Source organism: Pseudophryne corroboree, unplaced genomic scaffold (assembly GCF_028390025.1).
Source record: "Pseudophryne corroboree isolate aPseCor3 unplaced genomic scaffold, aPseCor3.hap2 scaffold_475, whole genome shotgun sequence".
Classification (NCBI taxonomy): domain Eukaryota; kingdom Metazoa; phylum Chordata; class Amphibia; order Anura; family Myobatrachidae; genus Pseudophryne; species Pseudophryne corroboree.
Window position 1 is genome coordinate 1 of NW_026970087.1, and position 116,904 is coordinate 116,904.

A 116,904-nucleotide genomic window follows, 5' to 3' on the forward strand; every position below is an offset into this window, starting at 1 on the left:
CTTTACTTGACAGAGATGTGCCTGAGCAGCGGCCCTCCCCAGCCCTATCTCAAATCATACTTATTTTGCATAGGAGATACCATGGTCATAAAGATTGTTCTCCCAGGGCAAGGCTCACCCATTGCACTCTGGGTGTGCTGCTCCTGCGATTTCCCCAAATGTGGGAAACTTGACTGCATAATTTGTGTTTCCCCTGGTCGGCTCTCGTATAATTCAGATCTCTTTGTCTCAGGTCTCTCTCCAGCCTAGTTTGCTGTCTGTTTCCACTTCTGTTTTCTTGAGCCGCTCCCTTCTATGCCCTTGCGCACTATCCTGACTTCTCCCGTCTGCTTACTTTGTGCCTTCCAACGCACAATGCGAACTACAGGTAGTGCTGCAGGGCCCACACTCTTTTACTTGCCGTACAGAGCAGCTCTGGAGCTGTTACAGTGCCCAGCTTCTGCAAGAAATCAGCTTGAATGCTTCAGGGGCTGGGGCATAGCCAACATGAGCCCCACACCGAAGGAGGGTGGAGGTATTTAATGCGAACTAGGGGTCATCCAAGCACCGCAAAAGGCCGCCATGCCCTGCATAACCCTTTTCTCTTTTCATATGCAGATGAGGGTTCCAGCCAACTTTGGCCCACTGCTTGGATGACATCACCGTATGCAAATCCGTCTTCTGCAGACCTTCTCCCAGGAATGCTTTTACTAGTTGTTACATTTGGTTTGTTGTTTGGGGGTGCTTCAGTATTAGGCAGCCTTCTGCCCTCCCATGTTCATCTGAAAATATGTGTTCTCCCTGCAGTTGTTGTCCCCAGATGAGAGTTCCCTTGTGCTGCCTCAGTTGAATCTCCATTACTTGACAGAGATGTGCCTGAGCAGCGGCCCTCTCCAGCCCTATCCCAAATCATACTTATTTTGCATAGGAGTTTCCATGGTCATGAAGATTGTTCTCCCAGGGTGAGGTTCATTCATTGCATTATGGGTATGCTGACCCCTGTGATTTCCCCAAATGTGGGAAACTCGACTGCATTAATTGTGGTAGTGGGGGACTGTGTTTGTGCTTTCCTCTGGTCAGCTCTGGTAAAAGACAGATTTCTTTGTCTCAGATCTTCCTCTAGCCTTGTTCTTTTTTCGAGAGTTTCCTTGTGCTGCCTCAGTTGGATCTCCTTCACTTGACAGGGGGGTGCCCGAGCAGCGACCCTCCCCATCTCTAGCCCAACTCCTACTTACCTGCCAGGTGAGATACTATGATCATGAAGGTGCTTCTCCCAGGGCAAGGCTCACCCATTGCACTCTGGGTGTGCTGCTCCTACGATTTCCCCAAATGTGGGACACTTGACTGCATAATTTGTGTTTCCTCTAGTCGGCTACTCGTATAATTCAGATCTCTTTGTCTCAGGTCTCTCTCCAGCCTAGTTTGCTGTCTGTTTCCACTTCTCTTTTCTTGAGCCGCTGCCTTCTATGCCCTTGTGCACTCTCCTGACTTCTCCTGTCTGCTTACTTTGTGCCTTCCAACGCACAATACAAACTACAGGTAGTGCTGCAGGGCCCACACCCTTTTACTTGCCTTTCAGAGCAGCTCTGGAGCTGTTACAGTGCCCAGCTGCTGCAAGAAATCAGCTTGAATGCTTCAGGGGCTGGGGCATAGCCAACATGAGCCCCACACCGACGGAGGGTGGAGGTGTTTAATGCGAACTAAGGGTCATCCAAGCGCCGCAAAAGGCCGCCATGCCCTGCATACCCCTTTTCTCTTTTCATATGCAGATGAGGGTTCCAGCCAACTTTGGCCCACTGCTTGGATGACATCACCGTATGCAAATCCGTCTTCTGCAGACCTTCCCCCAGGAATGCTTGTACTAGTTGTTGCATTTGGTTTGTTGTTTGGGGTGCTTCAGTATTAGGCAGCCTTCTGCTCTCCCATGTTCATCTGAAAATATGTGTTCTCCCTGCAGTTGTTGTCCCCAGATGAGAGTTCCCTTGTGCTGCCTCAGTTGAATCTCCTTTACTTGACAGAGATGTGCCTGAGCAGCGGCCCTCCCCAGCCCTATCCCAAATCATACTTATTTTGCATAGGAGATACCATGGTCATGAAGATTGTTCTCCCAGGGTGAGGTTCATTCATTGCATTCTGGGTATGCTGACCCCTGTGATTTCCCCAAATGTGGGAAACTCGACTGCATTATTTGTGGTAGTGGGGGACTGTGTTTGTGCTTTCCTCTGGTCAGCTCTGGTAAAAGTCAGATTTCTTTGTCTCAGATCTTCCTCTAGCCTTGTTCTTTTTTCGAGAGTTTCCTTGTGCTGCCTCAGTTGGATCTCCTTCACTTGACAGGGGGGTGCCCGAGCAGCGACCCTCCCCAGCTCAAGCCCAACTCCTACTTACCTGCCAAGTGAGATACTATGATCAGGAAGGTGCTTCTACCAGGGCAAGGCTCACCCATTGCACTCTGGGTGTGCTGCTCCTACGATTTCCCCAAATGTGGGACACTTGACTGCATAATTTGTGTTTCCTCTGGTCGGCTACTTGTATAATTCAGATCTCTTTGTCTCAGGTCTCTCTCCAGCCTAGTTTGCTGTCTGTTTCCACTTCTCTTTTCTTGAGCCCCTGCCTTCTATGCCCTTGTGCACTCTCCTGACTTCTCCTGTCTGCTTACTTTGTGCCTTCCAACGCACAATGCAAACTACAGGTAGTGCTGCAGGGCCAACACCCTTTTACTTGCCTTACAGAGCAGCTCTGGAGCTGTTACAGTGCCCAGCTGCTGCAAGAAATCAGCTTGAATGCTTCAGGGGCTGGGGCATAGCCAACATGAGCAGCAAGATGCAGCACTGGACTATTAGTAATGTACTGTTGTATGCTGAGCACCACAATGCAGCACAAGACAATGAGCAGTGATACTGAGCACTGATGAGGATACTACTGAGAACTGACACTGAGCAGGAGAGACACACTACTAGTATTACTGAGCAGCAATAAGTAACCACTGATACTGGGCACTGATATTGAGATTTCCACTGAGAGAACATAGCCACGTCCTCTCCGCTCTCTCTTCAATGCACGAGTAAAAATGGCGGCAACGCGCAGCTCTTTATATGGAATCCGAATCTCGCGAGAATCCGACAGCGGGATGATGACATTTTCCCTTGTTCAGGTTTTCCGAGTCAGGCGGGAACAACCGAGCCTGCCTCGGACCAGTGTAAACCACGTGGAGTTCGTCGGGAATTCGGTTCTCGGAGAACCGAACCCGCTCCTCTATATATACTATATTACTATGTTACTGTAGTATACAGAACACCACAATGCAATGAGCAGTGATAGTGAGCACTGATGAGGATACTAGAACTGACACTGAGCAGCAAGATGCAGCACTGGACTATTAGTAATGTACTGTAGTATGCTGAGCACCACAATGCAGCACAAGACAATGAGCAGTGATACTGAGCACTGATGAGGATACTACTGAGAACTGACACTGAGCAGGAGAGACACACTACTAGTATTACTGAGCAGCAATAAGTAACCACTGATACTGAGCACTGATATTGAGATTTCCACTGAGAGAACATAGCCACGTCCTCTCCGCTCTCTCTTCAATGCACGAGTAAAAATGGCAGCAAAGCGCAGCTCTTTATATGGAATCCGAATCTCGCAAGAATCCGACAGCGGGATGATGACATTTTCCCTTGTTCAGGTTTTCCGAGTCAGGCGGGAACAACCGAGCCTGCCTCGGACCAGTGTAAACCACGTGGAGTTCGTGGGGAATTCGGTTCTCGGAGAACCGAACCCGCTCCTCTCTACCTTATACCCATCAATTTTTTTATTTTCAATCTAAGCCCCTGCAGTTTTCTGTAAGCATCTGCTTCGCTATGATGATCAACAAGTCACAAGGGCAAACACTCAGGGCTTGAGGCGTAGATCTTAGGACCAGCTGCTACAAGCATGGCAGAGGTGTCACTATCACTGGTGACACCCAGAGAGGTGGCGAGGGAGATTGTAATGCAGTGCGCGCAGATAAACAGCGCAATGGTAAAAAGGAGGCATGGTTTCATAGGTAGGGGCGTGGCCTGGTGGCCTGAATCTACATTTTGTTGCTCCGGGTGTCCCGGGGGTTGGGGGCTGCACCCGGGGACTAGTGTGTGAGCTGTGCTGGCTCCTGCACAGTGACAGGGCATGGCCACCCAGCATGACGCCTCCCTTCTTGACCATGCTGTAATTGCAGTCGCACTGCAGTTCAGCGTGATCATAAAAAATGGTGTAGGCTCCTGCTGGTGCAGGCTGTAGAGAAAAGCTGCTGTGACCACGCCCCCTGTGTCTCCTCCGTTGCAGACCCCATTTTGAAGCCTTGCCCCCGGACTAAGAGAAAAGTATGCCCTTGCGCACTATCCTGACTTCTCCTCCCGTCTGCTTAATTTGTGCCTTCCAACGCACAATGCGAACAACAGGTGGTGCTGCAGGGCCCACACCCTTTTACTTGCCTTACAGAACAGCTCTGGAGCTGTTACAGTGCCCAGCTGCTGCAAGAAATCAGCTTGAGTGCTTCAGGGGATGGGGCATGGCCAACATGAGCCCCACACCAAAGGAGGGTGGGGATGTTTAATGCGAACTAGGGGTCATCCAAGCACTGCAAAAGGCCGCCATGCCCTGCATGCCCCTTTTCTCTTTTCATATGCAGATGAGGGTTCCAGTCAACTTTGGCCCACTGCTTGGATAACATCACCGTATGCAAATCCGTCTGCTGCAGACCTTCCCCCAGGAGTGCTTGTACTAGTTGTTGCATATGGTTTGATATTTGATGGTGCTTCAGTATTAGGCAGCCTTCCGCCCTCCCATGTTCATCTGAAAAGATGTGGTCTCCCTGCAGTTGTTGTCCCCAGATGAGAGTTCCCTTGTGCTGCCTCAGTTGAATCTCCTTTACTTGACAGAGATGTGCCTGAGCAGCGGCCCTCACCAGCCCTATCCCAAATCATACTTATTTTGCATAGGAGATACCATGGTCATGAAGATTGTTCTCCCAGGGTGAGGTTCATTCATTGCATTCTGGGTATGCTGACCCCTGTGATTTTCCCAAATGTGGGAAACTCGACTGCATATTTGTGGTAGTGGGGGACTGTGTTTGTGCTTTCCTCTGGTCAGCTCTGGTAAAAGTCAGATTTCTTTGTCTCAGATCTTCCTCTAGCCTTGTTCTTCTTTCGAGAGTTCTCTGGTGCTGCCTCAGTTGGATCTCCTTCACTTCACAGGGGGGAACCCGAGCAGCGACCCTCCCCAGCTCTAGCCCAACTCCTACTTACCTGCCAGGTGAGATACTATGATCATGAAGGTGCTTCTCCCAGGGCAAGGCTCAACCATTGCACTCTGGGTGTGCTGCTCCTGCGATTTCCCCAAATGTGGGAAACTTGACTGCATAATTTGTGTTTCCCCTCGTCGGCTCTCGTATAATTCAGATCTCTTTGTCTCAGGTCTCTCTCCAGCCTAGTTTGCTGTCTGTTTCCACTTCTCTTTTCTTGAGCCGCTCCCTTCTATTCCCTTGCGCACTATCCTGACTTCTCCCGTCTGCTTACTTCGTGCCTTCCAACGCACAATTCGAACTACAGGTAGTGCTGCAGGGCCCACACCCTTTTACTTGCCTTACAGAGTAGCTCTGGAGCAGTTACAGTGCCCAGCTGCTGCAAGAAATCAGCTTGAATGCTTCAGGGGCTGGGGCATAGCCAACATGAGCCCCACACCGAAGGAGGGTGGAGGTGTGTAATGCGAACTAGGGGTCATCCAAGCGCTGCAAAAGGCCGCCATGCCCTGCACGCCCCTTTTCTCTTTTCATATGCAGACGAGGGTTGAAGCCAACTTTGACCCACTGCTTGGATGACATCACCATATGCAAATCCATCTGCTGCAGGCCTTCCCCCAGGAATGCTTGCACTAGTTGTTGCATTTGGTTTGTTGTTTGGGGGTGCTTCAGCATTAGGCAGCCTTCTGCCCTCACATGTTCATCTGAAAATATGTGTTCTCCCTGCAGTTGTTGTCCCCAGATGAGAGTTCCCTTGTGCTGCCTCAGTTGAATCTCCTTTACTTGACAGAGATGTGCCTGAGCAGCGGCCCTCCCCAGCCCTATCCCAAATCATACTTATTTTGCATAGGCGATACCATGGTCATGAAGATTTTTCTCCCAGGGTGAGGTTCATTCATTGCATTCTGGGTATGCTGACCCCTGTGATTTCCCCAAATGTGGGAAACTCGACTGCATTATTTGTGGTAGTGGGGGACTGTGTTTGTGCTTTCCTCTGGTCAGCTCTGGAAAAAGTCAGATTTCTTTGTCTCAGATCTTCCTCTAGCCTTGTTCTTCTTTCGAGAGTTCCCTTGTGCTGCCTCAGTTGGATCTCTTTCACTTGACAGGGGGGTGCCCGAACAGCGACCCTCCCCAGCTCTAGCCCAACTCCTACTTACCTGCCAGGTGAGATACTATGATCATGAAGGTGCTTCTCCCAGGGCAAGGCTCACCCATTGCACTCTGGGTGTGCTGCCCCTGCGATTTCCCCAAATGTGGGAAACTTGACTGCATAATTTGTGTTTCCCCTGGTCGGCTCTCGTATAATTCAGATCTCTTTGTCTCAGGTCTCTCTCCAGCCTAGTTTGCTGTCTGTTTCCACTTCTCTTTTCTTCAGCCGCTCCCTTCTATACCCTTGTGCACTATCCTGACTTCTCCTCCCGTCTGCTTACTTTGTGCCTTCCAATGCACAATGCAAACTACAGGTAGTGCTGCAGGGCCCACACCCTTTTACTTGCCTTACAGAGCAGCTCTGGAGCTGTTACAGTGCCCAGCTGCTGCAAGAAATCAGCTTGAATGCTTCAGGGGATGGGGCATGGCCAACATGAGCCCCACACCAAAGGAGGGTGGAGGTGTTTAATGCGAACTAGGGGTCATCCAAGCACCGCAAAAGGCCGCCATGCCCTGCACGCCCCTTTTCTCTTTTCATATGCAGATGAGGGTTGAAGCCAACTTTGACCCACTGCTTGGATGACATCACCGTATGCAAATCCGTCTTCTGCAGAACTTCCCCCAGGAATGCTTGCACTAGTTGTTGCATTTGGTTTGTTGTTTGGGGGTGCTTCAGTATTAGGCAGCCTTCTGCCCTCCCATGTTCATCTGAAAATATGTGTTCTCCCTGCAGTTGTTGTCCCCAGATGAGAGTTCCCTTGTGCTGCCTCAGTTGAATCTCCTTTACTTGACAGAGATGTGCATGAGCAGCGGCCCTCCCCAGCCCTATTCCAAATCATACTTATTTTGCATAGGAGATACCATGGTCATGAAGATTGTTCTCCCAGGGTGAGGTTCATTCATTGCATTTTGGGTATGCTGACCCCTGTGATTTCCCCAAATGTGGGAAACTTGACTGCATTATTTGTGGTAGTGGGGGACTGTGTTTGTGCTTTCCTCTGGTCAGCTCTGGTAAAAGTCAGATTTCTTTGTCTCAGATTTTCCTCTAGCCTTGTTCTTCTTTCGAGAGTTCCATTGTGCTGCCTCAGTTGGATCTCCTTCACTTTACAGGGGGGTACCCGAGCAGCGACCCTCCCCAGCTCTAGCCCAACTCCTACTTACCTGCCAGGTGAGATACTATGATCATGAAGGTGCTTCTCCCAGGGCAAGGCTCACCCATTGCACTCTGGAAGTGCTGCCCCTGCGATTTCCCCAAATGTGGGAAACTTGACTGCATAATTTGTGTTTCCCCTGGTCGGCTCTCGTATAATTCAGATCTATTTGTCTCAGGTCTCTCTCCAGCCTAGTTTGCTGTCTGTTTCCACTTCTCTTTTCTTCAGCCGCTCCCTTCTATACCCTTGTGCACTATCCTGACTTCTCCTCCCGTCTGCTTACTTTGTGCCTTCCAATGCACAATGCAAACTACAGGTAGTGCTGCAGGGCCCACACCCTTTTACTTGCCTTACATAGCAGCTCTGGAGCTGTTACAGTGCCCAGCTGCTGCAAGAAATCAGCTTTAATGCTTCAGGGGATGGGGCATGGCCAACATGAGCCCCACACCAAAGGAGGGGGGAGGTGTTTAATTCGAACTAGGGGTCATCCAAGCACTGCAAAAGGCCGCCATGCCCTGCATGCCCCTTTTCTCTTTTCATATGCAGATGAGGGTTCCAGTCAACTTGGCCCACTGCTTGGATAACATCACCGTATGCAAATCCGTCTGCTGCAGACCTTCCCCCAGGAGTGCTTGTACTAGTTGTTGCATATGGTTTGATATTTGATGGTGCTTCAGTATTAGGCAGCCTTCCGCCCTCCCATGTTCATCTGAAAAGATGTGGTCTCCCTGCAGTTGTTGTCCCCAGATGAGAGTTCACTTGTGCTGCCTCAATTGAATCTCCTTTACTTGACAGAGATGTGCCTGAGCAGCGGCCCTCACCAGCCCTATCCCAAATCATACTTATTTTGCATAGGAGATACCATGGTCATGAAGATTGTTCTCCCAGGGTGAGGTTCATTCATTGCATTCTGGGTATGCTGACCCCTGTGATTTTCCCAAATGTGGGAAACTCGACTGCATTATTTGTGGTAGTGGGGGACTGTGTTTGTGCTTTCCTCTGGTCAGCTCTGGTTAAAGTCAGATTTCTTTGTCTCAGATCTTCCTCTAGCCTTGTTCTTCTTTCGAGAGTTCCCTGGTGCTGCCTCAGTTGGATCTCCTTCACTTCACAGGGGGGAACCCGAGCAGCGACCCTCCCCAGCTCTAGCCCAACTCCTACTTACCTGCCAGGTGAGATACTATGATCATGAAGGTGCTTCTCCCAGGGCAAGGCTCAACCATTGCACTCTGGGTGTGCTGCTCCTGCGATTTCCCCAAATGTGGGAAACTTGACTGCATAATTTGTGTTTCCCCTCGTCGGCTCTCGTATAATTCAGATCTCTTTGTCTCAGGTCTCTCTCCAGCCTAGTTAGCTGTCTGTTTCCACTTCTCTTTTCTTCAGCCGCTCCCTTCTATACCCTTGTGCACTATCCTGACTTCTCCTCCCGTCTGCTTACTTTGTGCCTTCCAATGCACAATGCAAACTACAGGTAGTGCTGCAGGGCCCACACCCTTTTACTTGCCTTACAGAGCAGCTCTGGAGCTGTTACAGTGCCCAGCTGCTGCAAGAAATCAGCTTGAATGCTTCAGGGGCTGGGGCATAGCCAACATGAGCCCCACACCAAAGGAGGGTGGAGGTGTTTAATGCAAACTAGGGGTCAGCCAAGCGCCGCAAAAGGCCACCATGCCCTGCATGCCCCTTTTCTCTTTTCATATGCAGACGAGGGTTGAAGCCAACTTTGACCCACTGCTTGGATGACATCACCATATGCAAATCCATCTGCGGCAGGCCATCCCCCAGGAATGCTTGCACTAGTTGTTGCATTTGGTTTGTTGTTTGGGGGTGCTTCAGTATTAGGCAGCCTTCTGCCCTCCCATGTTCATCTGAAAATATATGTTCTCCCTGCAGTTGTTGTCCCAAGATGAGAGTTCCCTTGTGCTGCCTCAGTTGAATCTCCTTTACTTGACAGAGATGTGCATGAGCAGCGGCCCTCCCCAGCCCTATTCCAAATCATACTTATTTTGCATAGGAGATACCATGGTCATGAAGATTTTTCTCCCAGGGTGAGGTTCATTCATTGCATTTTGGGTATGCTGACCCCTGTGATTTCCCCAAATGTGGGAAACTCGACTGCATTATTTGTGGTAGTGGGAGACTGTGTTTGTGCATTCCTCTGGTCAGCTCTGGTAAAAGTCAGATTTCTTTGTCTCAGATTTTCCTTTAGCCTTGTTCTTCTTTCGAGAGTTCCCTTGTGCTGCCTCAGTTGGATCTCCTTCACTTTACAGGGGGGTACCCGAGCAGCGACCCTCCCCAGCTCTAGCCCAACTCCTACTTACCTGCCAGGTGAGATACTATGATCATGAAGGTGCTTCTCCCAGGGCAAGGCTCACCCATTGTACTCTGGGTGTGCTGCTCCTGCGATTTCCCCAAATGTGGGAAACTTGACTGCATAATTTGTGTTTCCCCTGGTCGGCTCTCGTATAATTCAGATCTCTTTGTCTCAGGTCTCTCTCCAGCCTAGTTTGCTGTCTGTTTCCACTTCTCTTTTCTTCAGCCGCTCCCTTCTATACCCTTGTGCACTATCCTGACTTCTCCTCCCGTCTGCTTACTTTGTGCCTTCCAATGCACAATGCAAACTACAGGTAGTGCTGCAGGGCCCACACCCTTTTACTTGCCTTACAGAGCAGCTCTGGAGCTGTTACAGTGCCCAGCTGCTGCAAGAAATCAGCTTGAATGCTTCAGGGGCTGGGGCATAGCCAACATGAGCCCCACACCGAAGGAGGGTGGAGGTGTTTAATGCAAACTAGGGGTCAGACAAGCGCCGCAAAAGGCCACCATGCCCTGCACGCCCCTTTTCTGTTTTCATATGCAGACGAGGGATGAAGCCAACTTTGACCCACTGCTTGGATGACATTACCATATGCAAATCCGTCTTCTGCAGAACTTCCCCCAGGAATGCTTGCACTAGTTGTTGCATTTGGTTTGTTGTTTGGGGGTGCTTCAGTATTAGGCAGCCTTCTGCCCTCCCATGTTCATCTGAAAATATGTGTTCTCCCTGCAGTTGTTGTCCCCAGATGAGAGTTACCTTGTGCTGCCTCAGTTGAATCTCCTTAACTTGACAGAGATGTGCCTGAGCAGCGGCCCTCCCCAGCTCTATCCCAAATCATACTTATTTTGCATAGGAGATACCATGGTCATGAAGATTATTCTCCCAGGGTGAGGTTCATTCATTGCATTCTGGGTATGCTGACCCCTGTGATTTCCCCAAATGTGGGAAACTTGACTGCTTTATTTGTGGTAGTGGGGGACTGTGTTTGTGTTTTCCTCTGGTCAGCTCTGGTAAAAGTCAGATTTCTTTGTTTCAGATCTTCCTCTAGCCTTGTTCTTCTTTCGAGAGTTCCCTTGTGCTGCCTCAGTTGGATCTCCTTCACTTGACAGGGGGGTGCCCAAGCAGAGACCCTCCCCAGCTCTAGCCCAACTCCTACTTACCTGCCAGGTGAGATACTATGATCATGAAGGTGCTTCTCCCAGGGCAAAGCTCACCCATTGCACTCTGGGTGTGCTGCCCCTGCGATTTCCCCAAATGTGGGAAACTTAACTGCATAATTTGTGTTTCCCCTGGTCGGCTCTCGTATAATTCAGATCTCTTTGTCTCAGGTCTCTCTCCAACCTAGTTTGCTGTCTGTTTCCACTTCTCTTTTCTTCAGCCGCTCCCTTCTATACCCTTGTGCACTATCCTGACTTCTCCTCCCGTCTGCTTACTTTGTGCCTTCCAATGCACAATGCAAACTACAGGTAGTGCTGCAGGGCCCACACCCTTTTACTTGCCTTACAGAGCAGCTCTGGAGATGTTACAGTGCCCAGCTGCTGCAAGAAATCTGCTTGAATGCTTCAGGGGATGGGGCATGGCCAACATGAGCCCCACACCAAAGGAGGGTGGAGGTGTTTAATGCGAACTAGGGGTCATCCAAGCACCGCAAAAGGCCGCCATGCCCTGCACGCTCCTTTTCTCTTTTCATATGCAGATGAGGGTTGAAGCCAACTTTGACCCACTGCTTGGATGACATCACTGTATGCAAATCCGTCTTCTGCAGAACTTCCCCCAGGAATGCTTGCACTAGTTGTTGCATTTGGTTTGTTGTTTGGGGGTGCTTCAGTATTAGGCAGCCTTCTGCCCTCCCATGTTCATCTGAAAATATGTGTTCTCCCTGCAGTTGTTGTCCCCAGATGAGAGTTCCCTTGTGCTGCCTCAGTTGAATCTCCTTTACTTGACAGAGATGTGCATGAGCAGCGGCCCTCCCCAGCCCTATTCCAAATCATACTTATTTTGCATAGGAGATACCATGGTCATGAAGATTGTTCTCCCAGGGTGAGGTTCATTCATTGCATTTTGGGTATGCTGACCCCTGTGATTTCCCCAAATGTGGGAAACTTGACTGCATTATTTGTGGTAGTGGGGGACTGTGTTTGTGCTTTCCTCTGGTCAGCTCTGGTAAAAGTCAGATTTCTTTGTCTCAGATTTTCCTCTAGCCTTGTTCTTCTTTCGAGAGTTCCCTTGTGCTGCCTCAGTTGGATCTCCTTCAGTTTACAGGGGGGTACCCGAGCAGCGATCCTCCCCAGCTCTAGCCCAACTCCTACTTACCTGCCAGGTGAGATACTATGATCATGAAGGTGCTTCTCCCAGGGCAAGGCTCACCCATTGCACTCTGGGTGTGCTGCTCCTGCGATTTCCCCAAATGTGGGAAACTTGACTGCATAATTTGTGTTTCCCCTGGTCGGCTCTCGTATAATTCAGATCTCTTTGTCTCAGGTCTCTCTCCAGCCTAGTTTGCTGTCTGTTTCCACTTCTCTTTTCTTGAGCCGCTCCCTTCTATGCCCTTGCGCACTATCCTGACTTCTCCTCCTGTCCGCTTACTTTGTGCCTTCCAACGCACAATGCGAACTACAGGTAGTGCTGCAGGGCCCACACCCTTTTACTTGCCTTACAGAGCAGCTCTGGAGCTGTTACAGTGCCCAGCTGCTGCAAGAAATCAGCTTGAATGCTTCAGGGGCTGGGGCATGGCCAACATGAGCCCCACACCAAAGGAGGGTGGAGGTGTTTAATGCAAACTAGGGGTCAGCCAAGCGCCGCAAAAGGCCACCATGCCCTGCACGCCCCTTTTCTCTTTTCATATGCAGACGAGGGTTGAAGCCAACTTTGACCCACTGCTTGGATGACATCACCATATGCAAATCCATCTGCGGCAGGCCTTCCCCCAGGAATGCTTGCACTAGTTGTTGCATTTGGTTTGTTGTTTGGGGGTGCTTCAGTATTAGGCAGCCTTCTGCCCTCCCATGTTCATCTGAAAATATATGTTCTCCCTGCAGTTGTTGTCCCCAGATGAGAGTTCCCTTGTGCTGCCTCAGTTGAATCTCCTTTACTTGACAGAGATGTGCATGAGCAGCGGCCCTCCCCAGCCCTATTCCAAATCATACTTATTTTGCATAGGAGATACCATGGTCATGAAGATTTTTCTCCCAGGGTGAGGTTCATTCATTGCATTTTGGGTATGCTGACCCCTGTGATTTCCCCAAATGTGGGAAACTCAACTGCATTATTTGTGGTAGTGGGGGACTGTGTTTGTGCTTTCCTCTGGTCAGCTCTAGTAAAAGTCAGATTTCTTTGTCTCAGATTTTCCTCTAGCCTTGTTCTTCTTTCGAGAGTTCCCTTGTGCTGCCTTAGTTGGATCTCCTTCACTTTACAGGGGGGTACCCGAGCAGCGACCCTCCCCAGCTCTAGCCCAACTCCTACTTACCTGCCAGGTGAGATACTATGATCATGAAGGTGCTTCTCCCAGGGCAAGGCTCACCCATTGTACTCTGGGTGTGCTGCTCCTGCGATTTCCCCAAATGTGGGAAACTTGACTGCATAATTTGTGTTTCCCCTGGTCGGCTCTCGTATAATTGAGATCTCTTTGTCTCAGGTCTCTCTCCAGCCTAGTTTGCTGTCTGTTTCCACTTCTCTTTTCTTCAGCCGCTCCCTTCTATACCCTTGTGCACTATCCTGACTTCTCCTCCCGTCTGCTTACTTTGTGCCTTCCAATGCACAATGCAAACTACAGGTAGTGCTTCAGGGCCCACACCCTTTTACTTGCCTTACAGAGCAGCTCTGGAGCTGTTACAGTGCCCAGCTGCTGCAAGAAATCAGCTTGAATGCTTCAGGGGCTGGGGCATAGCCAACATCAGCCCCACACCGAAGGAGGGTGGAGGTGTTTAATGCAAACTAGGGGTCAGTCAAGCGCCGCAAAAGGCCACCATGCCCTGCACGCCCCTTTTCTGTTTTCATATGCAGACGAGGGTTGAAGCCAACTTTGACCCACTGCTTGGATGACATCACCATATGCAAATCCATCTGCGGCAGGCCTTCCCCCAGGAATGCTTGCACTAGTTGTTGCATTTGGTTTGTTGTTTGGGGGTGCTTCAGTATTAGGCAGCCTTCTGCTGCACCCTGCTTTGGTGTGGGGCTCATGTTGGCCATGCCCCATCCCCTGAAGCATTCAAGCAGATTTCTTGCAGCAGCTGGGCACTGTAACAGCTCCAGAGCTGCTCTGTAAGGCAAGTAAAAGGGTGTGGGCCCTGCAGCACTACCTGTAGTTTGCATTGTGCATTGGAAGGCACAAAGTAAGCAGACGGGAGGAGAAGTCAGGATAGTGCACAAGGGTATAGAAGGGAGCGGCTGAAGAAAAGAGAAGTGGAAACAGACAGCAAACTAGGCTGGAGAGAGACCTGAGACAAAGAGATCTGAATTATACGAGAGCCGACCAGGGGAAACACAAATTATGCAGTCAAGTTTCCCACATTTGGGGAAATCGCAGGGGCAGCACACCCAGAGTGCAATGGGTGAGCCTTGCCCTGGGAGAAGCACCTTCATGATCATAGTATCTCACCTGGCAGGTAAGTAGGAGTTGGGCTAGAGCTGGGGAGGGTCGCTGCTCGGGTTCCCCCCTGTGAAGTGAAGGAGATCCAACTGAGGCAGCACCAGGGAACTCTCGAAAGAAGAACAAGGCTAGAGGAAGATCTGAGACAAAGAAATCTGACTTTTACCAGAGCTGACCAGAGGAAAGCACAAACACAGTCTCCCGCTACCACAAATAATGCAGTCAAGTTTCCCACATTTGGGGAAATCACAGGGGTCAGCATACCCAAAATGCAATGAATGAACCTCACCCTGGGAGAAAAATCTTCATGACCATGGTATCTCCTATGCAAAATAAGTATGATTTGGAATAGGGCTGGGGAGGGCCGCTGCTCAGGCACATCTCTGTCAAGTAAAGGAGATTCAACTGAGGCAGCACAAGGGAACTCTCATCTTGGGACAACAACTGCAGGGAGAACATATATTTTCAGATGAACATGTGAGGGCAGAAGGCTGCCTAATACTGAAGCACCCCCAAACAACAAACCAAATGCAACAACTAGTGCAAGCATTCCTGGGGGAAGGCCTGCAGCAGATGGATTTGCATATGGTGATGTCATCCAAGCAGTGGGTCAAAGTTGGCTTCAACCCTCGTCTGCATATGAAAAGAGAAAAGGGGCGTGCAGGGCATGGCGGCCTTTTGCAGCGCTTGGATGACCCCTAGTTTGCATTACACACCTCCTCCCTCCTTCGGTGTGGGGCTCATGTTGGCTATGCCCCAGCCCCTGAAGCATTCAAGCTGATTTCTTGCAGCAGCTGGGCACTGTAACTGCTCCAGAGCTACTCTGTAAGGCAAGTAAAAGGGTGTGGGCCCTGCAGCACTACCTGTAGTTCGCATTGTGCGTTGGAAGGCACGAAGTAAGCAGACGGCAGAAGTCAGGATAGTGCGCAAGGGCATAGAAGGGAGCGGCTCAAGAAAAGAGAAGTGGAAACAGACAGCAAACTAGGCTGGAGAGAGACCTGAGACAAAGAGATCTGAATTATACGAGAGCCGACGAGGGGAAACACAAATAATGGAGTCAAGTTTCCCACATTTGGGGAAATCGCAGGAGCAGCACACCCAGAGTGCAATGGTTGAGCCTTGCCCTGGGAGAAGCACCTTCATGATCATAGTATCTCACCTGGCAGGTAAGTAGGAGTTGGGCTAGAGCTGGGGAGGGTCGCTGCTCGGGTTCCCCCCTGTGAAGTGAAGGAGATCCAACTGATGCAGCACCAGGGAACTCTCGAAAGAAGAACAAGGCTAGAGGAAGATCTGAGACAAAGAAATCTGACTTTTACCAGAGCTGACCAGAGGAAAGCACAAACACAGTCCCCCACTACCACAAATAATGCAGTCGAGTTTCCCACATTTGGGAAAATCACAGGGGCCAGCATACCCAGAATGCAATGAATGAACCTCATCCTGGGAGAACAATCTTCATGACCATGGTATCTCCTATGCAAAATAAGTATGATTTGGGATAGGGCTGATGAGGGCCGCTGCTCAGGCACATCTCTGTCAAGTAAAGGAGATTCAACTGAGGCAGCACAAGGGAACTCTCATCTGGGGACAACAACTGCAGGGAGACGACATCTTTTCAGATGAACATGGGAGGGCGGAAGGCTGCCTAATACTGAAGCACCATCAAATATCAAACCATGGCCCTCATTCCGAGTTGATCGCTCGCAATGCGATTTTAGCAGAGTTACACACGCTAAGCCGCCGCCTACTGGGAGTGAATCTTAGCTTATTGCGATTACAAACTACTTAGCAGTTTCAGAGTAGCTTCAGACTTACTCGGCATCTGCGATCAGTTCAGTGCTTGTCGTTCCTGGTTTGACGTCACAAACACTCCCAGAGTTCGCCCAGACACTCCCCCGTTTCTCCGGCCACTCCTGCGTTTTTTCCGGAAACTGTAGCGTTTTTTCCCACACGCCCATAAAACGGCCTGTTTCCGCCCAGTAACACCCATTTCCTGTCAATCACATTACGATCGCCGGAGCGAAGAAAAAGCCGTGAGTAAAAATACTTTCTTCATTGTAAAATTACTTGGCGCAGTCGCAGTGCGAATATTGCGCATGCGTACTAAGCAGAATTTCACTGCGATGCGATGAAATTTACAGAGCGAACGACTCGGAATGAGGGCCCATATGCAACAACTAGTACAAGCACTCCTGGGGGAAGGTCTGCAGCAGACGGATTTGCATACGGTGATGTTATCCAAGCAGTGGGCCAAAGTTGACTGGAACCCTCATCTGCATATGAAAAGAGAAAAGGGGCATGCAGGGCATGGCGGCCTTTTGCAGTGCTTGGATGACCCCTAGTTCGCATTAAACACCCCCACCCTCCTTTGGTGTGGGGCTCATGTTGGCCATGCCCCATCCCCTGATGCATTCAAGCTGATTTCTTGCAGCAGCTGGGCACTGTAACAGCTCCAGAGCTGTTCTGTAAGGCAAGTAAAAGGGTGTGGGCCCTGCAGCACCACCTGTTGTTCGCATTGTGCGTTGGAAGGCACAAATTAAGCAGACGGGAGGAGAAGTCAGGATAGTGCGCAAGGGCATTCTTTTCTCTTAGTCCGGGGGCAAGGCTTCAAAATGGGGTCTGCAACGGAGGAGACACAGGGGGCGTGGTCACTAGAGATGAGCGCCGGAAATTTTTCGGGTTTTGTGTTTTGGTTTTGGGTTCGGTTCCGCGGCCGTGTTTTGGGTTCGACCGCGTTTTGGCAAAACCTCACCGAATTTTTTTTGTCGGATTCGGGTGTGTTTTGGATTCGGGTGTTTTTTTCCAAAAAACCTAAAAAACAGCTTAAATCATAGAATTTGGCGGTCATTTTGATCCCAAAGTATTATTAACCTCAAAAACCATAATTTCCACTCATTTTCAGTCTATTCTGAATACCTCACACCTCACAATATTATTTTTAGTCCTAAAATTTGCACCGAGGTCGCTGTGTGAGTAAGATAAGCGACCCTAGTGGCCGACACAAACACCGGGCCCATCTAGGAGTGGCACTGCAGTGTCACGCAGGATGGCCCTTCCAAAAAACCCTCCCCAAACAGCACATGACGCAAAGAAAAAAAGAGGCGCAATGAGGTAGCTGTGTGAGTAAGATTAGCGACCCTAGTGGCCGACACAAACACCGGGCCCATCTAGGAGTGGCACTGCAGTGTCACGCAGGATGTCCCTTCCAAAAAACCCTCCCCAAACAGCACATGACGCAAAGAAAAAAAGAGGCGCAATGAGGTAGCTGTGTGAGTAAGATAAGCGACCCTAGTGGCCGACACAAACACCGGGCACATCTAGGAGTGGCACTGCAGTGTCACGCAGGATGTCCCTTCCAAAAAACCCTCCCCAAACAGCACATGACGCAAAGAAAAAGAAAAGAAAAAAGAGGTGCAAGATGGAATTGTCCTTGGGCCCTCCCACCCACCCTTATGTTGTATAAACAGGACATGCACACTTTAACCAACCCATCATTTCAGTGACAGGGTCTGCCACACGACTGTGACTGATATGACGGGTTGGTTTGGACCCCCACCAAAAAAGAAGCAATTAATCTCTCCTTGCACAAACTGGCTCTACAGAGGCAAGATGTCCACCTCATCATCATCCTCCGATATATCACCGTGTACATCCCCCTCCTCACAGATTATCAATTTGTCCCCACTGGAATCCACCATCTCAGCTCCCTGTGTACTTTGTGGAGGCAATTGCTGCTGGTCAATGTCTCCACGGAGGAATTGATTATAATTCATTTTAATGAACATCATCTTCTCCACATTTTCTGGATGTAACCTCGTACGCCGATTGCTGACAAGGTGAGCGGCGGCACTAAACACTCTTTCGGAGTACACACTTGTGGGAGGGCAACTTAGGTAGAATAAAGCCAGTTTGTGCAAGGGCCTCCAAATTGCCTCTTTTTCCGGCCAGTATAAGTACGGACTGTGTGACGTGCCTACTTGGATGCGGTCACTCATATAATCCTCCACCATTCTTTCAATGGGGAGAGAATCATATGCAGTGACAGTAGACGACATGTCCGTAATCGTTGTCAGGTCCTTCAGTCCGGACCAGATGTCAGCATCAGCAGTCGCTCCAGACTGCCCTGCATCACCGCCAGCGGGTGGGCTCGGAATTCTGAGCCTTTTCCTCGCACCCCCAGTTGCGGGAGAATGTGAAGGAGGAGATGTTGTTGACAGGTCGCGTTCCGCTTGACTTGACAATTTACTCACCAGCAGGTGTTTGAACCCCAGCAGACTTGTGTCTGCCGGAAAGAGAGATCCAAGGTAGGCTTTAAATCTAGGATCGAGCACGGTGGCCAAAATGTAGTGCTCTGATTTCAACAGATTGACCACCCGTGAATCCTTGCTAAGCGAATTAAGGGCTCCATCCACAAGTCCCACATGCCTAGCGGAATCGCTCCGTGTTAGCTCCTCCTTCAATGTCTCCAGCTTCTTCTGCAAAAGCCTGATGAGGGGAATGACCTGACTCAGGCTGGCAGTGTATGAACTGACTTCACGTGTGGCAAGTTCAAAGGGCATCAGAACCTTGCACAACGTTGAAATCATTCTCCACTGCGCTTGAGACAGGTGCATCCCACCTCCTATATCGTGCTCAATTGTATAGGCTTGAATGGCCTTTTGCTGCTCCTCCAACCTCTGAAGCATATACAGGGTTGAATTCCACCTCGTTACCACTTCTTGCTTCAGATGATGGCAGGGCAGGTTCAGTAGTTTTTGGTGGTGCTCCAGTTTTCTGTACGTGGTGCCTGTACGCCGAAAGTGTCCCGCAATTCTTCTGGCCACCGACAGCATCTCTTGCACGCCCCTGTCGTTTTTTAAAAAATTCTGCACCACCAAATTCAAGGTATGTGCAAAACATGGGACGTGCTGGAATTGGCCCAGATTTAATGCACACACAATATTGCTGGCGTTGTCCGATGCCACAAATCCACAGGAGAGTCCAATTGGGGTAAGCCATTCCGCGATGATCTTCCTCAGTTGCCGTAAGAGGTTTTCAGCTGTGTGCGTATTCTGGAAACCGGTGATACAAAGCGTAGCCTGCCTAGGAAAGAGTTGGCGTTTGCGAGATGCTGCTACTGGTGCCGCTGCTGCTGTTCTTGCGGCGGGAGTCCATACATCTACCCAGTGGGCTGTCACAGTCATATAGTCCTGACCCTGCCCTGCTCCACTTGTCCACATGTCCGTGGTTAAGTGGACATTGGGTACAACTGCATTTTTTAGGACACTGGTGAGTCTTTTTCTGACGTCCGTGTACATTCTCGGTATCGCCTGCATAGAGAAGTGGAACCTAGATGGTATTTGGTAACGGGGGCACACTACCTCAAGAAATTGTCTAGTTCCCTGTGAACTAACGGCGGATACCGGACGCACGTCTAAAACCAACATAGTTGTCAAGGCCTCAGTTATCCGCTTTGCAACAGGATGACTGCTGTGATATTTCATCTTCCTCGCAAAGGACTGTTGGACAGTCAATTGCTTGGTGGAAGTAGTAAAAGTGTGCTTACGACTTCCCTTCTGGGATGACCATCGACTCCCAGCAGCAACAACAGCAGCGCCAGCAGCAGTAGGCGTTACACGCAAGGATGCATCGGAGGAATCCCAGGCAGGAGAGGACTCGTCAGAATTGCCAGTGACATTGCCTGCAGGACTATTGGCATTCCTGGGGAAGGAGGAAATTGACACTGAGGGAGTTGGTGGGTGGTTTGCGTGAGCTTGGTTACAAGAGGAAGGGATTTACTGGTCAGTGGACTGCTTCCGCTGTCACCCAAAGTTTTTGAACTTGTCACTGACTTATTATGAATGCGCTGCAGGTGACGTATAAGGGAGGATGTTCCGAGGTGGTTAACGTCCTTACCCCTACTTATTACAGCTTGACAAAGGGAACACACGGCTTGACACCTGTTGTCCGCATTTCTGGTGAAATACTTTCACACCGAAGAGCTGATTTTTTTGGTATTTTCACCAGGCATGTCAACGGCCATATTCCTACCACGGACAACAGGTGTCTCCCCGGGTGCCTGACTTAAACAAACCACCTCACCATCAGAATCCTCCTGGTCAATTTCCTCCCCAGCGCCAGCAACACCCATATCCTCCTCATCCTGGTGTACTTCAACACTGACATCTTCAATCTGACTATCAGGAACTGGACTGCGGGTGCTCCTTCCATCACTTGCAGGGGGCGTGCAAATGGTGGAAGGCGCATGCTCTTCACGTCCAGTGTTGGGAAGGTCAGGCATCGCAACCGACACAATTGGAGTCGGACTCTCCTTGTGGATTTGGGATTTCGAAGAACGCACAGTTCTTTACGGTGCTACTGCTTTTGCCAGCTTTAGTCTTTTCATTTTTCTAGCGAGAGGCTGAGTGCTTCCATCCTCATGTGAAGCTGAACCACTAGCCATGAACATAGGCCAGGGCCTCAGCCGTTCCTTGCCACTCCGTGTGGTAAATGGCATATTGGCAAGTTTACGCTTCTCCTCCGACAATTTTATTTTAGGTTTTGGAGTCCTTTTTTTACTGATATTTGGTGTTTTGGATTTGACATGCTCTGTACTATGACATTGGGCATCGGCCTTGGCAGACGACGTTGCTGGCATTTCATCGTCTCGGCCATGACTAGTGGCAGCAGCTTCAGCACGAGGTGGAAGTGGATCTTGATCTTTCCCTAATTTTGGAACCTCAACATTTTTGTTCTCCATATTTTAATAGGCACAACTAAAAGGCACCTCAGGTAAACAATGGAGATGGATGGATTGGATACTAGTATACAATTATGGACGGGCTGCCGAGTGCCGACACAGAGGTAGCCACAGCCGTGAACTACCGCACTGTACTGTGTCTGCTGCTAATATATAGACTGATTGATAAAGAGATAGTATACTCGTAACTAGTATGTATGTATAAAGAAAGAAAAAAAAACCACGGTTAGGTGGTATATACAATTATGGACGGGCTGCCGAGTGCCGACACAGAGGTAGCCACAGCCGTGAACTACCGCACTGTACTGTGTCTGCTGCTAATATAGACTGGTTGATAAAGAGATAGTATACTCGTAACTAGTATGTATGTATAAAGAAAGAAAAAAAACCACGGTTAGGTGGTATATACAATTATGGACGGGCTGCCGAGTGCCGACACAGAGGTAGCCACAGCCGTGAACTACCGCACTGTACTGTGTCTGCTGCTAATATAGACTGGTTGATAAAGAGATAGTATACTCGTAACTAGTATGACTATAAAGAAAGAAAAAAAAACCACGGTTAGGTGGTATATACAATTATGGACGGGCTGCCGAGTGCCGACACAGAGGTAGCCACAGCCGTGAACTACCGCACTGTACTGTGTCTGCTGCTAATATATAGACTGGTTGATAAAGAGATAGTATACTCGTAACTAGTATGTATGTATAAAGAAAGAAAAAAAAACCACGGTTAGGTGGTATATACAATTATGGACGGGCTGCCGAGTGCCGACACAGAGGTAGCCACAGCCGTGAACTACCGCACTGTACTGTGTCTGCTGCTAATATAGACTGGTTGATAAAGAGATAGTATACTCGTAACTAGTATGTATGTATAAAGAAAGAAAAAAAAAACCACGGTTAGGTGGTATATACAATTATGGACGGGCTGCCGAGTGCCGACACAGAGGTAGCCACAGCCGTGAACTACCGCACTGTACTGTGTCTGCTGCTAATATAGACTGGTTGATAAAGAGATAGTATACTCGTAACTAGTATGACTATAAAGAAAGAAAAAAAAAACACGGTTAGGTGGTATATACAATTATGGACGGGCTGCCGAGTGCCGACACAGAGGTAGCCACAGCCGTGAACTACCGCACTGTACTGTGTCTGCTGCTAATATAGACTGGTTGATAAAGAGATAGTATACTACTAATATTATATATACTGGTGGTCAGGTCACTGGTCACTAGTCACACTGGCAGTGGCACTCCTGCAGCAAAAGTGTGCACTGTTTAATTTTAATATAATATTATGTACTCCTGGCTCCTGCTATAACCTATAACTGGCACTGCAGTGCTCCCCAGTCTCCCCCACAATTATAAGCTGTGTGAGCTGAGCACAGTCAGATATATATATACATTGATGCAGCACACTGGGCTGAGCAGTGCACACAGATATGGTATGTGACTGAGTCACTGTGTGTATCGTTTTTTTCAGGCAGAGAACGGATATATTAAATAAAACAAACAACTGCACTGTCTGGTGGTCACTGTGGTCGTCAGTCACTAAACTCTGCACTCTCTTCTACAGTATCACAGCCTCAGGTCAATCTCTCTCTCTCTCAACCCTAATCTAAATGGAGAGGACGCCAGCCACGTCCTCTCCCTATCAATCTCAATGCACGTGTGAAAATGGCGGCGACGCGCGGCTCCTTATATAGAATCCGAGTCTCGCGAGAATCCGACAGCGTCATGATGACGTTCGGGCGCGCTCGGGTTAACCGAGCAAGGCGGGAGGATCCGGGTCTGCTCGGACCCGTGAAAAAAACATGAAGTTCGTGCGGGTTCGGATTCAGAGAAACCGAACCCGCTCACCTCTAGTGGTCACAGCAGCTTTTCTCTACAGTCTGCACCAGCAGGAGCCTACACCATTTTTTATGATCACGCTGAACTGCAGTGCGACTGCAATTACAGCATGGTCAAGAAGGGAGGCGTCATGCTGGGTGGCCATGCCCTGTCACTGTGCAGGAGCCAGCACCGCTCACACACTAGTCCCCGGGTGCAGCCCCCAACCCCCGGGACACCCGGAGCAACAAAATGTAGATTCAGGCCACCAGGCCACGCCCCTACCTATGAAACCATGCCTCCTTTTTACCATTGCGCTGTTTATCTGCGCGCACTGCATTACAATCTCCCTCGCCACCTCTCTGGGTGTCACCAGTGATAGTGACACCTCTGCCATGCTTGTAGCAGCTGGTCCTAAGATCTACGCCTCAAGCCCTGAGTGTTTGCCCTTGTGACTTGTTGATCGTCATAGCGAAGCAGATGCTTACAGAAAACTGCAGGGGCTTAGATTGAAAATAAAAAAAATTGATGGGTATAAGGTAGAGAGGAGCGGGTTCGGTTCTCCGAGAACCGAATTCCCCACGAACTCCACGTGGTTTACACTGGTCCGAGGCAGGCTCGGTTGTTCCCGCCTGACTTGGAAAACCTGAACAAGGGAAAATGTCATCATCCCGCTGTCAGATTCTCGTGAGATTCGGATTCCATATAAAGAGCTGCGCGTTGCTGCCATTTTTACTCGTGCATTGAAGAGAGAGCGGAGAGGACGTGGCTATGTTCTCTCAGTGGAAATCTCAATATCAGTGCTCAGTATCAGTGGTTACTTATTGCTGCTCAGTAATACTAGTAGTGTGTCTCTCCTGCTCAGTGTCAGTTCTCAGTAGTATCCTCATCAGTGCTCAGTATCACTGCTCATTGTCTTGTGCTGCATTGTGGTGCTCAGCATACTACAGTACATTACTAATAGTCCAGTGCTGCATCTTGCTGCTCAGTGTCAGTTCTAGTATCCTCATCAGTGCTCACTATCACTGCTCATTGCATTGTGGTGTTCTGTATACTACAGTAACATAGTAATATAGTATATATAGAGGAGCGGGTTCGGTTCTCCGAGAACCGAATTCCCCACGAACTCCACGTGGTTTACACTGGTCCGAGGCAGGCTCGGTTGTTCCCGCCTGACTCGGAAAACCTGAACAAGGGAAAATGTCATCATCCCGCTGTCGGATTCTCGCGAGATTCGGATTCCATATAAAGAGCTGCGCGTTGCCGCCATTTTTACTCGTGCATTGAAGAGAGAGCGGAGAGGACGTGGCTATGTTCTCTCAGTGGAAATCTCAATATCAGTGCTCAGTATCAGTGGTTACTTATTGCTGCTCAGTAATACTAGTAGTGTGTCTCTCCTGCTCAGTGTCAGTTCTCAGTAGTATCCTCATCAGTGCTCAGTATCACTGCTCATTGTCTTGTGCTGCATTGTGGTGCTCAGCATACTACAGTACATTACTAATAGTCCAGTGCTGCATCTTGCTGCTCAGTGTCAGTTCTAGTATCCTCATCAGTGCTCACTATCACTGCTCATTACATTGTGGTGTTCTGTATACTACAGTAACATAGTAATATAGTAACATATAGTAACATAGTTTTTGAGGTTGAATAGAGGCAAATTGCCCATCGTGTTCAACCTGTTTTAAGTTGTGATGATTCTACATACTTGCTGAATAATGTTTTATGACTAGTTAGCTACTATAACTCATGTTACCCCCGGATTAACCATGTTGATATTTTAAGTATTATAACCTTGGATAGCTTTTTCATTCAGAAATGTATCCATTCCTTTTTTAAATCCAATTACAGAGTCCGCCATTACCACCTTCCCTGGCAGGGAATTCCACATCCTGATTGCCCTAACAGTGAAGATCATAGTATCTCACCTGGCAGGTAAGTAGGAGTTGGGCTAGAGCTGTGGAGGATTGCTGCTCGGGCACCCCCTGTCAAGTGAAGGAGATCCAACTGAGGCAGCACAAGGGAACTCTCGAAAGAAGAACAAGGCTAGAGGAAGATCTGAGACAAAGAAATCTGACTTTTACCAGAGCTGACCAGAGGAAAGCACAAACACAGTCCCCCACTACCACAAATAATGCAGTCGAGTTTCCCACATTTGGGGAAATCACAGGGGTCAGCATACCCAGAGTGCAATGAATGAACCTCACCCTGGGAGAACAATTTTCATGACCATGGTATCTCCTATGCAAAATAAGTATGATTTGGGATAGGGCTGGGGAGGGCCGCTGCTCAGGCACATCTCTGTCAAGTAAAGGAGATTCAACTGAGGCAGCACAAGGGAACTCTCATCTGGGGACAACAACTGCAGGGAGAACACATATTTTCAGATGAACATGGGAGGGCAGAAGGCTGCCTAATACTGAAGCACCCCCAAACAACAAACCAAATGCAACTACTAATGCAAGCATTCCTGGGGGAAGGCCTGCAGCAGACGGATTTGCATATGGTGATGTCATCCAAGCAGTGGGTCAAAGTTGGCTTCAACCCTCGTCTGCATATGAAAATAAAAAAGGGGTGTGCAGGGCATGGCGGCCTTTTGCGGCGCTTGGATGACCCCTAGTTCGCATTAAACACCTCCACCCTCCTTCGGTGTGGGGCTCATGTTGGCTATGCCCCAGCCCCTGAAGCATTCAAGCTGATTTCTTGCAGCAGCTGGGCACTGTAACAGCTCCAGAGCTGCTCTGTAAAGCAAGTAAAAGGGTGTGGGCCCTGCAGCACTACCTGTAGTTTGCATTGTGCGTTGGAAGGCACAAAGTAAGCAGACGGGGAAGTCAGGATAGTGCACAAGGGCATAGAAGGGAGCGGCTCAAGAAAAGAGAAGTGGAAACAGACAGCAAACTAGGCTGGAGAGAGACCTGAGACAAAGAGATCTGAATTATACGAGAGCCGACCAGAGGAAACACAAATTATGTAATCAAGTGTCCCACATTTGGGGAAATCGTAGGAGCAGCACACCCAGAGTGCATTGGGTGAGCCTTGCCCTGGGAGAAGCACCTTCCTGATCATAGTATCTCACCTGGCAGGTAAGTAGGAGTTGGGCTAGAGCTGGGGAGGGTCGCTGTACGGGCACCCCCCTGTCAAGTGAAGGAGATCCAACTGAGGCAGCACAAGGAAACTCTCGAAAAAAGAACAAGGCTAGATGAAGATCTGAGACATAGAAATCTGACTTTTACCAGAGCTGACCAGAGGAAAGCACAAACACAGTACCCCACTACAACAAATAATGCAGTCGAGTTTCCCACATTTGGGGAAATCACAAGGGTCAGCATACCCAGAATGCAATGAATGAACCTCACCCTGGGAGATCAATCTTCATGATAATGGTATCTCCTATGCAAAATAAGTATGATTTGGGATAGGGCTGGGGAGGGCCGCTGCTCAGGCACATCTCTGTCAAGTAAAGGAGATTCAACTGAGGCAGCACAAGGGAACTCTCATCTGGGGACAACAACTGCAGGGAGAACACATATTTTCAGATGAACATGGGAGGGCAGAAGGCTGCCTAATACTGAAGCACCCCCAAACAACAAACCAAATGCAACTACTAATGCAAGCATTCCTGGGGGAAGGCCTGCAGCAGACGGATTTGCATATGGTGATGTCATCCAAGCAGTGGGTCAAAGTTGGCTTCAACCCTCGTCTGCATATGAAAATAAAAAAGGGGTGTGCAGGGCATGGCGGCCTTTTGCGGCGCTTGGATGACCCCTAGTTCGCATTAAACACCTCCACCCTCCTTCGGTGTGGGGCTCATGTTGGCTATGCCCCAGCCCCTGAAGCATTCAAGCTGATTTCTTGCAGCAGCTGGGCACTGTAACAGCTCCAGAGCTGCTCTGTAAAGCAAGTAAAAGGGTGTGGGCCCTGCAGCACTACCTGTAGTTTGCATTGTGCGTTGGAAGGCACAAAGTAAGCAGACGGGGAAGTCAGGATAGTGCACAAGGGCATAGAAGGGAGCGGCTCAAGAAAAGAGAAGTGGAAACAGACAGCAAACTAGGCTGGAGAGAGACCTGAGACAAAGAGATCTGAATTATACGAGAGCCGACCAGAGGAAACACAAATTATGTAATCAAGTGTCCCACATTTGGGGAAATCGTAGGAGCAGCACACCCAGAGTGCATTGGGTGAGCCTTGCCCTGGGAGAAGCACATTCCTGATCATAGTATCTCACCTGGCAGGTAAGTAGGAGTTGGGCTAGAGCTGGGGAGGGTCGCTGTACGGGCACCCCTCTGTCAAGTGAAGGAGATCCAACTGAGGCAGCACAAGGAAACTCTCGAAAAAAGAACAAGGCTAGATGAAGATCTGAGACATAGAAATCTGACTTTTACCAGAGCTGACCAGAGGAAAGCACAAACACAGTCCCCCACTACAACAAATAATGCAGTCGAGTTTCCCACATTTGGGGAAATCACAGGGGTCAGCATACCCAGAATGCAATGAATGAACCTCACCCTGGGAAATCAATCTTCATGATAATGGTATCTCCTATGCAAAATAAGTATGATTTGGGATAGGGCTGGGGAGGGCCGCTGCTCAGGCACATCTCTGTCAAGTAAAGGAGATTCAACTGAGGCAGCACAAGGGAACTCTCATCTGGGGACAACAACTGCAGGGAGAACACATATTTTCAGATGAAAATGGGAGAGCAGAAGGCTGCCTAATACTGAAGCACCCCCAAACAACAAACCAAACGCAACAACTAGTACAAGCATTCCTGGGAAAAGGTCTGCAGAAGACGGATTTGCATACGGTGATGTCATCCAAGCAGTGGGCCAAAGTTGGCTGGAACCCTCATCTGCATATGAAAAGTGAAAAGGGGTATGCAGGGCATGGCGGCCTTTTGCGGTGCTTGGATGACCCTTAGTTTGCATTAAACACCTCCACCCTCCGTCGGTGTGGGGCTCATGTTGGCTATGCCCCAGCCCCTGAAGCATTCAAGCTGATTTCTTGCAGCAGCTGGGCACTGTAACAGCTCCAGAGCTGCTCTGTAAGGCAAGTAAAAGGGTGTGGGCCCTGCAGCACTACCTGTAGATTGCATTGTGCATTGGAAGGCACAAAGTAAGCAGACAGGAGGAGATGTCAGGATAGTCCACAAGGGTATTGAAGGGAGGGGCTTAAGAAAAAAGAAGTGGAAACAGACAGCAAACTAGGCTGGAGAGAGACCTGAGACAAAGAGATCTGAATTATATGAGAGCCGACCAGGGGAAACACAAATTATGCAGTCAAGTTTCCCACATTTGGGGAAATCGCAGGGGCAGCACACCCAGAGTGCATTGGGTGAGCCTTGCCCTGGGAGAAGCACCTACATGATCATAGTATCTCACCTGGCAGGTAAGTAGGAGTTGGGCTAGAGCTGGGGAGGGTCGCTGCTCGGGCACCCCCCTGTCAAGTGAAGGAGATCCAACTGAGGCAGCACAAGGGAACTCTCGAAAGAAGAACAAGGCTAGAGGAAGATCTGAGACAAAGAAATCTGACTTTTACCAGAGCTGACCAGAGGAAAGCACAAACACAGTCCCCCACTACCACAAATAATGCAGTTGAGTTTCCCACATTTGGGGAAATCACAGGGGTCAGCATACCCAGAATGCAATGAATGAACCTAACCCTGGGAGAACAATCTTCATGACCATGGTATCTCCTATGCAAAATAAGTATGATTTGGGATAGGGCTGGGGAGGGCCGCTGCTCAGGCACATCTCTGTCAAGTAAAGGAGATTCAACTGAGGCAGCACAAGGGAACTCTCATCTGGGGACAACAACTGCAGGGAGAACACATATTTTCAGATGAACATGGGAGGGCAGAAGGCTACCTAATACTGAAGCACCCCCAAACAACAAACCAAATGCAACAACTAGTAAAAGCATTCCTGGGAGAAGGTCTGCAGAAGACGGATTTGCATACGGTGATGTCATCCAAGCAGTGGGCCAAAGTTGGCTGGAACCCTCATCTGCATATGAAAAGAGAAAAGGGTTATGCAGGGCATGGCGGCCTTTTGCGGCGCTTGGATGACCCCTAGTTCGCATTAAACACCTCCATTCTCCTTCGGTGTGGGGCTCATGTTGGCTATGCCCCAGCCCCTGAAGTATTCAAGCTGATTTCTTGCAGCAGCTGGGCACTGTAACAGCTCCAGAGCTGCTCTGTAAGGCAAGTAAAAGGGTGTGGGCCCTGCAGCACTACCTGTAGTTCGCATTGTGCGTTGGAAGGCACAAAGTAAGCAGACGGGAGAAGTCAGGATAGTGCGCAAGGGCATAGAAGGGAGCGGCTCAAGAAAAGAGAAGTGGAAACAGGCAGCAAACTAGGCTGGAGAGAGACCTGAGACAAAGAGATCTAAATTATACGAGAGCCGACCAGGGGAAACACAAATTATGCAGTCAAGTGTCCCACATTTGGGGAAATCGCAGGAGCAGCACACCCAGAGTGCAATGGGTGAGCCTTGCCCTGGGAGAAGCACCTTCATGATCATAGTATCTCACCTGGCAGGTAAGTAGGAGTTGGGCTAGAGCTGGGGAGGGTTGCTGCTCGGGTACCCCCCTGTCAAGTGAAGGAGATCCAACTGAGGCAGCACAAGGGAACTCTCAAAGAAGAACAAGGCTAGAGAAAAATCTGAGACAAAGAAATCTGACTTTTACCAGAGCTGACCAGAGGAAAGCACAAACACAGTCCCCCACTACCACAAATAATGCAGTCGAGTTTCCCACATTTGGGGAAATCACAGGGGTCAGCATACCCAAAATGCAATGAATGAACCTCACCCTCGGAGAACAATCTTCATGACCATGGTATCTCCTATGCAAAATAAGTATGATTTGGGATAGGGCTGGAGAGGGCCGCTGCTCAGGCACATCTCTGTCAAGTAAAGGAGATTCAACTGAGGCAGCACAAGGATACTCCCATCTGGGGACAACAACTGCAGGGAGAACACATATTTTCAGATGAACATGGGAGGGCAGAAGGCTGCCTAATACTGAAGCACCCCCAAACAACAAACCAAATGCAACAACTAGTACAAGCATTCCTGGGGGAAGTTCTGCAGAAGACGGATTTGCATACGGTGATGTCATCCAAGCAGTGGGCCAAAGTTGGCTGGAACCCTCATCTGCATATGAAAAGAGAAAAGGGGTATGCAGGGCATGGCGGCCTTTTGCGGCGCTTGGATGACCCTTAGTTCGCATTAAACACCCCCACCCTCCTTCGGTGTGGGGCTCATGTTGGCTATGCCCCAGCCCCTGAAGCATTCAAGCTGATTTCTTGCAGCAGCTGGGCACTGTAACAGCTCCAGAGCTGCTCTGTACGGCAAGTAAAAGGGTGTGGGCCCTGCAACACTACCTGTAGTTTGCATTGTGCATTGGAAGGCACTTAAGAATAGAGAAGAGGAAACAGACAGCAAACTAGGCTGGAGAGAGACCTGAGACAAAGAGATCTGAATTATACGAGAGCCGACCAGGGGAAACACAAATTATGCAGTCAAGTTTCCCACATTTGGGGAAATCGCAGGAGCAGCACACCCAGAGTGCAATGGGTGAGCCTTGCCCTGGGAGAAGCACCTACGTGATCATAGTATCTCACCTGGCAGGTAAGTAGGAGTTGGGCTAGAGCTGGGGAGGGTCGCTGCTCGGGTACCCCCCTGTCAAGTGAAGGAGATCCAACTGAGGCAGCACAAGGGAATTCTCGAAAGAAGAACAAGGCTAGAGGAAGATCTGAGACAAAGAAATCTGACTTTTACCTGAGCTGACCAGAGGAAAACACAAACACAGTCCCCCACTACCACAAATAATGCTGTCGAGTTTCACACATTTGGGGAAATCACAGGGGTCAGCATACCCAGAATGCAATGAATGAACCTCACACTGGGAGAATAATCTTCATGACCATGGTATCTCCTATGCAAAATAAGTATGATTTGGGATAGGGCTGGGGAGGGCCGCTGCTCAGGCACATCTCTGTCAAGTAAAGGAGATTCAACTGAGGCAGCATAAGGGAACTCTCATCTGGGGACAACAACTGCAGGGAGAACACATATTTTCAGATGAACATGGGAGGGCAGAAGGCTGCCTAATACTGAAGCACCCCCAAACAACAAACCAAATGCAACAACTAGTGCAAGCATTCCTGGGGGAAGGCCTGCAGCAGATGGATTTGCATATGGTGATGTCATCCAAGCAGTGGGTCAAAGTTGGCTTCAACCCTCGTCTGCATATGAAAAGAGAAAAGGGGCGTGCAGGGCATGGCGGCCTTTTGCGGCGCTTGGATGACCCCTAGTTCGCATTAAACACCTCCACCCTCCTTTGGTGTGGGGCTCATGTTGGCTATGCCCCAGCCCCTGAAGCATTCAAGCTGATTTCTTGCAGTAGCTGGGCACTGTAACAGCTCCAGAGCTGCTCTGTACGGCAAGTAAAAGGGTGTGGGCCCTGCAGCACTACCTGTAGTTTGCATTGTGCATTGGAAGGCACAAAGTAAGCAGACGGGAGAAGTAAGGATAGTGCGCAAGGCCATAGAATGGAGCGGCTTAAGAAAAGAGAAGTGGAAACAGACAGCAAACTAGGCTGGAGAGAGACCTGAGACAAAGAGATCTGAATTATACGAGAGCCGACCAGGGGAAACACAAATTATGCAGTCAAGTTTCCCACATTTGGGGAAATCGCAGGGGCAGCACATCCAGAGTGCAATGGGTGAGCCTTGCCCTGGGAGAAGCACCTTCATGATTATAGTATCTCACCTGGCAGGTAAGTAGAAGTTGGGCTAGAGCTGGGGAGGGTCGCTGCTCGGGCACCCCCCTGTCAAGTGAAGGAGATCCAACTGAGGCAGCACAAGGGAACTCTCGAAAGAAGAACAAGGCTAGAGGAAGAACTGAAACAAAGAAATCTGACTTTTACCAGAGCTGACCAGAGGAAAGCACAAACACAGTCCCCCACTACCACAAATAATGCAGTTGAGTTTCCCACATTTGGGGAAATCACAGGGGTCAGCATACCCAGAATGCAATGAATGAACCTCACCCTGGGAGAACAATCTTCAAGACCATGGTCTCTCCTATGCAAAATAAGTATGATTTGGGATAGGGCTGGGGAGGGCCGCTGCTCAGGCACATCTCTGTCAAGTAAAGGAGATTCAACTGAGGCAGCACAAGGGAACTCTCATCTGGGGACAACAACTGCAGGGAGAACACATATTTTCAGATGAACATGGGAGGGCAGAAGGCTGCCTAATACTGAAGCACCCCCAAACAACAAACCAAATGCAACAACTAGTGCAAGCATTCCTGGGGGAAGGCCTGCAGCAGATGGATTTGCATATGGTGATGCCATCCAAGCAGTGGGTCAAAGTTGGCTTCAACCCTCGTCTGCATATGAAAAGAGAAAAGGGGCGTGCAGGGCATGGCGGCCTTTTGCGGCGCTTGGATGACCCCTAGTTCGCATTACACACCTCCACCCTCCTTCGGTGTGGGGCTCATGTTGGCTATGCCCCAGCCCCTGAAGCATTCAAGCTGATTTCTTGCAGCAGCTGGGCACTGTAACTGCTCCAGAGCTGCTCTGTAAGGCAAGTAAAAGGGTGTGGGCCCTGCAGCACTACCTGTAGTTTGCATTGTGCGTTGGAAGGCACGAAGTAAGCAGACGGGAGAAGTCAGGATAGTGCGCAAGGGCATAGAAGGGAGCGGCTCAAGAAAAGAGAAGTGGAAACAGACAGCAAACTAGGCTGGAGAGAGACCTGAGACAAAGAGATCTGAATTATACGAGAGCCGACCAAGGGAAACACAAATTATGCAGTCAAGTTTCCCACATTTGGGGAAATCACAGGGGCAGCACAACCAGAGTGCAATGGGTGAGCCTTGCCCTGGGAGAAGCACCTTCATGATCATAGTATCTCACCTGGCAGGTAAGTAGGAGTTGGGCTAGAGCTGGGGAGGGTCGCTGCTCGGGCACCCCCCTGTCAAGTGAAAGAGATCCAACTGAGGCAGCACAGGGGAACTCTCGAAAGAAGAACAAGGCTAGAGGAAGATCTGAGATAAAGAAATCTGATTTTTACCAGAGCTGACCAGAGGAAAGCACAAACACAGTCCCCCACTACCACAAATAATGCAGTCGAGTTTCCCACATTTGGGGAAATCACAGGGGTCAGCATACCCAGAATGCAATGAATGAACCTCACCCTGGGAGAACAATCTTCATGACCATGGTATCGCCTATGCAAAATAAGTATGATTTGGGATAGGGCTGGGGAGGGCCGCTGCTCAGGCACATCTCTGTCAAGTAAAGGAGATTCAACTGAGGCAGCACAAGGGAACTCTCATCTGGGGACAACAACTGCAGGGAGAACACATATTTTCAGATGAACATGGGAGAGCAGAAGGCTGCCTAATACTGAAGCACCCCCAAACAACAAACCAAATGCAACAACTAGTGCAAGCATTCCTGGGGGAAGGCCTGCAGCAGATGGATTTGCATATGGTGATGTCATGCAAACAGTGGGTCAAAGTTGGCTTCAACACTCGTCTGCATATGAAAAGAGACAAGGGGCGTGCAGGGCATGGCGGCCTTTTGCGGCGCTTGGATGACCCCTAGTTCGCATTACACACCTCTACCCTCCTTCGGTGTGGGGCTCATGTTGGCTATTCCCCAGCCCCTGAAGCATTCAAGCTGATTTCTTGCAGCAGCTGGGCACTGTAACTGCTCCAGAGACGCTCTGTAAGGCAAGTAAAAGGGTGTGGGTCCTGCAGCACTACCTGTAGTTTGCATTGTGCGTTGGAAGGCACGAAGTAAGCAGACGGGAGAAGTCAGGATAGTGCGCAAGGGCATAGAAGGGAGCGGCTCAAGAAAAGAGAAGTAGAAACAGACAGCAAACTAGGCTGGAGAGAGACCTGAGACAAAGAGATCTGAATTATACGAGAGCCGACCAGGGGAAACACAAATTATGCAGTCAAGTTTCCCACATTTGGGGAAATCGCAGAAGCAGCACACCCAGAGTGCAATGGGTGAGCCTTGCCCTGGGAGAAGCACCTTCATGATCATAGTATCTCACCTGGCAGGTAAGTAGGAGTTGGGCTAGAGCTGGGGAGGGTCGCTGCTCGAGCATCCCCCTGTCAAGTAAAGGAGATTCAACTGAGGCAGCACAAGGGAACTCTCATCTGGGGACAACAACTGCAGGGAGAACACATATTTTCAGATAAAAATCTTGGTCATGCTCTGGTTTCTCTTCAGAACGAACAAATCTTTCGCCTTTTACTAAAGATTTCCGTGGAGAGGAGCAAAACCGAGTTTTATCTCAATTTTTGCATGCCCCATCTTTTTGGGGTTTCTTTTATCGGTTTAAAGATAGAATGAGTGTGCTTTAATGTAAGCTCATTTGCATAGAAATGACAGTAAATGTTTGTTTCTTTTCAAACAGAACTTTCTTGACCACACTAATTGTTTGAAAGATCTGGGAGCACATGGAAAAGAGTACAAACCATGTTTATAGCAAGGGGAAGCCTGGTGAGAAATCTGCTTTCTTTCATTCAAATTGGGTGCTCACTTTGAGCTGAATGAGAACTGCTGGCATGGCACTCAGGCGACAGGTGGAATCTTGGTCATGCTCTGGTTTCTCTTCAGAACTAACAAATATTTCGCCTTTTATTAAAGATTTCCGTGGAGAGGAGCAAAACTGAGTTTTATCTCAATTTTTGCATGCCCCATATTATTGGGGTTTCTTTTATCAGTTTAAAGACAGAACGAGTGTGCTTTCTTGTTAGCTTTAATGTAAGTTTATTTGCATAACAATGACAGTAAATGTTTGTTTCTTTTCAAACAGAACTTTCTTGACCATGCTACTTGCTTGAAAGATCTGGGAGCACATGGAAAACAGTACAAACCATGCAGTATCACAAGAGCCTTTATTTGATCTTTCATGAAGATAGAGCAGAATTGAGGACACGTCAACAATTTCTGCCGAAGGTGGTTCATCTTTCCACATGGTGCCTTTGGCCACTGACACCTTCGTTGAGTCAAAGTCTCTGGCTGTGGTCAGAACTTTGAAAATTTATGTCACCAGAACGGTTCAGATTAGGAAAACAGAGGCTCTGTTTGTCCTGTATGCTCCCAACATGATTGGGTGTCCTGCTTCCATGCAGACCATTATGCGCTGGATCTGTGGTAAGATTCAGCATGCTCATTCCACGGCAGGATTGCCGTTACTGAATTAGGTGAAGACCCATTCTACTAGAAAGGTGGGTTCATCCTGGGCAGCTGGTCGGGGAGTCTCGGCATTGCAACTTTGCCGAGCAGCTATTTAGTAAACACTTTTGCTAAGTTTTACAAGTTTGATACCTTGGCTGATGATAACCTCAAGTTGGGTCATTCGGTGCTGCAGAGTCGTACGCACTCTCCCACCCGTTCAAGAGCTTTGGTATAACCCCATGGTTCTTAATGTGACCCCAGCATCCTCTAGTTCGTATGAGAAAATAGGATTTTAATACCTACCGGTAAATCCTTTTCTCTTAGTACGTAGAGGATGCTGGGCACCCGTCCCAGTCCATACTGTGTCTGCAGTTATTACTTGTGGTTATACACATGTTGTGTTACGGTTCTGGTCAGCTTTTTGCTGCAATTGTTCATGCCGTTGGCTTGTGTTCTGTTGAATGCCACGTTCTGCGGCATGCTTAAGGTGTGAGCTGGTAAGATGCTCACCTTAGTTTAACAATAAATCCTTTCCTCGAAATGTCCGTCTCCCTGGGCACAGTTCCTATAACTGGAGTCTGGAGGAGGGGCATAGAGGGAGGAGCCAGTTCACACCCTTTGAAAGTCTTAAAGTGCCCATGTCTCTTGCGGATCCCGTCTATACCCCATGGTTCTTAATGTGACCCCAGCATCCTCTACGGACTAAGAGAAAAGGATGCCCTTGTGTACTATCCTGACTTCTCCTCCCGTCTGCTTACTTTGTGCCTTCCAACGCACAATGCGAACTACAGGTGGTGCTGCAGGGCCCACACCCTTTTACTTGCCTTACAGAGCAGCTCTGGAGCTGTTACAGTGCCCAGCTGCTGCAAGAAATCAGCATGAATGCTTCAGGGGATGGGGCATGGCCAACATGAGCCCCACACCAAAGGAGGGTGGGGGTGTTTAATGCGAACTAGGGGTCATCCAAGCACTGCAAAAGGCCGCCATGCCCTGCATGCCCCTTTTCTCTTTTTATATGCAGATGAGGGTTCCAGCCAACTTTGGCCCACTGCTTGGATGACATCACCGTATGCAAATCCGTCTGCTGCAGACCTTCCCCCAGGAATGCTTGTACTAGTTGTTGGATATGGTTTGATATTTGATGGTGCTTCAGTATTAGGCAGCCTTCCGCCCTCCCATGTTCATCTGAAAAGATGTGGTCTCCCTGCAGTTGTTGTCCCCAGACGAGAGTTCCCTTGTGCTTCCTCAGTTGAATCTCCTTAACTTGACGGGGGAGGGGCTGCCCGAGCTGCCACCCTCCCCAGCCCTATCCCAACTCATACTTATTTTACATATTAGATCTCTTGATCATGAAGATTGTTCTCACAGGGTGAGGTTCATCCATTATATTTTAAAATAGGAAGGTACAAATTACATATTTGAATTGCATCTATGTGCTGGATTCAAATGTCCCCCCCCCCCTTCCTTTCTCAATTGTGCCCGTCAGCAGCTATTCTAAGGTTGCTGCCAATGGGTGTGACACATTAATTTCTTCTGTGGGGTACACTGGACTCCACAAGGATTCACATTGGGGTGTAGAGTAGGATCTTGATCTGAGGCACCAACCGGCTCAAAGCTTTTGACTGTTCCCAAGAAGCTCAGTGCATTCTCCTCTATAACCCCGCTTCCATGAACAGGGAGCTCAGTTTGTAGTTGGTGCCTTCAGTAGCAGGCCAATTAACAGGGGCCTGCCTCAGGCAGCCTATTCTTAGCTATTAATTTTGACAAGAAAAGAAGAACTTGTTTTATGAGAATCTACAAGGGCTGCAGCAGGCTAGGTCTAATAGACATCTTTACTGCAGCTTCATCACTCCCAGCGGCGCTATATACTCCCGTGCCCTGGTTGCTGGGTCACTGCAGCGGAGGCTCCGGTTTCATCCTAAGGTCAGTCACACACACACCACCCTTCCGGATCACGAGGCCGCTGATGAAGGGGAGCGAGGCCGTAGGGGGTGGGCCGTGTGCGCACTGCGGTGGACACTGATTACTGGGCAGCCGCTCCACTAGCCACCAGGTACAGTTAAGGAGCACAGGTCTGGGGGTTTTTCTCCTATATTAACCCAATTTTGTACTGCCCGCAGCGCATTGTGATAGGTAATAGGGCCTGATTCAGGTTGGATTGCAATCACAATAAGCGATCCAACTGCAAAAATTGCTAAGAGCATACGCATGTGCCTGCATTTTCTGCGGCACCCCGCAGAGAATGTGATCGCCTCTGCCTGTCAATCGGGGCGGGGAAGGGGGGGAGAGGTGGGTCAGCAACACTCCATTTCCAAGTCAGGGATGGAGCGGTGCGGGGGCAAGGCTTCAAAATGGGGTCTGCAACGGAGGAGACACAGGGGGCGTGGTCACAGCGGCTGTATGACATCACATTCAGCCGCTGTGATCACAAAAATGGTGGCGGCTTCCTGCGCGCACATACAGTCTGCACCAGCAGGAGCCTACACCATTTTTTATGATCACGCTGAACTGCAGTGCGACTGCAATTACAGCATGGTCAAGAAGGGAGGCGTCATGCTGGGTGGCCATGCCCTGTCACTGTGCAGGAGCCAGCACCGCTCACACACTAGTCCCCGGGTGCAGCCCCCAACCCCCGGGACACCCGGAGCAACAAAATGTAGATTCAGGCCACCAGGCCACGCCCCTACCTATGAAACCATGCCTCCTTTTTACCATTGCGCTGCTTATCTGCGCGCACTGCATTACAATCTCCCTCGCCACCTCTCTGGGTGTCACCAGTGATAGTGACACCTCTGCCATGCTTGTAGCAGCTGGTCCTAAGATCTACGCCTCAAACCCTGAGTGTTTGCCCTTGTGACTTGTTGATCATCATAGCGAAGCAGATGCTTACAGAAAACTGCAGGGGCTTAGATTGAAAATAAAAAAATTGATGGGTATAAGGTAGAGAGGAGCGGGTTCGGTTCTCCGAGAACCGAATACCCCACGAACTCCACGTGGTTTACACTGGTCCGAGGCAGGCTCGGTTGTTCCCGCCTGACTCGGAAAACCTGAACAAGGGAAAATGTCATCATCCCGCTGTCGGATTCTCGCGAGATTCGGATTCCATATAAAGAGCTGCGCGTTGCTGCCATTTTTACTCGTGCATTGAAGAGAGAGCGGAGAGGACGTGGCTATGTTCTCTCAGTGGAAATCTCAATATCAGTGCTCAGTATCAGTGGTTACTTATTGCTGCTCAGTAATACTAGTAGTGTGTCTCTCCTGCTCAGTGTCAGTTCTCAGTAGTATCCTCATCAGTGCTGAGTATCACTGCTCATTGTCTTGTGCTGCATTGTGGTGCTCAGCATACTACAGTACATTACTAATAGTCCAGTGCTGCATCTTGCTGCTCAGTGTCAGTTCTAGTATCCTCATCAGTGCTCACTATCACTGCTCATTGCATTGTGGTGTTCTGTATACTACAATAACATAGTAACATAGTTTTTGAGGTTAAATAGAGGCAGATTGCCCATCGTGTTCAACCTGTTTTAAGTTGTGATGATTCTACATACTTGCTGAATAATGTTTTATGACTAGTTAGCTACTATAACTCATGTTACCCCCGGATTAACCATGTTGATATTTTAAGTATTATAACCTTGGATAGCTTTTTCATTCAGAAATGTATCCATTCCTTTTTTAAATCCAATTACAGAGTCCGCCATTACCACCTTCCCTGGCAGGGAATTCCACATCCTGATTGCCCTAACAGTGAAGAAACCTTTCCTCCATTGCGTTCTGAACTTTCCTCCAGTCGCAGCGAGTGACCACGTGTTCTTTTAATAAATAATTCCTCTGATAACTCTTTGTTATGTATCTTTACATATTTGAAGATATTAATAATATCTCCTCTTAGGCACCTCTTTTCTAGTGTATAAATATTCAGCCTAGTAAGTCTTTCCTTATAGTCCAGTACTTTTAGGCCTTTAATCAATTTAGTCTTCAGGATCTCTTACACTTCCATGAGCAGCAGAGTAGTGCAATGGAAGCATGCTGGGCCCATAACCCAGAGGTCGATTGATCGAAACTATCCACTGCTATGTGCATTTTTTTTTTTATAATTAAAGTAATCAAAAACTGGGATTGATATTTTGGCTCTTTTATTTTTACTTAAAGTACAATAACTTTTATCATTTTAATTTGTTTTAATAGTATATTGACAGCATTGTTTTCTTTAAAAAATTCACTTAATTTTCTTTACCCTATTACTGAAATGGTAATTGACAAAAACAAACTACATTGTCACCAGAAGAGCAATGCAAAATGTACAAGTGATATATGAAAATCATCTTCCATCTTGAATTTCAATGATGCATTGGGACAACAATTTGTGAGAAACATCTTCACCCATAAAGAAAGATTTTCTTAATTCCTTACCTGTGTGCTGATTAGATATCACCTTGTTTTCACATTAAACAGACTTCCCCGTGAGGAAGCAGCAAGGATGCAGTGACGTTTCCTGGTGTCAACCTGTATTATTTCAGTAGACATTGAAATGAGGATGCATCTTTGATGCCTTTCCAATGAAGCAAGTTTATTTCAGTAATAGGTGAAAAACCATTCCTACAAAGGTGTTAATCAGAGACTTGGCTTTGTGGACACTTTTCAGAGAGCAAATTTGTTAGCATAAACATAAAATCAGAAAATGAAGAGCTGTTTAATCACTCAATTGGACTTTTCTGCCAGCATATTTTTTTTTCTCTGCAACCCACTGCTAAATTGTGCTTCCTAGCTGTTTTTTTATAAAATCACTTAATCAAATCTAACTCTGATTACATCAGAGAAGGCCAGGTACCCTACACCATAAGGGGGGTTTTTGAAATTTTGACTTGTCTACTTAAAGATCACCAAAATCTGATTACAAGGTCAATTACATCCCTGGGTGGGATTGAACCACCAACCTTTTGGTTAATAGCCAAACATGCTAACCGATTGCGCCACAGAGACACCTTGCAAAAGTCAATACTGACAAAGGCTAATAATCATTCATCTAGAACGTTTCCTAGAAAAACTTTAAAAAGTCAATAATCTGGAGAATTTTTGTAAGAAACACATTGGTACTTTCCCATGATGAGTGAGTGCTTCAGGATTTCTTGCACTTACATGGGCTATTAACCAAAAGGTTGGTGGTTCAATCCCACCCAGGGATGTAATTGACCTTGTCATCAGATTTTGGTGATCTTTAAGTAGACAAGTCAAAATTTCAAACCCCCTCTTATGGTGTAGGGTACCTGGCCTTCTCTGACGTAATCAGAGTTAGATTTAATTAAGTGATTTTATAAAAAACAGCTAGGAAGCACAATTTAGCAGTGGGTTGCAGAGAAAAAAATAACATTTTAAACCTACCGGTAATTTTTTTTTCTCGTAGTCCGTAGAGGATGATGGGGACTCCGTAAGGACCATGGGGGATAGACGGGCTCCGCAGCAGACATGGGCACTTTAAGAAAGACTTTAGATCTGGGTGTGCACTGGCTCCTCCCTCTATGCCCCTCCTCCATACCTCAGTTAGAGAAACTGTGCCCAGAGGAGACGGACAGTACGAGGAAAGGATTTTTGTTAATCCAAGGTCAAGATTCATACCAGCCACACCAATCACACCGTATAACTTGTGATATACTACCCAGTTAACAGTATGAAAACAACATAGCATCAGTCCAAGACCGATGAAAACTAACATATAACCCTTATGTAAGCAATAACTATATACAAGTCTTGCAGAAGTAGACCGCACTTGGGACGGGCACCCAGCATCCTCTACGGACTACGAGAAAAAGATTTACCGGTAGGTTTAAAATCTTATCTTCTCTTACGTCCTAGAGGATGCTGGGGACTCCGTAAGGACCATGGGGATTATACCAAAGCTCCCAAACGGGCAGGAGAGTGCGGATGACTCTGCAGCACCGATTGAGCAAACAGGAGGTCCTCCACAGCCAGGGTATCAAACTTATAGAACTTTGCAAAGGTGTTTGAACCAACTTTGACCCACTGCTTGGATGACATCACCATATGCAAATCCATCTGCGGCAGGCCTTCCCCCAGGAATGCTTGCACTAGTTGTTGCATTTGGTTTGTTGTTTGGGGGTGCTTCAGTATTAGGCAGCCTTCTGCCCTCCCATGTTCATCTGAAAATATGTGTTCTCCCTGCAGTTGTTGTCCCCAGATGAGAGATCCTTGTGCTGCCTCAGTTGAATCTCCTTTACTTGACAGAGATGTGCCTGAGCAGCGGCCCTCCCCAGCCCTATCCCAAATCATACTTATTTTGCATAGGAGATACCATGGTCATGAAGATTGTTCTCCCAGGGTTAGGTTCATTCATTGCATTCTGGGTATGCTGACCCCTGTGATTTCCCCAAATGTGGGAAACTCAACTGCATTATTTGTGGTAGTGGGGGACTGTGTTTGTGCTTTCCTCTGGTCAGCTCTGGTAAAAGTCAGATTTCTTTGTCTCAGATCTTCCTCTAGCCTTGTTCTTCTTTCGAGAGTTCCCTTGTGCTGCCTCAGTTGGATCTCCTTCACTTGACAGGGGGGTGCCCGAGCAGCGACCCTCCCCAGCTCTAGCCCAACTCCTACTTACCTGCCAGGTGAGATACTATGATCATGAAGATGCTTCTCCCAGGGCAAGGCTCACCCATTGCACTCTGGGTGTGCTGCCCCTGCGATTTCCCCAAATGTGGGAAACTTGACTGCATAATTTGTGTTTCCCCTGGTCGGCTCTCATATAATTCAGATCTCTTTGTCTCAGGTCGCTCTCCAGCCTAGTTTGCTGTCTGTTTCCACTACTTTTTCTTGAGCCCCTCCCTTCTATACCCTTGTGCACTATCCTGACTTCTCCCGTCTGCTTACTTTGTGCCTTCCAACGCACAATGCAAACTACAGGTAGTGCTGCAGGGCCCACACCCTTTTACTTGCTTTACAGAGCAGCTCTGGAGCTGTTACAGTGCCCAGCTGCTGCAAGAAATCAGCTTGAATGCTCCAGGGGCTGGGGCATAGCCAACATGAGCCCCACACCGAAGGAGGGTGGAGGTGTTTAATGCGAACTAGGGGTCATCCAAGCGCCGCAAAAGGCCGCCATGCCCTGCACACCCCTTTATTCTTTTCATATGCAGACGAGGGTTGAAGCCAACTTTGACCCACTGCTTGGATGACATCACCATATTCAAATCCATCTGCTGCAGGCCTTCCCCCAGGAATGCTTGCACTAGTTGTTGCATTTGGTTTGTTGTTTGGGGGTGCTTCAGTATTAGGCAGCCTTCTGCCCTCCCATGTTCATCTGAAAATATGTGTTCTCCCTGCAGTTGTTGTCCCCAGATGAGAGTTCCCTTGTGCTGCCTCAGTTGAATCTCCTTTACTTGACAGGGGGATGCTCGAGCAGCGACCCTCCCCAGCTCTAGCCCAACTCCTACTTACCTGCCAGGTGAGATACTATGATCATGAAGGTGCTTTTCCCAGGGCAAGGCTCACCCATTGCACTCTGGGTGTGCTGCTCCTGCGATTTCCCCAAATGTGGGAAACTTGACTGCAGAATTTGTGTTTCCCCTGGTCGGCTCTCGTATAATTCAGATCTCTTTGTCTCAGGTCTCTCTACAGCCTAGTTTGCTGTCTGTTTCCACTTCTTTTTTCTTGAGCCCCTCCCTTTTATACCCTTGTGCACTATCCTGACTTCTCCTCCTCTCTGCTTACTTTGTGCCTTCCAATGCACAATGCAAACTACAGGTAGTGCTGCAGGGCCCACACCCTTTTACTTGCCTTACAGAGCAGCTCTGGAGCTGTTACAGTGCCAAGCTGCTGCAAGAAATCAGCTTGAATGCTTCAGGGGCTGGGGCATGGCCAACATGAGACCAACACCGAAGGAGGGTGGGGGTGTTTAATGCAAACTAAGGGTCATCCAAGCGCCGCAAAAGGCCGCCATGCCCTGCACGCCCCTTTTCTCTTTTCATATCCAGACGAGGGTTGAAGCCAACTTTGACCCACTGCTTGGATGACATCACCATATGCAAATCCATCTGCGGCAGGCCTTCCCCCAGGAATGCTTGCACTAGTTGTTGCATTTGGTTTGTTGTTTGGGGGTGCTTCAGTATTAGGCAGCCTTCTGCCCTCCCATGTTCATCTGAAAATATGTGTTCTCCCTGCAGTTGTTGTCCCCAGATGAGAGTTCCCTTGTGCTGCCTCAGTTGAATCTCCTTTACTTGACAGAGATGTGCCTGAGCAGCGGCCCTCCCCAGCCCTATCCCAAATCATATTTATTTTGCATAGGAGATACCATGGTCATGAAGATTATTCTCCCAGGGTGAGGTTCATTCATTGCATTCTGGGTATGCTGACCCCTGCGATTTCCCCAAATGTGGGTAACTCGACTGCATTATTTGTGGTAGTGGGGGACTGTGTTTGTGTTTTCCTCTGGTCAGCTCTGGTAAAAGTCAGATTTCTTTGTTTCAGATCTTCCTCTAGCCTTGTTCTTCTTTCGAGAGTTCCCTTGTGCTGCCTCAGTTGGATCTCCTTCACTTGACAGGGGGGTGCCCGAGCAGCGACCCTCCCCAGCTCAAGCCCAACACCTACTTACCTGCCAGGTGAGATACTATGATCATGAAGGTGCTTCTCCCAGGGCAAGGCTCACCCATTGCACTCTGGGTGTGCTGCCCCTGCGATTTCCCCAAATGTGGGAAACTTGACTGCATAATTTGTGTTTCCCCTGGTCGGCTCTCGTATAATTCAGATCTCTTTGTCTCAGGTCTCTCTCCAGCCTAGTTTGCTGTCTGTTTCCACTTCTTTTTTCTTGAGCCCCTCCCTTTTATACCCTTGTGTACTATCCTGACTTCTCCTCCTGTCTGCTTACTTTGTGCCTTCCAATGCACAATGCAAACTACACACCCTTTTACTTGCCTTACAGAGCAGCTCTGGAGCTGTTACAGTGCCAAGCTGCTGTAAGAAATCAGCTTGAATGCTTCAGGGGCTGGGGCATTGTCAACATGAGCCCCACACCGTAGGAGGGTGGGGGTGTTTAATGCGAACTAAGGGTCATCCAAGCGCCGCAAAAGGCCGCCATGCCCTGCATACCCCTTTTCTCTTTTCATATGCAGATGAGGGTTCCAGCCAACTTTGGCCCACTGCTTGGATGACATCACCGTATGCAAATCCGTCTTCTGCAGAACTTCCCCCAGGAATGCTTGTACTAGTTGTTGCATTTGGTTTGTTGTTTGGGGTGCTTCAGTATTAGGCAGCCTTCTGCCCTCCCATGTTCATCTGAAAATATGTGTTCTCCCTGCAGTTGTTGTCCCCAGATGAGAGTTCCCTTGTGCTGCCTCAGTTGAATCTCCTATACTTGACAGAGATGTGCCTGAGCAGCTGCCCTCCCCAGCCCTATCCCAAATCATACTTATTTTGCATAGGCGATACCATGGTCATGAAGATTGTTCTCCCAGGGTGAGGTTCATTCATTGCATTCTGGGTATGCTGACCCCTGTGATTTCCCCAAATGTGGGAAACTCGACTGCATTATTTGTGGTAGTGGGGGACTGTGTTTGTGCTTTCCTCTGGTCAGCTCTGGTAAAAGTCAGATTTCTTTGTCTCAGATCTTCCTCTAGCCTTGTTCTTCTTTCGAGAGTTCCCTTGTGCTGCCTCAGTTGGATCTCCTTCACTTGACAGGGGGTGCCCGAGCAGCAATCCTCCACAGCTCTGGCCCAACTCCTACTTACCTGCCAGGTGAGATACTATGATCTTCACTGTTAGGGCAATCAGGATGTGGAATTCCCTGCCAGGGAAGGTGGTAATGGCGGACTCTGTAATTGGATTTAAAAAAGGAATGGATACATTTCTGAATGAAAAAGCTATCCAAGGTTATAATACTTAAAATATCAACATGGTTAATCCGGGGGTAACATGAGTTGTAGTAGCTAACTTGTCATAAAACATTATTCAGCAAGTATGTAGAATCATCACAACTTAAAACAGGTTGAACACGATGGGCAATTTGCCTCTATTCAACCTCAAAAACTATGTTACTATATGTTACTATATTACTATGTTACTGTAGTGTCGAAGTCAGAAAAATGTCTCAATGCACACTGCCATATTTGCACCGCACACGGGTCCGTGCTGCGCATGCGTATGCTCTCCCGTGGAAGCGCATACCCGCAATAGCGTGCACTCGCACGCGCAGTATGCGCATTTACGGTAGAGTTTATGTGATCGTAGCGTGCGACTCATTCGTTACAAAAGTTCACAATTAATGTCGTTTATAGATCATGTTCCCCTCAATAGTTTCTGTAAGTTTGGTTTAGATAGAATGTCCCTGAGCGGAGGAGTCCCTCTTTGTATTGCACGAAGGGTCTAACAGGAGTCATACAGCAGTATTTGGTACCCATCGGAAGAGTATTTAATTAGCAATATTCCGGTGTTGGTTTGGAGCGTATTAATCGCTCGTGCGAATAGTTATGAACATAAGAAGTTTATGTCCATTTCTATTATTTACCCATACTCAGGTATGCGGCGGGAAACCCAGTTTCCCACCCACCTGAGCCGTTTAAACTCAGCACAGCCCACCTGTATGAATCAACCTATGACCTTTGGTTACAGTACAGGGCCGAATTCCTGTGTCCAATAAACTGAAGGATTGTAGGACCAGGAGATTGCATTGTGTGTGGGGCATAAATAGGCAGGCCGACCACATCCAGCTCTCACTCTCTCATCAACGGTTATCTGCTGATAATCGGGAGCTGGATATCGAGGCGCAGGCGATCATACCCTTTGTGCGTAAGTTCTCTCCGTAATCATTGTCTTTCTGTGAGCCAATTCCTCTCTCTCCCTCTGTGTCTATTTCTCTCTCTCTATTTTCTCTTTTCTCTCGTAACTCCCCTAGACTAAACTTTATAGTATTGTATTGTATTGTGTTAGGCCAGGATAGTATTGTAGTTTATCCCTTAGTTAGGTGTTTGGTTAGGAAGTCTTTGTTATATTGTAGTGTATCATTTGTACTGTGTTACTCTTTTACAAGTATACTAGATATAATACAGATAATAGGCTTTGGAACCCTAAAACAGTATCTGTGTATTTACTATAGTGTTAAGTGTTCACTTGAGCGTCGGTGACGCTCAAACAGCTTTGTAGGTAGTCAGGCTACACAAAGTTGCATTTACACCCTGTACTCACATTAAAGGTATTCTGTGTGTTTCGTCGGTATAAGGTTTAATATCAAGGTATAGTGTTGTGAGCGTCTGCATCGCTGGTGACCTCCTCGTGGTCTCGAGTGTATGCTACGCCATAGCGAATCATTCCCCTAGACATAACCAATAACGTGTCCTGTGATCGCTGGGCCGTGAGCGAACGTGACGCTTGAGCGTCTCGCCTACGGCTGAGCGATCGTTACGCAAATAGCGTACCATTACGGTATTTCTTAAGTAAACAGCGTACAGTGTTCTTAGCTTCATAAGGGTTGTTTATACGACATAGGAATTTAGCATTGTCAATTGGGGACTCGTCCGATCCTTTTCACATCTGCACTAGGTAGATCAGCAGACATTATCCCCCAGCAAAAGGGTGGGAGGTTGTCTCGCAGTTGCTGACGGGATAAGCGTCTGCTTCACTTAGGTAAAGAGTGCTGAAGGAATCCGGTAACCGGAAGTAAGAACAAAACGCTTGTCTTTTAAAAACTGTTTATTTGTCTTTTGTCTTGCGTACGCACGCATATATCTGCATTTCTGTTCCATTTTTCGTATATCACTATTCCTGTTTGCCAAATTTTATAGTTGATAGAAAGTGCTAAAAGGAGATTTGCTGTTATTTAATAAATAGAGGTAATAGTTAAAGAATAGAACAACACACGGCTTGTCCGAGAGACGAGGCAGCCAGTGTGCAGTGTGGATTGCGGTAGATGATCAGGGATCATCTACATTGATAAAATATATATTGTGTTACGGTGGATCCTTTGCATTGCGTACACGTGTCGCTAACAAAGACTAGCGTACGCAATCCGAAAGGCAGACGCACGCAGCGTACATTACGCAACGTAGCGTCTGGTTACGCCCACGTAGCTCAAGTTGTGATAAAGTTGAATTAGCGCAAAAGCGATAAGTAGCGCAAAAGCGATAAGTGGCGCAAAGGCGATAAGTAACGCACAGCGGTAGATAACGCGACGCGGTAAATAACGCAAATCTATTTTTGGAAAATCTGAAATTTAGTTTAACAGATCCTGCTCCTAATTGGTAACACTCTTGGCCTGAAGACAATTTCTGCGCAGAAATAGATATAGAAACAAAAGTGTACATGTGTTGAGTGAGTGTGTTTTGTATACAAAAGTTTATATAACTTTAAGGTGGAACCAAAAGGAAAGTCGGGTACTCGTTAAGGAACATACGTGTAAGTGACATATACGGTGGCCAGGGAGGCATCTCTGGTTAAATAATATTTGAGCATTAGAGTATAGCGGACCATAAGGTAACAAGACCAGGAGGTCATAAGGTAACAAGACCAGGAGGTCATAAGGAACAAGACCAGGAGGTCATAAGGTAAAAAGGTCCGCTATAAAAGTCCAGTGGCACAACGCCTGGGGTGTTGGTGCAGAACCCATATAGGCCATTAAGCTCTGGCTGAAGGAATTCGCAGCCGAAATTTTCGATTCCACTGGTCGCTCCGCACATAAGATTAGTTGCTTATGTGCTGAACGATTGTACCGCACGTAATTGTGTGCATTAGTAAACCTGACCGGTACTATTTGTGTACGAAGGTCATAAACGCTATTTGTACATTCTGACGTGATTTGTGTAATTTTTTATTTTTGGAAGGGAAGTTCGCTGGTCACTCAGGAACTATCTAACAACCCCAACGTTTACTGGAAAGAGTAAGTGTCCTGCGGGTATCCCTCATATGTTCCAGTAAACTGAAGGTTCCATAGGGGCCCTGTATCGAGTACGCCAGCACCACGTCGGTGTGATCAGGTCGTATTGGTCGAGGTGGGCGAGTGAGTGGGGTACTCGGTAAACCGCCACCGCCGGCCTACTGCGGAGTAATTTGGTTGTCTGTAAAGGCTTGCTGAAAACCTTGATACAGAAAATCCAAGGAGGACTAAGCAACACCTACAGACGATGGGGGCCAGTTGCTCAGGTAGGGGGCGATCAACCCTGGTTCAGGTTGATTCTGTGAACCGACCAGTTGGGTCGGCACGATATGTAATGTGTGAAAAATATGGAATTCACACCGAATCTTTATGTGATGAATGGGAGAGAATGACTGTTCAAGACAGAGACAAGTTCCCAAGAATAGGTAGCTTCAGTCCGGAAGTGTTACAAAATTTAAGGAGGAGGATATGTCTCGTAAAATCATCAAAGAGACGAATTCAGCATCATGATTACTTACAGTTATGGCACCAGGAAGGTGAGATACAGAGAGGTTTGGCTCTGGCGGCAGGATCTGGGGCAGTCAGGAAGTTGATTGCCACAGCTCCTCCTCCACCATATATTGCAGGAGAGAAGTTGATTGCGGAGAGAAACGCACTGGGTTGTAAAACACAAACTCTTAGTAACAATGTAAATGTTAATGATGTTAACCAAATAACTCATGCAAGTATTAACCCGTGCAAGTTGTACCCTGTTTTGAACCTTCCTCAGGAGTGTGAACAAGAAGACGATTCGGCAACGATTTCAGCGCTCTCTCTAGCGGCCACCATAGCAGAGACCACAGTAGGCACAGCACCACCCACGAGATTAGTGAAGGCCCCTAGCGGAGGGATAGGTGAGGTCGTGTCAGCGGGTAAGTACGGCACCATGCATTACACTGAAACAATTGTACCACAAGTTGTAGAATCTACACAGAATGAAGTTGTTAGAATTGCTCCTGTAAAGGTGATAGTAGTTCCCAATGGGAAAACAGATGCATCAGGAGTCACACCCGTCAGGAACATTGCCATGTATTGCCCGTTAACTAGAATGGAATTGAGGACCATAGTGTCTGAATTCCCAGACCCCAGAAAGGATTTAGTGGCAAGCCAAAAATACATCAGGGATTTAGGAAACACTTTAGAGCCCAATAATAAGGATTGGCAGATAGTGTTAAGAGCTTGCTTACCTCCCAGTGTCGACTCAGTTAAATTCTTAGCTGATTGTCTATTAGATAAAGATGTACCACTTACAGATGTGTACGACCAGGATAATGTAAAAAGGATAAATTTGCAGCTAAAAGAATATTTCCCAGCCGTTGCTAAATGGAATAAACTATTCTCCATTAAACAAAAGGAGTCTGAAACGGCAGCAGAATATTTCCACCGGGCATTATCAGAAATGGCAAAATACACTGGTATAGAAGACATAAAGACCAACCCAAACCATCGAGAAGTAGCAGTATCTGTACTGATGGATGGTTTGAAAGAAACATTAAAGGCTAGGGTACAGACCACGCAGCCATGCTGGCGAGGTCTGTCAGTGTCCACTTTGAGAGAGGCTGCTGTTGATCACGACAAAAACATCACTAGGCACAGGGAGTCGCAAAGTGATAAGTTGATGTCCGTAAGTATACAGGCGCTGACCACAAGGCAGCCTGCGTATGTACCACCGAATCCTGTGGATAAGGCAAGTATGATAACATGTTTTTCTTGTAACAAACCAGGACATTTTGCACGAGACTGTAGAGTAAGAAATGTACAAAGATCTTTTCAACCCCCTAGACAACAACACCACACACGACATTGGGAGCAGGGTCCACAGAGGCGGAGTTTTGAGCCACATACAGGGGAAACAAAAAGATATCCCCCAAACAGAGATTGGCATGCCTCTGGTAGTTCCCAGCTAACCCCCGCACAAGTAGTTGCTGCCAATGGGATTCAGGGCGGTCAGCATACCCAATAGGGGTGTGGCCATACCTGTAATCTGCAACCAGTTAAATTGATTGCCAGTCTTGGAAGCGAACCAGAGATTGCAATCAATGTGGCTGGTAAAACTTTAAACTTTCTTGTAGACACAGGGGCGGCCAAGTCAGTGATAAATTCGACAGTGGGCATGAGAACCACTGGTAGGACAGTTCCAGCCATAGGAGTAACAGGAGTAGTCCAGCACTACCCTGTTAGCAAACCAGCCGAGATTACAATAGGGCCTCTGCACACCAAGCATTCCTTTTTGCTGGCTGCATCGGCACCGACCAATCTCCTGGGAAGAGACTTACTATGTAAAATGGGTTGCGTCATTTATTGTACTCCTGAAGGTGTATTCTTGGACATACCTGAGAATCACGCTCAAGAAGTACGAGATATGTTAGACTCCCCATCAAAATTAATGTCACATTCCATTATGACAAATAGGAACCCATCCCAGGTAGAAGAGATGACATCTCAGATACCAGATTCACTTTGGACAAAAGATGGACAAGACACTGGATTAATGGCAAACGTAGCTCCAGTAGTAGTGCAAGTAAAAGATGGTAGGATAGCTCCAAAAATCCCACAGTATCCTCTGAAGCCAGAGGTGGAGTTAGGAGTTTTTCCCGTAATAGAGCGCTTGCTACAACAGGGCATTCTAGTAAGAACGTCCAGCACAGCAAATAGTCCCATCTTCCCTGTTAAAAAGAGTGGGGGGAGGGGTTACAGGCTAGTGCAGGATCTAAGGGGGATTAACAAAATAGTCGAGAGTCAGTTCCCCGTAGTGCCTAATCCAGCTGTCATCCTAATGCAAATTCCTCCCACTGCCAAATTTTTCACTGTTATTGACCTCTGCTCCGCTTTCTTTTCGGTACCTCTGCACCCTGACAGTCAATATTTGTTTGCATTCACATACAGAGGAGTCCAATACACGTGGACTCGATTACCCCAAGGTTTCATAGATAGTCCAAGTATATTTTCTCAGGCTTTGCATGATTGTTTACAGTCTTTTCAACCAGAAAGTGGATCAGTGTTGATACAGTATGTGGATGATCTACTACTGTGTTCTGATTCATTGGAGGCATCCCTGAAAGATACGAAACAGCTCCTGTTTCATCTTTCAGACACAGGTCACAAGGTCTCCAAAGACAAGTTGCAATTATGCCAAGCTAAGGTAAAATATTTGGGACACTGTCTAACACAAGGACTGAGACACCTGACCGCGGATAGAATCCAAGCCATTAGAGACATGACACTACCACAAACCCAGCAACAGATCAGAACGTTTTTAGGAATGTGTGGGTATTGCCGTAATTGGATCCCAGGGTTTTCCATATTGGCACTACCTCTGCAGGAAATGGTCTCCTCAAACAAACCTGATCGGATTTCGCATACAGACGAATCTGAAACGGCATTTGAGAGACTCAAACAGTGTCTAACACAGGCACCTGCACTAGGTATGCCAGACTATGGGAAACCCTTTGAACTATACGGAACAGAAAGTGCTGGGTGCGCAGCAGGTGTACTAACACAAAAACACGGTGACGCCAGCAGGCCAGTTGCATACTACAGCGCTCAGCTAGATACGGTAGCGCGGTCCCTCCCCACATGCTTGCGTAGCGTTGCGGCGATAGCATTGCTAGTGACGAAAAGCGAAGATGTCGTGCTAGGCCACAACCTCACAATCCATACACCACATGCAGTATCTGCCTTATTAAATTCTGCCCAAACCAGACATGTCTCATCAGCAAGGTTTACGAGATGGGAATTGGCATTAATGGCCCCAGTAAACATCACCATAAGGAGATGCAGCGCATTAAACCCTGCAACATTTCTCCCAGGTGTGCCTGGACAGGCACAAAGGGTGGGAGGTGAGAGTGATGGGGAAGGAGGATTTTATACAAAGGAGGATGCACATGATTGTATGGAATATTTGACCCAAAATTTTACCGCAAGGCCTGACATCAGTGACAATCCACTAGAAGATGCAGAGTTTGTGTTCCACTCAAGAGAGAGCAGTCTGGAAGGCAAAGGGATATGGCCAGGAGCCCTCAGGGCTCTGGACGGATGGACATGGTAAACCAGTGGCCCCCAGGGCATACCTTCCATGTCTGGCTGAAGCAGCTCACGGGCTGACTCATCTAGGCAAGGAGGGGATGTGCAAATTGGTAAGAGCATACTGGTGCGCCCCAGGATTCTCCTCTCATGCTGGTAAAAGAGCAATGTCATGCCTTACCTGTCTGAGAAAGAATATTGGAAAGGCAATACCTACAGAACCCTCCCATATCCCACCTGCCGGCGGCCCTTTCCAAGTAATACAAATTGACTTCATCCAATTGCCCCCATGTAGAAACTTAAAGTATGTACTTGTCTGTATAGATGTTTTCTCGAATTGGGTCGAAGCTTTTCCAGCAGCTACAAATACCGCTATGTTTACAGCTAAGAAAATTGTGCAGGAATTTGTATGTAGATATGGTATCCCTAGAATCATTGAAAGTGATAGGGGTACCCATTTTACAGGTGATGTCTTTCAAGGAATGTGTAAGTTGATGGGAATTGATAGCAAGCTGCACACTCCGTACCGTCCACAGGCGAGTGCGAAGGTCGAAAGAGTGAACAGCACTATTAAAAATAAATTGAGTAAAGTAATGGCAGAGACAGGATTGACGTGGCCAGAAGCTTTACCCATTGTTTTGTATAGCATCAGAACCACTCCCAGGTCCCCTCTTAATCTGTCTCCTTTTGAAATTCTGTTTGGTCGACAACCGCATGTCATGATTAACCCTCAGGATGATTTGAAATGTAACAATGAAGTAACTGTAAAGTACTTGATTAACATGAGTAAGCAGTTGAGGAGTCAAAATGATAATCTGAAGTTGGTGATTCCTGATTTACCAGATAGTAATTGTCATGACATTGAACCTGGGGATTATGTAATGATACGAAATTTTCTACGCTCAGGTTGTCTTATTGATAGATGGGAAGGACCATACCAGGTCTTATTGACTAGCACCACAGCATTGAAGGTTGCTGAGAGAGAGACTTGGGTCCATTCATCCCACTGCAAGAAGGTTGCTGACCCAGAGAAGTCCCGTGATAAGGAACAGACGGTAGAGGTTGTATCACTGGAGTGTCTGTTCCAGGAGGACTGAGGCGGCACCTGAGCCTTGAAGATCGAAAGCAGTTGTCGACTCCCTTCTCCCTTTTATTGTTTTTCTCCACTTCCCATCCCTTCTCCCTTGATATTTCTTTTTCCCCTTTCTCATTCTTCTCCATTTCCTCCTCAAAGATGGACTTGCCCAAAGAGACTGTGATCCGGATTTTGATGTTAACCATGATGTTGACCAGAGCAGTCTGTTCCGGCGAGAGTACCATAGAGGTCGAGAGAGGTTCTGGAATGGGTTCCGATTATGATGATGGAGGCGTAGTTTTCCAAGATCAACCAATCCAACAAGCAAAGGCGAGTATCAGAAAACGATCCGATAGAAGAAATTGTGATGGATTGTTAGCTGAGGAAAATTGTATCTGTAGGCTCTGTGGTAATCTGGTTGAAGATGGATGCATAAAGCAATGCCAATCTAGTTTTAATATCCATATGGACCGGCATCCATTGAGTGACTATCACTCTCTAGTGGGTAACGTGTTGAACCAAACAGATTGTTGGGTATGCTCTCAAGTACCTCAGGGTCACAGCAAATCAGGGCTAGTACCATTTCCTTTAACGTTAGGGGAGGTACTTGAGCTAAGTGGTGGGAGACCGGTGGACCGGAGGTTTAACATCTCCAGCCCTCCCAGTTTGAAGCTCCACCAATACCATGTGGATAGGTCCCTCTTATGTTTTAACATCTCCAATCCTAGAAAACCGGGAAATTGGGAAGTGTCATGGAGCAACCTTACCATGACCTTTTCACACAGAGCAGATAGAATGCCTACAGATACAGAGCTTGTACGCCACATAGCCAGTAGAGGAAAATCTTTCCGGTATAGGTATACCTTAGGAAATAGAATTACTAAAGTTGGAGAGGTATCACCAGGATACTGTGCACATATCGTACAAACCGATACATGTATTAGACAGATGGAAGAATTAGGGTCAGGAGATTTCACCTGGAAGGTTTGTAACATGGTCATGTCCTTCTCCGTCCCTTATGTTCTCCCCGATGATGCATATTTCATATGCGGGAGAAAGGCGTACAAGTGGCTTGCCCCAAACTCTGAAGGATTGTGTTATATTGGAAAAGTATTGCCTGAAGTGATGACTGTAACACATGACAAAATGAAGGACATACACCGTGGTGCCCAAGCTCCTTATACTCACACTCACTACGAGCACCTTGTTAAAAGACAACTGTCAGAAAGGTTAGAGCATCCGGCCTCTGATCTTATCCATGAATCCACCGGGATTCAGGTTCTGGTAGCGTTAGATTTCACTCGTACCGCTCGAGGAGTGATGAATTATAAATACATTTCCGCACTCGCCAATTTGTTAGATAATATCACTGAAATGTATGATGACACGTTTAGATACACTGGAAGAGAACTTCAAGCTTACAAAACAGAACTAGTTCAGCATAGGATGGTTCTTAATTACCTTACAGCAGTAACAGGCGGATATTGTGTTACATTGGCAACACAGTACGGTATAAAGTGTTGCACGTATATCACAAATAACACCGAGGATCCGGTAGAGGTCATAGACCAAAAGATGGACGATATTCTGCAATTAAAGTGGGAATTTCGTCGGAAACACAATCTCACCCTTGCTGCTGTAGGTAATGAGCTGACTGGTTGGGTGTCATGGTTGAACCCGCGAAATTGGTTCTCCGGTTTGGGAGAGTGGGCTCAAGGAGTCATAATGGATGTTGGAAAGTTTCTCCTGTGTATCTTAGGTGTTGTTATATCTATTGGATTGATATTTAGATGCGGGCAGGCTTTGATGAGGTGTAAACAAAGTACGAAAGTGATGAGCTTGAGGAGTGAGGAAACTGTAATTAACCTGGATTTGATTTATGACCCAATGCTAGAAACCATGACGTAATGATGTAATGAGTATACGGTCCGTCTTTCACCCATTTCTATGTTTTCCTCCGAGGTACAAAGACCCACGTAGACGAAGGACCTGATGAGCCAAGGGGCCGACAACGGAAAGATGGAAAGAAGAAGAGCAGACGACCTGATATACAAGATTTTATGGACAATGCCATGGGTACCCCAGTTTCCCTAGGAACTTTAAAATCACGCTAGCCCAACATTTTTTGTAAATCCATGGACGTTGTTTGCTTTACTCACGATTTATGAGCAAAAGCACAAAGAAGAAGACTGCAATCAAACGACACCAATCAAGACCTCAATCGACGAACGTACATTAACCTGACATAGAATATCATTGCATTTTTCGTAAGTGTTCTTTATCTTCATCTCTGCAACCCTCAGGTAATAACACACATAGTCGATAGGGAATACAGGCACAGATAGCAGCAACCACATACCCCCCCAATTCATGTATCATCAACTAAAATGTGCATCCCCATTGTGTTACAACCACAGCCGAAATGAGCTCGGTAGAGTTTGACAGCCCATCCACAGACCTGTACCACAGGATAAGAAGGAATTCAAATGTATACTTCGCAATACCTCGAAGCTTGATTTACCACACGTACGGCACGATGATACATGACCCCCCCAAACATGGACTCATACACACATGCTCCTGCTTTCTCACTAGGTCATACTCTCTTCACACCTACTCCATTCTTCCTCCTTTCCCCACCATGGAAATCAATTAACCCCTGACTTACATTTTTCTCCTTAAATATTTTGTGGCAGTTATTATTGACTGCCAAAGGGTGGACTGTCGAAGTCAGAAAAATGTCTCAATGCACACTGCCATATTTGCACCGCACACGGGTCCGTGCTGCGCATGCGTATGCTCTCCCGTGGAAGCGCATACCCGCAATAGCGTGCACTCGCACGCGCAGTATGCGCATTTACGGTAGAGTTTATGTGATCGTAGCGTGCGACTCATTCGTTACAAAAGTTCACAATTAATGTCGTTTATAGATCATGTTCCCCTCAATAGTTTCTGTAAGTTTGGTTTAGATAGAATGTCCCTGAGCGGAGGAGTCCCTCTTTGTATTGCACGAAGGGTCTAACAGGAGTCATACAGCAGTATTTGGTACCCATCGGAAGAGTATTTAATTAGCAATATTCCGGTGTTGGTTTGGAGCGTATTAATCGCTCGTGCGAATAGTTATGAACATAAGAAGTTTATGTCCATTTCTATTATTTACCCATACTCAGGTATGCGGCGGGAAACCCAGTTTCCCACCCACCTGAGCCGTTTAAACTCAGCACAGCCCACCTGTATGAATCAACCTATGACCTTTGGTTACAGTACAGGGCCGAATTCCTGTGTCCAATAAACTGAAGGATTGTAGGACCAGGAGATTGCATTGTGTGTGGGGCATAAATAGGCAGGCCGACCACATCCAGCTCTCACTCTCTCATCAACGGTTATCTGCTGATAATCGGGAGCTGGATATCGAGGCGCAGGCGATCATACCCTTTGTGCGTAAGTTCTCTCCGTAATCATTGTCTTTCTGTGAGCCAATTCCTCTCTCTCCCTCTGTGTCTATTTCTCTCTCTCTATTTTCTCTTTTCTCTCGTAACTCCCCTAGACTAAACTTTATAGTATTGTATTGTATTGTGTTAGGCCAGGATAGTATTGTAGTTTATCCCTTAGTTAGGTGTTTGGTTAGGAAGTCTTTGTTATATTGTAGTGTATCATTTGTACTGTGTTACTCTTTTACAAGTATACTAGATATAATACAGATAATAGGCTTTGGAACCCTAAAACAGTATCTGTGTATTTACTATAGTGTTAAGTGTTCACTTGAGCGTCGGTGACGCTCAAACAGCTTTGTAGGTAGTCAGGCTACACAAAGTTGCATTTACACCCTGTACTCACATTAAAGGTATTCTGTGTGTTTCGTCGGTATAAGGTTTAATATCAAGGTATAGTGTTGTGAGCGTCTGCATCGCTGGTGACCTCCTCGTGGTCTCGAGTGTATGCTACGCCATAGCGAATCATTCCCCTAGACATAACCAATAACGTGTCCTGTGATCGCTGGGCCGTGAGCGAACGTGACGCTTGAGCGTCTCGCCTACGGCTGAGCGATCGTTACGCAAATAGCGTACCATTACGGTATTTCTTAAGTAAACAGCGTACAGTGTTCTTAGCTTCATAAGGGTTGTTTATACGACATAGGAATTTAGCATTGTCAGTAGTATACAGAACACCACAATGCAATGAGCAGTGATAGTGAGCACTGATGAGGATACTAGAACTGACACTGAGCAGCAAGATGCAGCACTGGACTATTAGTAATGTACTGTAGTATGCTGAGCACAACAATGCAGCACAAGACAATGAGCAGTGATACTGAGCACTGATGAGGATACTACTGAGAACTGACACTGAGCAGGAGAGACACACTACTAGTATTACTGAGCAGCAATAAGTATCCACTGATACTGAGCACTGATATTGAGATTTCCACTGAGAGAACATAGCCACGTCCTCTCCGCTCTCTCTTCAATGCACGAGTAAAAATGGCGGCAACGCGCAGCTCTTTATATGGAATCCGAATCTCGCGAGAATCCGACAGCGGGATGATGACATTTTCCCTTGTTCAGGTTTTCCGAGTCAGACGGGAACAACCGAGCCTGCCTCGGACCAGTGTAAACCACGTGGAGTTCGTGGGGAATTCGGTTCTCGGAGAACCGAACCCGCTCCTCTCTACCTTATACCCATCAATTTTTTTTATTTTCAATCTAAGCCCCTGCAGTTTTCTGTAAGCATCTGCTTTGCTATGATGATCAACAAGTCACAAGGGCAAACACTCAGGGCTTGAGGCGTAGATCTTAGGACCAGCTGCTACAAGCATGGCAGAGGTGTCACTATCACTGGTGACACCCAGAGAGGTGGCGAGGGAGATTGTAATGCAGTGCGCGCAGATAAGCAGCGCAATGGTAAAAAGGAGGCATGGTTTCATAGGTAGGGGCGTGGCCTGGTGGCCTGAATCTACATTTTGTTGCTCCGGGTGTCCCGGGGGTTGGGGGCTGCACCGGGGACTAGTGTGTGAGCGGTGCTGGCTCCTGCACAGTGACAGGGCATGGCCACTAGAGATGTGCACCAGAAATTTTTCGGGTTTTGTGTTTTGGTTTTGGGTTCGGTTCCGCGGCCGTGTTTTGGGTTCGAACGCGTTTTGGCTAAACCTCACCGAATTTTTATTGTCGGATTCGGGTGTGTTTTGGATTCGGGTGTTTTTTTCAAAAAAACCCTAAAAAACAGCTTAAATCATAGAATTTGGGAGTCATTTTGATCCCAAAGTATTATTAACCTCAATAACCATAATTTCCACTCATTTTCAGTCTATTCTTAACACCTCACACCTCACAATATTATTTTTAGTCCTAAAATTTGCACCGAGGTCGCTGGATGACTAAGCTCAGCGACCCAAGTGGTCGATACAAACACCTGGCCCATCTAGGAGTGGCACTGCAGTGTCACGCAGGATGGCCCTTCCAAAAAACACTCCCCAAACAGCACATGACGCAAAGAAAAAAAGAGGCGCAATGAGGTAGCTGTGTGACTAAGCTCAGCGACCCAAGTGGCCAACACAAACACCTGGCCCATCTAGGAGTGGCACTGCAGTGTCACGCAGGATGGCCCTTCCAAAAACACTCCCCAAACAGCACATGACGCAAAGAAAAAAAGAGGCGCAATGAGGTAGCTGTGTGACTAAGCTCAGCGACCCAAGTGGCCGACACAAACACCTTGCCCATCTAGGAGTGGCACTGCAGTGTCACGCAGGATGGCCCTTCCAAAAAACACTCCCCAAACAGCACATGACGCAAAGAAAAAAAGAGGCGCAATGAGGTAGCTGTGTGACTAAGCTCAGCGACCCAAGTGGCCGACACAAACACCTGGCCCATCTAGGAGTGTCACTGCAGTGTCACGCAGGATGGCCCTTCCAAAAAACACTCCCCAAACAGCACATGACGCAAAGAAAAAAAGAGGCGCAATGAGGTAGCTGCGTGACTAAGCTCAGCGACCCAAGTGGCCGACACAAACACCTGGCCCATCTAGGAGTGGCACTGCAGTGTCACGCAGGATGGCCCTTCCAAAAAACACTCCCCAAACAGCACATGACGCAAAGAAAAATGAAAGAAAAAAGAGGTGCAAGATGGAATTGTCCTTGGGCCCTCCCACCCACCCTTATGTTGTATAAACAGGACATGCACACTTTAACCAACCCATCATTTCAGTGACAGGGTCTGCCACACGACTGTGACTGATATGACGGGTTGGTTTGGACCCCCACCAAAAAAGAAGCAATTAATCTCTCCTTGCACAAACTGGCTCTACAGAGGCAAGATGTCCACCTCATCATCATCCTCCGATTCATCACCGTGTACATCCCCCTCCTCACAGATTATCAATTCGTCCCCACTGGAATCCACCATCTCAGCTCCCTGTGTACTTTGTGGAGGCAATTGCTGCTGGTCAATGTCTCCACGGAGCAATTGATTATAATTCATTTTAATGAACATCATCTTCTCCACATTTTCTGGAAGTAACCTCGTACGCCGATTGCTGACAAGGTGAGCGGCGGCACTAAACACTCTTTCGGAGTACACACTTGTGGGAGGGCAATTTAGGTAGAATAAAGCCAGTTTGTGCAAGGGCCTCCAAATTGCCTCTTTTTCCTGCCAGTATACGTACTGACTGTCTGACGTGCCTACTTGGATGCGGTCACTCATATAATCCTCCACCATTCTTTCAATGGTGAGAGAATCATATGCAGTGACAGTAGACGACATGTCCGTAATCGTTGGCAGGTCCTTCAGTCCGGACCAGATGTCAGCATCAGCAGTCGCTCCAGACTGCCCTGCATCACCGCCAGCGGGTGGGCTCGGAATTCTGAGCCTTTTCCTCGCACCCCCAATTGCGGGAGAATGTGAAGGAGGAGCTGTTGACCGATCAAGTTCCACTTGACTTGATAATTTTCTCACCAGCAGGTCTTTGAACCCCTGCAGACTTGTGTCTGCCGGAAAGAGAGATACAACGTAGGTTTTAAATCTAGGATCGAGCACGGTGGCCAAAATGTAGTGCTCTGATTTCAACAGATTGACCACCCGTGAATCCTGGTTAAGCGAATGAAGGGCTCCATCCACAAGTCCCACATGCCTAGCGGAATCGCTCTGTCTTAGCTCCTCCTTCAATGTCTCCAGCTTCTTCTGCAAAAGCCTGATGACAGGAATGACCTGACTCAGGCTGGCAGTGTCTGAACTGACTTCACGTGTGGCAAGTTCAAAAGGTTTCAGAACCTTGCACAACGTTGAAATCATTCTCCACTGCGCTTGAGACAGGTGCATTCTACCTCCTATATCGTGGTCAGATGTATAGGCTTGAATGGCCTTTTGCTGCTCCTCCATCCTCTGAAGCATATAGAGGGTTGAATTCCACCTCGTTACCACTTCTTGCTTCAGATGATGGCAGGGCAGGTTCAGGCGTTTTTGGTGTTGCTCCAGTCTTCTGTACGTGGTGCCTGTACGCAGAAAGTGTCCCGCAATTCTTCTGGCCACCGACAGCATCTCTTGCACGCCCCTTGTCTATTTTTAAATAATTCTGCACCACCAAATTCAAGGTATGTGCAAAACATGGGACGTGCTGGAATTTGCCCAGATATAATGCACGCACAATATTGCTGGCGTTGTCCGATGCCACAAATCCACAGGAGAGTCCAATTGGGGTAAGCCATTCTGCGATGATCTTCCTCAGTTGCCGTAAGAGGTTTTCAGCTGTGTGCGTATTCTGGAAAGCGGTGATACAAAGCGTAGCCTGCCTAGGAAAGAGTTGGCGTTTGCGAGATGCTGCTACTGGTGCCGCCGCTGCTGTTCTTGCGGCGGGAGTCAATACATCTACCCAGTGGGCTGTCACAGTCATATAGTCCTGAGTCTGCCCTGCCCCACTTGTCCACATGTCCGTGGTTAAGTGGACATTGGGTACAACTGCATTTTTTAGGACACTGGTGAGTCTTTTTCTGAGGTCTGTGTACATTTTCGGTATCGCCTGCCTAGAGAAATGGAACCTAGATGGTATTTGGTACCGGGGACACAGTACCTCAATCAAGTCTATAGTTGGCTCTGAAGTAATGATGGATACCGGAACCACGTTTCTCACCGCCCAGGATGCCAAGGCCTCAGTTATCTGGGATGACCATCGACTCCCAGCAGCAACAACAGCAGCGCCAGCTGCAGTAGGCGTTACACTCAAGGATGCATCGGAGGAATCCCAGGCAGGAGAGAACTCGTCAGAATTGCCAGTGACATGGCCTGCAGGACTATTGGCATTCCTGGGGAAGGAGGAAATTGACACTGAGGGAGTTGGTGGGGTGGTTTGCGTGAGCTTGGTTACAAGAGGAAGGGATTTACTGGTTAGTGGACTGCTTCCGCTGTCACCCAAAGTTTTTGAACTTGTCACTGACTTATGATGAATGCGCTGCAGGTGACGTATAAGGGAGGATGTTCCCGAGGTGGTTAACGTCCTTACCCCTACTTATTACAGCTTGACAAAGGCAACACACGGCTTGACACCTGTTGTTCGCATTTCTGTTGAAATACTTCCACACCGAAGAGCTGATTTTTTTGGTATTTTCACCAGGCATGTCAATGGCCATATTCCTCCCACGGACAACAGGTGTCTCTCCGGGTGCCTGACTTAAACAAACCACCTCACCATCAGAATCCTCCTTGTCAATTTCCTCCCCAGCGCCAGCAACACCCATATCCTCCTCATCCTGGTGTACTTCAACACTGACATCTTCAATCTGACTATCAGGAACTGGACTGTGGGTGCTCCTTCCAGCACTTGCAGGGGGTGTGCAAATGGTGGAAGGTGCATGCTCTTCACGTCCAGTGTTGGGAAGGTCAGGCATCGCAACCGACACAATTGGACTCTCCTTGTGGATTTGTGATTTTGAAGAACGCACAGTTCTTTGCTGTGCTTTTGCCAGCTTAAGTCTTTTAATTTTTCTAGCGAGAGGCTGAGTGCTTCCATCCTCATGTGAAGCTGAACCACTAGCCATGAACATAGGCCAGGGCCTCAGCCGTTCCTTGCCACTCCGTGTGGTAAACGGCATATTGGCAAGTTTACGCTTCTCCTCCGACGATTTTTATTTAGATTTTTGAGTCCTTTTTTTACTGATCTTTTGTGTTTTGGATTTTACATGCTCTGTACTATGACATTGGGCATCGGCCTTGGCAGACGACGTTGATGGAATTTCATCTTCTCGGCCATGACTAGTGGCAGCAGCTTCAGCACGAGGTGGAAGTGGATCTTGATCTTTCCCTATTTTTGGAACCTCAACATTTTTGTTCTCCATATTTTAATAGGCACAACTAAAAGGCACCTCAGGTAAACAATGGAGATGGATGGATACTAGTATACTTATGGATGACGAGTGACTGACGACACAGAGGTAGCTACAGCCGTGGACTACCGTACTGCGTCTGCTAGTATAGAGATGATAATTAATGATATAAAAAAAAAATATATATAACTACTGTAGGTATATATAATATAATGACGGACCTGGTGGACACTGTCAGCAGACTGCTAAACTACTAGTATGAAGAAGATAGAAAAAAACCCCACCACAGGTAGGTAGGTATACAATTATGGACGAGCACTGACGACACAGAGATAGCCACAGCCGTGGCCTACCATACTGCGTCTGCTAGTATAGAGATGATAATTAATGATATAAAAAAAAATATATAACTACTGTAGGTATATATAATATAATGACGGACCTGGTGGACACTGTCAGCAGACTGCTAAACTACTAGTATGAAGAAGATAGAAAAAAAACTCCACCACAGGTAGGTATACAATTATGGACGAGTGACGACACAGAGGTAGGTACAGCCGTGGACTACCGTACTGCGTCTGCTAGTATAGATAATATACTAAATATATTACTACTGTAGGTATATAATATAATGACGGACCTGGTGGACACTGTCAGCAGACTCCTAAACTACTAGTATGAAGAAGATAGAAAAAAAACCCCCACCACAGGTAGGTAGGTATACAATTATGGACGAGCACTGACGACACAGAGATAGCCACAGCCGTGGCCTACCGTACTGCGTCTGCTAGCATAGATAATATACTAAATATATTACTACTGTAGGTATATAATATAATGACGGACCTGGTGGACACTGTCAGCAGACTCCTAAACTACTAGTATGAAGAAGATAGAAAAAAAAAACCCCACCACAGGTTGGTATACAATTATGGACGAGTGACGACACAGAGGTAGGTACAGCCGTGGACTACCGTACTGCGTCTGCTAGTATAGATAATATACTAAATATATTACTACTGTAGGTATATAATATAATTACGGACCTGGTGGACACTGTCAGCAGACTCCTAAACTACTAGTATGAAGAAGATAGAAAAAAAAAACCACCACAGTTAGGTATACAATTATGGACGAGTGACGACACAGAGGTAGGTACAGCCATGGACTACCGTACTGCGTCTGCTAGTATAGATAATATACTAAATATATTACTACTGTAGGTATATAATATAATGACGGACCTGGTGGACACTGTCAGCAGACTCCTAAACTACTAGTATGAAGAAGATAGAAAAAAAAAACCACCACAGGTAGGTATACAATTATGGACGAGCACTGACGACACAGAGATAGCCACAGCCGTGGACTACCGTACTGCGTCTGCTAGTATAGATAATATAATAAATATATTACTACTGTAGGTATATAATATAATGATGGACCTGGTGGACACTGTCAGCAGACTCCTAAACTACTAGTATGAAGAAGATAGAAAAAAAAAACCCACCACAGGTAGGTAGGTATACAATTATGGACGAGCACTGACGACACAGAGATAGCCACAGCCGTGGACTACCGTACTGCGTCTGCTAATATAGAGATGATAAAGATGATAGAGATGAAAAAAAAAATATAACACTACTGCAGGTAAATATTTATATAATATAATGTATGACGGACCTGCTGGACACTGTCAGCAGAATGCGTTTATAGAATAAAAAAAAAAAACACCACAGGAGTGTTTAACTTTTTCAGGCAGACAATATACTGGTGGTCACACTGGCAGCAAAAGTGTGCACTGTACTCCTGCTATAACTGCTCCCCAGTCTCCCCCACAATTAAGCTGTGTGAGCAGTGAGCACTCAGCACAGTCAGATATACATAGATGATATATCATGCAGCACACTGAGGCTGAGCACAGATATGGTATGTGTATCGTTTTTTTTCAGGCAGAGAACGGATTATAAATAATAAAACTGGTGGTCACTATCAGCAAAACTCTGCACTACTGAGTACTCCTGACAAGTTCAACTGCTCCCCAAATTAGTAGTAAATCAAATGTCACTCGTCTCTATCTTCTAATCTAAACGGAGAGGACCCCAGCCACGTCCTCTCCCTATCAATCTCAATGCACGTGTGAAAATGGCGGCAACGCGCGGCTCCTTATATAGAATCCGAGTCTCGTGAGAATCCGACAGCGGGATGATGACGTTCGGGCGCGCTCGGGTAAACCGAGCAAGGCGGGAGGATCCGAGTCTGCTCGGACCCGTGCAAAAAAGGGTGAAGTTCGGGCGGGTTCGGATTCCGAGGAACCGAACCCGCTCATCTCTAATGGCCACCCAGCATGACGCCTCCCTTCTTGACCATGCTGTAATTGCAGTCGCACTGCAGTTCAGCGTGATCATAAAAAATGGTGTAGCCTCCTGCTGGTACAGACTGTATGTGCGCGCAGGAAGCCGCCACCATTTTTGTGATCACAGCGGCTGAATGTGATGTCATACAGCTGCTGTGACCACGCCCCCTGTGTCTCCTCCATTGCAGACCCCATTTTGAAGCCTTGCCCCCGCACCGCTCCATCCCTGACTTGGAAATGGAGTGTTGCTGACCCCCCTCTACCCCCCCCCTGCCCCGATTGACAGGCAGAGGCGATCGCATTCTCTGCGGGGTGCCGCAGAAAATGCAGGCACATGCGTATGCTCTTAGCAATTTTTGCAGTTGGATCGCTTATTGTGATTGCAATCCAAACTGAATCAGGCCCCATTACCTATCACAATGTGCTGCGGGCAGTACAAAATTGGTTTAATATAGGAGAAAAACCCCCAGACCTGTGCTCCTTAACTGTACCTGGTGGCTAGTGGAGCGGCTGCCCAGTAATCAGTGTCCACACCAGTGCGCACACGGTCCACCCCCTACGGCCATGCTCCCCTTCATCAGCGGCCTCGTGATCCGGAAGGGCGGTGTGTGTGTGACTGACCTTAGGAAGAAACCGGAGCCTCCGCTGCAGTGACCCAGCAACCAGGGCACGGGAGTATACAGCGCCGCTGGGAGTGATGAAGCTGCAGTAAAGATGTCTATTAGACCTAGCCTGCTGCAGCCCTTGTAGATTCTCATAAAACAAGTTCTTCTTTTCTTGTCAAAATTAATAGCTAAGAATAGGCTGCCTGAGGCAGGCCCCTGTTAAGAGGCCTGCTACTGAAGGCACCAACTACAAACTGAGCTCCCTGTTCATGGAAGCGGGGTTATAGAGGAGGATGCGCTGAGCATCTTGGGAACAGTCAAAAGCTTTGAGCCGGTTGGTGCCTCAGATCAAGATCCTACTCTACACCCCAATGTGAATCCTTGTGGGGTCCAGTGTACCCCACAGAAGAAATTAATGTGTCACACCCATTGGCAGCAACCTTAGAATAGCTGCTGACGGGCACAATTGAGAAAGGAAGGGGGGGGGACATTTGAATCCAGCACATAGATGCAATTCAAATATGTAATTTGTACCTTCCTATTTTAAAATATAATGGATGAACCTCACCCTGTGAGAACAATCTTCATGATCAAGAGATCTCATATGCAAAATAAGTATGAGTTGGGATAGGGCTGGGGAGGGTGGCTGCTCGGGCAGCCCCTCCCCCGTCAAGTTAAGGAGATTCAACTGAGGAAGCACAAGGGAACACTCGTCTGGGGACAACAACTGCAGGGAGACCACATCTTTTCAGATGAACATGGGAGGGCGGAAGGCTGCCTAATACTGAAGCACCATCAAATACCAAACCATATGCAACAACTAGTACAAGCATTCCTGGGGGAAGGTCTGCAGCAGACGGATTTGCATACGGTGATGTCATCCAAGCAGTGGGCCAAAGTTGGCTGGAACCCTCATCTGCATATGAAAAGAGAAAAGGGGCATGCAGGGCATGGCGACCTTTTGCGGTGCTTGGATGACCCCTAGTTCGCATTAAACAACCCCACCCTCCTTTGGTGTGGGGCTCATGTTGGCTATGCCCCAGCCCCTGAAGCATTCAAGCTGATTTCTTGCAGCAGCTGGGCACTGTAACAGCTCCAGAGCTGCTCTGTAAGGCAACTAAAAGGGTGTGGGCCCTGCAGCACTACCTGTAGTTCGCATTGTGCGTTGGAAGGCACAAAGTAAGCAGACGGGAGAAGTCAGGATAGTGCGCAAGGGCATAGAAGGGAGCGGCTCCAGAAAAGAGAAGTGGAAACAGACAGCAAACTAGGCTGGAGAGAGACCTGAGACAAAGAGATCTGAATTATACGAGAGCCGACCAGGGGAAACACAAATTATGCAATCAAGTTTCCCACATTTGGGGAAATTGCAGGAGCAGCACACCCAGAGTGCAATGGGTGAGCCTTGCCCTGGGAGAAGCACCTTCATGATCATAGTATCTCACCTGGCAGGTAAGTAGGAGTTGGGCTAGAGCTGGGGAGGGTCACTGCTCGGGCACCCCCCTGTCAAGTGAAGGAGATCCAACTGAGGCAGCACAAGGGAACTCTCGAAAGAAGAACAAGGCTAGAGGAATATCTGAGACAAAGAAATCTGACTTTTACCAGAGCTGACCAGAGGAAAGCACAAACAGTCCCCCACTACCACAAATAATGCAGTCGAGTTTCCCACATTTGGGGAAATCACAGGGGTCAGCATACCCAGAATGCAATGAATGAACCTCACCCTGGGAGAACAATCTTCATGACCATGGTAATAAGTATGATTTGGGATAGGGCTGGGGAGGGCCGCTGCTCAGGCACATCTCTGTCAAGTAAAGGAGATTCAACTGAGGCAGCACAAGGGAACTCTCATCTGGGGACAACAACTGCAGGGAGAACACATATTTTCAGATGAACATGGGAGGGCAGAAGGCTGCCTAATACTGAAGCACCCCCAAACAACAAACCAAATGCAACAACTAGTAAAAGCATTCCTGGGTGAAGGTCTGCAGAAGACGGATTTGCATACGGTGATGTCATCCAAGCAGTGGGCCAAAGTTGGCTGGAACCCTCATCTGCATATGAAAAGAGAAAAGGGTTATGCAGGGCATGGCGGCCTTTTGCGGTGCTTGGATGACCCCTAGTTCACATTAAACACCTCCACCCTCCTTCGGTGTGGGGCTCATGTTGGCTATGCCCCAGCCCCTGAAGCATTCAAGCTGATTTCTTGCCGCAGCTGGGCACTGTAACAGCTCCAGAGTTGCTCTGTAAGGCATGTAAAACACAGTCCCCCACTACAACCAGGAAACATTAACGCCACTGCATCCTTGCTGCTTTCTCATGTGGAAGTCTATTTAATGTGAAAACAAGGTGATATCTAATTAGCACACAGAAAAGAAAATTAAGTGAATTTTTGAAAGAAAACAATACTGTTAATATACTATTAAAACAAATTAAAATGGTAAAAGTTATTGTACTTTAAGTAAAAATAAAAGAGCAAATATATCAATCCCAGTTTTGGATTACTTTAATTAACAAAAAAAATGCATATAGCAGAGGATAGTTTCAATCTGTCTACCTCTGGGTTATGGGCCCAGCATGCTTCCATTGCAGTACTCTGCTGCACATGTAAGTGCAAGAGATCCTGAAGCACTCACTCATCATGGGAAAGTACCAATGTGTTTCTTCATTGGTTGATGGCAGAAACATCTTACAAAAACACTCCAGATTATTGACTTTTTAAAGTTTTTCTAGGAAACGTTCTAGATGATTGTTTATTAGCCTTTGTCTGGATTTTTCTGCCAGCATATTTCTTTTTCTCTGCAACCCACTGCTAAATTGTGCTTCCTAGCTGTTTTTATAAAATCACTGAATCAAATTTAACTCTGATTACATCAGAGAAGGCCAGGTACCCTACACCATAACAGGGGGTTTGAAATTTTGACTTGTCTACTTAAAGATCACCAAAATCTGATAACAAGGTCAATTAAGTCCCTGGGTGGGATTGAACCACCAACCTTTTGGTTAATAGCCTTACACACTAACTGATTGCGCCACAGCGACACTTTGCAAAAGTACATACTGACAAAGGCTAATAAGCATTCATCTAGAACGATTCCTAGAAACATTTTAAAAAGTCAATAATGTGGAGAGTTTTTGTAAGATGTTTCTTCCATCAACCAATGAAGAAACACATTGGTACTTTCCCATGATGAGTGAGTGCTTCAGGATCTTTTGCACTTACATGTGCAGCAGAGTACTGTAATGGAAGCATGCTGGGTCCATAACCCAGAGGTAGGCAGATTGAAACTATCCTCTGCTATATGCATTTTTTTTTTGTTAATTAAAGTAATCCAAAACTGGGATTGATATTTTTGCTCTTTTATTTTTACTTAAAGTACAATAACTTTTACCATTTTAATTTGTTTTAATAGTATATTGACAGTATTGTTTTCTTTCAAAAATCCAATTAATTTTCTTTACCCGATTATTAAAATGGTAATTGACAAAAACAAACTACATTGTCACCAGAAGAGCAATACAAAATGTACAAGTGATATATTAAAATCATCTTTCCAGCTTGAATTTCAATGATGCATTGGGGCAACGATTCACCCTTAAATAAAGATTTTCTTAATTCCTTACCTGTGTGCTAATTAGATATCACCTTGTTTTCACATTAAACAGACTTCCACATGAGAAAACAGCAAAGATGCAGTGGCGTTAATGTTTCCTGGTGTCAACCTGTATTATTTCCGTAGATAATGAAATGAGGATGCATCTTGCTGCCTTTCCAATGAAGCAAGTTTAATTTAGTAATAGGTGAAAAACCATCCCTACAAAGATGTTAATCAGATACTTGGCTTTGTGGACACTTTTCAGAGAACAAATTTGTAATCATAAAAATAAAGCCAGAAAATGAAGAGCTGTTTAATCACTCAATTGGATTTTTCTGCCAACATTTTTCTTTTTCTCTGCAACCCACTGCTAAATTGTGCTTCCAAGCTGTTTTTTTATAAAATCACTTAATCAAATCTAACTCTGATTACATCAGAGAAGGCCAGGTACCCTACAACATAAGAGGGGGTTTGCAATTTTGACTTGTCTACTTAAATATCACCAAAATCTGATCACAAGGTCAATTACGTCCCTGGGTGGGATTGAACCACCAACCTTTTGATAAATAGCTGAACACACTAACCGATTGTGCCACAGAGACACTTTGCAAAAAGCACATACTGACAAAGACTAATAAGCATTCATCTAGAACGTTTCCTAGAAAAACTTTAAAAAGTCAATAATCTGGAGAGTTTATGTAAGATGTTTCTTCCAGCAACCAATGAAGAAACACATTGGTACTTTCGCATGATGAGTGAGTGCTTCAGGATCTCTTGCACTTACATGTGCAGCAGAGTACTGCAATGGAAGCATGCTGGGCCCATAACCCAGAGGTAGGCAGATTGAAACTATCCTTTGCTATATGAATTTTTTTTTTTGTTCATTAAAGTAATCCAAAACTGGGATTGATATTTTAGCTTTTATTTTTACTTAAAGTACAATAACTTTTACCATTTTAATTTGTTTTAATAGTATATTGACAGTATTGTTTTCTTTCAAAAATCCACTTAATTTTCTTTACCCTATTATTAAAATGGTAATTGACAAAAACAAACTACATTGTCACCATAAGAGCAATACAAAATGTACAAGTGATATATTAAAATCATCTTTCCAGCTTGAATTTCAATGATGCATTGGGGCAACGATTTTGTGAGAAACATCTTCACCCTTAAATAAAGATTTTCTTAATTCCTTACCTGTGTGCTAATTAGATATCACCTTGTTTTCACATTAAACAGACTTCCACATGAGAAAGCAGCAAGGATGCAGTGGCGTTAATGTTTCCTGGTGTCAACCTGTATTATTTCAGTAGATATTGAAATGAGGATGCATCTTGCTGCCTTTCCAATGAAGGAAGTTTAATTTAGTAATAGGTGAAAAACCATCCCTACAAATATGTTAATCAGATACTTGGCTTTGTGGACACTTTTCAGAGAACAAATTAGTTAGCATAAAAATAAAGCCAGAAAATGAAGAGCTGTTTAATCACTCAATTGGATTTTTCTGCCAGCATATTTCTTTTTCTCTGCAACCCACTGCTAAATTGTTCTTCCTAGCTGTTTTAATAAAATCACTGAATCAAATCTAACTCTGATTACATTAGAGAAGGCCAGGTACCCTACACCATAACAGGGGGTTTGAAATTTTGACTTGTCTACTTAAAGATCACCAAAATCTGATAACAAGGTCAATTAAGTCCCTGGGTGGGATTGAACCACCAACCTTTTGGTTAATAGCCTTACACACTAACTGATTGCGCCACAGCGACACTTTGCAAAAGTACTTACTGACAAAGGCTAATAAGCATTCATCTAGAATGATTCCTAGAAACATTTTAAAAAGTCAATAATGTGGAGAGTTTTTGTAAGATGTTTCTTCCATCAACCAATGAAGAAACACATTGGTACTTTCCCATGATGAGTGAGTGCTTCAGGATCTCTTGCACTTACATGTGCAGCAGAGTACTGTAATGGAAGCATGCTGGGTCCATAACCCAGAGGTAGGCAGATTGAAACTATCCTCTGCTATATGCATTTTTTTTGTTAATTAAAGTAATCCAAAACTGGGATTGATATTTTTGCTCTTTTATTTTTACTTAAAGTACAATAACTTTTACCATTTTAATTTGTTTTAATAGTATATTGACAGTATTGTTTTCTTTCAAAAATCCAATTAATTTTCTTTACCCGATTATTAAAATGGTAATTGACAAAAACAAACTACATTGTCACCAGAAGAGCAATACAAAATGTACAAGTGATATATTAAAATCATCTTTCCAGCTTGAATTTCAATGATGCATTGGGGCAACGATTTTGTGAGAAACATCTTCACCCTTAAATAAAGATTTTTTTAATTCCTTACCTGTGTGCTAATTAGATATCACCTTGTTTTCACATTAAACAGACTTCCACATGAGAAAGCAGCAAGGATGCAGTGGCGTTAATGTTTCCTGGTGTCAACCTGTATTATTTCAGTAGATATTGAAATGAGGATGCATCTTGCTGCCTTTCCAATGAAGCAAGTTTAATTTAGTAATAGGTGAAAAACCATCCCTACAAATATGTTAATCAGATACTTGGCTTTGTGGACACTTTTCAGAGAACAAATTCGTTAGCATAAAAATAAAGCCAGAAAATGAAGAGCTGTTTAATCACTCAATTGGATTTTTCTGCCAGCATATTTCTTTTTCTCTGCAACCCACTGCTAAATTGTGCTTCCTAGCTGTTTTTATAAAATCACTGAATCAAATCTAACTCTGATTACATCAGAGAAGGCCAGGTACGCTACACCATAACAGGGGGTTTGAAATTTTGACTTGTCTACTTAAAGATCACCAAAATCTGATAACAAGGTCAATTATGTCCCTGGGTGGGATTGAACCACCAACCCTTTGGTTAATAACCAAACACACTAACCGATTGCGCCACAGAGACACTTTGCGAAAGTCCATACTGACAAAGGCTAATAAGCATTCATCTAGAACGTTTCCTAGAAAAACTTTAAAAAGTCAATAATCTGGAGAGTTTTTGTAAGATGTTTCTTCCATCAACCAACGAAGAAACACATTGGTACTTTCCCATGATGAGTGAGTGCTTCAGGATCTCTTGCACTTACATGTGCAGCAGAGTACTGTAATGAAAGCATGCTGGGTTCATAACCCAGAGGTAGGCAGATTGAAACTATCCTTTGCTATATGCATTTTTTTTTGTTAATTAAAGTAATCCAAAACTGGGATTGATATTTTTGCTCTTTTATTTTTACTTAAAGTACAATAACTTTTACCATTTTAATTTGTTTTAATAGTATATTGACAGTATTGTTTTCTTTCAAAAATCCACTTAATTTTCATTACCCTATTATTAAAATGGTAATTGACAAAAACAAACTACATTGTCACCAGAAGAGCAATACAAAATGTACAAGTGATATATTAAAATCATCTTTCCAGCTTGAATTTCAATGATGCATTGGGGCAACAATTTTGTGAGAAACATCTTCACCCTTAAATAAAGATTTTCTTAATTCCTTACCTGTGTGCTAATTAGATATCACCTTGTTTTCACATTAAACAGACTTCCACATGAGAAAGCAGCAAGGATGCAGTGGCGTTAATGTTTCCTGGTGTCAACCTGTATTATTTCAGTAGATATTGAAATGAGGATGCATCTTGCTGCCTTTCCAATGAAGCAAGTTTAATTTAGTAATAGGTGAAAAACCATCCCTACAAAGATGTTAATCAGATACTTGGCTTTGTGGACACTTTTCAGAGAACAAATTTGTTAGCATAAAAATAAAGCCAGAAAATGAAGAGCTGTTTAATCACTCAATTGGATTTTTTTGCCAGCATATTTCTTTTTCTCTGCAAACCACTGCTAAATTGTGCTTCCTAGCTGTTTTTATAAAATCACTGAATCAAATCTAACTCTGATTACATCAGAGAAGGCAAGGTACCCTACACCATAACAGGGGTTTTTGAAATTTTGACTTGTCTACTTAAAGATCACCAAAATCTGATAACAAGGTCAATTACGTCCCTGGGTGGGATTGAACCACTAACCTTTTGGTTAATAGCCGTACACACTAACTGATTGCGCCACAGCGACACTTTGCAAAAGTATATACTGACAAAGGCTAATAAGCATTCATCTAGAACGTTTCCTAGAAAAACTTTAAATAGTCAATAATCTGGAGAGTTTTTGTAAGATGTTTCTTCCATCAACCAATGAAGAAACACATTGGTATTTTCCCATGATGAGTGAGTGCTTCAGGATCTCTTGCAATTACATGTGCAGCAGAGTACTGTAATGGAAGCATGCTGGGTCCATAACCCAGAGGTAGGCAGATTGAAACTATCCTCTGCTATATGCATTTTTTTGTTGTTAATTAAAGTAAACAAAAACTGGGATTGATATTTTTGCTCTTTTATTTTTACTTAAAGTACAATAACTTTTACCATTTTAATTTGTTTTAATAGTATATTGACAGTATTGTTTTCTTTCAAAAATCCACTTAATTTTCTTTACCCGATTATTAAAATGGTAATTGACAAAAACAAACTACATTGTCACCAGAAGAGCAATACAAAATGTACAAGTGATATATTAAAATCATCTTTCCAGCTTGAATTTCAATGATGCATTGGGGCAACGATTTTGTGAGAAACATCTTCACCCTTAAATAAAGATTTTCTTAATTCCTTACCTGTGTGCTAATTAGATATCACCTTGTTTTCACATTAAACAGACTTCCACATGAGAAAGCAGCAAGGATGCAGTGGCGTTAATGTTTCCTGGTGTCAACCTGTATTATTTCAGTAGATATTGAAATGAGGATGCATCTTGCTGCCTTTCCAATGAAGCAAGTTTAATTTAGTAATAGGTGAAAAACCATCCCTACAAAGATGTTAATCCGATACTTGGCTTTTTGGACACTTTTCAGAGAACACATTTGTTAGCATAAAAATAAAGCCAGAAAATGAAGAGCTGTTTAATCACTCAATTGGATTTTTCTGCCAGCATATTTCTTTTTCTCTGCAACCTGGGCGGAGAATCATGTAAGCGCACTGTCAGCAGTGTTCATTCCGGGAGTGGACAACTGGGAAGCAGACTTCCTCAGCAGACACGACCTACATCCAGGAGAGTGGGGACTCCATCAGGAAGTCTTCGCACAGATTGCAAGTCGGTGGGGACTGTTCCAGATAGACATGATGGCGTCCCGCCTCAACAAAAAGCTACAGAGGTATTGCACCAGGTCAAGAGACCCTCAGGCAGTAGCTGTTTAAACAGCTCTTCATTTTCTGATTTTATGTTTATGCTAACAAATTTGCTCTCTGAAAAGTGTCCACAAAGCCAAGTCTCTGATTAACATATTTGTAGGGATGGTTTTTCACCTATTACTAAATTAAACTTGCTTCATTGGAAAGGCAGCAAGATGCATCCTCATTTCAATATCTACTGAAATAATACAGGTTGACACCAGGAAACATTAACGCCACTGCATCCTTGCTGCTTTCTCATGTGGAAGTCTGTTTAATGTGAAAACAAGGTGATATCTAATTAGCACACAGGTAAGGAATAAAGAAAATCTTTATTTAAGGGTGAAGATGTTTCTCACAAAATCGTTGCCCCAATGCATCATTGAAATTCAAGCTGGAAAGATGATTTTAATATATCACTTGTACATTTTGTATTGCTCTTCTGGTGACAATGTAGTTTGTTTTTGTCAATTACCATTTTAATAATCGGGTAAAGAAAATTAATTGGATTTTTGAAAGAAAACAACACTGTCAATATACTATTAAAACAAATTAAAATGGTAAAAGTTATTGTACTTTAAGTAAAAATAAAAGCTAAAATATCAATCCCAGTTTTGGATTACTTTAATGAACAAAAAAAAAATGCATATAGCAAAGGATAGTTTCAATCTGCCTACCTCTGGGTTATGGGCCCAGCATGCTTCCATTGCAGTACTCTGCTGCACATGTAAGTGCAAGAGATCCTGAAGCACTCACTCATCATGGGAAAGTACCAATGTGTTTCTTCATTGATTGCTGGAAGAAACATCTTACAAAAACTCTCCAGATTATTGACTTTTTAAAGTTTTTCTAGGAATCGTTCTAGATGAATGCTTATTAGCCTTTGTCAGTATGTACTTTTGCAAAGTTTCGCTGTGGCGCAATCAGTTAGTGTGTACGGCTATTAACCAAAAGGTTGGTGGTTCAATCCCACCCAGGGACGTAATTGAACTTGTAATCAGATTTTGTTGATCTTTAAGTAGACAAGTCAAAATTTCGAAAACCCCTGTTATGGTGTAGGGCAGGCCTGGCCAACCTGTGGCTCTCCAGCTGTTGTAAAACTACAAGTCCCATCATGCCTTGCCACAGTTTTGCTATTAGGGAATGCTAAAACTGTGGCAGGGCATGCTGGGATGTGTAGTTTCGCTACATCTGGAGAGCCACAGGTTGGCCAGGCCTGGTGTAGGGTACCTGGCCTTCTCTGATGTAATCAGAGTTAGATTTGATTCATACTGTTAACTGGGTAGTATATCACAAGTTATACGGTGTGATTGGTGTGGCTGGTATGAATCTTGACCTTGGATTAACAAAAATCCTTTCCTCGAACTGTCTGTCTCCTCTGGGCACAGTTTCTCTAACTGAGGTATGGAGGAGGGGCATAGAGGGAGGAGCCAGTGCACACCCAGATCTAAAGTCTTTCTTAAAGTGCCCATGTCTGCTGCGGAGCCCGTCTATCCCCCATGGTCCTTACGGAGTCCCCATCATCCTCTACGGACTACGAGAAAAAAAAATTACCGGTAGGTTTAAAATGTTATTTTTTTCTCTGCAACCCACTGCTAAATTGTGCTTCCTAGCTGTTTTTTATAAAATCACTTAATTAAATCTAACTCTGATTACGTCAGAGAAGGCCAGGTACCCTACACCATAAGAGGGGGTTTGAAATTTTGACTTGTCTACTTAAAGATCACCAAAATCTGATGACAAGGTCAATTACATCCCTGGGTGGGATTGAACCACCAACCTTTTGGTTAATAGCCCATGTAAGTGCAAGAAATCCTGAAGCACTCACTCATCATGGGAAAGTACCAATGTGTTTCTTACAAAAATTCTCCAGATTATTGACTTTTTAAAGTTTTTCTAGGAAACGTTCTAGATGAATGATTATTAGCCTTTGTCAGTATTGACTTTTGCAAGGTGTCTCTGTGGCGCAATCGGTTAGCATGTTTGGCTATTAACCAAAAGGTTGGTGGTTCAATCCCACCCAGGGATGTAATTGACCTTGTAATCAGATTTTGGTGATCTTTAAGTAGACAAGTCAAAATTTCAAAAACCCCCCTTATGGTGTAGGGTACCTGGCCTTCTCTGATGTAATCAGAGTTAGATTTGATTAAGTGATTTTATAAAAAAACAGCTAGGAAGCACAATTTAGCAGTGGGTTGCAGAGAAAAAAAATATGCTGGCAGAAAAGTCCAATTGAGTGATTAAACAGCTCTTCATTTTCTGATTTTATGTTTATGCTAACAAATTTGCTCTCTGAAAAGTGTCCACAAAGCCAAGTCTCTGATTAACACCTTTGTAGGAATGGTTTTTCACCTATTACTGAAATAAACTTGCTTCATTGGAAAGGCATCAAAGATGCATCCTCATTTCAATGTCTACTGAAATAATACAGGTTGACACCAGGAAACGTCACTGCATCCTTGCTGCTTCCTCACGGGGAAGTCTGTTTAATGTGAAAACAAGGTGATATCTAATTAGCACACAGGTAAGGAATTAAGAAAATCTTTCTTTGTGGGTGAAGATGTTTCTCACAAATTGTTGTCCCAAGGCATCATTGAAATTCAAGATGGAAGATGATTTTCATATATCACTTGTACATTTTGCATTGCTCTTCTGGTGACAATGTAGTTTGTTTTTGTCAATTACCATTTCAGTAATAGGGTAAAGAAAATTAAGTGGATTTTTTAAAGAAAACAATGCTGTCAATATACTATTAAAACAAATTAAAATGATAAAAGTTATTGTACTTTAAGTAAAAATAAAAGAGCCAAAATATCAATCCCAGTTTTTGATTACTTTAATTATAAAAAAAAAAATGCACATAGCAGAGGATAGTTTCGATCAATCGACCTCTGGGTTATGGGCCCAGCATGCTTCCATTGCACTACTCTGCTGCTCATGGAAGTGTAAGAGATCCTGAAGACTAAATTGATTAAAGGCCTAAAAGTACTGGACTATAAGGAAAGACTTACTAGGCTGAATATTTATACACTAGAAAAGAGGTGCCTAAGAGGAGATATTATTAATATCTTCAAATATGTAAAGATACATAACAAAGAGTTATCAGAGGAATTATTTATTAAAAGAACACGTGGTCACTCGCTGCGACTGGAGGAAAGTTCAGAACGCAATGGAGGAAAGGTTTCTTCACTGTTAGGGCAATCAGGATGTGGAATTCCCTGCCAGGGAAGGTGGTAATGGCGGACTCTGTAATTGGATTTAAAAAAGGAATGGATACATTTCTGAATGAAAAAGCTATCCAAGGTTATAATACTTAAAATATCAACATGGTTAATCCGGGGGTAACATGAGTTATAGTAGCTAACTAGTCATAAAACATTATTCAGCAAGTATGTAGAATCATCACAACTTAAAACAGGTTGAACACGATGGGCAATTTGCCTCTATTCAACCTCAAAAACTATGTTACTATATTACTATGTTATTGTAGTATACAGAACACCACAATGCAATGAGCAGTGATAGTGAGCACTGATGAGGATACTAGAACTGACACTGAGCAGCAAGATGCAGCACTGGACTATTAGTAATGTACTGTAGTATGCTGAGCACCACAATGCAGCACAAGACAATGAGCAGTGATACTGAGCACTGATGAGGATACTACTGAGAACTGACACTGAGCAGGAGAGACACACTACTAGTATTACTGAGCAGCAATAAGTAACCACTGATACTGAGCACTGATATTGAGATTTCCACTGAGAGAACATAGCCACGTCCTCTCCGCTCTCTCTTCAATGCACGAGTAAAAATGGCAGCAACGCGCAGCTCTTTATATGGAATCCGAATCTCGCGAGAATCCGACAGCGGGATGATGACATTTTCCCTTGTTCAGGTTTTCCGAGTCAGGCGGGAACAACCGAGCCTGCCTCGGACCAGTGTAAACCACGTGGAGTTCGTGGGGAATTCGGTTCTCGGAGAACCGAACCCGCTCCTCTCTACCTTATACCCATCAATTTTTTTATTTTCAATCTAAGCCCCTGCAGTTTTCTGTAAGCATCTGCTTCGCTATGATGATCAACAAGTCACAAGGGCAAACACTCAGGGTTTGAGGCGTAGATCTTAGGACCAGCTGCTACAAGCATGGCAGAGGTGTCACTATCACTGGTGACACACAGAGAGGTGGCGAGGGAGATTGTAATGCAGTGCGCGCAGATAAGCAGCGCAATGGTAAAAAGGAGGCATGGTTTCATAGGTAGGGGCGTGGCCTGGTGGCCTGAATCTACATTTTGTTGCTCCGGGTGTCCCGGGGGTTGGGGGCTGCACCCGGGGACTAGTGTGTGAGCTGTGCTGGCTCCTGCACAGTGACAGGGCATGGCCACCCAGCATGACGCCTCCCTTCTTGACCATGCTGTAATTGCAGTCGCACTGCAGTTCAGCGTGATCATAAAAAATGGTGTAGGCTCCTGCTGGTGCAGACTGTATGTGCGCGCAGGAAGCCGCCACCATTTTTGTGATCACAGCGGCTGAATGTGATGTCATACAGCCGCTGTGACCACGCCCCCTGTGTCTCCTCCGTTGCAGACCCCATTTTGAAGCCTTGCCCCCGCACCGCTCCATCCCTGACTTGGAAATGGAGTGTTGCTGACCCACCTCTCCCCCCCTTCCCCACCCCGATTGACAGGCAGAGGCGATCACATTCTCTGCGGGGTGCCGCAGAAAATGCAGGCACATGCGTATGCTCTTAGCAATTTTTGCAGTTGGATCGCTTATTGTGATTGCAATCCAACCTGAATCAGGCCCTATTACCTATCACAATGCGCTGCGGGCAGTACAAAATTGGGTTAATATAGGAGAAAAACCCCCAGACCTGTGCTCCTTAACTGTACCTGGTGGCTAGTGGAGCGGCTGCCCAGTAATCAGTGTCCACCGCAGTGCGCACACGGCCCACCCCCTACGGCCTCGCTCCCCTTCATCAGCGGCCTCGTGATCCGGAAGGGTGGTGTGTGTGTGACTGACCTTAGGATGAAACCGGAGCCTCCGCTGCAGTGACCCAGCAACCAGGGCACGGGAGTATATAGCGCCGCTGGGAGTGATGAAGCTGCAGTAAAGATGTCTATTAGACCTAGCCTGCTGCAGCCCTTGTAGATTCTCATAAAACAAGTTCTTCTTTTCTTGTCAAAATTAATAGCTAAGAATAGGCTGCCTGAGGCAGGCCCCTGTTAATTGGCCTGCTACTGAAGGCACCAACTACAAACTGAGCTCCCTGTTCATGGAAGCGGGGTTATAGAGGAGAATGCACTGAGCTTCTTGGGAACAGTCAAAAGCTTTGAGCCGGTTGGTGCCTCAGATCAAGATCCTACTCTACACCCCAATGTGAATCCTTGTGGAGTCCAGTGTACCCCACAGAAGAAATTAATGTGTCACACCCATTGGCAGCAACCTTAGAATAGCTGCTGACGGGCACAATTGAGAAAGGAAGGGGGGGGGACATTTGAATCCAGCACATAGATGCAATTCAAATATGTAATTTGTACCTTCCTATTTTAAAATATAATGGATGAACCTCACCCTGTGAGAACAATCTTCATGATCAAGAGATCTAATATGTAAAATAAGTATGAGTTGGGATAGGGCTGGGGAGGGTGGCAGCTCGGGCAGCCCCTCCCCCGTCAAGTTAAGGAGATTCAACTGAGGAAGCACAAGGGAACTCTCGTCTGGGGACAACAACTGCAGGGAGACCACATCTTTTCAGATGAACATGGGATGGCGGAAGGCTGCCTAATACTGAAGCACCATCAAATATCAAACCATATCCAACAACTAGTAACAGCATTCCTGGGGGAAGGTCTGCAGCAGACGGATTTGCATACGGTGATGTCATCCAAGCAGTGGGCCAAAGTTGGCTGGAACCCTCATCTGCATATAAAAAGAGAAAAGGGGCATGCAGGGCATGGCGGCCTTTTGCAGTGCTTGGATGACCCCTAGTTCGCATTAAACACCCCCACCCTCCTTTGGTGTGGGGCTCATGTTGGCCATGCCCCATCCCCTGAAGCATTCATGCTGATTTCTTGCAGCAGCTGGGCACTGTAACAGCTCCAGAGCTGCTCTGTAAGGCAAGTAAAAGGGTGTGGGCCCTGCAGCACCACCTGTAGTTCGCATTGTGCGTTGGAAGGCACAAAGTAAGCAGACGGGAGGAGAAGTCAGGATAGTACACAAGGGCATCCTTTTCTCTTAGTCCGTAGAGGATGCTGGGGTCACATTAAGAACCATGGGGTATAGACGGGATCCGCAAGAGACATGGGCACTTTAAGACTTTCAAAGGGTGTGAACTGGCTCCTCCCTCTATGCCCCTCCTCCAGACTCCAGTTATAGGAACTGTGCCCAGGGAGACGGACATTTCGAGGAAAGGATTTATTGTTAAACTAAGGTGAGCATCTTACCAGCTCACACCTTAAGCATGCCGCAGAACGTGGCATTCAACAGAACACAAGCCAACGGCATGAACAATTGCAGCAAAAAGCTGACCAGAACCGTAACACAACATGTGTATAACCACAAGTAATAACTGCAGACACAGTATGGACTGGGACGGGTGCCCAGCATCCTCTACGTACTAAGAGAAAAGGATTTACCGGTAGGTATTAAAATCCTATTTTCTCATACGACCTAGAGGATGCTGGGGTCACATTAAGAACCATGGGGTTATACCAAAGCTCTTGAACGGGTGGGAGAGTGCGTACGACTCTGCAGCACCGAATGACCCAACTTGAGGTTATCATCAGCCAAGGTATCAAACTTGTAAAACTTAGCAAAAGTGTTTACTAAATAGCTGCTCGGCAAAGTTGCAATGCCGAGACTCCCCGACCAGCTGCCCAGGATGAACCCACCTTTCTAGTAGAATGGGTCTTCACCTAATTCAGTAACGGCAATCCTGCCGTGGAATGAGCATGCTGAATTTTACCACAGATCCAGCGCATAATGGTCTGCATGGAAGCAGGACACCCAATCATGTTGGGAGCATACAGGACAAACAGAGCCTCTGTTTTCCTAATCTGAACCGTTCTGGTGACATAAATTTTCAAAGTTCTGACCACAGCCAGAGACTTTGACTCAACGAAGGTGTCAGTGGCCAAAGGCACCATGTGGAAAGATGAACCACCTTCGGCAGAAATTGTTGACGTGTCCTCAATTCTGCTCTATCTTCATGAAAGATCAAATAAAGGCTCTTGTGATACTGCATGGTTTGTACTGTTTTCCATGTGCTCCCAGATCTTTCAAGCAAGTAGCATGGTCAAGAAAGTTCTGTTTGAAAAGAAACAAACATTTACTGTCATTGTTATGCAAATAAACTTACATTAAAGCTAACAAGAAAGCACACTCGTTCTGTCTTTAAACTGATAAAAGAAACCCCAATAATATGGGGCATGCAAAAATTGAGATAAAACTCAGTTTTGCTCCTCTCCACGGAAATCTTTAATAAAAGGCGAAATATTTGTTAGTTCTGAAGAGAAACCAGAGCATGACCAAGATTCCACCTGTCGCCTGAGTGCCATGCCAGCAGTTCTCATTCAGCTCAAAGTGAGCACCCAATTTGAATGAAAGAAAGCAGATTTCTCACCAGGCTTCCCCTTGCTATAAACATGGTTTGTACTCTTTTCCATGTGCTCCCAGATCTTTCAAACAATTAGTGTGGTCAAGAAAGTTCTGTTTGAAAAGAAACAAACATTTACTGTCATTTCTATGCAAATGAGCTTACATTAAAGCACACTCGTTCTATCTTTAAACCAATAAAATAAAACCCCAATAAGATGGGGCATGCAAAAATTGAGATAAAACTCAGTTTTGCTCCTCTCCACGGAAATCTTTAGTAAAAGGCGAAAGATTTGTTCGTTCTGAAGAGAAACCACAGCATGACCAAGATTCTACCTGTCGCCTGAGTGCCATGCCAGCAGTCCTCATTCAGCTCAAAGTGAGCACCCAATTTGAAAGAAAGAAAGCAGATTTCTCACCAGGCTTCCCCTTGCTATAAACATGGTTTGTACTCTTTTCCATGTGCTCCCAGATCTTTCAAGCAATTAGTATAGTCAAGAAAGTTCTGTTTGAAAAGAAACAAACATTTACTGTCATTTCTACGCAAATGAGCTTACATTAAAGCACACTCGTTCTATCTTTAAACTGATAAAAGAAACCCCAATAAGACGGGGCATGCAAAAATTGAGATAAAACTCAGTTTTGCTCCTCTCCACGGAAATCTTTAGTAAAAGGCAAAAGATTTGTTCGTTCTGAAGAACTAGCACAAGGGAACTCTCAAAAGAAGAACAAGGCTCTGAAACAAAGAAATCTGACTTTTACCAGAGCTGACCAGAGGAAAACACAAACACAGTCCCCCACTACCACAAATAAAGCAGTCGAGTTTCCCACATTTGGGGAAATCACAGGGGTCAGCATACCCAGAATGCAATGAATGAACCTCACCCTGGGAGAATAATCCTTATGACCATGGTATCTCCTATGCAAAATAAGTATGATTTGGGATAGAGCTGGGGAGGGCCGCTGCTCAGGCACATCTCTGTCAAGTTAAGGAGATTCAACTGAGGCAGCACAAGGGAACTCTCATCTGGGGACAACAACTGCAGGGAGAACACATATTTTCAGATGAACATGGGAGGGCAGAAGGCTGCCTAATACTGAAGCACCCCCAAACAACAAACCAAATGCAACAACTAGTGCAAGCATTCCTGGGGGAAGGCCTGCCGCAGATGGATTTGCATATGGTGATGTCATCCAAGCAGTGGGTCAAAGTTGGCTTCAACCCTCGTCTGCATATGAAAACAGAAAAGGGGCGTGCAGGGCATGGTGGCCTTTTGCGGCGCTTGTCTGACCCCTAGTTTGCATTAAACACCTCCACCCTCCTTCGGTGTGGGGCTCATGTTGGCTATGCCCCAGCCCCTGAAGCATTCAAGCTGATTTTTCTCCCAAACGAAAGACACTAGAATGAAAATTTTAAAGCCTCCTGTTATTGCTTCATCTACACGTTATAGCCCTGAATTTTCCAATGCCTATCTCTTTGCAAAAGAGAGATATCGGCAAGGAAAAGCTGTATTGTACCTTTGCATTTTTCTCCCAAACGAAAGACACTAGAATGAAAATTTTAAAGCCTCCTGTTAGTGCTTCATCTACACGTTATAGCCCTGAATTTTCCAATGCCTAGCTCTTTGCAAAAGAGAGATATTGGCAAGGAAAAGCTGTATTGTACCTTTGCATTTTTCTCCCAAACGAAAGACACTAGAATGAAAATTTTAAAGTCTACTGTTAGAGCTTCATCTACACGTTATAGCCCTGAATTTTCCAATGCCTAGCTCTTTGCAAAAGAGAGATATCGGCAAGGAAAAGCTGTATTGTACCTTTGCATTTTTCTCCCAAACGAAAGACACTAGAATGAAAATTTTAAAGCCTCCTGTTAGTGCTTCATATACACGTTATAGCCCTGAATTTTCCAATGCCTATCTCTTTGCAAAAGAGAGATATCGACAAGGAAAAGCTGTATTGTACCTTTGCATTTTTCTCCCAAACGAAGGACATTAGAATGAAAATTTTAAAGCCTCCTATTAGTGCTTCATCTACACGTTATAGCCCTGAATTTTCCAATGCCTAGCTCTTTGCAAAAGAGAGATATCGGCAAGGAAAAGCTGTATTGTACCTTTGCATTTTTCTCCCAAACGAAAGACACTAGAATGAAAATTTTAAAGCCTCCTGTTAGTGCTTCATCTACACGTTATAGCCCTGAATTTTCCAATGCCTATCTCTTTGCAAAAGAGAGATATCGGCAAGGAAAAGCTGTATTGTACCTTTGCATTTTTCTCCCAAACGAAGGACACTAGAATGAAAATTTTAAAGCCTCCTATTAGTGCTTCATCTACACGTTATAGCCCTGAATTTTCCAATGCCTATCTCTTTGCAAAAGAGAGATATCGGCAAGGAAAAGCTGTATTGTACCTTTGCATTTTTCTCCCAAACGAAGGACACTAGAATGAAAATGTAAAAGCCTCCTGTTAGTGCTTCATCTACACGGTATAGCCCTGAATTTTCCAATGCCTAGCTCTTTGCAAAAGAGAGATATTGGCAAGGAAAAGCTGTATTGTACCTTTGCATTTTTCTCCCAAACGAAGGACACTAGAATGAAAATTTTAAAGCCTCCTGTTAGTGCTTCATCTACACGTTATAGCCCTGAATTTTCCAATGCCTATCTCTTTGCAAAAGAGAGATATCGGCAAGGAAAAACTGTATTGTACCTTTGCATTTTTCTCCCAAACGAAAGACACTAGAATGAAAATTTTAAAGCCTCCTGTTAGTGCTTCATCTACACGTTATAGCCCTGAATTTTCCAATGCCTAGCTCTTTGCAAAAGAGAGATATCGGCAAGGAAAAGCTGTATTGTACCTTTGCATTTTTCTCCCAAACGAAGGACACTAGAATGAAAATGTAAAAGCCTCCTGTTAGTGCTTCATCTACACGGTATAGCCCTGAATTTTCCAATGCCTATCTCTTTGCAAAAGAGAGATATCGGCAAGGAAAAGCTGCATTGTACTTTTGCATTTTTCTCCCAAACGAAAGACACTAGAATGAAATTTTTAAAGCCTACTGTTAGTGCTTCATCTACACGTTATAGCCCTGCATTTTCCAATGCCTATCTCTTTGCAAAAGAGAGATATCGGCAAGGAAAAGCTGCATTGTACTTTTGCATTTTTCTCCCAAACGAAAGACACTAGAATGAAAATTTTAAAGCCTCCTGTTAGTGCTTCATCTACACGTTATAGCCCTGAATTTTCCAATGCCTAGCTCTTTGCAAAAGAGAGATATTGGCAAGGAAAAGCTGTATTGTACCTTTGCATTTTTCTCCCAAACGAAAGACACTAGAATGAAAATTTTAAAGCCTCCTGTTAGTGCTTCATCTACACGTTATAGCCCTGAATTTTCCAATGCCTAGCTCTTTGCAAAAGAGAGATATTGGCAAGGAAAAGCTGTATTGTACCTTTGCATTTTTCTCCCAAACGAAAGACACTAGAATGAAAATTTTAAAGCCTCCTGTTAGTGCTTCATCTACACGTTATAGCCCTGAATTTGTCCAATGCCTATCTCTTTGCAAAAGAGAGATATCGGCAAGGAAAAGCTGTATTGTACCTTTGCATTTTTCTCCCAAACGAAGGACACTAGAATGAAAATTTTAAAGCCTCCTGTTAGTGCTTCATCTACACGTTATAGCCCTGAATTTTCCAATGCCTATCTCTTTGCAAAAGAGAGATATCGGCAAGGAAAAGCTGTATTGTACCTTTGCATTTTTCTCCCAAACGAAAGACACTAGAATGAAAATTTTAAAGCCTCCTGTTAGTGCTTCATCTACATGTTATAGCCCTGAATTTTCCAATGCCTATCTCTTTGCAAAAGAGAGATATCGGCAAGGAAAAGCTGTATTGTACCTTTGCATTTTTCTCCCAAACGAAGGACATTAGAATGAAAATTTTAAAGCCTCCTATTAGTGCTTCATCTACACGTTATAGCCCTGAATTTTCCAATGCCTATCTCTTTGCAAAAGAGAGATATCGGCAAGGAAAAGCTGCATTGTACTTTTGCATTTTTCTCCCAAACGAAAGACACTAGAATGAAATTTTTAAAGCCTACTGTTAGTGCTTCATCTACACGTTATAGCCCTGCATTTTCCAATGCCTATCTCTTTGCAAAAGAGAGATATCGGCAAGGAAAAGCTGCATTGTACTTTTGCATTTTTCTCCCAAACGAAAGACACTAGAATGAAAATTTTAAAGCCTCCTGTTAGTGCTTCATCTACACGTTATAGCCCTGAATTTTCCAATGCCTAGCTCTTTGCAAAAGAGAGATATTGGCAAGGAAAAGCTGTATTGTACCTTTGCATTTTTCTCCCAAACGAAAGACACTAGAATGAAAATTTTAAAGCCTCCTGTTAGTGCTTCATCTACACGTTATAGCCCTGAATTTTCCAATGCCTATCTCTTTTCAAAAGAGAGATATCGGCAAGGAAAAACTGTATTGTACCTTTGCATTTTTCTCCCAAACGAAGGACACTAGAATGAAAATTTAAAAGCCTCCTGTTAGTGCTTCATCTACACGTTATAGCCCTGCATTTTCCAATGCCTATCTCTTTGCAAAAGAGAGATATCGGCAAGGAAAAGCAGCATTGTACCTTTGCATTTTTCTCCCAAACGAAAGACACTAGAATGAAAATTGTAAAGCCTCCTGTTAGTGCTTCATCTACACGTTATAGCCCTGCATTTTCCAATGCCTAGCTCTTTGCAAAAGAGAGATATTGGCAAGGAAAAGCTGTATTGTACCTTTGCATTTTTCTCCCAAACGAAAGACACTAGAATGAAAATTTTAAAGCCTCCTGTTAGTGCTTCATCTACATGTTATAGCCCTGCATTTTCCAATGCCTATCTCTTTGCAAAAGAGAGATATCGGCAAGGAAAAGCAGCATTGTACTTTTGCATTTTTCTCCCAAACGAAAGACACTAGAATGAAAATTTTAAAGCCTCCTATTAGTGCTTCATCTACACGTTATAGCCCTGAATTTTCCAATGCCTAGCTCTTTGCAAAAGAGAGATATCGGCAAGGAAAAGCTGTATTGTACCTTTGCATTTTTCTCCCAAACGAAAGACACTAGAATGAAAATTTTAAAGCCTCCTGTTAGTGCTTCATCTACACGTTATAGCCCTGAATTTTCCAATGCCTATCTCTTTGCAAAAGAGAGATATCGGCAAGGAAAAGCTGTATTGTACCTTTGCATGTTTCTCCCAAACGAAGGACACTAGAATGAAAATTTTAAAGCCTCCTATTAGTGCTTCATCTACACGTTATAGCCCTGAATTTTCCAATGCCTATCTCTTTGCAAAAGAGAGATATCGGCAAGGAAAAGCTGTATTGTACCTTTGCATTTTTCTCCCAAACGAAGGACACTAGAATGAAAATTTTAAAGCCTCCTTTTAGTGCTTCATCTACACGTTATAGCCCTGAATTTTGCAATGCCTATCTCTTAGCAAAAGAGAGATATCGGCAAGGAAAAGCTGTATTGTACCTTTGCATTTTTCTCCCAAACGAAAGACACTAGAATGAAAATTTTAAAGCCTCCTGTTAGTGCTTCATATACACGTTATAACCCTGAATTTTCCAATGCCTATCTCTTTGCAAAAGAGAGATATCGGCAAGGAAAAGCTGCATTGTACTTTTACATTTTTCTCCCAAACGAAAGACACTAGAATGAAAATTTTAAAGCCTCCTGTTAGTGCTTCATCTACACGTTATAGCCCTGAATTTTCCAATGCCTATCTCTTTGCAAAAGAGAGATATCGGCAAGGAAAAGCTGCATTGTACTTTTACATTTTTCTCCCAAACGAAAGACACTAGAATGAAAATTTTAAAGCCTCCTTTTAGTGCTTCATCTACACGTAATAGCCCTGAATTTTCCAATGCCTATCTCTTTGCAAAAGAGAGATATCGGCAAGGAAATGCTGTATTGTACCTTTGCATTTTTCTCCCAAACGAAAGACACTAGAATGAAAATTTTAAAGCCTCCTGTTAGTGCTTCATCTACACGTTATAGCCCTGAATTTTCCAATGCCTAGCTCTTTGCAAAAGAGAGATATTGGCAAGGAAAAGCTGTATTGTACCTTTGCATTTTTCTCCCAAACGAAGGACACTAGAATGAAAATTTTAAAGCCTCCTGTAAGTGCTTCATCTACACGTTATAGCCCTGAATTTTCCAATGCCTATCTCTTTGCAAAAGAGAGATATCGGCAAGGAAAAGCAGCATTGTACTTTTGCATTTTTCTCCCAAACGAAAGACACTAGAATGAAAATTTTAAAGCCTCCTGTTAGTGCTTTATCTACACGTTATAGCCCTGAATTTTCCAATGCCTAGCTCTTTGCAAAAGAGAGATATTGGCAAGGAAAAGCTGTATTGTACCTTTGCATTTTTCTCCCAAACGAAAGACACTAGAATGAAAATTTTAAAGTCTACTGTTAGTGCTTCATCTACACGTTATAGCCCTGAATTTTCCAATGCCTAGCTCTTTGCAAAAGAGAGATATCGGCAAGGAAAAGCTGTATTGTACCTTTGCATTTTTCTCCCAAACGAAAGACACTAGAATGAAAATTTTAAAGCCTCCTGTTAGTGCTTCATCTACACGTTATAGCCCTGAATTTTCCAATGCCTATTTCTTTGCAAAAGAGAGATATCGGCAAGGAAAAGCTGTATTGTACCTTTGCATTTTTCTCCCAAACGAAGGACACTAGAATGAAAATTTTAAAGCCTCCTATTAGTGCTTCATCTACACGTTATAGCCCTGAATTTTCCAATGCCTATCTCTTTGCAAAAGAGAGATATCGGCAAGGAAAAGCTGTATTGTACCTTTGCATTTTTCTCCCAAACGAAGGACACTAGAATGAAAATTTTAAAGCCTCCTTTTAGTGCTTCATCTACACGTTATAGCCCTGAATTTTCCAATGCCTATCTCTTAGCAAAAGAGAGATATCGGCAAGGAAAAGCTGTATTGTACCTTTGCATTTTTCTCCCAAACGAAAGACACTAGAATGAAAATTTTAAAGCCTCCTGTTAGTGCTTCATATACACGTTATAGCCCTGAATTTTCCAATGCCTATCTCTTTGCAAAAGAGAGATATCGGCAAGGAAAAGCTGCATTGTACTTTTACATTTTTCTCCCAAACGAAAGACACTAGAATGAAAATTTTAAAGCCTCCTGTTAGTGCTTCATCTACACGTTATAGCCCTGAATTTTCCAATGCCTATCTCTTTGCAAAAGAGAGATATCGGCAAGGAAAAGCTGCATTGTACTTTTACATTTTTCTCCCAAACGAAAGACACTAGAATGAAAATTTTAAAGCCTCCTTTTAGTGCTTCATCTACACGTAATAGCCCTGAATTTTCCAATGCCTATCTCTTTGCAAAAGAGAGATATCGGCAAGGAAATGCTGTATTGTACCTTTGCATTTTTCTCCCAAACGAAAGACACTAGAATGAAAATTTTAAAGCCTCCTGTTAGTGCTTCATCTACACGTTATAGCCCTGAATTTTCCAATGCCTAGCTCTTTGCAAAAGAGAGATATTGGCAAGGAAAAGCTGTATTGTACCTTTGCATTTTTCTCCCAAACGAAAGACACTAGAATGAAAATTTTAAAGCCTCCTGTTAGTGCTTCATCTACACGTTATAGCCCTGAATTTTCCAATGCCTATCTCTTTGCAAAAGAGAGATATCGGCAAGGAAAAGCTGCATTGTACTTTTACATTTTTCTCCCAAACGAAAGACACTAGAATGAAAATTTTAAAGCCTCCTTTTAGTGCTTCATCTACACGTAATAGCCCTGAATTTTCCAATGCCTATCTCTTTGCAAAAGAGAGATATCGGCAAGGAAATGCTGTATTGTACCTTTGCATTTTTCTCCCAAACGAAAGACACTAGAATGAAAATTTTAAAGCCTCCTGTTATTGCTTCATCTACACGTTATAGCCCTGAATTTTCCAATGCCTAGCTCTTTGCAAAAGAGAGATATTGGCAAGGAAAAGCTGTATTGTACCTTTGCATTTTTCTCCCAAACGAAAGACACTAGAATGAAAATTTTAAAGCCTCCTGTTAGTGCTTCATATACACGTTATAGCCCTGAATTTTCCAATGCCTATCTCTTTGCAAAAGAGAGATATCGGCAAGGAAAAGCTGCATTGTACTTTTACATTTTTCTCCCAAACGAAAGACACTAGAATGAAAATTTTAAAGCCTCCTGTTAGTGCTTCATCTACACGTTATAGCCCTGAATTTTCCAATGCATATCTCTTTGCAAAAGAGAGATATCGGCAAGGAAAAGCTGCATTGTACTTTTACATTTTTCTCCCAAACGAAAGACACTAGAATGAAAATTTTAAAGCCTCCTTTTAGTGCTTCATCTACACGTAATACCCCTGAATTTTCCAATGCCTATCTCTTTGCAAAAGAGAGATATCGGCAAGGAAATGCTGTATTGTACCTTTGCATTTTTCTCCCAAACGAAAGACACTAGAATGAAAATTTTAAAGCCTCCTGTTAGTGCTTCATCTACACGTTATAGCCCTGAATTTTCCAATGCCTATCTCTTTGCAAAAGAGAGATATCGGCAAGGAAAAGCTGTATTGTACCTTTGCATTTTTCTCCCAAACGAAGGACACTAGAATGAAAATTTTAAAGCCTCCTTTTAGTGCTTCATCTACACGTTATAGCCCTGAATTTTCCAATGCCTATCTCTTAGCAAAAGAGAGATATCGGCAAGGAAAAGCTGTATTGTACCTTTGCATTTTTCTCCCAAACGAAAGACACTAGAATGAAAATTTTAAAGCCTCCTGTTAGTGCTTCATATACACGTTATAGCCCTGAATTTTCCAATGCCTATCTCTTTGCAAAAGAGAGATATCGGCAAGGAAAAGCTGCATTGTACTTTTGCATTTTTCTCCCAAACGAAAGACACTAGAATGAAAATTTTAAAGCCTCCTGTTTGTGCTTCATCTACACGTTATAGCCCTGAATTTTCCAATGCCTATCTCTTTGCAAAAGAGAGATATCGGCAAGGAAAAGCTGCATTGTACTTTTACATTTTTCTCCCAAACGAAAGACACTAGAATGAAAATTTTAAAGCCTCCTTTTAGTGCTTCATCTACACGTAATAGCCCTGAATTTTCCAATGCCTATCTCTTTGCAAAAGAGAGATATCGGCAAGGAAATGCTGTATTGTACCTTTGCATTTTTCTCCCAAACGAAAGACACTAGAATGAAAATTTTAAAGCCTCCTGTTAGTGCTTCATCTACACGTTATAGCCCTGAATTTTCCAATGCCTATCTCTTTGCAAAAGAGAGATATCGGCAAGGAAAAACTGTATTGTACCTTTGCATTTTTCTCCCAAACGAAAGACACTAGAATGAAAAATTTAAAGCCTCCTGTTAGTGCTTCATCTACACGTTATAGCCCTGAATTTTCCAATGCCTATCTCTTTGCAAAAGAGAGATATCGGCAAGGAAAAGCTGTATTGTACCTTTGCATTTTTCTCCCAAACGAAAGACACTAGAATGAAATTTTTAAAGCCTACTGTTAGTGCTTCATCTACACGTTATAGCCCTGCATTTTCCAATGCCTATCTCTTTGCAAAAGAGAGATATCGGCAAGGAAAAGCTGTATTGTACCTTTGCATTTTTCTCCCAAACGAAAGACACTAGAATGAAATTTTTAAAGCCTACTGTTAGTGCTTCATCTACACGTTATAGCCCTGCATTTTCCAATGCCTATCTCTTTGCAAAAGAGAGATATCGGCAAGGAAAAGCTGCATTGTACTTTTGCATTTTTCTCCCAAACGAAAGACACTAGAATGAAAATTTTAAAGCCTCCTGTTAGTGCTTCATCTACACGTTATAGCCCTGAATTTTCCAATGCCTAGCTCTTTGCAAAAGAGAGATATTGGTAAGGAAAAGCTGTATTGTACCTTTGCATTTTTCTCCCAAACGAAAGACACTAGAATGAAAATTTTAAAGCCTCCTGTTAGTGCTTCATCTACACGTTATAGCCCTGAATTTTCCAATGCCTATCTCTTTTCAAAAGAGAGATATCGGCAAGGAAAAACTGTATTGTACCTTTGCATTTTTCTCCCAAACGAAGGACACTAGAATGAAAATTTAAAAGCCTCCTGTTAGTGCTTCATCTACACGTTATAGCCCTGCATTTTCCAATGCCTATCTCTTTGCAAAAGAGAGATAACGGCAAGGAAAAGCAGCATTGTACCTTTGCATTTTTCTCCCAAACGAAAGACACTAGAATGAAAATTGTAAAGCCTCCTGTTAGTGCTTCATCTACACGTTATAGCCCTGCATTTTCCAATGCCTAGCTCTTTGCAAAAGAGAGATATTGGCAAGGAAAAGCTGTATTGTACCTTTGCATTTTTCTCCCAAACGAAAGACACTAGAATGAAAATGTTAAAGCCTCCTGTTAGTGCTTCATCTGCACGTTATAGCCCTGCATTTTCCAATGCCTATCTCTTTGCAAAAGAGAGATATCGGCAAGGAAAAGCAGCATTGTACTTTTGCATTTTTCTCCCAAACGAAAGACACTAGAATGAAAATTTTAAAGCCTCCTGTTAGTGCTTCATCTACATGTTATAGCCCTGCATTTTCCAATGCCTATCTCTTTGCAAAAGAGAGATATCGGCAAGGAAAAGCAGCATTGTACTTTTGCATTTTTCTCCCAAACGAAAGACACTAGAATGAAAATTTTAAAGCCTCCTGTTAGTGCTTCATCTACACGTTATAGCCCTGAATTTTCCAATGCCTATCTCTTTGCAAAAGAGAGATATCGGCAAGGAAAAGCAGCATTGTACTTTTGCATTTTTCTCCCAAACGAAAGACACTAGAATGAAAATTTTAAAGCCTCCTGTTAGTGCTTCATCTACACGTTATAGCCCTGAATTTTCCAATGCCTAGCTCTTTGCAAAAGAGAGATATTGGCAAGGAAAAGCTGTATTGTACCTTTGCATTTTTCTCCCAAACGAAAGACACTAGAATGAAAATTTTAAAGCCTCCTGTTAGTGCTTCATCTACACGTTATAGCCCTGAATTTTCCAATGCCTATCTCTTTGCAAAAGAGAGATATCGGCAAGGAAAAGCTGTAATGTACCTTTGCATTTTTCTCCCAAACGAAGGACACTAGAATGAAAATTTTAAAGCCTCCTGTTAGTGCTTCATCTACACGTTATAGCCCTGAATTTTCCAATGCCTATCTCTTTGCAAAAGAGAGATATCGGCAAGGAAAAGCTGTATTGTACCTTTGCATTTTTCTCCCAAACGAAAGACACTAGAATGAAATTTTTAAAGCCTCCTGTTAGTGCTTCATCTAAACGTTATAGCCCTGAATTTTCCAATGCCTATCTCTTTGCAAAAGAGAGATATCGGCAAGGAAAAACTGTATTGTACCTTTGCATTTTTCTCCCAAACGAAAGACACTAGAATGAAAATTTTAAAGCCTCCTGTTAGTGCTTCATCTACACGTTATAGCCCTGAATTTTCCAATGCCTAGCTCTTTGCAAAAGAGAGATATTGGCAAGGAAAAGCTGTATTGTACCTTTGCAGTTTTCTCCCAAACGAAAGACACTAGAATGAAAATTTTAAAGTCTGCTGTTAGTGCTTCATCTACACGTTATAGCCCTGAATTTTCCAATGCCTAGCTCTTTGCAAAAGAGAGATATCGGCAAGGAAAAGCTGTATTGTACCTTTGCATTTTTCTCCCAAACGAAAGACACTAGAATGAAAATTTTAAAGCCTCCTGTTAGTGCTTCATCTACACGTTATAGCCCTGAATTTTCCAATGCCTATCTCTTTGCAAAAGAGAGATATCGGCAAGGAAAAGCTGTATTGTACCTTTGCATTTTTCTCCCAAACGAAGGACACTAGAATGAAAATTTTAAAGCCTCCTGTTAGTGCTTCATCTACACGTTATAGCCCTGAATTTTCCAATGCCTATCTCTTAGCAAAAGAGAGATATCGGCAAGGAAAATCTGTATTGTACCTTTGCATTTTTCTCCCAAACGAAAGACACTAGAATGAAAATTTTAAAGCCTCCTGTTAGTGCTTCATATACACGTTATAGCCCTGAATTTTCTCATGCCTATCTCTTTGCAAAAGAGAGATATCGGCAAGGAAATGCTGCATTGTACTTTTACATTTTTCTCCCAAACGAAAGACACTAGAATGAAAATTTTAAAGCCTCCTGTTAGTGCTTCATCTACACGTTATAGCCCTGAATTTTCCAATGCCTATCTCTTTGCAAAAGAGAGATATCGGCAAGGAAAAGCTGCATTGTACTTTTACATTTTTCTCCCAAACGAAAGACACTAGAATGAAAATTTTAAAGCCTCCTTTTAGTGCTTCATCTACACGTAATAGCCCTGAATTTTCCAAAGCCTATCTCTTTGCAAAAGAGAGATATCGGCAAGGAAATGCTGTATTGTACCTTTGCATTTTTCTCCCAAACGAAAGACACTAGAATGAAAATTTTAAAGCCTCCTGTTAGTGCTTCATCTACACGTTATAGCCCTGAATTTTCCAATGCCTAGCTCTTTGCAAAAGAGAGATATTGGCAAGGAAAAGCTGTATTGTACCTTTGCATTTTTCTCCCAAACGAAAGACACTAGAATGAAAATTTTAAAGCCTCCTGTTAGTGCTTCATCTACACGTTATAGCCCTGAATTTTCCAATGCCTATCTCTTTGCAAAAGAGAGATATCGGCAAGGAAAAGCTGTATTGTACCTTTGCATGTTTCTCCCAAACGAAGGACACTAGAATGAAAATTTTAAAGCCTCCTATTAGTGCTTCATCTACACGTTATAGCCCTGAATTTTCCAATGCCTATCTCTTTGCAAAAGAGAGATATCGGCAAGGAAAAGCTGTATTGTACCTTTGCATTTTTCTCCCAAACGAAGGACACTAGAATGAAAATTTTAAAGCCTTCTGTTAATGCTTCATCTACACGTTATAGCCCTGAATTTTCAAATGCCTATCTCTTTGCAAAAGAGAGATATCGGCAAGGAAAAGCTGTATTGTACCTTTGCATTTTTCTCCCAAACGAAAGACACTAGAATGAAAATTTTAAAGCCTCCTGTTAGTGCTTCATCTACACGTTATAGCCCTGAATTTTCCAATGCCTAGCTCTTTGCAAAAGAGAGATATTGGCAAGGAAAAGCTGTATTGTACCTTTGCATTTTTCTCCCAAACGAAGGACACTAGAATGAAAATTTTAAAGCCTCCTGTTAGTGCTTCATCTACACGTTATAGCCCTGAATTTTCCAATGCCTATCTCTTTGCAAAAGAGAGATATCGGCAAGGAAAAGCAGCATTGTACTTTTGCATTTTTCTCCCAAACGAAAGACACTAGAATGAAAATTTTAAAGCCTCCTATTAGTGCTTCATCTACACGTTATAGCCCTGAATTTTCCAATGCCTAGCTCTTTGCAAAAGAGAGATATCGGCAAGGAAAAGCTGTATTGTACCTTTGCATGTTTCTCCCAAACGAAGGACACTAGAATGAAAATTTTAAAGCCTCCTATTAGTGCTTCATCTACACGTTATAGCCCTGAATTTTCCAATGCCTATCTCTTTGCAAAAGAGAGATATCGGCAAGGAAAAGCTGTATTGTACCTTTGCATTTTTCTCCCAAACGAAGGACACTAGAATGAAAATTTTAAAGCCTTCTGTTAGTGCTTCATCTACACGTTATAGCCCTGAATTTTCAAATGCCTATCTCTTTGCAAAAGAGAGATATCGGCAAGGAAAAGCTGTATTGTACCTTTGCATTTTTCTCCCAAACGAAAGACACTAGAATGAAAATTTTAAAGCCTCCTGTTAGTGCTTCATCTACACGTTATAGCCCTGAATTTTCCAATGCCTATCTCTTTGCAAAAGAGAGATATCGGCAAGGAAAAGCTGTATTGTACCTTTGCATTTTTCTCCCAAACGAAGGACACTAGAATGAAAATTTTAAAGCCTTCTGTTAGTGCTTCATCTACACGTTATAGCTCTGAATTTTCAAATGCCTATCTCTTTGCAAAAGAGAGATATCGGCAAGGAAAAGCTGTATTGTACCTTTGCATTTTTCTCCCAAACGAAAGACACTAGAATGAAAATTTTAAAGCCTCCTGTTAGTGCTTCATCTACACGTTATAGCCCTGAATTTTCCAATGCCTAGCTCTTTGCAAAAGAGAGATATCGGCAAGGAAAAACTGTATTGTACCTTTGCATTTTTCTCCCAAACGAAAGACACTAGAATGAAAATTTTAAAGCCTCCTGTTAGTGCTTCATCTACACGTTATAGCCCTGAATTTTCCAATGCCTATCTCTTTGCAAAAGAGAGATATCGGCAAGGAAAAGCTGTATTGTACCTTTGCATTTTTCTCCCAAACGAAGGACACTAGAATGAAAATTTTAAAGCCTCCTATTAGTGCTTCATCTACACGTTATAGCCCTGAATTTTCCAATGCCTATCTCTTTGCAAAAGAGAGATATCGGCAAGGAAAAGCTGTATTGTACCTTTGCATTTTTCTCCCAAACGAAGGACACTAGAATGAAAATTTTAAAGCCTCCTTTTAGTGCTTCATCTACACGTTATAGCCCTGAATTTTCCAATGCCTATCTCTTAGCAAAAGAGAGATATCGGCAAGGAAAAGCTGTATTGTACCTTTGCATTTTTCTCCCAAACGAAAGACACTAGAATGAAAATTTTAAAGCCTCCTGTTAGTGCTTCATCTACACGTTATAGCCCTGAATTTTCCAATGCCTATCTCTTTGCAAAAGAGAGATATCGGCAAGGAAAAGCTGTATTGTACCTTTGCATTTTTCTCCCAAACGAAGGACACTAGAATGAAAATTTTAAAGCCTTCTGTTAGTGCTTCATCTACACGTTATAGCTCTGAATTTTCAAATGCCTATCTCTTTGCAAAAGAGAGATATCGGCAAGGAAAAGCTGTATGGTACCTTTGCATTTTTCTCCCAAACGAAAGACACTAGAATGAAAATTTTAAAGCCTCCTGTTAGTGCTTCATCTACACGTTATAGCCCTGAATTTTCCAATGCCTAGCTCTTTGCAAAAGAGAGATATCGGCAAGGAAAAACTGTATTGTACCTTTGCATTTTTCTCCCAAACGAAAGACACTAGAATGAAAATTTTAAAGCCTCCTGTTAGTGCTTCATCTACACGTTATAGCCCTGAATTTTCCAATGCCTATCTCTTTGCAAAAGAGAGATATCGGCAAGGAAAAGCTGTATTGTACCTTTGCATTTTTCTCCCAAACGAAGGACACTAGAATGAAAATTTTAAAGCCTCCTATTAGTGCTTCATCTACACGTTATAGCCCTGAATTTTCCAATGCCTATCTCTTTGCAAAAGAGAGATATCGGCAAGGAAAAGCTGTATTGTACCTTTGCATTTTTCTCCCAAACGAAGGACACTAGAATGAAAATTTTAAAGCCTCCTTTTAGTGCTTCATCTACACGTTATAGCCCTGAATTTTCCAATGCCTATCTCTTAGCAAAAGAGAGATATCGGCAAGGAAAAGCTGTATTGTACCTTTGCATTTTTCTCCCAAACGAAAGACACTAGAATGAAAATTTTAAAGCCTCCTGTTAGTGCTTCATATACACGTTATAGCCCTGAATTTTCCAATGCCTATCTCTTTGCAAAAGAGAGATATCGGCAAGGAAAAGCTGCATTGCACTTTTACATTTTTCTCCCAAACGAAAGACACTAGAATGAAAATTTTAAAGCCTCCTGTTAGTGCTTCATCTACACGTTATAGCCCTGAATTTTCCAATGCCTATCTCTTTGCAAAAGAGAGATATCGGCAAGGAAAAGCTGCATTGTACTTTTACATTTTTCTCCCAAACGAAAGACACTAGAATGAAAATTTTAAAGCCTCCTTTTAGTGCTTCATCTACACGTAATAGCCCTGAATTTTCCAATGCCTATCTCTTTGCAAAAGAGAGATATCGGCAAGGAAATGCTGTATTGTACCTTTGCATTTTTCTCCCAAACGAAAGACACTAGAATGAAAATTTTAAAGCCTCCTGTTAGTGCTTCATCTACACGTTATAGCCCTGAATTTTCCAATGCCTAGCTCTTTGCAACAGAGAGATATTGGCAAGGAAAAGCTGTATTGTACCTTTGCATTTTTCTCCCAAACGAAGGACACTAGAATGAAAATTTTAAAGCCTCCTGTTAGTGCTTCATCTACACGTTATAGCCCTGAATTTTCCAATGCCTATCTCTTTGCAAAAGAGAGATATCGGCAAGGAAAAGCTGTATTGTACCTTTGCATTTTTCTCCCAAACGAAGGACACTAGAATGAAAATTTTAAAGCCTCCTTTTAGTGCTTCATCTACACGTTATAGCCCTGAATTTTCCAATGCCTATCTCTTAGCAAAAGAGAGATATCGGCAAGGAAAAGCTGTATTGTACCTTTGCATTTTTCTCCCAAACGAAAGACACTAGAATGAAAATTTTAAAGTCTACTGTTAGTGCTTCATCTACACGTTATAGCCCTGAATTTTCAAATGCCTAGCTCTTTGCAAAAGAGAGATATCGGCAAGGAAAAGCTGTATTGTACCTTTGCATTTTTCTCCCAAACGAAAGACACTAGAATGAAAATTTTAAAGCCTCCTGTTAGTGCTTCATCTACACGTTATAGCCCTGAATTTTCCAATGCCTATCTCTTTGCAAAAGAGAGATATCGGCAAGGAAAAGCTGTATTGTACCTTTGCATTTTTCTCCCAAACGAAAGACACTAGAATGAAAAATTTTAAAGCCTCCTGTTAGTGCTTCATATACACGTTATAGCCCTGAATTTTCCAATGCCTATCTCTTTGCAAAAGAGAGATATCGGCAAGGAAAAGCTGCATTGTACTTTTACATTTTTCTCCCAAACGAAAGACACTAGAATGAAAATTTTAAAGCCTCCTGTTAGTGCTTCATCTACACGTTATAGCCCTGAATTTTCCAATGCCTATCTCTTTGCAAAAGAGAGATATCGGCAAGGAAAAGCTGCATTGTACTTTTACATTTTTCTCCCAAACGAAAGACACTAGAATGAAAATTTTAAAGCCTCCTTTTAGTGCTTCATCTACACGTAATACCCCTGAATTTTCCAATGCCTATCTCTTTGCAAAAGAGAGTTATCGGCAAGGAAATGCTGTATTGTACCTTTGCATTTTTCTCCCAAACGAAAGACACTAGAATGAAAATTTTAAAGCCTCCTGTTAGTGCTTCATCTACACGTTATAGCCCTGAATTTTCCAATGCCTATCTCTTTGCAAAAGAGAGATATCGGCAAGGAAAAGCTGTATTGTACCTTTGCATTTTTCTCCCAAACGAAGGACACTAGAATGAAAATTTTAAAGCCTCCTTTTAGTGCTTCATCTACACGTTATAGCCCTGAATTTTCCAATGCCTATCTCTTAGCAAAAGAGAGATATCGGCAAGGAAAAGCTGTATTGTACCTTTGCATTTTTCTCCCAAACGAAAGACACTAGAATGAAAATTTTAAAGCCTCCTGTTAGTGCTTCATATACACGTTATAGCCCTGCATTTTCCAATGCCTATCTCTTTGCAAAAGAGAGATATCGGCAAGGAAAAGCAGCATTGTACTTTTGCATTTTTCTCCCAAACGAAAGACACTAGAATGAAAATTTTAAAGCCTCCTGTTAGTGCTTCATCTACACGTTATAGCCCTGAATTTTCCAATGCCTATCTCTTTGCAAAAGAGAGATATCGGCAAGGAAAAACTGTATTGTACCTTTGCATTTTTCTCCCAAACGAAAGACACTAGAATGAAAATGTTAAAGCCTCCTGTTAGTGCTTCATCTACACGTTATAGCCCTGAATTTTCCAATGCCTAGCTCTTTGCAAAAGAGAGATATTGGCAAGGAAAAGCTGTATTGTACCTTTGCATTTTTCTCCCAAACGAAAGACACTAGAATGAAAATTTTAAAGTCTACTGTTAGTGCTTCATCTACACGTTATAGCCCTGAATTTTCCAATGCCTAGCTCTTTGCAAAAGAGAGATATCGGCAAGGAAAAGCTGTATTGTACCTTTGCATTTTTCTCCCAAACGAAAGACACTAGAATGAAAATTTTAAAGCCTCCTGTTAGTGCTTCATCTACACGTTATAGCCCTGAATTTTCCAATGCCTATCTCTTTGCAAAAGAGAGATATCGGCAAGGAAAAGCTGTATTGTACCTTTGCATTTTTCTCCCAAACGAAGGACACTAGAATGAAAATTTTAAAGCCTCCTATTAGTGCTTCATCTACACGTTATAGCCCTGAATTTTCCAATGCCTATCTCTTTGCAAAAGAGAGATATCGGCAAGGAAAAGCTGTATTGTACCTTTGCATTTTTCTCCCAAACGAAGGACACTAGAATGAAAATTTTAAAGCCTCCTTTTAGTGCTTCATCTACACGTTATAGCCCTGAATTTTCCAATGCCTATCTCTTAGCAAAAGAGAGATATCGGCAAGGAAAAGCTGTATTGTACCTTTGCATTTTTCTCCCAAACGAAAGACACTAGAATGAAAATTTTAAAGCCTCCTGTTAGTGCTTCATATACACGTTATAGCCCTGAATTTTCCAATGCCTATCTCTTTGCAAAAGAGAGATATCGGCAAGGAAAAGCTGCATTGTACTTTTACATTTTTCTCCCAAACGAAAGACACTAGAATGAAAATTTTAAAGCCTCCTGTTAGTGCTTCATCTACACGTTATAGCCCTGAATTTTCCAATGCCTATCTCTTTGCAAAAGAGAGATATCGGCAAGGAAAAGCTGCATTGTACTTTTACATTTTTCTCCCAAACGAAAGACACTAGAATGAAAATTTTAAAGCCTCCTTTTAGTGCTTCATCTACACGTAATAGCCCTGAATTTTCCAATGCCTATCTCTTTGCAAAAGAGAGATATCGGCAAGGAAATGCTGTATTGTACCTTTGCATTTTTCTCCCAAACGAAAGACACTAGAATGAAAATTTTAAAGCCTCCTGTTAGTGCTTCATCTACACGTTATAGCCCTGAATTTTCCAATGCCTAGCTCTTTGCAACAGAGAGATATTGGCAAGGAAAAGCTGTATTGTACCTTTGCATTTTTCTCCCAAACGAAGGACACTAGAATAAAAATTTTAAAGCCTCCTGTTAGTGCTTCATCTACACGTTATAGCCCTGAATTTTCCAATGCCTATCTCTTTGCAAAAGAGAGATATCGGCAAGGAAAAGCTGTATTGTACCTTTGCATTTTTCTCCCAAACGAAGGACACTAGAATGAAAATTTTAAAGCCTCCTTTTAGTGCTTCATCTACACGTTATAGCCCTGAATTTTCCAATGCCTATCTCTTAGCAAAAGAGAGATATCGGCAAGGAAAAGCTGTATTGTACCTTTGCATTTTTCTCCCAAACGAAAGACACTAGAATGAAAATTTTAAAGCTTCCTGTTAGTGCTTCATATACACGTTATAGCCCTGAATTTTCCAATGCCTATCTCTTTGCAAAAGAGAGATATCGGCAAGGAAAAGCTGCATTGTACTTTTACATTTTTCTCCCAAACGAAAGACACTAGAATGAAAATTTTAAAGCCTCCTTTTAGTGCTTCATCTACACGTAATAGCCCTGAATTTTCCAATGCCTATCTCTTTGCAAAAGAGAGATATCGGCAAGGAAATGCTGTATTGTACCTTTGCATTTTTCTCCCAAACGAAAGACACTAGAATGAAAATTTTAAAGCCTCCTGTTAGTGCTTCATCTACACGTTATAGCCCTGAATTTTCCAATGCCTATCTCCTTGCAAAAGAGAGATATCGGCAAGGAAAAGCTGTATTGTACCTTTGCATTTTTCTCCCAAACGAAAGACACTAGAATGAAAATTTTAAAGGCTCCTGTTAGTGCTTCATCTACACGTTATAGCCCTGAATTTTCCAATGCCAATCTCTTTGCAAAAGAGAGATATCGGCAAGGAAAAGCTGTATTGTACCTTTGCATTTTTCTCCCAAACGAAGGACACTAGAATGAAAATTTTAAAGCCTCCTATTAGTGCTTCATCTACACGTTATAGCCCTGAATTTTCCAATGCCTATCTCTTTGCAAAAGAGAGATATCGGCAAGGAAAAACTGTATTGTACCTTTGCATTTTTCTCCCAAACGAAAGACACTAGAATGAAAATTTTAAAGCCTCCTGTTAGTGCTTCATCTACTCGTTATAGCCCTGAATTTTCCAATGCCTATCTCTTTGCAAAAGAGAGATATCGGCAAGGAAAAGCTGTATTGTACCTTTGCATTTTTCTCCCAAACGAAAGACACTAGAATGAAATTTTTAAAGCCTACTGTTAGTGCTTCATCTACACGTTATAGCCCTGCATTTTCCAATGCCTATCTCTTTGCAAAAGAGAGATATCGGCAAGGAAAAGCTGCATTGTACTTTTGCATTTTTCTCCCAAACGAAAGACACTAGAATGAAAATTTTAAAGCCTCCTGTTAGTGCTTCATCTACACGTTATAGCCCTGAATTTTCCAATGCCTAGCTCTTTGCAAAAGAGAGATATTGGCAAGGAAAAGCTGTATTGTACCTTTGCATTTTTCTCCCAAACGAAAGACACTAGAATGAAAATTTTAAAGCCTCCTGTTAGTGCTTCATCTACACGTTATAGCCCTGAATTTTCCAATGCCTATCTCTTTTCAAAAGAGAGATATCGGCAAGGAAAAACTGTATTGTACCTTTGCATTTTTCTCCCAAACGAAGGACACTAGAATGAAAATTTAAAAGCCTCCTGTTAGTGCTTCATCTACACGTTATAGCCCTGCATTTTCCAATGCCTATCTCTTTGCAAAAGAGAGATATCGGCAAGGAAAAGCAGCATTGTACCTTTGCATTTTTCTCCCAAACGAAAGACACTAGAATGAAAATTGTAAAGCCTCCTGTTAGTGCTTCATCTACACGTTATAGCCCTGCATTTTCCAATGCCTAGCTCTTTGCAAAAGAGAGATATTGGCAAGGAAAAGCTGTATTGTACCTTTGCATTTTTCTCCCAAACGAAAGACACTAGAATGAAAATTTTAAAGCCTCCTTTTAGTGCTTCATCTGCACGTTATAGCCCTGCATTTTCCAATGCCTATCTCTTTGCAAAAGAGAGATATCGGCAAGGAAAAGCAGCATTGTACTTTTGCATTTTTCTCCCAAACGAAAGACACTAGAATGAAAATTTTAAAGCCTCCTGTTAGTGCTTCATCTACATGTTATAGCCCTGCATTTTCCAATGCCTATCTCTTTGCAAAAGAGAGATATCGGCAAGGAAAAGCAGCATTGTACTTTTGCATTTTTCTCCCAAACGAAAGACACTAGAATGAAAATTTTAAAGCCTCCTGTTAGTGCTTCATCTACACGTTATAGCCCTGAATTTTCCAATGCCTATCTCTTTGCAAAAGAGAGATATCGGCAGGGAAAAGCTGTATTGTACCTTTGCATTTTTCTCCCAAACGAAAGACACTAGAATGAAAATTTTAAAGCCTCCTGTTAGTGCTTCATCTACACGTTATAGCCCTGAATTTTCCAATGCCTATCTCTTTGCAAAAGAGAGATATCGGCAAGGAAAAGCTGTATTGTACCTTTGCATTTTTCTCCCAAACGAAAGACACTAGAATGAAAATTTTAAAGCCTCCTGTTAGTGCTTCATCTACACGTTATAGCCCTGAATTTTCCAATGCCTATCTTTTTGCAAAAGAGAGATATCGGCAAGGAAAAGCTGTATTGTACCTTTGCATTTTTCTCCCAAACGAAGGACACTAGAATGAAAATTTTAAAGCCTCCTATTAGTGCTTCATCTACACGTTATAGCCCTGAATTTTCCAATGCCTATCTCTTTGCAAAAGAGAGATATCGGCAAGGAAAAACTGTATTGTACCTTTGCATTTTTCTCCCAAACGAAAGACACTAGAATGAAAATGTTAAAGCCTCCTGTTAGTGCTTCATCTACACGTTATAGCCCTGAATTTTCCAATGCCTATCTCTTTGCAAAAGAGAGATATCGGCAAGGAAAAGCTGCATTGTACTTTTACATTTTTCTCCCAAACGAAAGACACTAGAATGAAAATTTTAAAGCCTCCTTTTAGTGCTTCATCTACACGTAATAGCCCTGAATTTTCCAATGCCTATCTCTTTGCAAAAGAGAGATATCGGCAAGGAAATGCTGTGTTGTACCTTTGCATTTTTCTCCCAAACGAAAGACACTAGAATGAAAATTTTAAAGCCTCCTGTTAGTGCTTCATCTACACGTTATAGCCCTGAATTTTCCAATGCCTAGCTCTTTGCAAAAGAGAGATATTGGCAAGGAAAAGCTGTATTGTACCTTTGCATTTTTCTCCCAAACGAAAGACACTAGAATGAAAATTTTAAAGCCTCCTGTTAGTGCTTCATCTACACGTTATAGCCCTGAATTTTCCAATGCCTATCTCTTTGCAAAAGAGAGATATCGGCAAGGAAAAGCTGTAATGTACCTTTGCATTTTTCTCCCAAACGAAGGACACTAGAATGAAAATTTTAAAGCCTCCTGTTAGTGCTTCATCTACACGTTATAGCCCTGAATTTTCAAATGCCTATCTCTTTGCAAAAGAGAGATATCGGCAAGGAAAAGCTGTATTGTACCTTTGCATTTTTCTCCCAAACGAAAGACACTAGAATGAAAATTTTAAAGCCTCCTGTTAGTGCTTCATCTAAACGTTATAGCCCTGAATTTTCCAATGCCTATCTCTTTGCAAAAGAGAGATATCGGCAAGGAAAAACTGTATTGTACCTTTGCATTTTTCTCCCAAACGAAAGACACTAGAATGAAAATTTTAAAGCCTCCTGTTAGTGCTTCATCTACACGTTATAGCCCTGAATTTTCCAATGCCTAGCTCTTTGCAAAAGAGAGATATTGGCAAGGAAAAGCTGTATTGTACCTTTGCATTTTTCTCCCAAACGAAAGACACTAGAATGAAAATTTTAAAGTCTACTGTTAGTGCTTCATCTACACGTTATAGCCCTGAATTTTCCAATGCCTAGCTCTTTGCAAAAGAGAGATATCGGCAAGGAAAAGCTGTATTGTACCTTTGCATTTTTCTCCCAAACGAAAGACACTAGAATGAAAATTTTAAAGCCTCCTGTTAGTGCTTCATCTACACGTTATAGCCCTGAATTTTCCAATGCCTATCTCTTTGCAAAAGAGAGATATCGGCAAGGAAAAGCTGTATTGTACCTTTGCATTTTTCTCCCAAACGAAGGACACTAGAATGAAAATTTAAAAGCCTCCTGTTAGTGCTTCATCTACACGTTATAGCCCTGCATTTTCCAATGCCTATCTCTTTGCAAAAGAGAGATATCGGCAAGGAAAAGCAGCATTGTACCTTTGCATTTTTCTCCCAAACGAAAGACACTAGAATGAAAATTGTAAAGCCTCCTGTTAGTGCTTCATCTACACGTTATAGCCCTGAATTTTCCAATGCCTATCTCTTTTCAAAAGAGAGATATCGGCAAGGAAAAACTGTATTGTACCTTTGCATTTTTCTCCCAAACGAAGGACACTAGAATGAAAATTTAAAAGCCTCCTGTTAGTGCTTCATCTACACGTTATAGCCCTGCATTTTCCAATGCCTATCTCTTTGCAAAAGAGAGATATCGGCAAGGAAAAGCAGCATTGTACCTTTGCATTTTTCTCCCAAACGAAAGACACTAGAATGAAAATTGTAAAGCCTCCTGTTAGTGCTTCATCTACACGTTATAGCCCTGCATTTTCCAATGCCTAGCTCTTTGCAAAAGAGAGATATTGGCAAGGAAAAGCTGTATTGTACCTTTGCATTTTTCTCCCAAACGAAAGACACTAGAATGAAAATTTTAAAGCCTCCTTTTAGTGCTTCATCTGCACGTTATAGCCCTGCATTTTCCAATGCCTATCTCTTTGCAAAAGAGAGATATCGGCAAGGAAAAGCAGCATTGTACTTTTGCATTTTTCTCCCAAACGAAAGACACTAGAATGAAAATTTTAAAGCCTCCTGTTAGTGCTTCATCTACATGTTATAGCCCTGCATTTTCCAATGCCTATCTCTTTGCAAAAGAGAGATATCGGCAAGGAAAAGCAGCATTGTACTTTTGCATTTTTCTCCCAAACGAAAGACACTAGAATGAAAATTTTAAAGCCTCCTGTTAGTGCTTCATCTACACGTTATAGCCCTGAATTTTCCAATGCCTATCTCTTTGCAAAAGAGAGATATCGGCAGGGAAAAGCTGTATTGTACCTTTGCATTTTTCTCCCAAACGAAAGACACTAGAATGAAAATTTTAAAGCCTCCTGTTAGTGCTTCATCTACACGTTATAGCCCTGAATTTTCCAATGCCTATCTCTTTGCAAAAGAGAGATATCGGCAAGGAAAAGCTGTATTGTACCTTTGCATTTTTCTCCCAAACGAAAGACACTAGAATGAAAATTTTAAAGCCTCCTGTTAGTGCTTCATCTACACGTTATAGCCCTGAATTTTCCAATGCCTATCTTTTTGCAAAAGAGAGATATCGGCAAGGAAAAGCTGTATTGTACCTTTGCATTTTTCTCCCAAACGAAGGACACTAGAATGAAAATTTTAAAGCCTCCTATTAGTGCTTCATCTACACGTTATAGCCCTGAATTTTCCAATGCCTATCTCTTTGCAAAAGAGAGATATCGGCAAGGAAAAACTGTATTGTACCTTTGCATTTTTCTCCCAAACGAAAGACACTAGAATGAAAATGTTAAAGCCTCCTGTTAGTGCTTCATCTACACGTTATAGCCCTGAATTTTCCAATGCCTATCTCTTTGCAAAAGAGAGATATCGGCAAGGAAAAGCTGCATTGTACTTTTACATTTTTCTCCCAAACGAAAGACACTAGAATGAAAATTTTAAAGCCTCCTTTTAGTGCTTCATCTACACGTAATAGCCCTGAATTTTCCAATGCCTATCTCTTTGCAAAAGAGAGATATCGGCAAGGAAATGCTGTGTTGTACCTTTGCATTTTTCTCCCAAACGAAAGACACTAGAATGAAAATTTTAAAGCCTCCTGTTAGTGCTTCATCTACACGTTATAGCCCTGAATTTTCCAATGCCTAGCTCTTTGCAAAAGAGAGATATTGGCAAGGAAAAGCTGTATTGTACCTTTGCATTTTTCTCCCAAACGAAAGACACTAGAATGAAAATTTTAAAGCCTCCTGTTAGTGCTTCATCTACACGTTATAGCCCTGAATTTTCCAATGCCTATCTCTTTGCAAAAGAGAGATATCGGCAAGGAAAAGCTGTAATGTACCTTTGCATTTTTCTCCCAAACGAAGGACACTAGAATGAAAATTTTAAAGCCTCCTGTTAGTGCTTCATCTACACGTTATAGCCCTGAATTTTCAAATGCCTATCTCTTTGCAAAAGAGAGATATCGGCAAGGAAAAGCTGTATTGTACCTTTGCATTTTTCTCCCAAACGAAAGACACTAGAATGAAAATTTTAAAGCCTCCTGTTAGTGCTTCATCTAAACGTTATAGCCCTGAATTTTCCAATGCCTATCTCTTTGCAAAAGAGAGATATCGGCAAGGAAAAACTGTATTGTACCTTTGCATTTTTCTCCCAAACGAAAGACACTAGAATGAAAATTTTAAAGCCTCCTGTTAGTGCTTCATCTACACGTTATAGCCCTGAATTTTCCAATGCCTAGCTCTTTGCAAAAGAGAGATATTGGCAAGGAAAAGCTGTATTGTACCTTTGCATTTTTCTCCCAAACGAAAGACACTAGAATGAAAATTTTAAAGTCTACTGTTAGTGCTTCATCTACACGTTATAGCCCTGAATTTTCCAATGCCTAGCTCTTTGCAAAAGAGAGATATCGGCAAGGAAAAGCTGTATTGTACCTTTGCATTTTTCTCCCAAACGAAAGACACTAGAATGAAAATTTTAAAGCCTCCTGTTAGTGCTTCATCTACACGTTATAGCCCTGAATTTTCCAATGCCTATCTCTTTGCAAAAGAGAGATATCGGCAAGGAAAAGCTGTATTGTACCTTTGCATTTTTCTCCCAAACGAAGGACACTAGAATGAAAATTTTAAAGCCTCCTATTAGTGCTTCATCTACACGTTATAGCCCTGAATTTTCCAATGCCTATCTCTTTGCAAAAGAGAGATATCGGCAAGGAAAAGCTGTATTGTACCTTTGCATTTTTCTCCCAAACGAAGGACACTAGAATGAAAATTTTAAAGCCTCCTGTTAGTGCTTCATCTACACGTTATAGCCCTGAATTTTCCAATGCCTCTCTTAGCAAAAGAGAGATATCGGCAAGGAAAAGCTGTATTGTACCTTTGCATTTTTCTCCCAAACGAAAGACACTAGAATGAAAATTTTAAAGCCTCCTGTTAGTGCTACATATACACGTTATAGCCCTGAATTTTCTCATGCCTATCTCTTTGCAAAAGAGAGAAATCGGCAAGGAAAAGCTGTATTGTACCTTTGCATTTTTCTCCCAAACGAAAGACACTAGAATGAAAATTTTAAAGCCTCCTGTTAGTGCTTCATCTACACGTTATAGCCCTGAATTTTCCAATGCCTATCTCTTTGCAAAAGAGATATATCGGCAAGGAAAAGCTGTATTGTACCTTTGCATTTTTCTCCCAAACGAAAGACACTAGAGTGAAAATTTTAAAGCCTCCTGTTAGTGCTTCATCTACACGTTATAGCCCTGAATTTTCCAATGCCTATCTTTTTGCAAAAGAGAGATATCGGCAAGGAAAAGCTGTATTGTACCTTTGCATTTTTCTCCCAAACGAAGGACACTAGAATGAAAATTTTAAAGCCTCCTATTAGTGCTTCATCTACACGTTATAGCCCTGATTTTCCAATGCCTATCTCTTTGCAAAAGAGAGATATCGGCAAGGAAAAACTGTATTGTACCTTTGCATTTTTCTCCCAAACGAAAGACACTAGAATGAAAATTTTAAAGCCTCCTGTTAGTGCTTCATCTACACGTTATAGCCCTGAATTTTCCAATGCCTATCTCTTTGCAAAAGAGAGATATCGGCAAGGAAAAGCTGCATTGTACTTTTACATTTTTCTCCCAAACGAAAGACACTAGAATGAAAATTTTAAAGCCTCCTTTTAGTGCTTCATCTACACGTAATAGCCCTGAATTTTCCAATGCCTATCTCTTTGCAAAAGAGAGATATCGGCAAGGAAATGCTGTATTGTACCTTTGCATTTTTCTCCCAAACGAAAGACACTAGAATGAAAATTTTAAAGCCTCCTGTTAGTGCTTCATCTACACGTTATAGCCCTGAATTTTCCAATGCCTATCTCTTTGCAAAAGAGAGATATCGGCAAGGAAAAGCTGTATTGTACCTTTGCATTTTTCTCCCAAACGAAAGACACTAGAATGAAAATTTTAAAGCCTCCTGTTAGTGCTTCATCTACACGTTATAGCCCTGAATTTTCCAATGCCTATCTTTTTGCAAAATAGAGATATCGGCAAGGAAAAGCTGTATTGTACCTTTGCATTTTTCTCCCAAACGAAGGACACTAGAATGAAAATTTTAAAGCCTCCTATTAGTGCTTCATCTACACGTTATAGCCCTGAATTTTCCAATGCCTATCTCTTTGCAAAAGAGAGATATCGGCAAGGAAAAACTGTATTGTACCTTTGCATTTTTCTCCCAAACGAAAGACACTAGAATGAAAATTTTAAAGCCTCCTGTTAGTGCTTCATCTACACGTTATAGCCCTGAATTTTCCAATGCCTATCTCTTTGCAAAAGAGAGATATCGGCAAGGAAAAGCTGCATTGTACTTTTACATTTTTCTCCCAAACGAAAGACACTAGAATGAAAATTTTAAAGCCTCCTTTTAGTGCTTCATCTACACGTAATAGCCCTGAATTTCCCAATGCCTATCTCTTTGCAAAAGAGAGATATCGGCAAGGAAATGCTGTATTGTACCTTTGCATTTTTCTCCCAAACGAAAGACACTAGAATGAAAATTTTAAAGCCTCCTGTTAGTGCTTCATCTACACGTTATAGCCCTGAATTTTCCAATGCCTAGCTCTTTGCAAAAGAGAGATATTGGCAAGGAAAAGCTGTATTGTACCTTTGCATTTTTCTCCCAAACGAAAGACACTAGAATGAAAATTTTAAAGCCTCCTGTTAGTGCTTCATCTACACGTTATAGCCCTGAATTTTCCAATGCCTATCTCTTTGCAAAAGAGAGATATCGGCAAGGAAAAGCTGTATTGTACCTTTGCATTTTTCTCCCAAACGAAGGACACTAGAATGAAAATTTTAAAGCCTCCTGTTAGTGCTTCATCTACACGTTATAGCCCTGAATTTTCAAATGCCTATCTCTTTGCAAAAGAGAGATATCGGCAAGGAAAAGCTGTATTGTACCTTTGCATTTTTCTCCCAAACGAAAGACACTAGAATGAAAATTTTAAAGCCTCCTGTTAGTGCTTCATCTAAACGTTATAGCCCTGAATTTTCCAATGCCTATCTCTTTGCAAAAGAGAGATATCGGCAAGGAAAAACTGTATTGTACCTTTGCATTTTTCTCCCAAACGAAAGACACTAGAATGAAAATTTTAAAGCCTCCTGTTAGTGCTTCATCTACACGTTATAGCCCTGAATTTTCCAATGCCTAGCTCTTTGCAAAAGAGAGATATTGGCAAGGAAAAGCTGTATTGTACCTTTGCATTTTTCTCCCAAACGAAAGACACTAGAATGAAAATTTTAAAGTCTACTGTTAGTGCTTCATCTACACGTTATAGCCCTGAATTTTCCAATGCCTAGCTCTTTGCAAAAGAGAGATATCGGCAAGGAAAAGCTGTATTGTACCTTTGCATTTTTCTCCCAAACGAAAGACACTAGAATGAAAATTTTAAAGCCTCCTGTTAGTGCTTCATCTACACGTTATAGCCCTGAATTTTCCAATGCCTATCTCTTTGCAAAAGAGAGATATCGGCAAGGAAAAGCTGTATTGTACCTTTGCATTTTTCTCCCAAACGAAGGACACTAGAATGAAAATTTTAAAGCCTCCTATTAGTGCTTCATCTACACGTTATAGCCCTGAATTTTCCAATGCCTATCTCTTTGCAAAAGAGAGATATCGGCAAGGAAAAGCTGTATTGTACCTTTGCATTTTTCTCCCAAACGAAGGACACTAGAATGAAAATTTTAAAGCCTCCTGTTAGTGCTTCATCTACACGTTATAGCCCTGAATTTTCCAATGCCTATCTCTTAGCAAAAGAGAGATATCGGCAAGGAAAAGCTGTATTGTACCTTTGCATTTTTCTCCCAAACGAAAGACACTAGAATGAAAATTTTAAAGCCTCCTGTTAGTGCTTCATATACACGTTATAGCCCTGAATTTTCTCATGCCTATCTCTTTGCAAAAGAGAGATATCGGCAAGGAAAAGCTGCATTGTACTTTTACATTTTTCTCCCAAACGAAAGACACTAGAATGAAAATTTTAAAGCCTCCTGTTAGTGCTTCATCTACACGTTATAGCCCTGAATTTTCCAATGCCTATCTCTTTGCAAAAGAGAGATATCGGCAAGGAAAAACTGTATTGTACCTTTGCATTTTTCTCCCAAACGAAAGACACTAGAATGAAAATTTTAAAGCCTCCTGTTAGTGCTTCATCTACACGTTATAGCCCTGAATTTTCCAATGCCTATCTCTTTGCAAAAGAGAGATATCGACAAGGAAAAGCTGCATTGTACTTTTACATTTTTCTCCCAAACGAAAGACAATAGAATGAAAATTTTAAAGCCTCCTTTTAGTGCTTCATCTACACGTAATAGCCCTGAATTTTCCAATGCCTATCTCTTTGCAAAAGAGAGATATCGGCAAGGAAATGCTGTATTGTACCTTTGCATTTTTCTCCCAAACGAAAGACACTAGAATGAAAATTTTAAAGCCTCCTGTTAGTGCTTCATCTACACGTTATAGCCCTGAATTTTCCAATGCCTAGCTCTTTGCAAAAGAGAGATATTGGCAAGGAAAAGCTGTATTGTACCTTTGCATTTTTCTCCCAAACGAAAGACACTAGAATGAAAATTTTAAAGCCTCCTGTTAGTGCTTCATCTACACGTTATAGCCCTGAATTTTCCAATGCCTATCTCTTTGCAAAAGAGAGATATCGGCAAGGAAAAGCTGTAATGTACCTTTGCATTTTTCTCCCAAACGAAGGACACTAGAATGAAAATTTTAAAGCCTCCTGTTAGTGCTTCATCTACACGTTATAGCCCTGAATTTTCAAATGCCTATCTCTTTGCAAAAGAGAGATATCGGCAAGGAAAAGCTGTATTGTACCTTTGCATTTTTCTCCCAAACGAAAGACACTAGAATGAAAATTTTAAAGCATCCTGTTAGTGCTTCATCTACACGTTATAGCCCTGAATTTTCCAATGCCTATCTCTTTGCAAAAGAGAGATATCGGCAAGGAAAAACTGTATTGTACCTTTGCATTTTTCTCCCAAACGAAAGACACTAGAATGAAAATTTTAAAGCCTCCTGTTAGTGCTTCATCTACACGTTATAGCCCTGAATTTTCCAATGCCTAGCTCTTTGCAAAAGAGAGATATTGGCAAGGAAAAGCTGTATTGTACCTTTGCATTTTTCTCCCAAACGAAAGACACTAGAATGAACATTTTAAAGTCTACTGTTAGTGCTTCATCTACACGTTATAGCCCTGAATTTTCTAATGCCTAGCTCTTTGCAAAAGAGAGATATCGGCAAGGAAAAGCTGTATTGTACCTTTGCATTTTTCTCCCAAACGAAAGACACTAGAATGAAAATTTTAAAGCCTCCTGTTAGTGCTTCATCTACACGTTATAGCCCTGAATTTTCCAATGCCTATCTCTTTGCAAAAGAGAGATATCGGCAAGGAAAAGCTGTATTGTACCTTTGCATTTTTCTCCCAAACGAAGGACACTAGAATGAAAATTTTAAAGCCTCCTATTAGTGCTTCATCTACACGTTATAGCCCTGAATTTTCCAATGCCTATCTCTTTGCAAAAGAGAGATATCGGCAAGGAAAAGCTGTATTGTACCTTTGCATTTTTCTCCCAAACGAAGGACACTAGAATGAAAATTTTAAAGCCTCCTGTTAGTGCTTCATCTACACGTTATAGCCCTGAATTTTCCAATGCCTATCTCTTAGCAAAAGAGAGATATCGGCAAGGAAAAGCTGTATTGTACCTTTGCATTTTTCTCCCAAACGAAAGACACTAGAATGAAAATTTTAAAGCCTCCTGTTAGTGCTTCATATACACGTTATAGCGCTGAATTTTCTCATGCCTATCTCTTTGCAAAAGAGAGATATCGGCAAGGAAAAGCTGCATTGTACTTTTACATTTTTCTCCCAAACGAAAGACACTAGAATGAAAATTTTAAAGCCTCCTGTTAGTGCTTCATCTACACGTTATAGCCCTGAATTTTCCAATGCCTATCTCTTTGCAAAAGAGAGATATCGGCAAGGAAAAGCTGCATTGTACTTTTACATTTTTCTCCCAAACGAAAGACACTAGAATGAAAATTTTAAAGCCTCCTTTTAGTGCTTCATCTACACGTAATAGCCCTGAATTTTCCAATGCCTATCTCTTTGCAAAAGAGAGATATCGGCAAGGAAATGCTGTATTGTACCTTTGCATTTTTCTCCCAAACGAAAGACACTAGAATGAAAATTTTAAAGCCTCCTGTTAGTGCTTCATCTACACGTAATAGCCCTGAATTTTCCAATGCCTAGCTCTTTGCAAAAGAGAGATATTGGCAAGGAAAAGCTGTATTGTACCTTTGCATTTTTCTCCCAAACGAAGGACACTAGAATGAAAATTTTAAAGCCTCCTGTTAGTGCTTCATCTACACGTAATAGCCCTGAATTTTCCAATGCCTATCTCTTTGCAAAAGAGAGATATCGGCAAGGAAAAGCAGCATTGTACTTTTGCATTTTTCTCCCAAACGAAAGACACTAGAATGAAAATTTTAAAGCCTCCTATTAGTGCTTCATCTACACGTTATAGCCCTGAATTTTCCAATGCCTAGCTCTTTGCAAAAGAGAGATATTGGCAAGGAAAAGCTGTATTGTACCTTTGCATTTTTCTCCCAAACGAAAGACACTAGAATGAACATTTTAAAGTCTACTGTTAGTGCTTCATCTACACGTTATAGCCCTGAATTTTCTAATGCCTAGCTCTTTGCAAAAGAGAGATATCGGCAAGGAAAAGCTGTATTGTACCTTTGCATTTTTCTCCCAAACGAAAGACACTAGAATGAAAATTTTAAAGCCTCCTGTTAGTGCTTCATCTACACGTTATAGCCCTGAATTTTCCAATGCCTATCTCTTTGCAAAAGAGAGATATCGGCAAGGAAAAGCTGTATTGTACCTTTGCATTTTTCTCCCAAACGAAGGACACTAGAATGAAAATTTTAAAGCCTCCTATTAGTGCTTCATCTACACGTTATAGCCCTGAATTTTCCAATGCCTATCTCTTTGCAAAAGAGAGATATCGGCAAGGAAAAGCTGTATTGTACCTTTGCATTTTTCTCCCAAACGAAGGACACTAGAATGAAAATTTTAAAGCCTCCTGTTAGTGCTTCATCTACACGTTATAGCCCTGAATTTTCCAATGCCTATCTCTTAGCAAAAGAGAGATATCGGCAAGGAAAAGCTGTATTGTACCTTTGCATTTTTCTCCCAAACGAAAGACACTAGAATGAAAATTTTAAAGCCTCCTGTTAGTGCTTCATATACACGTTATAGCGCTGAATTTTCTCATGCCTATCTCTTTGCAAAAGAGAGATATCGGCAAGGAAAAGCTGCATTGTACTTTTACATTTTTCTCCCAAACGAAAGACACTAGAATGAAAATTTTAAAGCCTCCTGTTAGTGCTTCATCTACACGTTATAGCCCTGAATTTTCCAATGCCTATCTCTTTGCAAAAGAGAGATATCGGCAAGGAAAAGCTGCATTGTACTTTTACATTTTTCTCCCAAACGAAAGACACTAGAATGAAAATTTTAAAGCCTCATTTTAGTGCTTCATCTACACGTAATAGCCCTGAATTTTCCAATGCCTATCTCTTTGCAAAAGAGAGATATCGGCAAGGAAATGCTGTATTGTACCTTTGCATTTTTCTCCCAAACGAAAGACACTAGAATGAAAATTTTAAAGCCTCCTGTTAGTGCTTCATCTACACGTAATAGCCCTGAATTTTCCAATGCCTAGCTCTTTGCAAAAGAGAGATATTTGCAAGGAAAAGCTGTATTGTACCTTTGCATTTTTCTCCCAAACGAAGGACACTAGAATGAAAATTTTAAAGCCTCCTGTTAGTGCTTCATCTACACGTAATAGCCCTGAATTTTCCAATGCCTATCTCTTTGCAAAAGAGAGATATCGGCAAGGAAAAGCAGCATTGTACTTTTGCATTTTTCTCCCAAACGAAAGACACTAGAATGAAAATTTTAAAGCCTCCTATTAGTGCTTCATCTACACGTTATAGCCCTGAATTTTCCAATGCCTAGCTCTTTGCAAAAGAGAGATATCGGCAAGGAAAAGCTGTATTGTACCTTTGCATTTTTCTCCCAAACGAAAGACACTAGAATGAAAATGTTAAAGCCTCCTGTTAGTGCTTCATCTACACGTTATAGCCCTGAATTTTCCAATGCCTATCTCTTTGCAAAAGAGAGATATCGGCAAGGAAAAGCTGTATTGTACCTTTGCATGTTTCTCCCAAACGAAGGACACTAGAATGAAAATTTTAAAGCCTCCTATTAGTGCTTCATCTACACGTTATAGCCCTGAATTTTCCAATGCCTATCTCTTTGCAAAAGAGAGATATCGGCAAGGAAAAGCTGTATTGTACCTTTGCATTTTTCTCCCAAACGAAGGAAACTAGAATGAAAATTTTAAAGCCTTCTGTTAGTGCTTCATCTACACGTTATAGCCCTGAATTTTCAAATGCCTATCTCTTTGCAAAAGAGAGATATCGGCAAGGAAAAGCTGTATTGTACCTTTGCATTTTTCTCCCAAACGAAAGACACTAGAATGAAAATTTTAAAGCCTCCTGTTAGTGCTTCATCTACACGTTATAGCCCTGAATTTTCCAATGCCTATCTCTTTGCAAAAGAGAGATATCGGCAAGGAAAAACTGTATTGTACCTTTGCATTTTTCTCCCAAACGAAAGACACTAGAATGAAAATTTTAAAGCCTCCTGTTAGTGCTTCATCTACACGTTATAGCCCTGAATTTTCCAATGCCTATCTCTTTGCAAAAGAGAGATATCGGCAAGGAAAAGCTGCATTGTACTTTTACATTTTTCTCCCAAACGAAAGACACTAGAATGAAAATTTTAAAGCCTCCTTTTAGTGCTTCATCTACACGTTATAGCCCTGAATTTTCCAATGCCTAGCTCTTTGCAAAAGAGAGATATTGGCAAGGAAAAGCTGTATTGTACCTTTGCATTTTTCTCCCAAACGAAGGACACTAGAATGAAAATTTTAAAGCCTCCTGTTAGTGCTTCATCTACACGTTATAGCCCTGAATTTTCCAATGCCTATCTCTTTGCAAAAGAGAGATATCGGCAAGGAAAAACTGTATTGTACCTTTGCATTTTTCTCCCGAACGAAAGACACTAGAATGAAAATTTTAAAGCCTCCTGTTAGTGCTTCATCTACACGTTATAGCCCTGAATTTTCCAATGCCTAGCTCTTTGCAAAAGAGAGATATTGGCAAGGAAAAGCTGTATTGTACCTTTGCATTTTTCTCCCAAACGAAAGACACTAGAATGAAAATTTTAAAGTCTACTGTTAGTGCTTCATCTACACGTTATAGCCCTGAATTTTCCAATGCCTATCTCTTTGCAAAAGAGAGATATCGGCAAGGAAAAGCTG

The 116,904-nt window shown here is 43.8% G+C and overlaps 50 non-coding genes and 8 pseudogenes across 50 annotated transcripts; 30 read left to right on the forward strand and 28 right to left on the reverse strand.

Annotated features, from left to right (window-relative positions):
* The first annotated feature begins 56 nt into the window (after positions 1-56).
* LOC135028292 (U1 spliceosomal RNA) lies at positions 57-219 on the forward strand. Its single transcript, XR_010224641.1, has one exon. It is a non-coding gene; the product is annotated as a U1 spliceosomal RNA (small nuclear RNA).
* A 671-nt stretch (positions 220-890) lies between these two features.
* Positions 891-1,054, forward strand: LOC135028186 (U1 spliceosomal RNA). The gene has a single exon (XR_010224536.1). It is a non-coding gene; the product is annotated as a U1 spliceosomal RNA (small nuclear RNA).
* Positions 1,055-1,206: 152 nt separating this feature from the next.
* LOC135028321 (U1 spliceosomal RNA) lies at positions 1,207-1,370 on the forward strand. Its single transcript, XR_010224664.1, has one exon. It is a non-coding gene; the product is annotated as a U1 spliceosomal RNA (small nuclear RNA).
* Positions 1,371-2,040: 670 nt separating this feature from the next.
* On the forward strand, positions 2,041-2,204 carry LOC135028185 (U1 spliceosomal RNA). The gene has a single exon (XR_010224535.1). It is a non-coding gene; the product is annotated as a U1 spliceosomal RNA (small nuclear RNA).
* A 152-nt stretch (positions 2,205-2,356) lies between these two features.
* Positions 2,357-2,520, forward strand: LOC135028380 (U1 spliceosomal RNA). The gene has a single exon (XR_010224700.1). It is a non-coding gene; the product is annotated as a U1 spliceosomal RNA (small nuclear RNA).
* Positions 2,521-4,944: 2,424 nt separating this feature from the next.
* LOC135028175 (U1 spliceosomal RNA) lies at positions 4,945-5,107 on the forward strand. The gene has a single exon (XR_010224526.1). It is a non-coding gene; the product is annotated as a U1 spliceosomal RNA (small nuclear RNA).
* Positions 5,108-5,259: 152 nt separating this feature from the next.
* Positions 5,260-5,395, forward strand: LOC135028335 (U1 spliceosomal RNA; annotated as a pseudogene).
* A 698-nt stretch (positions 5,396-6,093) lies between these two features.
* Positions 6,094-6,257, forward strand: LOC135028180 (U1 spliceosomal RNA). The gene has a single exon (XR_010224530.1). It is a non-coding gene; the product is annotated as a U1 spliceosomal RNA (small nuclear RNA).
* A 152-nt stretch (positions 6,258-6,409) lies between these two features.
* Positions 6,410-6,572, forward strand: LOC135028238 (U1 spliceosomal RNA). Its single transcript, XR_010224587.1, has one exon. It is a non-coding gene; the product is annotated as a U1 spliceosomal RNA (small nuclear RNA).
* Positions 6,573-7,246: 674 nt separating this feature from the next.
* Positions 7,247-7,410, forward strand: LOC135028444 (U1 spliceosomal RNA). Its single transcript, XR_010224754.1, has one exon. It is a non-coding gene; the product is annotated as a U1 spliceosomal RNA (small nuclear RNA).
* Positions 7,411-7,562: 152 nt separating this feature from the next.
* On the forward strand, positions 7,563-7,725 carry LOC135028356 (U1 spliceosomal RNA). The gene has a single exon (XR_010224684.1). It is a non-coding gene; the product is annotated as a U1 spliceosomal RNA (small nuclear RNA).
* Positions 7,726-8,398: 673 nt separating this feature from the next.
* On the forward strand, positions 8,399-8,562 carry LOC135028267 (U1 spliceosomal RNA). Its single transcript, XR_010224616.1, has one exon. It is a non-coding gene; the product is annotated as a U1 spliceosomal RNA (small nuclear RNA).
* A 152-nt stretch (positions 8,563-8,714) lies between these two features.
* On the forward strand, positions 8,715-8,850 carry LOC135028338 (U1 spliceosomal RNA; annotated as a pseudogene).
* Positions 8,851-9,551: 701 nt separating this feature from the next.
* On the forward strand, positions 9,552-9,715 carry LOC135028179 (U1 spliceosomal RNA). Its single transcript, XR_010224529.1, has one exon. It is a non-coding gene; the product is annotated as a U1 spliceosomal RNA (small nuclear RNA).
* A 152-nt stretch (positions 9,716-9,867) lies between these two features.
* LOC135028296 (U1 spliceosomal RNA) lies at positions 9,868-10,030 on the forward strand. The gene has a single exon (XR_010224644.1). It is a non-coding gene; the product is annotated as a U1 spliceosomal RNA (small nuclear RNA).
* A 674-nt stretch (positions 10,031-10,704) lies between these two features.
* On the forward strand, positions 10,705-10,868 carry LOC135028221 (U1 spliceosomal RNA). Its single transcript, XR_010224571.1, has one exon. It is a non-coding gene; the product is annotated as a U1 spliceosomal RNA (small nuclear RNA).
* A 152-nt stretch (positions 10,869-11,020) lies between these two features.
* Positions 11,021-11,183, forward strand: LOC135028349 (U1 spliceosomal RNA). Its single transcript, XR_010224681.1, has one exon. It is a non-coding gene; the product is annotated as a U1 spliceosomal RNA (small nuclear RNA).
* Positions 11,184-11,857: 674 nt separating this feature from the next.
* LOC135028446 (U1 spliceosomal RNA) lies at positions 11,858-12,021 on the forward strand. Its single transcript, XR_010224755.1, has one exon. It is a non-coding gene; the product is annotated as a U1 spliceosomal RNA (small nuclear RNA).
* A 152-nt stretch (positions 12,022-12,173) lies between these two features.
* Positions 12,174-12,336, forward strand: LOC135028278 (U1 spliceosomal RNA). The gene has a single exon (XR_010224627.1). It is a non-coding gene; the product is annotated as a U1 spliceosomal RNA (small nuclear RNA).
* Positions 12,337-13,010: 674 nt separating this feature from the next.
* LOC135028425 (U1 spliceosomal RNA) lies at positions 13,011-13,174 on the forward strand. Its single transcript, XR_010224735.1, has one exon. It is a non-coding gene; the product is annotated as a U1 spliceosomal RNA (small nuclear RNA).
* Positions 13,175-13,326: 152 nt separating this feature from the next.
* LOC135028317 (U1 spliceosomal RNA) lies at positions 13,327-13,468 on the forward strand (annotated as a pseudogene).
* Positions 13,469-14,317: 849 nt separating this feature from the next.
* On the reverse strand, positions 14,318-14,480 carry LOC135028239 (U1 spliceosomal RNA). The gene has a single exon (XR_010224588.1). It is a non-coding gene; the product is annotated as a U1 spliceosomal RNA (small nuclear RNA).
* Positions 14,481-14,632: 152 nt separating this feature from the next.
* On the reverse strand, positions 14,633-14,796 carry LOC135028222 (U1 spliceosomal RNA). The gene has a single exon (XR_010224572.1). It is a non-coding gene; the product is annotated as a U1 spliceosomal RNA (small nuclear RNA).
* Positions 14,797-15,494: 698 nt separating this feature from the next.
* Positions 15,495-15,630, reverse strand: LOC135028389 (U1 spliceosomal RNA; annotated as a pseudogene).
* A 152-nt stretch (positions 15,631-15,782) lies between these two features.
* LOC135028176 (U1 spliceosomal RNA) lies at positions 15,783-15,946 on the reverse strand. The gene has a single exon (XR_010224527.1). It is a non-coding gene; the product is annotated as a U1 spliceosomal RNA (small nuclear RNA).
* Positions 15,947-25,117: 9,171 nt separating this feature from the next.
* On the reverse strand, positions 25,118-25,281 carry LOC135028173 (U1 spliceosomal RNA). Its single transcript, XR_010224524.1, has one exon. It is a non-coding gene; the product is annotated as a U1 spliceosomal RNA (small nuclear RNA).
* A 670-nt stretch (positions 25,282-25,951) lies between these two features.
* LOC135028385 (U1 spliceosomal RNA) lies at positions 25,952-26,114 on the reverse strand. Its single transcript, XR_010224704.1, has one exon. It is a non-coding gene; the product is annotated as a U1 spliceosomal RNA (small nuclear RNA).
* A 152-nt stretch (positions 26,115-26,266) lies between these two features.
* Positions 26,267-26,430, reverse strand: LOC135028223 (U1 spliceosomal RNA). The gene has a single exon (XR_010224573.1). It is a non-coding gene; the product is annotated as a U1 spliceosomal RNA (small nuclear RNA).
* A 670-nt stretch (positions 26,431-27,100) lies between these two features.
* On the reverse strand, positions 27,101-27,263 carry LOC135028391 (U1 spliceosomal RNA). The gene has a single exon (XR_010224705.1). It is a non-coding gene; the product is annotated as a U1 spliceosomal RNA (small nuclear RNA).
* Positions 27,264-27,415: 152 nt separating this feature from the next.
* LOC135028184 (U1 spliceosomal RNA) lies at positions 27,416-27,579 on the reverse strand. The gene has a single exon (XR_010224534.1). It is a non-coding gene; the product is annotated as a U1 spliceosomal RNA (small nuclear RNA).
* Positions 27,580-28,274: 695 nt separating this feature from the next.
* On the reverse strand, positions 28,275-28,416 carry LOC135028364 (U1 spliceosomal RNA; annotated as a pseudogene).
* A 152-nt stretch (positions 28,417-28,568) lies between these two features.
* On the reverse strand, positions 28,569-28,732 carry LOC135028433 (U1 spliceosomal RNA). The gene has a single exon (XR_010224743.1). It is a non-coding gene; the product is annotated as a U1 spliceosomal RNA (small nuclear RNA).
* A 692-nt stretch (positions 28,733-29,424) lies between these two features.
* Positions 29,425-29,566, reverse strand: LOC135028318 (U1 spliceosomal RNA; annotated as a pseudogene).
* A 151-nt stretch (positions 29,567-29,717) lies between these two features.
* Positions 29,718-29,881, reverse strand: LOC135028435 (U1 spliceosomal RNA). Its single transcript, XR_010224745.1, has one exon. It is a non-coding gene; the product is annotated as a U1 spliceosomal RNA (small nuclear RNA).
* Positions 29,882-30,496: 615 nt separating this feature from the next.
* Positions 30,497-30,659, reverse strand: LOC135028316 (U1 spliceosomal RNA). Its single transcript, XR_010224663.1, has one exon. It is a non-coding gene; the product is annotated as a U1 spliceosomal RNA (small nuclear RNA).
* A 152-nt stretch (positions 30,660-30,811) lies between these two features.
* LOC135028237 (U1 spliceosomal RNA) lies at positions 30,812-30,975 on the reverse strand. The gene has a single exon (XR_010224586.1). It is a non-coding gene; the product is annotated as a U1 spliceosomal RNA (small nuclear RNA).
* A 671-nt stretch (positions 30,976-31,646) lies between these two features.
* LOC135028354 (U1 spliceosomal RNA) lies at positions 31,647-31,809 on the reverse strand. The gene has a single exon (XR_010224682.1). It is a non-coding gene; the product is annotated as a U1 spliceosomal RNA (small nuclear RNA).
* Positions 31,810-31,961: 152 nt separating this feature from the next.
* LOC135028436 (U1 spliceosomal RNA) lies at positions 31,962-32,125 on the reverse strand. The gene has a single exon (XR_010224746.1). It is a non-coding gene; the product is annotated as a U1 spliceosomal RNA (small nuclear RNA).
* Positions 32,126-32,796: 671 nt separating this feature from the next.
* Positions 32,797-32,959, reverse strand: LOC135028357 (U1 spliceosomal RNA). Its single transcript, XR_010224685.1, has one exon. It is a non-coding gene; the product is annotated as a U1 spliceosomal RNA (small nuclear RNA).
* Positions 32,960-33,111: 152 nt separating this feature from the next.
* On the reverse strand, positions 33,112-33,275 carry LOC135028166 (U1 spliceosomal RNA). The gene has a single exon (XR_010224517.1). It is a non-coding gene; the product is annotated as a U1 spliceosomal RNA (small nuclear RNA).
* Positions 33,276-33,946: 671 nt separating this feature from the next.
* Positions 33,947-34,109, reverse strand: LOC135028305 (U1 spliceosomal RNA). The gene has a single exon (XR_010224653.1). It is a non-coding gene; the product is annotated as a U1 spliceosomal RNA (small nuclear RNA).
* A 144-nt stretch (positions 34,110-34,253) lies between these two features.
* LOC135028399 (U5 spliceosomal RNA) lies at positions 34,254-34,369 on the forward strand. The gene has a single exon (XR_010224710.1). It is a non-coding gene; the product is annotated as a U5 spliceosomal RNA (small nuclear RNA).
* Positions 34,370-34,643: 274 nt separating this feature from the next.
* On the forward strand, positions 34,644-34,759 carry LOC135028413 (U5 spliceosomal RNA). Its single transcript, XR_010224724.1, has one exon. It is a non-coding gene; the product is annotated as a U5 spliceosomal RNA (small nuclear RNA).
* Positions 34,760-40,136: 5,377 nt separating this feature from the next.
* Positions 40,137-40,210, reverse strand: TRNAN-AUU (transfer RNA asparagine (anticodon AUU)). The gene has a single exon. It is a non-coding gene; the product is annotated as a tRNA-Asn (tRNA).
* Positions 40,211-41,513: 1,303 nt separating this feature from the next.
* LOC135028434 (U1 spliceosomal RNA) lies at positions 41,514-41,677 on the forward strand. Its single transcript, XR_010224744.1, has one exon. It is a non-coding gene; the product is annotated as a U1 spliceosomal RNA (small nuclear RNA).
* A 152-nt stretch (positions 41,678-41,829) lies between these two features.
* On the forward strand, positions 41,830-41,971 carry LOC135028293 (U1 spliceosomal RNA; annotated as a pseudogene).
* A 691-nt stretch (positions 41,972-42,662) lies between these two features.
* Positions 42,663-42,825, forward strand: LOC135028329 (U1 spliceosomal RNA). Its single transcript, XR_010224672.1, has one exon. It is a non-coding gene; the product is annotated as a U1 spliceosomal RNA (small nuclear RNA).
* A 674-nt stretch (positions 42,826-43,499) lies between these two features.
* Positions 43,500-43,663, forward strand: LOC135028202 (U1 spliceosomal RNA). The gene has a single exon (XR_010224551.1). It is a non-coding gene; the product is annotated as a U1 spliceosomal RNA (small nuclear RNA).
* Positions 43,664-43,815: 152 nt separating this feature from the next.
* On the forward strand, positions 43,816-43,978 carry LOC135028240 (U1 spliceosomal RNA). Its single transcript, XR_010224589.1, has one exon. It is a non-coding gene; the product is annotated as a U1 spliceosomal RNA (small nuclear RNA).
* Positions 43,979-44,632: 654 nt separating this feature from the next.
* LOC135028167 (U1 spliceosomal RNA) lies at positions 44,633-44,796 on the forward strand. Its single transcript, XR_010224518.1, has one exon. It is a non-coding gene; the product is annotated as a U1 spliceosomal RNA (small nuclear RNA).
* A 21,995-nt stretch (positions 44,797-66,791) lies between these two features.
* On the reverse strand, positions 66,792-66,954 carry LOC135028294 (U1 spliceosomal RNA). Its single transcript, XR_010224642.1, has one exon. It is a non-coding gene; the product is annotated as a U1 spliceosomal RNA (small nuclear RNA).
* Positions 66,955-67,106: 152 nt separating this feature from the next.
* LOC135028396 (U1 spliceosomal RNA) lies at positions 67,107-67,255 on the reverse strand (annotated as a pseudogene).
* Positions 67,256-71,956: 4,701 nt separating this feature from the next.
* Positions 71,957-72,030, reverse strand: TRNAN-AUU (transfer RNA asparagine (anticodon AUU)). Its single transcript has one exon. It is a non-coding gene; the product is annotated as a tRNA-Asn (tRNA).
* A 4,276-nt stretch (positions 72,031-76,306) lies between these two features.
* On the forward strand, positions 76,307-76,380 carry TRNAN-AUU (transfer RNA asparagine (anticodon AUU)). Its single transcript has one exon. It is a non-coding gene; the product is annotated as a tRNA-Asn (tRNA).
* Positions 76,381-81,762: 5,382 nt separating this feature from the next.
* On the reverse strand, positions 81,763-81,878 carry LOC135028414 (U5 spliceosomal RNA). Its single transcript, XR_010224725.1, has one exon. It is a non-coding gene; the product is annotated as a U5 spliceosomal RNA (small nuclear RNA).
* Positions 81,879-82,153: 275 nt separating this feature from the next.
* LOC135028405 (U5 spliceosomal RNA) lies at positions 82,154-82,269 on the reverse strand. The gene has a single exon (XR_010224716.1). It is a non-coding gene; the product is annotated as a U5 spliceosomal RNA (small nuclear RNA).
* Positions 82,270-82,543: 274 nt separating this feature from the next.
* Positions 82,544-82,660, reverse strand: LOC135028421 (U5 spliceosomal RNA). Its single transcript, XR_010224731.1, has one exon. It is a non-coding gene; the product is annotated as a U5 spliceosomal RNA (small nuclear RNA).
* A 59-nt stretch (positions 82,661-82,719) lies between these two features.
* On the reverse strand, positions 82,720-82,883 carry LOC135028226 (U1 spliceosomal RNA). Its single transcript, XR_010224576.1, has one exon. It is a non-coding gene; the product is annotated as a U1 spliceosomal RNA (small nuclear RNA).
* Between the last annotated feature and the right edge of the window lie 34,021 nt (positions 82,884-116,904).